At 37.1% G+C, this 136293-nt stretch overlaps 3 protein-coding genes across 3 annotated transcripts; 1 reads left to right on the forward strand and 2 right to left on the reverse strand.

The window, feature by feature from the left end:
• Positions 1-31898: 31898 nt before the first annotated feature.
• On the reverse strand, positions 31899-32675 carry LOC149005405 (uncharacterized). The gene has a single exon (XM_089135888.1). The coding sequence runs from the start codon at positions 32673-32675 to the stop codon at positions 31899-31901; it is 777 nt and encodes a 258-aa protein (XP_088992014.1).
• A 1677-nt stretch (positions 32676-34352) lies between these two features.
• On the forward strand, positions 34353-43217 carry LOC149005406 (benzoyl-CoA reductase subunit C, putative (DUF630 and DUF632)). Its single transcript, XM_089168386.1, has 6 exons — positions 34353-35238; positions 35477-36384; positions 37768-37952; positions 39739-39962; positions 40591-40921; positions 41604-43217. The coding sequence occupies exons 2-6, from the start codon at positions 35592-35594 to the stop codon at positions 42039-42041; spliced, it is 1971 nt and encodes a 656-aa protein (XP_089024512.1). The 5' UTR covers positions 34353-35238; positions 35477-35591; the 3' UTR covers positions 42042-43217.
• A 1207-nt stretch (positions 43218-44424) lies between these two features.
• ABCC2 (multidrug resistance-associated protein 2) lies at positions 44425-90987 on the reverse strand. Its single transcript, XM_089167646.1, has 28 exons — positions 90458-90987; positions 89616-90106; positions 88838-89016; positions 88364-88403; positions 87894-88050; positions 82424-82538; positions 82242-82322; positions 81270-81294; positions 72577-72633; positions 71212-71277; positions 71002-71076; positions 68763-68870; positions 66966-67100; positions 64125-64231; positions 63890-63983; positions 63191-63358; positions 61901-62041; positions 61531-61731; positions 61159-61257; positions 60899-61051; positions 59660-60057; positions 58052-58232; positions 57374-57697; positions 53247-54003; positions 50304-50425; positions 49219-49464; positions 46726-47149; positions 44425-45284 (listed from the first exon to the last, which is right to left on the reverse strand). Exons 2-28 carry the CDS (start codon positions 89946-89948, stop codon positions 45187-45189), a joined length of 4884 nt encoding a protein of 1627 aa, XP_089023772.1. The 5' UTR covers positions 89949-90106; positions 90458-90987; the 3' UTR covers positions 44425-45186.
• Positions 90988-136293: the final 45306 nt, after the last annotated feature.

Raw genomic sequence — 136293 nt, forward strand, 5'->3', positions numbered from 1 at the left:
TCTGGAGTCCTGTTCACATGTCAAATTTCTAGTCTTACATGCCTCAAATGAAGCATGGAAAATTATTGATAAGATTGTACGACCCTTGTGGTTGGAGTGTAATCCATTTCGCTGAATGAAAGTTTTTATAAGAGACAGGAATCAACTCAGGCAATTTGGGGGCAAACAGGAGTCAACTCTCTCAAGCTATATTTAGTTACTTTTTCTCCTAACGAGCAGTTTTATATATTGGGATTGGAGGCATTACATAATAGAAGGGGTTAAGCCCCTTGTCCCTAGGGGATTCGAACATTGATCTCCTACTTGTGTCATCCCTTGAGTTTAGGAATAATGATGCTTTACATGTTTAGTAAAATCGGAGTTTGAATCACCTCTATGATAGTACGTAATGCTTTTCCACCACATTTTTTTGTGTAGGTATATTTTTGAAATTGATAAAATAACTTAGAGATGGACCCCAGTTAATTTATATGGACTTCACACAAAATATATAGTGAAAAAACACTAGGAGTGCTCCCTTGATTAAGAAGTGATCCATAGTCGTAAAATAGTGATAATCATACGAGTTCAGCTGAGTCTAGATAGAATGCACCTTCGACGGTTGTTGACGACGAATTACAGGAGAGTCCACAGGGTTATGGTGATAGGATTTTTTTTAATATTTTATTATTTTTTACTTATGGGGCCCACATAATTTGTGGTTGTAAGACCGTCGGGAGCTCTCTAGGGAGATGATCCACACTTAGTCCGGCTCACCTCACCTTCAGTATTTCCCAGATGCTTCATTTCTCCACAAATTTGAGTGGGACCCACCAATGGTTTTACTTTTTTTTTTTTTTTATTACTTGTAGAGCCCACCTGAATTTGTGGTGAAAAAGTGTTCCAACTCTAACCCTAAAAATGTGGAAATTTATTAGGTCCATTTCCTTGTCAGAAATGGACCATCCATTTCCTTGTAGATGTGTGCCATGTGGCCCAGCATCACATCAAATGGTTAAAATCCATTGTAAATTACATTAAAGAGTCGATTGTCATGAATGGATCGGATATTGGTCCGTAAAAACGTATCGAGTGTTCAACAAAGAAATAATTGACTAAGGTGACTACAATCTCAGCCCTACGATTGGGATATTCTTCTAGCCCTCAATTCAATGGACCAAACTCGGCACGTGACAACCTCATTTCATCAAATTCAAAGCTGTCTTTCAAACTTCTTGGCCGACGTGTTTGAACCTAATTGGATCAACTGGCTAAACGTCTGGATCACGTGCTAGGTCTAGGTGCCGCTTTCCACATCAGAAGAGCTTGCGCTTTTTTTTGGTAAGAAGTAAAAGATTTTATTGAAAGGAGAAACCTCTATTACAACCTATTCCTAACAAGTCAAACAGTAAAAGCCAGTAAATAAAGGGTGGGGAAGAATTAATAGTTAAGAAAGCATCTTGTGTGAGTGCACAGTCTTTTGCAAGGGAGTCCACCACCTTATTAGCCTCATGTAGGATGTGTCTAAACGAGATAGACGCAAAAGATTCTTTGAGGTGCAAAATGTCTACAACTATTAGATATACCTTCCAAGGAGCCTTTGTGAGAGAATTTTGCAAAATATGGATGATTGTTTGATTGTCAGATTCTACCTTGATATGAGCTAATTTGAAATCCCGTGCCCAAATCATTGCTTGTCGAATGGCTAATGCTTCCACTTTAAAAATATCTTGAGCCTCCACACCTCTTCCAAAGCAAAATATCATGTGTCCTTGATGATCTCTCAGTATGCCTCCATATCCTGCTACTCGTCTATTATGGAATAGTGATCCATCCACATTTAGCTTGATCTGAGGATGAATAGGTGCCTCTTATTTAATGTTAATGGGACATTTTTGAGGGGAGATTTCCTCAATTTTAGGGCAATAAAATTGGAGACCTTTCCATATTTGAAAGTATGTTTGAGTAGCAGTTGTATTGTCAGATGAGTCTATCAAGCTGGTATATGCTTTCCAATATAGCCAAAGTGCAGTGAAGATCCTAAGAGTGGATGCTGAAGCTGTAGCTAATGGTATCTGAATGATCATTTGAGAAACTTTGTTCTCTAGGTTACCAGTTATGATCATATTAGAAAATTGAAGAGCCTGCCAAACTTCTTGTGCAAATGAACAGTGTATGAAAATATGATCTGGGGTTGGATTGTTCTCTCCACATCGAAGACAATTGGGGGGGCATGAACATCCTCATTGGAGTAAAAGTGAGGTAGTTGGAAGCTTTTTGTGCAATATTTTCCATATGAAATGAGTGACTCTTGGATTTAAAGGCATTTTCCAAAGTTTGTTCCAAGGAATCATCTGTAACTGAAGTGAAGTTAAGGAGTTATGGGCTTTCCTATCTGCAAAAGTCTATATGCTGATTTGACTAAAAATTTTCCATCTATAGTCCAATGCCAAATTAATCTATCCAGTTGTCCTGACAGTGGTAAAGGAATTGTGCAAATCCGATTTACCATATCTTGCGGCCACCATTGTTGTAGAGTATTTATATTCTAGGAATGAGTGCGAGGATCTATGAAGTGTGCTACCTTTGTAGGAGCTATATGGGCATATAGATAACAACCCCTATTCAAACTTGTGTTGGGTATCCTATTGTCTATCCAGGGATGTATTTCTTGTCCATCGCCGATTTGCCACATGAGTCATTTCTTGAGAAGATCCCGACCCATTAGTAAAGATTTCCATCCCCATGAATGTCTTGTATGGGGAACTACTTCCAAGAAAGCGAATTGTTTGCAATCTTTCTATAGCATCAACCTACCCCACAAAGATTGAGTTTTTTAGGCAAATCTCATGCCTTCCGAGACAGAAGGGCTATGTTAAAATCATAGAGTGATTTGAAGTTCAGCCCACCTGAGGATTTTGGTGAGCATATAGATTGCCAATCTATTGTATGAACTTGTTGATTTTTTTCCATTAGACCAGAAAAGGCTCTCACTCTTCTTCTCAAGATCCTCAATTGTTGCCGAGGGAAGATGGAAGCAAGACATAAAGTCGGAAGGCATAGTGGCGAGAGTAGATTGAATCAATACCGCTTTTCCAGGAGAGGCCAAATATCTGGATTTCCATCCTTGTAATTGATTGTTTACTCTGTCCATTAGTGTGTGACAATGCTTTTTTTTCAACTTTCCTAGAAAAAGTGGAATGCCCAAATATATATCTTTAGATGATGTTGGAGAAATGTGAAATTGTGAAGATAACTCTCTTTTGATAGCTGATGGAGTTTTTGGACTATAGTGAGCTCTTGTTTTGCTAATATTCAGTTCTTGTCCTGAGAAATCACAATACTTCTTTACGACTTGGACAAAAACTTTAGCTTCCTTTGTGATAGCCTGTCCAAACAATATTAAATCATCAGCAAATGCTAGATGAGAGATTTTCTCCCCTCCTCTGCTCAATTGTATGCCTTTTAATTTCTTTTTTGAATATGCATTTCTAAATGAGATGTCAACAGTTCCACACAAAGTAAAAATAAGTCAGAAGATAATCGATCTCCTTGTCTAAGACCTCTAGTAGGAGAAAAGGAAGTGGAAGGTGATCCATTAATTAGTGGAGTATATGTGACGGTGGAAACATTGAACATCACCCATTGTATCCATTTATCTGGAAGTCCATTTCCAAGAAGCTCCATTCAATTATATCATATGCCTTGCGCATATCCAATTTTACAGCCATCAATCCCTTTTTCCTTTTTTTGTGTCTGTGAATTTTATGCATTAGTTTATGAGCTACCAAAATATTGTCTTGAATGTGCATTCCTTTTACAAAACCATTTTGTTGAAAGGAAATTAAGCTTGGAAGGATCTTCTTCAATCGATTGACCATTATTTTGGAGATAATTTTGTAGCTCATGTTGCATAAACTGATAGGCCTGAAATCACTTACTAATTATGGGCTGTCTACCTTTGGAATAAGTGCTAAGAAAGTGGAGTTATGTGATTTAGAAAAAGTACCTGAGCTAAAGAATTGAAGTACCATGCTTTGAACATTAACCTTTATCTCTTCTCATCCTTGCTGATAGAATAATCCTGAAAAGCCATCAGGGCCCGGAGAGTTAAAGCCATTGACACTAAAGACTACTTCTTTTATTTTTTCTTCTTTAACAGGCCTTAAAAGCCATAATCGATATGAATCATTAAGTCTGTTCTTGATTGGATTGAAGTAATCAGTATTGCTTGTTGGAGAGACTGTGGAATACAACCTTTTGAAATGTGTTCCAAAAGCATTAGCAATATCTGAAGGCTTCGTTAAATGAATCCCATTTTGTTTAGTGGATCAGATTCTATTTATTGCTCGGCGAACCAGGGTGCTTTGGTGAAAGAAGCTTGTATTCTGATCTCCCTTTAGCTTGCAATTAAGACATGCCTTTTTCTGCCATTTGTCTGCTTGATGATGAAGGACCAATTTTAATTTTGCCAGCAATGGCTCTCTTCTATAAATCGTTGTTCTAATCGCAGGGTCAGTGATAGGAGTTCATGTTAGGAGATTTCCTGACGAAGTTTAGCTTATTTTTCCTCCAGATTCTTGACTGTGTTTCTATTCCATTGCTTTAGTTTCTTGGAAAGAATTTCCAGCTTCTTTGCTAAGCAATAAGAAGGTGACCCTCTGATTGATGACATCCAAAAATTGTGTAGTAACTGTCCATAAGAATTTTCTTGTATCCAGAAATTTTCAAATCTGAAAGGATAGTTATGATTATTGTGCCATCGATCCATGCTTAACAAGAGAGCTTTGTGGTCCGAATGTACCACTGTGAGATGTGATACACTAGCTTCAGGATATTTATGGAACTATTCCATATTGCAAAAGAATTTGTCTAACAATCCTTCAACTCGATTGGGCCCTTTTTGATTGTTGGTCCAAGTGAATTTGGGACCATTAAAAGGGGGACTAATCATATTATATTCTGCTGAAAATTGTTGCATAGGAGAGAGAAGTGCATTAGAAATAATTCTTCCACCTGATCTGTTTGAAGAAGATAAATATGAATTCCAATCTCCCCTCGATGATCTAAGGTTTATCAATAAATGATGCTAGATTCTCCAATGTATGCCATTGATATTTCTGAATAGAAAGATTAGAGCTTAGATACACACCCGTAAAGCACCATATATTAGAAGCATCCTCACACATGAGATGAACACACCACGAAGAAGACCAAATAACATAAACTTTTACGGAATCACACCAACAAAACACCAGACCTCCCGCTTCTCTCCGGCGGGACCGACACAAACTTACTGCAACCCCACAAACTACATAATATACTAATGTCAACAGAGACTGATTTCATTTCTGAAAGAAATACAAAGCCTGGTCTATATTTTCTGAATAAGAGTTTCAATTCTTTCTGTATAGAGGATCGACCCAATCTTCTACAGTTGAGAAAAAAGGCTTTTTTTCTCCTGTGATGGCCCTTCAAGGCTGCCCATCATTGCCTCAGAGCAGAACAAATTCATTCTATATTGTTCCATGCAAATTTGTTTCATTTTTTTGGTGGGATTTGTAGCTTTGGTGGTGAAGTTGAGTAGATCATACATTGTGACTACAATACCATCAGCAACCCAGCCCAAGAGTGTATACTTGATATTCTCTTTGATATCATGCAGCTTACCACTAGGTAATAAAACTTTCTCCAATGGACGAATAGGGGTTTTAAGTTTTGCAAAATCAGAAGCCAGTCAATTAGATGAGAGAAGAGTGGAAGGAGATGAAGGACAAAGAAAAGAATACATAGCCTTCAATGTGTCACAAAACATAATGAAAGTCTTATGTTTATGGTGAAAAATTGATTCCCAAAGTTCACGTACTTCAGATTCACTTTGAGTTTGTGAAGCAATGACTTGTATCTGATGAATACAATAGGAAGAGATAAATAGAAGAAGCTCATAGAAGGACCCGCTCTTGATAGTTGCAAGAACATGCAACCTACTATTCGTCACCGTGAAAGAAAAGCCACATAAGTATGATTGATAGGATGCTGCTGTATGTGGAGAATTCAACAATATTGAACAATCTCTGGGTAGTACAGGATATGAAGTTTTGAAATGGGAATGTTCGTCTCTTCTCATCAGCCAATCTTCGCTCAAATTAGGTTGACAAAGAGAACCTGTTGAGTGGTGCGTGAATTGAATAGAGGTGAAAAGACATACCTGCTTCTGTTGTGATATCCATGCAATTTTCATTTGACAGAAAATATGAATAGCAGCAAAAGATAGACTTGTATTGTGCCAACCATCATTAATACAAGGTATACGCTGTCAATATTTGGAAATTGCCATATGGATACGAAGATTTACAGAAAGGTTGACCAATTGCCATAAGGATATGTAGCATTTGAAGCCACCTTGCAGCCATGCATGGAGTCTGACTTGATGCAGGATTAGATCTGGCGAGGTGGCAACCAAAAAAAAAAATAGTTCAGCCTATAGCTTCAGAAATTATTTATTATTAGAAGAGGACGCTTGGCTATCATGCACCATGGATCTGGAAATAGCGAAGATCTGATTCTATAATTGGATCAAGAAGAAACAAAGTTATGCCTTCTTTTCACTGGATCTCCGTTCTTTCTCTTCTCAGCTCGTGTTCCGGATTTGCTTCAAACTGATGCTTAATACGCCTCAACTGAAACCCTTTTTGAGTAAAGAACGTGCAGCAATTAAGGAGGAGAGAGTGAAGTGTGACCTTAGTTCTTGAGCCGAAGAAATTTAGCGGCTTAAACAAACATCTAGATGAAGATTTCCATGATAGAGCAGCAAGATCTTGCACCATGCAGTAGAAAAGAAGAAGGCGGAAGAACCAAGGGAAGGAGTTGCAGAGCTTCTCTCTCCTCTTTATTTCTGTCCTGAAAATGAAACTGAAACTTGCTGAAGTTAACAACAGAGCTGAGTTTTCTTGTTTGAAGCTCTCTGTTGATGGCGATATTTGCTCATCTCTTTATTTAGACTTCTTTAATTGCTTTCACTTTTCTTCTTCCCCATTTTGCCGGATGCTCTGTTATTCTTAGACCTATAAGCGGATCGGATTTGGCTCGGATACACCAGTGTCCGAATCCGAATCCGATTAGCTAAGCCGATATCCGAATCCGAATCTGGTAGACATTTAGAAAAGGCATCCGAATTTGAATCCGAAACTTTATTGGATATCCGATAATTATCCGATCTGATAAACTATCCGATTATTAGCCTCTTTTTTTAAAAAAAATGTTTAATACTTCATTTTGACAGGATAATTTCCGATTTCCGATTATCTGATTACTGGTATCCGAATCCGATTATCATCCATTTTCAGATAAAAAAATGTTGAATACTTTGCTCAATCCGAATATATTTTTATTCGGATATTATCCGATCCGATAAACAATTATCCGGATCTGAATCCCGGTTACTTAGCGGACGGATACGGATATTTTTCAGTAAGAAAAATTTCTGATACGGATACCTTTAAACGAACACGAATGCGAATTCGGAAGCAGATTTTGGCTATCCATTTACAGGTCTAGTTATTCTTTCTAGAAAGGATATTTGTTTGATAGGACCTTTTCCCTAAAGTACAAAAAGAAAGGTTAGCAATTTCTTCTTTGGAGCTAGAATTAGTGATATTCATTTATTTTACAAGGAAGAAATCAGAAGGCATAGCATAGTCATTGGTTCAATTTCTATTTTGAAAATTTTTGTTCTTAGATTTCCATTAAAGTTTCAAATTTCTAGTTGGAAATGTGATCTTGTTCAGGATCCTTTGCCTTTTCATGCTTTGGATTCTTGATCAGCCATCTATAAATGAAAATAATGCTACCACCTATGGATCTAAACTTGTCTACTTAGACTATGCATCTAGTGTGGCACCGGCCAACTCAGACTATAACCCAAGGTTTTTCCGTTTTTGAAACTCTCATGTTCTACTTAAAATTTTCACAATCACAATGATGAAAGTTTTACAAACACATTAGCATATAAGATGCTAATTGATAGGAAATTTGGTAACATGTATAATGGTCAGCATATATGAGGTGATTCAATTTCCAACTTTGAATTACATTTGATATTTCTTAATATTTTAGTTTCTATTTTAGGTTTTATTTAATCACATATTTCTTTTATTCAGTGATTTCTCTTTATTATGGATGTCCATTACCCCAAAGAGATTGTACTTCCAATTGAAGATCTCAATTACCTCAGGATGCAATATTGGTGAAGATCACAACCATCTCATTACACAATATTGGCAGTCAATATTTCCATTTTATGCACCTTCTATCTTGGGCGGCAATCTATCTTTCCATATCAAGAATATCTTATTGTGTGCAAGAATCATATATTGTATTTCCATATCAGAGTAGATGTTCCTTCTACTATAATATGTAATGCACTCAATCGAATGAATTAGTTCGATTGAACTCATCTTGTCTTTCTTCTTTGTATCTATATATTTTCTCTTTATTTTATAACCGTTATCGCGATTCCGCTCGATACGAATCCGCTCAGTATTGCGTTTTGAGAAGAAAGCAGGACTATGTATCATTATGTTTTCTATTCCAAAGTGAAAAGAATGATTGACCTCTCGCGTTTTTGTAAACATGGAGTTTACTTTGTCCATCATGAAATGTAGTGCATCATGATAAAGGTATGTGTTTTATTGAATCTAAGAATCAATCAAATAATAAGATATTATTTTGCTTTAACGATTATGGTTTTATTTATTGTATATAGTGGCTGCTAGCTTTGCACCACAAAGATTGTTAAATGCACATGAAGTTGCAAGATTTGAAGCTGTAAATGAATACGTTTCAGATGCACATGAAGTTGCAAGATTTGAAACGTAATGAATACGTTAAATGCACATGAAGTTGCAAGATTTGAAGCTGTAATGAATACGGTTCTGAGATGCACATGAAGTTGAAGATTTGAAGCTTGATAAATCGTGTTCTACGATGCACATGAAATTGCAAGATTTGAAACGGTAAATAAATACGGGTTCTGTAGTTTTTGAAATTAATTCTCTTTTGAAATTATAAGGAGAAAATATTATTCATGAAAATATCCCAAATTTTCAAGTTTCGGATTTGTTGTTACAATAGTAATATTGTAAAAGGAGTTTTAAGAAATACTCAATGATATCATGCCTATTTGTGGTGAGTAAAATAATGGACTATTAATGAAAAGTCATGAAGCTCGTCTTATTGGTTTTGTTCCATTCCCTGAAGTGAATGCAACAATTCATGATATGCCTGAAAGAAGGCAAAATTAAAATTATGGTCATGACTGTGGAAGAGAATGAGACAAAAGACGGAATAATTACCGTCATTATTATGGAAATAAATAAGAGAATAATAAGGATTCTCAATATAACAATTCAAGGAGTGAAGATAATATTTGTTACCAATGTGGTATGAAAGCCATTAGACATGTATCTGTCATACTCCACAATATTTAATTAAGTTTTGTCAAGCCTTAATTAAAGAAATAAAAATAATGTGGAGATAAATTAGATTTTTCAAAATCATGATACTTGAGCAATTTTTGCCTATAAAAGGAATGATTTTGATGGCCTCACAGATACTACACATCTAGATGCTGCAAACTTCTTTGAAGATAATAGTTGAAGATTTGATTATGTAATTCTTTTATCTTCAAATCTCATCTCATATGTTAGTTTATCTTAAATTTAATCTTTTTCTTCTGTAAATTTTTTTTTTATTGACTTTTTATATATCTTTTAATATATTTTGTTTCATTTTGATGAAGAATGTGAATATTCTCTTATATGCTGTGACGCATATTATACTGAGAGAAAAATATACATATTTCTCTTATTTGATGATACGGAAGCCAATGTTCATATAAAATCGGTAGTACAACATTGATTGGAAGCTCCGGAAGAGCTAATCTATTATTATCTGGGAGATAAAATTGGTTATAAATAATTCATTATTTTGTAGTAAGTTTCAAAGCTACTTGTCAAAATTATTATCAGATTGAGACTACAAATAATGGTATAAGTAAATATCTATACAATGTTATTAGATATTTCTCCCAATTTGTACTACACGAATATCGCATGGTTGAAACACATGCTTGGGTAAATCAAATGAACATTGATTCCAATAATTTTATTATTTGGTATGACCGGTTGGACCATACCGGATCAAGTATGATGCGAAAAATTCTTGAAAATTCAATTGTCATCCATTGAAGAACCAGAAGATTCTTCAATTAAGTGAATTTTCTTGTATTGTTTGTTCTCAAGAAATATTTATTATTAAATATTCACCAGCTAAAGTTGAGATTGAACATTCTACGTTTTTTTTAAACGTATAGAGGGTGAAATGTATGGGCCCATTCACCCATCATGTGGATCATTCAAATAATATATGATTTTAATAGATGCATCTATAAAGTGGTCACATGTATGTTCATTATGAACTCGCAATTTGATGTTTGCGAGATTGTTTGCTCAAATAATGAGATTAAGAGCATAATTTATGAATTATAAGATAAATGCAGTTTATCTTGATAATGCTGGTGAATTTACATCTCAGGCTTTATGATTATTGTATAACAACTGAGATCACAGTTGAATAGCCTGTTACTCATGTTTATATCCAAAATGGTTTGGTAAAATTATTTATTAATTGTCTCCAATTAATTGCTAAACCATTGTTTATGAGAACAAAGCATCATTTGTACGCATCAGGCCAAGAGGTTGTCATAAATTCTCCCTATTACAATTGGCTTATGGTCAGAAGCCAAATATTTCTCATCTTAAAATTTTTGGATGTACGGCTTACGTTCCAATTGCTCCACCACAATAAGACAAAGATGAGTCCCAAAATAAAGTTGGGAATATATGTTGGATATAAATCTCCTTATATAATTCAATATATTGCTAAGGATAGGAGATTTATTTAATGCAATACTTGCTGAGTATTATTTTGATGAATTAGTTTTTCCAACATGAGGGGGAGAGAATAAACAGTTAGAAAAAGAGATTGATTGTATGCATTATCATTATCTCATTAGATCCTCGCACTGAGCACTGTGAACTTGAAGTTCAAAGGATAATGCAATAAATATTATAAATCAAGCTATGTTTGACTCGCTAAGAGTTACTAAATCTCATATTCCAGTTGTAAATGCTCCAATTAGAATTGATGTCCCAACAGACAATCTATCGAGGCAAATGAAATTAAACCACGTTTAAAGCGTGGAAGATCAATCGGTTCCAAGGATAAAATGCTAGAAAAGGAAAGGAGCAAATGATCAAGATGGTCATAATATGGAGACAATTGATTATAAAGATCCTGAAGACATAACTTTCTATAAAACCCCAGAAGAGGTTTAGGTACCTGAAAATAATGAAGAGATCTCGATTAGTTATGTCATTGCAGGAAAAGGATGGAACCGAAAATATAAAGTTGTCGACAACAATTTTTGCATATAATGTTTTTGTTGAAATAATGCAACAAGACGAGGATCTTGAATATAAATTTGTTGATGAATATAAATCAAGAAATGATTGGCCAAAATGTAGAGACGCAATTCAAGTACAATTGAATTCGCTTGAAAAATAAAGTTTTTGGACCTGTAGTCCAATATCTGAAGGTATAAAGCCAGTGGGGGTACAATTGAGTTTTCTGCGAAAAAATGAAATGAGAAAAAGAATGAAATCGTGATATATAAATCATGAATTATGGCACAAGAATTTTCGCAGATGCCTGGCATTGATTACATGGAAACATGTTCTCTTGTGGTGGATGCAATCACCTCAGATATCTTATTAATCTGGCGGTATATGAAAATTTTGACATGCGTCTAATGGATATTATTAAAGCCTATTTATATGGCTCACTCGAGTGTAAAATATATATATGAAAATCCTTAAAGGATTCAAAATGACTGAAGCATATAAAAATTCCTAGGAAGTTTGTTCAATAATGCTTCAAAGATTATCAAGGCATATATGGTAATCTCCTTAGTGGATATTTACTAAATGAAAAGCATAAAAATGATCCAATTTATTATTGTGCCTTTATTAAAGGATATGGATCTAATTTTAGTAAGTATATATGATGATGATTTAAATATCATCGAAACTCCTGAAGAGTTTCCAAAAGCAGTAGATTATTTGAAGAAAGTTGAAATGAAAATCTTGAAAAGACAATGTTTTGTCTTGATTTGTAAATTGAGCATTTGACGAATGAAATATTCGTTCATCAATCAACTTATATAAATAATATTTTGAAGAGATTTTATCTAGATAAAATACATCCATTGAGTACCCCAATGGTTGTGAGATCGCTCAATATAAAGAAAGATTCATTTCGACCCCAAGAAAATAGTGGAGAATTTCTTGGTCATGAAGTACCATATCTTAGTGCAATTGATGCATTAATGTATCTTGGTGATAATACACAATCGGATGTAGCATTTTCTATAAGTGTATTAACAATATTTATTTATTCTCCAATACGAAGACACTGAAATGTTATAAAACATATATTTCAGTATATTTGAGAAATTATTGACATGGTATTATTTTATGAATGTGGATATCAACTTACTAGTTTTGCAAATGCAGGATATTTATCTGATCTACATAAAAGTAGATCTCAAACATGCTATTTATTTTCAAGTGAATGTTAGCTATTTTATATTTGGTTAAGATCAATGATACAACACATTCATGAAGCATGCAATCTTCTACTAGAAGAAGGGAATTTCAACAATATTATATGAAGATTATGCTGCATGCAAAGCTCAATTGAAGAGATGATACATCAAAGAAGATAGAACGAAGCATATTTCACCAAAATTCTTCTTCACTCTTGATCTTCAATGAAATGGTGAAATATATGTTCATTGAATTCGTTCAAGTGATAACTTGACAGGTTTATTTATTGAGGCATTGCCTACTTCAAATGTTGAGAAGTTGGTATATGATAATGGAATGTACGTATTCAAAGATACTCAATGATGTTATCATCAGGGGGAGTAAAATACGTGCTGCACTCTTTTCCCTTAACCAAGGTTTTGTCCCACTGGGTTTTCCCGGTAAGGTTTTTAATGAGGCGCTACCAATACGTATTATTTAGATATGTATACTCTTTTTCCTTCACTAAGATTTTTTCCCACAGGGTTTTCTTAGTAAGGTTTTAACAAGGTACATTATCTATTGATGGACATCCAAGGGGGAGTGTTATAAATAATATTTATTATGGATGTCCATTACCCCAAAGAGATTGTACTTCCAATTGAAGATCTCAATTACCTCAGGATGCAATATTGGTGAAGATCACAACCATCTCATTACACAATATTGGCAGTCAATATTTCCATTTTATGCACCTTCTATCTTGGGCGGCAATCTATCTTTCCATATCAAGAATATCTTATTGTGTGCAAGAATCATATATTGTATTTCCATATCAGAGTAGATGTTCCTTCTACTATAAATATGTAATGCACTCAACTGAATGAATTAGTTCTGATTGAACTCATCTTGTCTTTCTTCTTTGTATCTAATATATTTTCTCTTTATTTTATAACAAAAGTTAATTTTTCCATAATTAATTAAGGGTAGTATTATAACTTGACAAAAGAGTAAATAAGTAAAGAGATAATTGCAAGGTTATTTTTGGGATTTAAAAAAAAAATTATATAAATACCACATTATTAGTAAACTAAGGGAGCTTAACGGTAGGGGGCAGTAGTAATTTTAGACAAAGTTAAAGGTTGGATTAGCAATTTTAAAAAGTACAAGGGATAAAATAATAATAAAATCGAGTACAAGGGGGCAACAAGGAACTATCCCTAAAAATAAATAGTCGAGCATCCTACAGCAAGAGCCAAAATTCTATGGAAAACAAAATTGTTATTGATCAATTTTTATTAAAAAATAAAAAATCATTTCATGTTGTAGATATCCCACCCACCTTATAGAAATCAAGAACTCAAATAATAAGTAGTAACATAGAAACTACAAGTTGATTCCTTAGGCTCCACCGAATAGTCCTGAAACAAATTTTCAAATAAAAAACCCTTTTAAATTATAATTTGTGCTATGATTGATTGTCTTGAAATTGGTCTTGTTTTGTGAGAAGGTTGATTTTTTTTTTTTTTCCTTCTATGAAAGCGGTCTATTTTTTGGGTTGGTATTAAGTTGATATGCAAAAGAAATACTTCTCGATAAATATAATCAATACTTAATCAATTTTCTCATACTTGATCAATATTTACTTAATTTAAACAAACTTTGTACATTCAATTGGACATTCATACTTAATCCTTCTAGTTGTCTCTTACAAGTAGTAGAATGACTATTTGATCTTTGAATTCATGCTCAATTTTTCTGATAGTCTATACAATTACCTAGTGTTAATACAATGATTCAAATAATATTTAATGTTAAACTATATAACGGGTTGGAAAACGAGTTATAACGGGTTGCGGTTTGGGTTCGGGTTGGTGCAGGCTCTTTCACCCTCAGCCCAAACATTGCCCATTAAGGTTCGGTTGGGCCGGGTTGGGCTATAATGGGCCGGTGCGGTTCGGTTTAAATGGTTTGGGCTGCAAATTGACAACCCTAGTAAATTCCAACTCCAAGATATACAGACATCCAACAACGGGTTAGATACTAATATACCTGCTGCAAGGATATGCTTCAAAATTTTGCAAGTCCAAAACACATGCCAAATTGTTTCAGCACAATGACTGCAAATTGGACAAGAAGTATCAAGTAGGCTCCATACCCCATTTACCCAATAAGGATCTAACGGGTATGTATTTGTTAACAGTTTCCAGAGTAAGAATTTATATTTAAGTGCAAGTAAAGTTTTTGTGAAATAAATGCCACCACTTCAGATACTTAACTCTAGGAAGAGGAGAACGAGGAATATGTACAGTAGCTTTTCGAATTGAGAATTTGTAGTTCTCAAAAATGAATCATTGCTATTTATCATCCTCATTTTTATTTTATTTTTTGGTAAGAAGACACTTTATTAAAAGGAAAAACCACGATTACAACCTACAGAAAGAAAGTCAAATAACATAAACAGCATAATAGAGGGAGGGGGAGTGTGTACATATAAGAAAGCATCCTGAGTTAGTGCTCCCTCCTTAGCCAACGCATCAGCTACGAAGTTGGCTTCTCTTGGAACATGATTGAAGGAAATAGATTCAAATGATGCTGCCAGGATGCTGATGTCTTTGATAATGGGATAAAGTTTCCAAGGCCCCTCTTGGGGGTACTTTTGAATGATACTGATCAATGCTTGATTATCACTCTCCATTATTCTTGTCACTTGAAAATCATGCGCCCATAACATAGCCCTTCTCATTGCCAGTGCTTCCAAAGTAAGAATATCTTGAGATATCGATCCTTGTCCAAATCCAAATAACATTTCTCCCAAATGGTTCCTAGCAATGCCACCATATCCCGCTTGCCTCTACTCCTGATATAATGAGCCATCTACATTGATTTTGATAAAGTGGGGAGGGGGGCTATCCATTTGATAACTCCATAAGTTGTAGAAGACGCAAGAACTCGCGGCTTAGGAGAGTGGTAAAACTGTAAGCCCTTCCAAATATGGAAACATAGTTGTGCTAGTTGAGTGGAGTTAGGTGTGGCAATATTGCTCATATAATTCTTCCAAAGAAGCCATAAGGCAAGAAAAGAATTGATGATCTTGTTTGCCTCTTCATTTCGCAGAGTTAGAGACAGAGACTGTTCCACCACATCTTTAATGGATGAAGCTCCAAGCAGGGCCGGGAAAGGTAGATTATGCCACACTGTGTTTGCATATCGGCAGTGGATAAATATATGATTGGGAGATGTCTCCATATTGCCACAAAAAAGACAAGACGTTGAAATATTACAACTACGCGCAGCAAGAAGGTCAACTGTGGGAAGTTTTTGATGTTGCAATTTCCATAGAAAAAGAATGGCCCTTGGCGGAAGTGGTAATTTCCATAGAAAATGCCATGAAGAACTTTGCTGATTGTTGTGGCTCTTCTTTAGAGCACAAGCCAAGTTGTAAGCTGATTTCACTGTAAAGAGCCCCAATGAAGTCCCGCTCCAGATGATGCGGTCCTCCATGTTAAAATGTGGTATTTGGATTGTTAGTATTTTTTCCACCATGTCACTTGGCCACCATTTCTGTAATAGATCTCGATTCCAGGAATGAGAGCTAGCATTAATCAACTGGGCCACTTTGACAAGACCCCTCCATGCAAAGGGGGAACAAACCTGGTCAGGGAGAGTGTTTGGTATCCAAGTTGCTTTCCAAGGATTAATGAGTTCTCCATTGCCAACTTGCATGAACAAACCCTGTTTCATTAGATCACACCCCATCAAGATAAATTTCCAACCACAAGAGTCTGTGGCATGTGGTTGGACTTCAAGAAATGAAGAATGTTTGCAATATTTTTGTAGCATAAGTCAACCCCACAAGGAAGATGGATTCTGGAGTAATTCCCATGCCTGCCGAGACAGAAGCACTAGGTTGAAATTATGAAGATTGCGGATATTTAGAACGCCTTTAGATTTAGAGGCACACATCATGTTCCAATCCACGGTATGTACATGTTGCTTATCACCACTAGACCAATAGAAAGATCTCATAGCTTGTTCCGTAGCCATCAATGTGGTAGCTGAAAATTTAAAACAAGAGATAAAGTGTGATGGCATAGCAGCCAAAGTAGATTGTATAAGGACCAGCTTACCTGGTGATGAGAGGAGCTTCGACTTCCATCGTTGTAATTGTCTAGATACCCACTCAATGAGGGTTTGACAGTGTTTCTTTTTCAACTTGCCTGCAAAAAGAGGAATGCCCACGTATATATCCATCTCTGATGTTGGAGTGATGTTGAAATGTGTGGCTAATGCTCGCTTCATGCTTGCTGATGTACTTTTACTACAATGTGCTCGAGTTTTTTGGACATTGAGTTCTTGTCCTGAGATAGAACAATAACACTTAATTATTCAGGCAAAAGTACGTGCTTCTGACTTGTTTGCTTGACCAAACAGAATTAGATCATCTGCAAAAGCAAGATGCGAAATTTTCTCCCCTCCCTGAGATAATAAAATGCCTTTCAATTTCCTCTGCATAATTGCTAGCTCCAAATGAGAAGTTAGTAACTCCGCACAGAGAATAAAAAGGTAAGGCGATAAAGGATCCCCCTGTCGTAGGCCCCGAGAAGGGGTAACACTCCCTGCAATGGACCCATTTACCAACATAGAATAATTCACCGTTTTTACACAGAACATAATCCAGTCGATCCATTGAGCCAGAAAACCATATGCCATAAGAGTTTGATGGATGAATCCCCATTCCAGTCTATCATATGCCTTGCTCATATCCAGTTTGACCGCCATAAGCCCTGATTTTCTGTTTCTGTGTCTATGAATTTTTGTGAGAAGTTCATGAGCAATCAAGATATTGTTCTGAAGGTGTCTTCCTTTGACAAATCCATTTTGTTGAAATGATATCACATGAGGAAGAATGTTTTTGAGGCGGTTAACTAGCAACTTGGCAATAATTTTATAGCTTGTGTTACACAAACTAATTGGCCTATAGTGTCCCACCTCCTGAGGGGAATCAATCTTGGGAATAAGAGAGATGAAGGTAGTATTGTGAGCTAAAGAAAAAGTACCTGAATGATGAAATTGATTTACCATAGCCTCCACATCAGCTTTGATAACCTCCCAAGACTGTTGATAAAATGTCCCTGGATAACCATCCGATCCTGGTGATTTCAACCCATTAATGCTAAACACTGCATTTTTTATTTCCTCATAAGTAAACGGTCTCACTAAGCTTGCTTTTGCATCTTCTGGGATCCAATTAGTAATGGGTAAGAAATAATCTGCACAAGTCATTGGCTGAGATGATGTATATACCTGCCTAAAGTGCTGTTGAAAGGCAGAAGCAATATCCCTAGGCTCAGATAAAGTGAGACCATTGTGCATGATTTGTCGAATCTTGTTTCTTGCCCAACGCATCATTGTACTTTGGTGAAAATAGCGAGTGTTCCAGTCTCCTTCAAGTAGCCACTCTGACCGTGATTTTTGCCTCCATTTATTCAATTGTTGTTGGAGATTCAATTTGAGCATTGCCACCCTTCTCTTTTCCTCAATATACCAACTGTCTGTTCTATCTACAAGAGAAACATTTTCATGTGCTACAATAGAAGAGCGAATAGTAGTCTCTTTTAGCTCAAGCCTTTTCACCTTCTTATGATTCTAGCTTCTTAGTACTGAGGATAGTCTGGATAATTTCTTAGCTAATATCTATGAGGAAGACCCTTTAACATGATTATTCCAAGACTGCTGAATAATATCATAAAAGGATTCTTCATGAGTCCAAAAAACCTCAAACCTGAATGGACGCGCTTGAAAAGGAGAAGGGGTTGACATTTGTACAAATAAGGCTTTATGATCCGAATTGGCTACAACAGTGTGAATGATACTGGCCTCTGGGAACATGGATAGCCAAGCTGAATTGCAAACTCCTCTGTCTAGAAGTCCTTCAATCCGATGAGGGTGCTTTTGTTTATTCGACCAAGTGAATTTATAGCCTAATGAAGGTACTGTGATTAAACCAAATTCATGCATGAAGTCTTGAAAGGGCAACAAAGCAGAGGGTGATAGAGGTCTACCCCCTATCCTATCATCCACAGAAACATAAGAATTCCAGTCTCCTCCCAGTAACCAAGGTTTATCAATGAAGGACCCCATATTTTGAAGTGTTTGCTAGTGATACTTTTTAATCTGAGGAGAGCACTTAAATACACACAGGTCAAGTACCAAAGAGAATCTGATTCACCAATGAGAAGATGTACACACCAAGAAGAGTACCACACAACATCCACTTTTATATTATAACTCCAACAAAACACAAGTCCTCCAGCACACCCTTCAGGAGGCATAGAGACACACTTAGAAAAACCTAACTGATAACAATACTTACTAACATCAACACTGACAGACTTAAGTTCAGATAAAAACACAAAAGATGGCATTTTCTTCTTAACTACTGCAAGAACTTCTTTCTGAATCAAGGATTGGCCAAGTCCTCGACAATTAAGCATTAACCCATTCATTTCCCCTCTAATGACCCTTCCCGGCTGGTCATCATCGTCTCAGTACATTGCAAACAATTCAGGTCATCCAGTTGGATCTCGAAGTGATTGGAGTTGAAGATCTTGGAAGTAAAGTTGATCAGATCATACATATTTACTACAATACCGTCAATCACCCAACTCAAAAGAATAAACAGAATGTGCTCTTTGATATCCTCCAACTTGTCACTAAACAGTGAGATTTCTCCATGGGAAGAAAAAGATTTACAACCTTGGCAAAGTCCGTTGCTAGTCGATCAAATGAAAGAGGGATGTAAGAGGACGATGAGCAGCGAGGAGAATACATAGCTTTATGAGTGTCACAAAGCTTAATAAAATCTTCAGTTTAAAGTGAAGAACTATAACCCAGTACTCACAAACTTCAGGTCCACTTTGGGTTTGTGATACAGTAGCGTGCATCTGATGAGTATAAATAGAAGAGTAACATAGAAGAAATTCATTGATTGACCAGCAAGCGATAGGTGCATGAACATGCAAATACCCGATTTGTGGAGAAAAGAGGGAGGAACCACGTATAACTCCTTGAAATAAAAATGATACTTCAGCCGGAGGAGAAATCAACCGCATATTGTAGCCACTTGATAAGCCATCAGGAGAGCAATTATCTTTGTTATCTCTGTCACCGAAATCCCACCAATCTATGAAGAATTGTATTTGATGAAGAAAAACTACTACATGCCTCATAGATTCAAGCATAGGGATGAAAAGACATGCCTGTATCTTGTTTGCCACCCATAAATGTTAGGGTTTTGGTTTAAGCACGAGGTTGCTTAAAGCATTACACCCTGAGTATCTAGTTTGGAATACCCAGACCACTGCTTCCAGCTAGTATTTATAGTATAAATACTGAATTCAATTGGTAATTGGACTCTCCTACAAAGGCCCATTACACCGTTAGATCGTAACTAATCTGATGACTCATATTAGAACATAAGTTGAGTATGACTCAAATACCTCAACAATAAGTTGGGTATAACTTGAGTACCTCAACACAAGTTGGGTATGACTCAAATACCTCAACAATCTCCAACTATGTTCTACATATGGCTCTAGCATTAGTCCCAAAAATGTAATGTTCAAACTCAATACAGAATCATTCATAACTTTCCAAAAGAGAATAATATTCAATAAAGTCCAAAAGAACACTTTGAATCAAAACATGAGTTTTAGAACAAATCTAAACCCAATCTAATTAGAAGTTCTGCTTGGATTGAATTACTTATTCTCACAAAGAACAATACAACTGTTCCTTGCATCCTTGAACGATTTACTCTTAAAGTGAATATTTCCTATCGAGATCCATCCTGACAGCTTTGAGTGATTTTACTTGTCAAGTAAATCGTTCCATCAAGCCAGAGGATTGGATTCGCTCCTCCATTTTCGCCATCCATTGCAAAGTTACCAAAATATGAATTTCATAATATATGAATTCAATCATTTGCATAAGTATCTAGCTCAATCAAAAGAACTTAGTACAACCCACATGATGACTGAAAAATCATTCGCATTCTCATAAAGTTTATATACAAGAAAAAGATCTAAACGGTTTCTTTTACAAGAACCATTCCATGTTTCTATTTGGAATCATGCTCAACATAATTTCCATTCTCATCAAGTTTCTTTACAAGAACAAGATCTAAATGGTTTCTTTTACAAAGAATCATTCTATGTTTCTATTTGGAATGTTAGAGTTATCATGTCCAACGTAGTTTATTGGTTATATCATCAAATTTGGAATGATAAACCTTTCTATGGAAGACATATCATCAGATGTGGAATGATATAAAGATAACAATAACATCATCAAAACATATCAACAATTTTCATATTCCTTGAATGGAATAATAAGGTAATGAAGCTTCATACAAAGGTTGTTATCTCATCAATGTGGAATGATTTCACAAACCTCTATACTCCACAATCCTACCAAATTATCTGAAATATGCAAATTGTCATGAATGCTAACTATGGTTAGATGAAATTCAAGCAATTCAAAATAACATATGATTGGATTAAGACCTATCTATCTATATGGTCTTTAACCCCATCTCCCCCACAATTTTGAATATTCGTTTGAATTTCAAAATCCTTTGTAAGGGCATCTGCCATGTTCTATATTGATTAGATAAAGTGATCACTTCTTGTTTTATTAGATAATTCAGCACAACCTGCATTAGCCTAATTTGTCTCCTCTTACCATTAAAGAGTGAGGTATTAGCTATCATTGTTGTTGCTTGATTATCACAAAACAAACTTCAAGTTAATCATAGGAATATCTAGGATCAGATATTTTATCCACTCTCTGCCTTATCTCTCCTGAGGCTAAAGAATATAATTCTGATTCCATAAAAGATAGAACTCAAAACAATACAAGTTCATCTATTGGATTTCCTTTTAACAACTACTTCACCTAGTGTATGAATAATAATTAGTAGATTGTTGTTTCTATTTCTGAACACTAAGATGCATCAGAATTATCGTTCCAAAATTTGAGGATGTCTAATTTAAAGAAGAGCATAGTTTGTAGTACCATTAAGATATCTCATTAACCTTTTGAGGGCATTCCAATGCTCTGTACTAGGATTACATGTGAAACAACTCAGCATGCCTACTGTATAGGCTATGTCTGGCCTAGTGCAACTCATTGCATACATAAGACTAACAATCAGTTTAGAATATTCTAACTGATTCACAGCTTTACCATCTTTCGGTACAGACTGTTATAATCATATGGTGTCTCTATTGGTTTGCATCCACTGTATCCCCATCTAGAAAGTAGTTTTTCAATACAACTAGATTGGTTAAGGGTAATTCTTTGCCCAGAAAAACTTATTTTCATACCAAGAATGATGTCTACAACACCAAGATCTATCATATCAAATTCTTTAGCTAAGGTTTCTTTGATGTCACTCACTACAGAATGATCAGAACCAAGAATCAGCATGTCGTCTACATATAAGCAAATAATTATGATCATATTCAATACAGACTTATAGTAAAGACATTTATCAGAGTTACTCATTTGAAACCCAAAGCTCTTTACTTATTTCGTCAAATTTTTGTGCCGTAATTTATGTGCTTATTTAAGATCAAATGATTAAATTAATCTATAGTCTTTATATTCGAAACCTTTCATGACATACTCTTCAAGTTTTTCATGTAGGCTTTATAATCCATATCATTCACTCTATCAGAATCCACAAGATTTAAAACCCATATAAATAATTTGATATGAAACAAAAAAAAAAAAAAAACTTAGAGACATGTCTTTTTATTTAAAAGACCAAGAATGCATATAACCACAAAAACACATTAGTGTTCTATAATTTTAGACTATTTCATCCAAATTTTGTTTTCTCCTTTTTCACAAAATGGATCGAATTTCTTTAACAAACCTATGCACATGGTTTGTTACAGTAATAAATTAACAACCCTTTGCATATGGTTTTGTCAAACAACCTTTCATGGGACTGCTGAATCCCGACCCACTCTCTCTTCCCCGATTTGAGAAGGTCGATGGATTATCAGCCATACATGTTACTTGGATATAAGACTCAACCTGAGATGCAAAGCTTCTTCCACCACCATGAGAACCAGAGTTGTCGCTTCCATGAGCTCCTCTCTTAGAATTTTGAGTAGAATAGAAGGCCAAATCATGACTTTCATCCAAATTTTAAAGAAGAGGAAATTAATCCATGTCGGCCCAGGCGGTAGTTCATGACTTTCATCCAATTTGTGGTAGTTCATGACTTTCATCCAATTTTTTTTTTAAAAGTACTCATAGTGATCATTACGACTTATCAGAATTATCAATTCAATCACCAAAAACTGGTTAAGTAGAATTATTGATCGCTGCGATTAATTTTCTCCGCTTACAATTTCAATCTTTCGAATCCCACAGATTTGGTCTAAGCAATATTATTTCTTAAACCGAAATAATAAAGAAGGAGAGAGAGCGACTTACTTGTGTGGAAGAGTTACTCATTGATTACTTGAATCGTAGAAAACTCCAAGCAGTGTTCGATCACCTTTTTCGAACCTAGAAAGCTAATGCTTTAAGATTGTTAGGGTTTTGGTTTAAGCACGAGGTTGCTTAAAGCATTACACCCTGAGTATCTAGTTTGGAATACCCAGACCACTGCTTCTAGCTAGTATTTATAGTATAAATACTGAATTCTATTGGTAATTGGACTCTCCTACAAAGGCCCATTACACCGTTAGATCGTAACTAATCTGATGGCTCATATTAGAACATAAGTTGAGTATGACTCAAATACCTCAACAATAAGTTGGGTATAACTTGAGTACCTCAACACAAGTTGGGTATGACTCAAATACCTCAACAACAAATTCATCGATTGGTAGATAAGATATGTAAGAGCAGAAAATTGACTGGGATCATGCCACCAGTCATCACTAAGAATTGCATGCAAAAGAGTTTCCGGAGGAACCATGCTTAGAAAGGAAGATGATAGGTCGATTGACTTACTGTTGCTTAAAGAAAGTGTAATTGTTGCCACTTTGCTGCCATGCGCATAACTTTGAGATGGGGTAGCTGAGTTGCAGAGATAGTCTGTTGATGAGTGGCTAGAGATGCAAAAACCATCAACTAAGCTCATTGAAAGTAGAAACACATAGCTGCGTGATGCTTCAAATTTCAATATTCAGATCCAGTAATATAATTGATTGCATGGCTTCTCTCCTCTCCAAGAGCAAACTTTCCTAAGACATGTTTGCCACTAATAGAGTACAAGTTAGGATTTGAAAACTGCCATGCAGAAGTGTTTATGTGAAGAGACAAGCTTAGAATTGCTGAGAGTAATTGTTGTAGGAGCGTTGCCCAGTTGTACCATGCATGCTCCAAAAAACCAAACAAGAGAGTGGATCTGCCCTTATCAAATGGTAATGATAGCCCTAGTCACTCCAATAAGAAGAGGAGGCCTGTAGATCTGCTGCAAAGGGAGGGAGAGAAACATGCAAGGTCACCGGTGTTAGATCTGGTTCATAAGAAAGTTGGGATCTTCCTTGTTTTTGCTGGAGCTCCGTTCTCTCTCCTCTCTCTTTGTATAGGCCTTGTTAATCTCTTGCAATCTCTTCTCCCCGCTATTTATCATCCTCATCACTGATCCTGTTTTGCAAAATCTCATAAACAAAGTGAGTACGAACAATAGAAGGTAAAATATTCGTATCCCATAAACTGTTTGAGATGGCTTGAGATACCCATTTAATTTGACTTCCACCTTGAGGAGGGTAGGGCAGTGTTTTATTACGCAAAGATGGTACCCAAAGGTCAATCCAAAAGTGGGTGTTTCTTCCCTTGCCTATACTTAGTGGACAACAGGCTTTAAGTATGGGAGCATAGAAGTCAAGCTGGTCCATATTCTAGATCCTTCTTTTTAAGGACAGTAGGATCAAAAGGTGAGGATTGGGGAAAATATTTGCCCTTAATGATACAAACACAAATTGAGTCTGGTTCTGATAATAAGCACCAACCTTGTTTAAGAAGAAGCACTTGTTATGGATCCTAGAGGGGTGGATACCCAATCCGCCGCTTTCCCAAGGTGTAATTAAGCGCAAGGTTTAAAGTATCCCACGATATCATATGATACTAGGCGATACGTATCTATATTTAACACAACCGATACGATACATCTTGATACATCTCTCTATTAAATTGCACTAAATTACATTTGTCAGAACGATACAATACTCGATACAGGACGATATGTGTCACATCCCCCCAGCCGGTACCCTAACTGGCATATCCGGGTGTGTGATCCACAGTCCCAAGGAACAAATATCGAGGAAATCATCCTCCCACATAAGCAATAACATAATCATGAACATAAATAATGAATGTGCCAATATAAAAGAAGATCTAAATAAGGAAGGAAAAGATCATATAACATCAAAGTGCGAAAAGATAATAGATAATGTCAAGTCAAGGAGTAAAGTGAGGCGGAAACTCACTCTACCAAAACAGCGGAAAAATAGCTCAAAAAGGAAAGAAAAGAGATTACAACTAATCCCAAAAAGAAGTAACTAAAGTAACTAAATTGTTTTCAAATTTGAAAAGAACGTCCTTGTAAGTGTAGACTTCTGAGACAAGGCAAGGATGCTTCCACTCCACAGATGGACTAATCATGGTACGAAGCATGATCACCCGAGGGATCTTCACAGTAATCGTCGTAACAGCTATCACTTTGCGGGAAATATGCCTCTTCACCCTGCGCTTCCTCATACGTACCATCATAGTATTCTGAACCTGTAGAGAAATCTAACAAAAGATATGGTACAAAAGGAGTGAGTTTCGAAAGAAACCCAGTAAGGCAGGTTAAATCCACAATAACATAAATGGCAGGATTATAAAGCAAAGCATAATGCAATATGATATGAGACAGACAATGTAAGCATGAATCTAACTCTAAGGATGCTGGTGCAGACATGCTTTAAGTCATGGCACCATACTTCTTTAGGAAGGTCTCATCTCACAACGTCGGTTGGTAGTGGGTCCTCCATCCCTCGAGACAATCCATGGCTGAGGGTATAGGTCACTGCTCTCTCACATCACCATTGGTCTAAATACTGGCGCATGTTAAGGTTAAGCCTAGACAAATGCAAGTCTTCTACTTAGTCATATCAACTCAGTTCCAGATACGTCCATTCCTCTCCTCTCGGGATCCTTTCCAGTATCCTTCACACTAGAGTCCTCATAGTCCCAGACTACGGACTCATCAACCCTATTGGTCATCCACAAATGGTAAACTGGAAGCTCTCACATCCTCTCATGGGTTGATTACCGGTCTTGAGCGCCCGTGAGCCCAAGTCTAGCCATTTGCAACCCTACCAATAAATGGCCCCTAAAGGGTAACCACAATGTGATTCATATCCTCTCATGGATTGGTTACCGGTCTTAAGCGCCCACAAATCCCCATTACTACCACGGGTTGTTCGGTCTCAATACCCTTCCGATTAGGGTCTGATACAACGGGGACATCCTAGCCAAATACTGCTAGACAGCCCTTGGTATGACAACCAACAATTTAGGTAGGTGTCAATGGGCACCCCCGGAAACATCCCATAATATTTCCGTTGATGTCCAAGGACAGAAGTGTCAAAAGGACCCCTCTCCATCCTGAACTTTACCTAATCAGTCAGAATCACCAGTCAATCATATCATACACCTCTAGTAATTCCTGATATAGAAAGTATACAATAACATGATCCATCTCATATACAATTGACAATAAAAGACATTCATAAACTAAAGAATGCAAGGAAGTAATGCGACTATAAAGAAGAAGATCAAAGAGAAGATCATGGTTCCTTCAAAAGCTTGCAATGATCATAATTAAGATCATTATATTAGCCATCAATCCTTAGGAAACCATAAGAGATGAGTGGAGAGATGTTTGCAACTGAAGATGAAGCATCTACTTTACTGTCTCAGTCCAAAAAGAAAAGAAAAACAGAGATGGGGAAGAAGAAGAGAGTGTAGACATACCTTTTAATCCAAGAAAAAGAGAAATGTAAGAGTTCTTGCAAGAATCCAACCTAGGGTGCAAAGAAATTGATTGGGATGGAACTCTGACTCATTCCAGAGGCTTAGGAGGTAGAGGAGATGAAATAACCTCGAGGATGCACTTAAATAGAGCAACCAAGACCTAAACAATCAAAACAAATCTCATTGGTCGATTGGTTGGTAGATTGGCCCAATCGACCAAGCAATCGACCATGCATGACAGCAAGGCCAAAGTTGGGATTTGGAGGATCAAATGAACACCAAACCTAAAGAGCTTCAACACACACCTCAAATGACTTACCTAGGGTGTAGAAATGCCTTCAAACCAAGTCAAACAATACTCCAAGTCTTTCAACTAATCTCATCTTCAATCAAGTGCAGTTTCCTTTTTAGTTCTGAGCAAGTTTCCATAATTAAAACACCAACATCAACATCCATGGATTTAGGGTCAAACTTCATATCTTCCACTGAGATAGCTCACAGTTGACTTCTTCCTTTACTCCGGGTCATCGGACCAAACAAAAGGGTTTCAGGGTCAAGGTTAGGGCTGGGTTTCACAATATGACATGGTGTTCGACTCTGAACCCATAGAGATTGACGATGATGCCCCATACTTGAAGACCTTGTTGTATTTGGAAAAGAGACTACACCTAGATGAAGAGAAGATTGGTTAATGACCTTAGAGCTTGGTTGGACATGATTTGAAGGCATTCCTCCATGCTAGGTGAGTTATAGTTCATATTGTGAGAAGCTCATTTGATACCGATAAGAGATAGGCCTTCAATTCCCTAATTCAGGCTTTGCTGTCAACCTAGGTCGACTGCCTGGGTCAACTGGGCCAATCGACCCAAGAAGACAGAATCTATGCAAGATCTTCTATATAGGTCTATGTTGCTATATTTATAAAGGACTTCGTATTTTTAGTTTCCCTTGCCTCCAAAACACCTAGAGAATGAAGGGAACTCCTCTCCAAGCCTCCATTAATGTGGAAGAAGATCAACTCTTGCAACTTTCAAGTTTCCTCTCTTATTCTTCAATCAAAGGTTAGTAATCACTCTTGTATAGTATTGATCTACTCTTACTATGATTCATTCTCTATACTGAGATTATGAAGAAGATGTTGCATCCTTGCAATCATCTCTTCTACAATCTCCATTCATTCTTTCATGCTATGATCTTCATAGTCAATCCTAACCATGATTCTTATGATGTTCTTCATGAAACTATGATCATACTTTTATTATGATTTCTCTAGCATTATAGATGCATCTTCATGATTATTCATACCCTTGATTTACTGTGATAATCTACTAGAATGAGATCTCATCATCTCTACTTCTCTTGAATTCATAGCTTGTTTTCATTGAAAACTATGTTTTCTACCAAATTAGTAAGTATGATTATAAATTAGTAAGTATTGGTTTTTATCATTGTTTGATGTCTAACCTATGCTAGTTAGTCTTAAATTACTGTGTTAGACATTCTCTCCAAGTTTCGTAGCGTTCCGAATCTTGTAGAATAGGTTTCGAATTAAAAATCAGATTTTGGATGCGTATTGGTTCACTGGCTCGACTGGACCAATCGACCTAGCCAGTCTTCCCAACAAGACAACAAGGGATTTCTTCGTCCGTTTTGATTCATATGATGCTTATTCTTTTAGGATTGCTTCCTAATGATTATATGATGGTTGTCTAGGGTTTGTTTGCTAACTTTGGATCCATTCTCTTGTCCGGAATATCTTCGAATATATTTAAGGTAAGGACAATTGTTACCATAAAATTAGACTCATACATGCATTGTCTATCTCATATCATATTGCATCATGTTGTGTTTCTGTTATTATGTTATTTATGTTGTTATGGAATAACTTACCTTGTTGAGCTCTCTTAAACTCACTCCTTTCGTGCAAATATATTTTGTTAGATTATCCTACAGGTATAGATGACTATGATGGCCAATACGAGGAAGCGCAAGCTGAAGAAGCGTACTACACGCAAGGTGTTGGCAGTTATGAAGATCTCAGTGATGATCCCTCGTGTGATCACACTACGTACATAATTAGTCCTACCGTGGAGTGGGAGCATCCGAGCTTAATTTCTGAAGTCTATGTTTATGAAGACATTCTTTATAAAGTAGAATAAACTCTAACTTAGTTTGATTATTTCTTTTTTTATTTTCTTTTGGAACCGGTTGTAATCTTCTTTTGACTTTCGAGCTACATTCCGCTGTATTTGTGTAGTGAGATTCCGCCTCACTCTAACCCAACTTAGGACTAAGGAGCTCTCTAGGCATTCCATGGAATTAAGCCCAGGTTTCTGAAGTTAAAATCAGGGTCACCATCTGTTGGTCGATGCTCAAGTAATAGGAGGTTACCAGCCACCAACCATAGGCTTTGGGCCAGTAAATTCTCAACATCAAGTGAATGGTCAATGAGAGGTAAGTCTTTGGAGTCGAGGAGTCTTTGAACTGGGGTTTTAGAAATTGACAAGTATAGATTTAAAAACTAGTCTGTTGATCTCAACTCTCTATTTAGCATATTACATGTGTCATGTTACAATCCCGCACTATTGTGCACAACAGAGAATTTTTATCTATTAAGTATAGAAGAGTGATAATAATAATTTTTGCTTTTAAAAGAGTCAACTACCTTTTAAACTATTTGTCGTTTGAACAAGTGGGTCTAGTTTTCTTTTTACCTTTCTTTTTAAAGTAAGTGGATCTATATGCAACAATGGGAGAACCCCCACATCATCTTATTATATACTTTTAAAAATTTTATATCTAAAGGACGTGGTTCATGCTTGTCTTACAATTTGGTAGAATTGAATGAACTTTAATCCTTATTTCTAGGGGATTGGTCTGTTATTTGTAACCTTCTTTTTACTATTTGCTAGTGTAGTATATTATTAGGATATTTCCTCTATTTAATCAATGAGATTTGTTTTCTTTTCGTCCAATGATACATTCATTTAAGTGAAAATAACAAATATGAACTTCAGTTCGGGAAAAAAAAAAATCTCATTATTTATTTACAATAGGACGATAGATACATAAAATATATAACATCCATTTAATATGATAATTATATGGCAATTAGTATCCAAATTATTATGATATTTTGATTATATGTTGCATTTTTTAGATTTTAACTACAATTCGTAGATACAGTAACAAATAAGGCAATTAATTTGACTTGCTTTAAAGAGCAAGTATGAGAACAAAATCACAAACTAGTTGATAAAGTAAGATAAAAACTTGTTTTAGTTTAACTAAAATGATCAAATATAATAAGACATAATACATATTTTTAAACACCAAATACTTTACCAAATGGAATTCAATAATTAAAAAATAAAAATACAAATCAGATCCATAAAAGTAGGGGTGTAAACGGACCGGATTCGGATCGGATAGTGGTATATCCATATCCGCATCCTATTATATTCGACGATTAGGATAATATCCTATCGGTTTTCGGACGGATTCTGTCAAATTCGGATGATAATCGGATAATTATTTTCTTAAGTAGATTCTTCTAAATAGAAATGAATATAGATTGAATACAAATTTTTGACTACCGATTTACATCTTTACCTTTTTATTTGTGAGAGCTAGGTTTGAAATTTAAGAATTTAACAACTTTGGTAGCTATTTTAGTAGAAAATCTAGAAAAATAGTCACATATCATAGGTAAAATTTATAAAAATAAGAATAATAAATCTAAATAAGTAACTTAATCGGATAATATTCGGTAAGAAAGTGGTATACCATATCCGTATCCTATTAATAATCGGACGGATTCGGATACTCCTAAACGGATGCGAATGCGAACTCGGAAATGGATTTCGGTTATCCATTTACACCCCTACATAAAAGATCACAAAACCATGTATCTCTTTTGTTATCTTGTTATGGGTTGGAATTTTGAGAAAAGAGTAAGCCAAATTGAAAATGAGGTTTTGAGTTTTTGGCATTTCTTTGGAAGATCTATGCCACTTTTACCCTTCTTTTGTTATATACATGAAGCAGAAAGTGCTGGTTGGGTTGCCCTACGTTTTAAGTTAAATATTAGTATATCATTGGCATAAGAATGAACATAAGATATACTTAGGAGGTTATTTTAGTCAGCAAATTAAGAATCTAAGGGGTATTTTAGTCTCTTTAGGTTTAAATTTTGAAAAAATTTGAACGGTGAAAGACTGTATTAGTTACTTTGGGACCTAAGTATAATTTATTGCTAAGAAGTTCAATATTAGTGTACGCTTTATAAAGGAGACCCACACGTACAAATTGCAAGCAAAAAAATTTTAAAAAATTAAATTTAAAATTAAATTTGTAATGAAACCAAGGTCCGACATGTCGGCAAAATGTCACGTGTCGCTGGCTGTCGACACCAGCGGCACGGCGACATTTTGCCGACATGCCGGTGACTCTTGGCAAAGTGTAGATGAAAATTTGACCCTAATTTCGGGGGGTATTTAGGGTCATTTTTGCTTGAATTTGTTGTGTAGCCTAATTTGAGGCCAATAAACACACTGGGAACATTATTTTGGCCAAAAAATCACTTAACTTTAATTCACTTAATTTAAAGTTTTTAATTGGCACATGTTCAGCTATATGCGGACAAAATTGGAAGTTTGGAAAACTTATATAAACATGCAAAGAGAATACAAATACACTAGTGAAGAGAAGGGCTAAAGTCTACAATTCATTATATAATTATGTTGAGTATGGCTTATGCTTCACATTCTGATTACACAGACACGGGTGAGCCAGTAGTCAGAATGAAAAGCAGTGAAAAACTGAATGAAATTCTGTTAAATATGGTGAGTTTAGCAATATATCGCTGAAAATTTGACTTTTCACAATATATCGCCGATTTTTGGAATAAGTCATTTTCTTGGGGAGTCGTGCTGCCCCCCAGCAACATGGCGATATATCACCAATACATTGAACCTTGAATGAAACAACAGTTGTATATGACATGTGAAATCAAAAAAAAAAAAAAAAAAAAAAAAAAAAAAAAACCATTAGTGAGCACGCATCATTGTATATGGTTTCAACCATACGTGGGCCCATTGGCAGAAACCTATTAGAAAAAACTGTTTATGGTTTTTTTTTTTTTTTTTTTTTTGGGGGGGGGGTTAGAAAACAACACTAAAAAGAAGGACGAGAACAACACACGGGCCAAGGAGACAACACCTCCTAGACCCATGGACTGGAAATGGGCCACTCCACTTTACTCGACACAGTGAGGGCCCTCCGAGCTAAGGAGCGGGCGAGCCCATTAAACTCCCTAGAAATGCAGACAAACTGACATGAAAAAAAGTTGTTCTTAAGCCACAAGATATCCTCCATCATGGCCGCAATCTTAGGACCTCCTCTTGGCTCCTGACTATTAAGCAACAAAATCAGGCCTTCACAATCCGACTCAATCCGAATCTCTGACCATCCTAGGTCCTTTGCCTCTAACAATGCTTCTCTTATAGCTTCGGTTTCCCCCTCTGGCACAGAAGATATGTAGGATGGGATAGAGAACAGATTAGTAACCTCATTATGTTCGTTCCTACAAGCAATTCCCAACCCTCCTGCAAGAGTCTCCTCCTTAAAAGCTACATCACACTGGATTATGCATGGACGCCAAGGCTCCTGCACCGGCAAAGGATCTAAGTTAGAGGGTCCCGTTGTACCTCCATCACCACCTTTAGCTCCTTGTATCAACCAAAACTCCTCAAAAGCAGCTTGGGCTCTTCTTATCACTTCTTTCGGGCTCCAGACAATTTTTTTGAAAGCTAACTCATTTTTGGCAATCCATAGACACCAACATATAAATGCACATCTACTCAAGACCTCTTTGCTTTGCAGCTTATTCATAAAGCCAATTGCATCCCACTTCTCCAACCACACATGAAAGGCAAGGGTTTCTCCAACTGGTGCAATGAAGTTAAGTTGACTACCAACCCACACCAACTTTGCAAACATGCATCCCAACAAAATATGAGTCAATGGACTCCGTCATACAACCACACCGTCCACAACTGTAGTCTGTTTTGATCTGCCTAGACTTCAAATTTTCTTCAGTGGCCAGAGCTTGTACACAACATCTGCACATAAATGTTTTGATTTTAGGCATTGTCTTATAGTTCCAAATAAGTTTCCACACTTTCAACTGAACTTTGTCCCATTTATAGATTCTAGAGGAAGAAGCAGCTAACTTGTACTCTCTATCCCTATGGTTGATGAGAAGATGATAAGTAGACTTAGTAGAAAACCCTCCATACTTTCAACTACATGCATTAATAGTGTCTCCTTATGTGCATTAATAATATTTATTCATAATTTAGTGTATGGTTATCATACAAAAAAACTTAATATATCTTTACAAAATTCTAGGACAATGAAATGCAGTTGTTCTATGTTTGCTCACAAGGAGAATTTAGGGTGGGAATTTTTTTGTACTTAAAATAGAATATTTTAGTTTGTGTTTATTTTATAATTTTTTTTGGTTTGCCAACCTTGGTTTATAAACCGGTGGTTCGACCCGCGTTGTTCACCGGGCTGTGGTGGGTGAGTCTCCCAGCGGGGATTTTCTGCATCCTTAGCATCCACAAAGATTCGATACTAGAACCTTGCTTAAGCGAACCAAGTTGCTTACCACTTGTACCAACCCCCGTTAGATTTGTGTTTATTATTTTATGTGATTACATGATTAATTCTTTTTATCCAATAAAAAATAATATAATTATTCGACATAATTCCATATTTAATCATCAATTTTCATTTTTCTTTGTATCCATTTTTCTTTGTTTTTAACAAGTGAAATATATTGGTACTGAATATAATATGAAATTTATGCACTCACAAGAAATTATGACCTAAGAGTACAAATGTTTCTTTTAATTTCACTTTCTATCCCTTTACTTTCCTTCAAACTAAAAAAACTGAGGAGTAGAATAAATTCCATCAATTAAATAGCGAGGAAGAGACTTCAAATGGTGGGCCATCCACATTATATTGAAGTCTAAATTTCTTCATATCTTTTTGGGTGGTCTAGTTATTTTTTGTTAAATGAAATGTATATGTATATATATATATCCTTAAATTAACTTTAGAACTTAAAATCCTTGCAAGTATTATTTGATAAATCATATAATATCTTAAAGGTCAATTTACCTAAAATCAGTTATGAGACGAATCAAAATCAAATTGAGAATATTATTATTCTGATGCCTCATCCATCATATAGTCAATGGGGACTCACTTCTAGACACTAATAAGGTGGACCCTCTCGACTAGATGATGGTAAGTCAGTACGGTATCGTCCGAAAATTTTGAGATGAATCAAATTTCTTATAGAACTATATTAGAATCATTTCATTCTCAAGGCATTGATTCCATATAAGCGATCCTAAAATGTAATAATTTTTTTTAGGTAAAGATTCCTAAGATGTCATATACTTAGAAGAACCCATTTTCTGACGTGTCATCTACACATATCTGGCGTGTAATTTATTCTTATTTTATTTTTAATGATACGTGTCACTACCCTTTTTCTGTTTTTCTTTCTATCTATTTGTTTTTTTATAATAAAAATAATCTGACTGATGTTTGAATAAAAAGGAGAGCAGGTGAACTTAAGCTGAAAGCCTGAAACCCAGATTAAGGAAGCTGGTATTAAGATTTTCTTTCTATGATTAACGTTAAAGATTTCTTTTTTTATTTTTTGTTGGTATTAAAATTTTCTTTCAATGATAAGATGAACGTTAAACATTTCTTCTTTTTCTTTTTTGTTGGCATTAAAATTTTCTTTCTGTGATATGATTAACATTAAAGATTTCTTCTTTTTCTTTTTTCTGGGTAAACGTAAAAAAATTCTGATATGGATGAGTAGAAATGATGCATAGACGATCGAGAGGCTCGAGGGAACCAATGAATTTCTTTGATGTTTTGCTTCCAATGGAGGATGGCACGGGTTCAGACAACTGCACAAAGTCCAAGCTGTGAAGCACTCAAGTATCCATTTTTCTCTTCTGTGTACCTTTCTTACCCTTCTAGGCTTCCCTTTTTTCTTCTTCTGCTTTTACCCATCGTTGTTTTGGCGTTTTCCGAAACTGGTGTTTTCTGTTCATCCCTTTCTACAAGAACTTGCAAATAAGGTCATTTGCAGGTTTGTAGCTTCTGCAGAAATCAGTTCTTACTGTTTTCACTGTGTCAGAGTCTTCGTTCGTTTCCCCTTTTAAGTTTTTATTCTCTTCTTTTCATATTCAAGTTGGCAAAAAAATAATTCTTAGCCCAAAAAAAAAAAAAAGAAAGGGTTGGTAAAAATTGAATAATTGGAGAGAAACTCATTTATTTTTTCCTTGTCTTTCTCTATCCCTTTTCACATCACTGTTGACTCTTCATTTTGAACTTCTCTAGTGGGTTTCTTTTTCTTCTTTCACTTTCCTGGAGACCCATCCGCTCATGAAATCTGATCTGCAATGTGAGCTCATTCTGAAACTGATCAACTGGAAAACTTCTCCTCCATGATTTTGTTGAAGTCTCGGTTAGTAGTCTTGGATTTTAAGTTCATTCTTTTGTTGTTTCCAGTTATTCGATCTACATTCGAGATTCTTTGTTTTCCTCTTTGATTTTGCTTTTCAACAACCTTAGCTACGTGGGTCTTGCCCAGAAACACTCATCAATGTCTTAAAATTCTCAGTAATGGTGATGTATGTTACGGATGACGAAAATGAGATTTTTTGGGGGGGGTTTTTTATGATTAAATTTGTGGGTGCCTGTAGAGAAAACTCAACCTTCCTGGGATTCCCATCTGATCAATGATTTGTTTATGAGACAAGCTCATAGAGCAGAAGCTTTTATCTATATCAATCAGTTTCTTTTCCTGCTTCTGAAGACATGGGTTGTGTTGCATCCAAGATTGACAATGAAGAGAGGGTGCAGAGATGCAAGGAGAGAAAGCGGTTGATGAAGCAATTAGTTGGATCTCGTGAAGAATTCGCTGTGGCTCTGTTGGCTTATCTGCGAGCTCTGAAGAACACAGGAATCACACTTAGTCAATTCACCGAAGCAGAGACGTTGGAAGCCGAAGATGCTCCATTTGGCCTTGCGCTGCCTCGATCTTCCCGTCCTTTGCCTTCTTCACCTCCACCTCCACCGCCGCCTCCACTTCCAGCGTCCTTAGGTGATGATTTAACAAGTTCTACGAATGGGGAGGAAGTAGAAGGAGCTGTTCAAGAGGAAACTAGTGATATTGATGACGAGAGCAGCTGCCCAACGCCGCGGCCACCTCCGCCTCCGGATTTCTGGGATCCTTATGAACCTTCTTCATCTTCTCCGCTTCTGCTGAAGAGTATAGTGCTTCGGCGGGAAGAGGAAGAAGATTGGGCAGAGACTAAAACAGAATTTGACGAAGAAGAGGAAGTAGTTACAACTGATATTGTTCTGAATTCGCTTTCGGACAAGCCTCCACTAGCAGAGATAATTGATGATTGTTCATCAATCGTGAGTTCGATTACGAAGGACACTGTAGATATGGCCACGGTAATTAGGAGCAAGAAGACATTGGCAGGTATTGTGAGGGATTTGGATGAATATTTCATGAAAGCTTATGATGGTGGGAAAGAAGTATCTGTTCTTCTGGACATCAACATAGGAGACTCTTCCTGCCAGAGTATAGGAGAAAGCAACAGTAAATATCATCTCTACCTTATAGAGACATTCTTGTTTCTATTTACAATTTTTACATTTGATTGATTATTTGTTTCTGTATTTTCTTCTTGACTGTTTCTTATTAATATCTTCAATTCAGATGCATAAAAGATTTTTTTTAATTATTATTATTATTATTTTTTTCTTTGGGGGGCTTTTGCAAATTTTTATTCTCTGTGCTTGAATGTAGGGTTAGGCTATTTCTTCCTAGGTCACCCACCATACTTGGCTGGTTGGATGTTTGATCCTTGGAAATGCTACCTATGGCAAGTATTGGACTAACTGGTAATTTTGGCCAAAAACTAGAAAATTCGAGCCTGAGTTCATCAATTCTTGTCATTTGCATTTTTTGGTGGATGGTTGAATGCATTACATGTCTTCTCATAGTTGCAATCTTGCATAATGGGCATGTTGAGACTGGATTTTCTTGTAGATACAGGACTGAACAGACATTCTTTGTCAGTTTTCCATTGATTTGATGTCATATAGATCTTTGGTTCTCAGAAGCTTTAGTTATGTGATTCTGATCTGATTTTGGAACTCATTGTGGTTTCACCATAATATTTTATTTCTTGTGTATCTTATTTTCTTTGATGCAGCCTTTCTGCCCCATGTTTTCATTTTCATATATTGTGTTTAATGCTTTCTGATGGGCTAATTATGATGTAACTGAATTTTATTTTAAAACTCTGAATGTTATTTACATTCCTGCTAGCAATTTAGTTCAGTTTCAACTTAACTTTGGTGATTTCTAGATAATTTAGGTCTTAATATAGCTGAGATTGGTTCATCCTTGGCTAATAACTTTTATTTTCTACTTCAAAATTCCATTGCTTCCTTTCAACTAAAAAGAGGATACCCTTCCACAGAGTACTGGAAGGTCTGAAGTTCTCATTAGTACTATCCTTAGGTTTTTCTCTCTTTGGAGAAGTTTATAAACTGCAAATTTCATTTTATCAATTCATAATTCTTTAATAAATATCTATCCTGGAAGTGTGTGTACCTGGTCAGTTGGGTCCCAATTAGACCCCTAATCCTTATGTGCACCTGATCAAATGACTGCAAATCTGCAAGTACTTGCTGTCTGTTCCATCTTCTTTTCCTTGTTTTTCCAAAAAAAAGTTATTCAAAAGATTATGATGACTGTCCATTTTAATTTTTTCTGTTCTTGGCATACAATATCTCTTAGATGATCAGTATTGGGTCCCTGCATTTATTTACATCATGTGTACTTTTATATTTGATGACAATCCCTCTGGCCTGTCATTTGGTACCTTGGATTTCTTCTACTTATTTTCTTTTATTACCTGTCGTTGTAGTCAATATCTTAAGGATTTTTATCTTTTGAATATTCCATTGATAGGGAAGAGATGCAAGTCTGCGAAGGTCTTTAGCTCATTGTCTAAGAGTTGGTCTTCGAGATCACTTCAGTCTAACAGGGACTCTGTAGAATTTCAAGGCCCAATTGAACCTTCCAAGCTTGGTGCCCTTTGCATAACGCTAGATAAGCTTTATGCCGAGGAACAAAAACTGTATAAGGAAGTTAAGGTAAGTACCGTATTTAGCTTGAAAGCAGAAACTAGTACTTAATTCAGTTATCAACTTGTCAATAACTTTGGTACTTAAATAATTTTTTCCCGGAAGGGTACCATCATGTGACAAAGATTCAACATTAATTATTATTTTTTACTGTTGATATTTATTTTTATCTTTTCCCCAAAGGGTATCATAATGTGACAATGATTCAACATTATTATTAATTTTGAGGAGAAACATCTTTTTTTTTCATCATTGCACTACTGACTTTTTATGAATGATATTGGTATTGGATCTTGCTATTGGTTGGATGTCATGTTTTCCCGAAGGAGAAGGCAAAAGCCATCGTAGCTCTTTATAAGATTGCTATTTACTCATGGTCATCCTGTCAATCAATTGGTATTTTTCTATTTATTTTATTTGATGGACCACCTCATCGATGCCCAACAGCTCATAGCTCAAAACTTCGATCGATGCTAAGATCCATAACAATTCAATACTAGCATGAAACTATTGGGCTGGTTCATTTATTTATGCTAGTGTTTTGCTTGTTTTTCTTGTTGACTAGATGCTTGGTAGAGATCAGTGTGACCCTTCCATTATACCTTGGTACTAAAACATGCTTAGATCAAGGTAGTTTGAGCAGAAAAGTGGGATTTACTCAAAGTGGATTTTCTGTTAATCTCTTTCAAATAATGCTCTACCTTCTGACTTGTGGTTATTCATGGTTTGCTGACCAACTACTATAGATTTCAGCGGCTAGAAAATTGAAAAGGATACAAAGCATGCCAGATTACACCCCCTCCCAGGCTCTAGAATACCTCAAACTGACTCATACTGTAAACATTTTATATTGCATATTCTGCATTCATTTGAAACTTCGAATGCATGAGACATAATTGACAGGTAAAACAAAAAATAAAGACAGGGAAATTTCTTAAAGAAACTGCAAGTTCATCTCGAACAATAACTTAGTCAATATCATATGTACCGAACTCTCAACTGTCAAGCACCAATACCAAGTACCAATCAACTATCAAGTACTGGGTACAACTACCTAGTTCAGTGGATAATAGTACATAAACATAAGTCACAAAAGTTAGAAACCCTAGTCTTCCATGTTGCAGACTCTGACTGATTGAATCCACATAAATCTTGAGAAATAGGTAGAATTTAACACCATTTTTTTAGTGTAATCTTCTAAGAATGAGTGATACTAAGACCAAAAAGCGAAGGAAAAGAGTTCCCACTTCTCCAGATCCACACTGCTAGTCTGGAGTCCTTTCTTCCAAAATTTCAAATGACATGGTTCAAGTTATAGTTTTTCTATACAGGCATTTGTATGCTATCCTGTCCCAACCAGGTTGAGATTCTTGAGATGAGATCTCGACAAGATTTTAAACTATGACCTGTAGAAGATTAGTTGTCATTATCTTCGAGAACTATTAGCTCCTAAAGAACTAATAGAAGTGCAAACAAATACGCATACTTATCAAGGCAGCAAGGAGACCAGTATTGAGCATCCAAAATGCAAGGCACCTGTCTAGCAATGCCTTGATAAACTATACAGACAGGCGATCCAGATTTATGATATTATCTTACCAGGTTTATCCTTGGCCTTAAGGGGACTGATGTTTGTGTGCTCCAGTTTTTACCTGCTCCGATGTTTTTCTGGCTAAAGATGTCATTCCAGCATTTTCTTGGTGTCATTTTACAGGTCGCTGTTAGAATTGTATTCATATTTATCCCACTCCACCACACAACTTCCCCTATTTATTTAATTATTTCTATGGTGCAGGAGGAGGAACAAACAAAATTGGAGTATGAGAAGAAAATCGTGTTGCTGCGGAGACAAGAGGCTGAGAATGAAGAGTTGCCAAGGATTGAGAAAACCCAGATCAGCATTGAATGCTTGCAGTCTGACATCTTGTGTTTGCAGCAATCAATAAGTAGTACGTGTACATTAATACTGAAGCTCAGAGATGAGGAGTTGCTTCTGCAGCTTGTTGAGTTATCATTAGGGTGAGTTTTAGAAATTTGTCTAAAACAACTTTTAGATAGAATTCTAAAATTTCTACCTCGGAAAGTGTTTAGATTATCGATTTTTCTGTAATTATTCCTGTGATAAGCTCACTTCAAATCAAAATGTGAAAAATAAAAATAAATAAATAAAAAAGGATAGCCTTTTCATTTGAATCTAGGAATGTACATATCAAATTCATTTACTTTGTTTTCTCCACCTCTCTTAATGTCACGTGCTTGACATTACCTGACCTCCCCGTGGGAAGCATTCCTTTCATGTGATGCTTTTCAATTTCACATTAGGTTCGGCGGGGAAAACTAATCCAATAAATGTCCATTGCTTGCCAGCCTGGTGAAGCTATGCCCCAGTACGTGAATAGATTACTCTGTTCAGTTGTGGTTCCTGAAGTATTATCGCCTGAGAGTTCAGTGCACTTTTGGGGTGACCTGATGAATGAAAGTCACTAGGCATAGGATCATATTGAGAAAAAAAAAGTACAGGTCATATATGGAAAAAAAGGGATACGTATATCGGTTACGACCAGTACCATTTCAATTGTAGAATGTGAACAATTATAGCTTTGATTATGCCTCAATCACGTATTTTCCTTGATGCTTCCTTTTCCAGGTTGATGCACATGTGGAGAACAATGTATGAATGTCATCAAGTGCAGAACCATATGGCCCAACAAATGTGCCATCTCCCTGATTATCTAAATGCAGAACCCACAACAGACTCTCACCGTCAGGCCACATCCCAACTGGAAACAGAGGTCACTGCCTGGTACAATAGCTTTTGCAAGCTCATCACATCTCAACGAGGGTATGTACAAGCTCTCACCAACTGGGTCCAACTGACAGACTCGCTAGACGGTGACCAACGACAAAGAAACCAGCCATGCAGGGTTCAAGCTCTCTGTGAAGAATGGCAACGTGCTCTAGACAGGTTGCCTGACAAGGTACGTCCAGTTATCTGATAATCAGTCCCCATTTACTGACAAATCTATGTAGGTTAAATCGCCTGAATTCATGGAGTTTGGTTGCTATTTCATGGTGATCCAATTTGAGGTCTCCAATGCTAAAGCTAGCTTGATCAGATCATAGCAACTCTGTGATCTATTGGATGGTTAATGAAGCTATAGGTTCGACGAGAATCTAGAAAAAAAGGTATTTAGTTAGAATGTATACCCCTAAAGTAATATAATAGGAATTCTCCTCACACTAAAACCAGCCTTTGATCCTCGTGACCTTTTTAGAGCTTCCATTATAGTCTTGGATAAATTTTTGCCCATCTCAAAGGAATCAAGTTTAGTGTTGGGATAATGGGTTGACTTGGAGTTCTTATCTTGTTAGCATTCTTTACTAAGCCTAATCTATAACTAATTACTTCCTCCAAGGTTTAGGGAAACTGTTACAAGAACTACCATCATAACCTTTTTCCTAATTAAATGGGTTGGCTACATGGATCAGGAGGTGGCTGAAAAAGGAAAAGAAGTATTATGGAAGTAGAAGGGCAGTTAAAGAAAGTAGAAAGGACAATAAACAAGGTTAATAAGCCAAACCAATAGTCAAAGAAGCACCCAAAGCGTGTGACCTAGGGGAACTGTTATGCTTACTAAATGATTGCTTGGATGCCTACAGGTGGCCTCTGACTCCATTAAGAGCTTTGTGTCAGTCATACAATCCATAGTCTTGCAGCAGGCTGAAGAACATTACATGCAAAAGAAGTCTGATCGGATTGAGAAGAGATTGAAGAAGGAATTGAACTCCCTCTGCGAAATGGAAAAGAAGCTTGATGTGAACTTCACTCCAAATGGGGATTCCATATTGAGCCCTAAACATCCCATATCAATCAAGCGTGCCAAGACTGAAGCCCTTAAGAAGCAGGTAGAGGAGGAGAAGGCAAAATATTTCAATTCAGTTCGGGTCACCCAGGATATAACCCTGAATAACCTACAAACAAGCCTACCAAATGTCTTTCAGGCATTAACTGGATTCTCAGGTGTGTGCATTCAGGCTTTCGAGGCTATTCATGGCCGTGCAACATCGATAGCTTCGCATGCTGGGTACTCTAGTTAAAACCTTACTGATTGAATTTGCCCTTGAGAGGCAGTATGTGGAGCTTCATGCCAGATTCAGGCTATTGGTTCGCATTCTTTATCACCAGTTATCTGAAATCTACCAAACAAGGGAAGTCTATGCCGACCAGGAATGTTACACAAATTCAATATCTCTGCAGATTGAATATAATGATGAATGGAGATTTTAGTCTGTATGCTTAGTTTCAAATCATCCTGGAAAAGAGGTTGAAGTTTTGGTGCAGGTGATTTCAGCTGCAGTCTCAGAGTGGTGTTAGAGGCAGATATTGAAGAGACCACTGGCAACAATCAATGTCAAAATACACTTAGACTGTAAGTATTGGCACTAAATATACGTTTTTAAAATGTTCGTCGTCTTAATTATACAAATAAAAGATTGTCAACAGAGACATTGGTTTATCATTCTATTCCTCTTCATCAGAAGATGCTCATGATGTAAATTGGCTTTCATTAATGTATTTCCATATAACAGCTTTTTAGTGAGTAAATTGGCTTTCAGAGAGAATGTAAACACTTGTTTCCAAGGAGGGCGTGGAGGGGAGAACATGTCTGCTATTGTTCAAGCCTCAAAGAATCAAATTTGAATGATAATATTTTCTCTGGATAGCATCAGCTCTTGGAAATCAGTTGATAGCCAAAGTTAATAATATGAACTCACTAAATTCGATCTTTGAAGTCAGTTTTTGGCATGCAAATGCCTCAAAGCTAGCTTAGGCCCAGGCCATGCATAAGTTGTCTTCTTACCCACTTAACCAAAAAGATACTCATCTTTATCAGGAATCCAGCTTCGGGTTGGAATGCTTTTAAGTTCACTTTTTTAAGTGTTCAAAGCTAAGCACTTGAAAAAAAGCAAGAGAAAGAAAAAACCCAAGAGATTGTTCAATGGGGAGTAACTCACGAACTGATATAAAAAGAACAAACAAAGGTGACCAACTTAATAATGAACCCCAGTTGCTTAAAGCAACACTTTCTGACTGAAGGAAAGGAAGACTCAATTGTTTCTTTGTTCTTTTGTCAAATGATTTGCTTTTCTGCACGCAAAAATCCATGACATAGATCACTAAGATGGGAAAGAAGAGAACACAGATCACTAAACAGTCCCTGGTATTTCTCTATAGCCTAATGGAAAGTTTCAGAAATTACCGCCTCAAAAACCGTCAAGGTTCCACCAAGATCTGGCCAGCGCGGGTCTTGTCATCAGATTTTGGGATCTAAACCAGGTAAAAATTGGGGAAAAAACCTCTGCTGTGCACCACAATTTGACACGTGGCATATTTTTAATAAACGGCTCAAATTAGAGGGTTGGGTTTTATGTTAAAAGTAACTCATCTTATGACCTATTTTAACAAAAAAATAACATATTTTTAGACTCGGTTCTAAATATGGTTGGAGAGGATTTTTCTCCCATCGTGTTCCCACCCTTTTCAACTCCATCTTCTTCCCTCTCACTGCTATTCTTCCATCCATCTTCTTTCCCTCTCACTGTTGTTCTTAGATGGTGTCTCTTCCACATCTCTTGCTTTCTTCTTCATTGATGTTTTTTCTTATTTGGGAACCCCTTTCTTCATCTCTTTCTAATCAATGGAAACCATTGATTCTGGAATACATTCTCAAGTAGCAAAAGCACCAACTTTGAACTAGCATGATTGCCTCCAGAAAGGATAAAATCGTTCTGAGTAATGGCCTACACAGAACTGAAAACAAAAAACCAAGAAAGGAGGGAGGCCAAAAATACACTCACAGCAAAATACTGAGAAGTCGTTCTGATGATGGTTTTGTTTTTTTCAGAACATGCTTGATCCTAAGTTCTTCACAGAGTATGGTGAGGCAAAAATATGGGTCACTTTCATTTCGTCGAGAAGATTACTTAAAGGATCGCTGCTCACGGAATCTGCTGTATATGGGACATAAGAAGAGCCTGGCTAATATAATAGAGGGCCGATTCACAAAAAGATCATAAATACAGAAGTAGGAGGATTAGATATCCTGATGATTGCAAGTTAAAGAAGATAAAGAAAAAGAAAAAAAGAACAATAAATAAATAAAATAATAAGAGATGTGGAAGAGACACCGTGGAAGAACAACACTGAGAGGGAAGAAGATGGAATTGAAAAGGCAAGAACACGATGGGAAAAAACTCCTCTCCAACCATATTTAGAGCCAGGTCCGACAACAGGTGTGGTCATAAGATGGGTCACTTTCATTTAAAACCCAACCTTCTAACCTGAGCCATTTATTAAGAATATGCCACGTATCAAATTATGGTGTTACATTGCTGTGCACAACAAAGGATTTTTTTTCCGTAAAAATTAGGTATTCAAATTGTTAACATATAAACTGAATTTTATTTAAGTTCATCCAAGTCCAGGACAGCTGTGGAAGAAGGCTAGAAAGGATTTGTAAGCATAGAAGTGACGTGGCATTATCCTACATGGAAACAATTCCGAGAGAACTGGTACAATCCAACCAAACAGCTCATGAAAAGTTCAATTTCTCAGCTGCATATTGTTTACCTGATTTTCAAATTAACAAAGCACAAGATGTTGATTTTGGATTTAAATAAGAGTGAAGACCGACCACAAAAGAATTACTCCTACATTATAGACTTCTGGTTCCCTCACATTTTGAATGTTTGCAGATGTGTTCAAAGAAATAAGCCTCCAAGCTTTAAGATGGAAACATTAGAAAGTACCCCCAAATTTTCAGGAGGTACCTGACTAGAAAATTTCTTTGAATTGAGCAATGATATCAAAGATCAGATAAACATAAGGATGACTTGACTCTTAAAAACATTTTCCTATCAATGACTGAGAATTTCAACAATCTAAATTACTGATAACAGCCTTCGACAATCTATAAACTGGTAAACTGAAGCAGGGCAGATGACCCCATCTAAATCTAGAAATAGATCATAATGAAAAAAAATTTAGCTTCCACACAACTACTTGTTGGCAGGACTGGCCACTTCCCTTCCTATGGTCAACATCCTGCAATGCAGTAACCATCAACATAGTCGACAGCAGCCCGTGCTCTTCGTCTTCAGTAGCGTTGACCATAGCATGGTTAATTTGGTTTTCCTTTGTATTCCCAACCATTTGCGTTTCTTTATAGGGTTGAACATACATTTACATCTCAATACTGTCCCAATTGATTGATTTCTCTTCTAAACCATATACAGATTGATGCACCCTGTTGCGCCCCAACCTACTCATCATGGCAAGACCTGAAACAGAAAGTAACAATGGATCAGAACTAGCAAACCACATTTCATTTTCTACTCCATTGAACACAATTTAATTCTCTTTTATGTGTAACTAATGTTGAACATCCCTGCAAGTTTTTGCCAATCATCTCTATTATGCTCCGCAGAGCATGTGCTTGTGGTTTTTCTTGATAATGGAATAGATATGCCCCTCCTATTGGTCATATCTTAGAATGCCAATTTAATCAAATGATTTAAAAAAAAAAAAAAAAAAAAATTGCAATCAAGTTTCTGGTTAAAAGGGTCTGTTTGGTATTGATAGGACCAAATGATTTCATCACTGTTGATGGTAATTTGTGTGATCTATCTCACATAATGCAGATGAAACATAGTCATGGAGGGTTAGGAGCATGAAATTTCACACAGAAACCCTTATGCCTCATGTGGTAACTTGCCTTTCCATATAAACCATCATAGTCAGATGGTCATGAAGTTTTAAACACCTGCTGCCTAAAAGTAGAGTAACTCTTGGACTAGTTTCAAGTTATGGTGAAATGACTATGGTGAAACAAGTGAAACAATGTCTCCTGTCAGCCTAATGCCCAAACATAAAAGATAAGAAGAAAGTATTATGCAACCAGGGCACACCATTAGGGAGAGAGTAAATTGTAGATAAGGTGGGTCAGCACTTCAAAAATGAAGCAACCAATTGTAGTTTTATGAAATGTATAAGCATAGCTGTTTTCCTGTTGTTCCCTTTGATTGCAAACAAAGGAATCAAAAGAGAGAAGATAATTCATAAATGAAGAAGCACAAATCAATACATACAAATTTTACAACAAAAAGTTAACGCAGAGGACTTTGAGAATAGAAGTTACCGCTTTAAGAATTTCTTTCATTCTGGATGTGTTCTAGTCAAGTACTAAGTACCAGCCACAGAACGAAAGGAAGTTTTCTTGAAATCAAACTCAAGATTGTAATCTTAATTGCATGTATAAATGTACACTAATAAGAGGATACTGGTACTTGGTGGGGGCCAAAAAAACGAAATGGGGAACATGTATATCTAAATCCCACAGGATGCTTATGCATTGTACAGTTTAACACACCACATGAACGATACAAGGTCGTCCAGTAGAGAGGGGGGAAGAAAATTAAATAATCCACCAAGGAATGGTGGTAAAATTCAATACAAAAACTGATAAGAAAAAAGCTTCGGCAAAATCTTACATAAAGACAAACACTTCTCATCATATTCTGAAAATGTTTAACTGCTTTCATAACTTTGAAACTTAGAAATCTCAGTCAACTCAACAGAAAAACAGATAAGAAAGACAATTTTAAAAAAAAATGTATATAAACAGAATAATTATTTCAATTTGCCAACAACCTTTCCTTGTAACTTATGCTTGTGTGGTATATATTTGGATTGGTAAAAAGATCTAGCGGTATTACTACGTACCTTCAACCATTTTGTAGAGTGTTGACCACCATCTGTCTCTAGGAACTTGGTATTGATCCAGCGATTCTTCAATATCTTTGTCATGCTTCCCTTCTAAAACACCCTGCAGAGTTATGACTGCATCTTTGGTTTTCCTTATGATGTTATCCTCATCTTCAATCACCAGCTGCTGGAGATCATTTTGTGAAGAACTCAGGCTCATGGCAAGTGCAAACTGAGCAGCAGCAGCCCATCGCGAAGAAGCTAGCCATCTCCTTTGTCCTTCTTGCTGCATCATCTCTGCATTGCTTGGCCTGTTCTCACCTTCTCCAAGGACTAAACTCCGTAAATACTGGGCGTTTGCAGCTCCTGTACTTTGGACCATCTTAGAGAAAGCACTCCCTTCGTTCAGCAGTAGACGCTCTGGAGAATCAAATTCTAGAACCTGTTGGGAGACACCCAATGGTTTTAGCATCCATGGTATCAAAACTCATGTAAGAAATAACTAGATGAAATACAATTAAATATAAGAGCAGCTTATTGTTCTGCAGTTAATTTCCCAGGGGAGACATCCTCATTGAGGAAATATTGAGTATCCAGAGGTATTTACCACATACTCAAACAGTTAATGTTGCAAGTACAAGTCCTACCAATAACAAGAAATCTACTTTACCATGCAGTCTAATATGCAAAATATAAAGGATCCAGATACAAACAAGTCCAAAGATGCACTTTTATATCCAATGGCATTTAACAGAACTCAATAATTAAACATAGATTCAGGTAAGTACAGAAAAAAGAAACCAATAGAGAGATTCATTTATGGCTTGATTACTACAACATAAATAATTTTTCAGATCCGAGAAACAGAAATAAATGAAATTAGAATGGCCTAATGAGATTATCAGACTCACAAATATTAGACAATTCCAGAGAGAAAAGCTGAAGATCAGGTTTTCAAATCTGAAATCCAAGAGAGAGATTTCCAGAATAGAATGACGGAAACAGATCAGAAGTTGAATTCTCATATATAGAATGCAAGCAACAATACTAACCAATAGTAGAATAGCCTTCTTCAGTCTTGCAGCAGTCAACAGACAAAGGAAGAGAAGTATGGCAAGGGATGAAAGAAGAGAGAAAAAGAGAAGAGAGAAGATCAATAGGAGACTGTTTTTGGGACTAAACAGTATCAACTTAGAAGAAAGACAATAGAAGGTAGATAAGGGTATGGTGAAGGACTCAGGCCGCACACTTTTCAAAAAAAAATTAAACTATTCCATGAAGTGACTCCCTTTTTTTTTTCTGGGGGGGAGGGAAGGAGGGGGGGTTCGTTTACAATTTATATAAGACTCACAAGCAGTGTTTATGTGAGTGTATAGCACTTCAAAATTTAACAGGATTTAATAAATAATAACCATTAAGCAACCAAGTGGACCTAAAACACAGCCAATGACAAGACTTGCTTTAAGAGTCAGTCAAGTAAATCCCTTGATCTTTCACGAGCCCCACAAATAAAAAATTGTGATTAAAGCAACCATCAAACCTAAGTGTTAAACACAAATACTGACTAGACTTGTATTAAAAGTCACTCCAGTAAAACCCTTGATCCAATTTCAATCATAAGACCGGTTATCAAATATAATATTGGCTAAACTGCTGCTTCCCCCTTTTTGGAAGGACACAGGTAGAGCGAGAGAGAGCAGGGGGCGTGCTAGTGTTTAACATACGATATATAAAGCCCCAACGGGAAAGAAAAGGGGAGGGATACACAGTTGAAAAGAATGCAGGATGGCTGGAGAGGGGGGAGGGGAGGGAGAGAGAGGAACCCTCCACAGCTAAGGAGGAGCCCTAGGAGGTAAAACAAAGGAAACATCAAAACCCAGGTAACAACAATAAGCATGCTCCTTGGGTCCAACTAAGAAATGAATGCTATGTTTTCACAAAATGTCAGACATTTAGCCGACCTTTTTTACAAGGATAATCCATTCCATTGATCTGATCAGAGGTTGTAAACTGCCAAAAATTGTTGACTTTATGAACAATCAGGTCAATACAATCAGATAAAAAGGTCATCCAGATCCTTCAAACTCAATGGAAGAAGAAAAAAAAAATGGAATGATCATGATGTACTCCCTAAAAAAGTGGTGGATGGCAAAATTCTTTTTAGGAAGACCCAAGCTAGGGGCTTTGAACCAATAACTCAGCCATATTTCAACTAAATGGGGTAGGCAACATGGATAACAACTGGGCTTAATGCATGTTAATAATCCTTACTTGCTGTGGTAAAGCATGCTGTTGGCTTTTGTTCTATCGACTCTACCATTCATTAAAAAGAATTAAAACTTAAATAGAGTAGCTTCAGACTGTTCGAACAATTGGATCTCAGATGGTTGGACAACTAACCTTTGCCTGAACAATTCAAAACCCATCTGCTTTTCAATAATATTGACAGCATTTTCCTTCTTAAATTGGCAAATAAGTTTAGAGTGAGAAAGGTAAAAACTACAGGCGTACCTGACCGGCATCAAGGAGGAGGACACGATCACAATCAATAATGGTATTTAGTCTGTGAGCAATTACAAGCATGGTGCATGATTTAAATTCATCTCTAATGGTTTTTTGAATAAGAGCATCCGTTCTAACATCAACAGCAGCTGTTGCTTCATCAAGAACAAGGATCTTTGATCTCCGCAGCAAAGCACGAGCAAGACTTAACAACTGCCTCTGTCCAACACTGAAATTTTCCCCAGCCTCAGAAACCTTAACAACCAAAAGATTAATTTCAAGTCAGTATCTCTCATTTGAGTTCAGCAGGAGAAAAAAAATATAAGAGATTGTATGTGCAGTAAATAAAGACTTTTAGCCAATTGCGTAGTTTGTTTTGCACAAAACTAAGTCTGGAGAACTTCCTCAACCAACAATGATGGGGAAAAACAGAAAAGAAGACACAAAAGAGTCTAACAGAAATTAATTTACATGATTTGGCTACTGAGCTATCTGTAGTAATCAAAATTGTCAGTCCGCCTGCTCCACCCCAACCCTTTTCTCTCCCCCCCCCCCCCCCCCCCCCCCAAAAAAAAAAAAAAAAAAAGCAAGGGCTTGATCATTTGGATTAATTTAACATGATATGGTCTGTGCTTTCATTTAAAGGGACTATATCAATTGCGCTTTTCTTGGATGGTCCACTTTCCAAGAACGACATCCATTCAGCAAGTGAATTTTCTGAGATATTACTCATAATGTTCTTTTTCTTTTTCCATGCTTTCTTTCAAAGGGACTATGACCATGTCAATTGACCATTTCTTGGATGATCCATTATCCGAGAATAAAAACCATTCAGCAAGTGAATTTTCTGGGATATTATCCATACTGCTCTTTTTCTTTTTTCTTTCAAAAGACAGACAGAAACTTTTACTAAACAGCGAAAGGAAGGAAAAAAATTTCAAGTATTGAACAGTTGGACCTGAATAAAATTCCCTGCACATGCAAAAAATTAATTGAAAGAAAATCAGACATAGGACCTCAAGTCCATTGTTTGGGCATTTGTTAAACCTGTTTCTAGTCTGCACAATAATATTTAGTAAGCAATGAGCATATACCTCTGCATCCAGACCCAAAGAATTTCTTCGAATAACATCCTTTAGATGTGCTCTCTCCAAAGCCTCCCAAAGGTTAGGGTCATTGTGCTCATTGAAAGGATCAAGATTAAACCGGACAGTTCCTAGACCACAGATAAGGACCATCAGGAAACAGATTTTCTACAACTTTTTTTAATGTGTAACCAAAGATTTTTATTATAAAAAAAAACAAAATATATGTCTACGTATAACAACATAACATAGTTTGAACAACAAATAGAAGGGGGGGGGGGGGGGGAAGAAACAAAACAAAGCCAAAAGACCATAAAGAGTAGTTGAATCAAATGGTGAATACTTCTTCTAGATTTTTTATCAAACCGAGAATAATTTGAGGAAGAGTCAGATACATCTTTGCAAGAAAGACACAAGCACCCATCAATATGACACATAAAAATGTTGCATCATCCATTGGAAACAAATGGAGGCTAAGAGAGCCAGGCTCATAAATATGTTTTGCACTTTTATGCTATTGCACCAGTGAAGAAAGGGTACTTTAGTGGTCCATATTGACCAGGGCTTGTCAATGAATCTTATGGAACAGCTTGTTAAGTTCCACCAAGAAAACCAGAGGCTTCCTCTACCACTTAAATGGCAAGTCAATTCATCAATACCATACTAAACTAATTACTCAATCTTCTTTCCTTCCCATTTCTCCAATAAAACATTAATTACTTGATATCTGCTTTCACTTAAAAAATATATATATATATATATATATATATATATATATATATATATATATATATATATATATATATATATATATATATATATATATATATATCTGTTTTTCTTCACATTTCTGGGGAAAAAATGACTTACTTGATATCTTAAATCGTATGCCTCTCTTCTTACCCCAAAAAACAAAAAACAAAGGCCTCTCTCTAATTAATTTTTAATTAATAAAACTCTTTGTATTCTGTTTTTTGTTTCATACAAAAATAAGTAGACTAAAATTGCTTTACAAGAGAAGTATCACATAAAATATTCCCTTGCATAGCAAGTTGAGGATTGAAGAATGTGACTCCATCCCAAATCCTTCTTCAACTATAAAAAGCAAAAACAAGGAAAGCCTACACAAAACCAGAAGAAAAAACATAACAAAAAAAATTGACGGATAATATAAAGAACAAGCATTAATAATCAAGGTACACCTAATGGCTAACGTAAATTGTTTGAATTAAAAAGATAGAGCCTGTCCAAGTTTAGTTTAAAAAATATGCAGTGTAAAAGTGTACTGCATAGTTCATCTTACGTAATTCATATTTAAATAGATACCACCACATGCATTTGCACATGACAATTTATCTATATTAAGTTAAAAAAAAATTATGTGACCCTCATGGGATATGATTAAAGTAGAATAATGAGCTTCTTCAAGATACACTTTTCTTGAATAAATTTTGGTTAAAAAACTATAAGACAAGCTGGTGATTGAGAATCATATCCTTCATAGAAACAGCAATATTGGAAATATGCCATTAGTATCAAAATATTAATAAGATTTTAAGTGATATTAGATGGTGGGTTCCATAAATTGAGGAGACGAAGCTAAGAGATGCAGGTAAAAACACCCCACAATATCATTTATTTTAGTATATCTGAGTTTTAGGATGGGTTATGTTTGAATTAGGCTTGTTATCCATTGGATATTCCTTGTACTGGTCATCTTTAGACCTTTATATTTGTAGTACACAGGAATATGAGTTTATTTAATTTTATGAGAACTAGCATTAGTTGGTTTGATTAATTTCTAACTCCCATTACCCTTCAGAATTAGGTCAAATGAAGTCTATGACTGGTTTTTTCTTGTACTAGGCATCCAAGACTGTTATGATTTTTGGGTAAGACAACAAAAATATTGGCACTTTATCATAGTTAACATTCTAAAGGTACATGAAGGTTGTCCACTTTAGAAACCATTGAATTCATAAACCATCTCATTGAAGCAAACATTCAAAACATAAAAATAATGAATCCGTTAATTATTAACTAGTTAATATTCATCATTCATGAAATCGATCAGTGGATACATGGAAAGAATGGTATGAATGATAAAATTAAAATAAGACATAATTCAAAAGGGCGTTCATGATCAATTGAATAGTTTTGGATTCTTGTCTGGATTTTGAAACACTTACAATTAAGAACCATTCGTAACTTTTGAAGGTATTCAAAACCCTTAGGTAGAGGATCCAATACAACTAGATACATTCCAGTTCATGCTAAAGCTTCTTTCATTTTTTTTAGTGTTGGGCTGTCCTATGTGGAATTATATCTGTTATGGACGATTCGTAATAGAGCTACCTAGGTCAACCAAAGAAGAACTGGACCAATCAAACCTTGGTCATACCACGAATAAACAAATGAAACGAAGGCACTAAGCAACATGTACAATATGAATTGTATCCAACCTCCTTAAAGATAGATAAGGATTCCAATTAAGTCAGATAGTTCGAATAGCTCTTAGAGTCTAGATCGGACTCCACAACTACAACCCAAGTAATACTCTCTTGGTGGATAAGATTTCTCTCCCCAAGAAGTTAGCAACAATTATAGAGTTCCATTTGAACTCCATTACTGCACAATTAAGGTAACCTCTCCTAAGATCTATAAATACCCACACCTTCCTCATTAACAGGTACGCATTCTTGAGTTACTCTCTCTAACTTTGTGAGCCCTCTGAGTCATTTTATTCTTCTAAAGTTGTGCGCTTCCACTGACTTGTTCGTCGAAGACATTCCTCGACCAACCCGATCGAGCACGTTTTTTGTAGGTTGTTCACTTGCGCTACCGAATGGATTTTTACAGCAACAATATCATATCAACTATTTTAAATAAGCCAAACAATGTGCAAGTTAAATATTGTTTCATACTTATGGAGGCCATGAGAATAATGCATACCTGAGAAAAGAACCGGTGATTGTGGTATTATCCCAAGAACTTTACGCAAATCATTCAGACCAAACTTTGCAATATCACAATCATCAATCGAAATGCTTCCCTTTTCCAGTTCCACTATCCGAAATAATGCATTGAGCATGCTAGATTTTCCAGCTCCAGTCCGTCCAACAATCCCCACTTTCTCACTGGGAGAAATCATGAAAGACAAACCATGGAGGACTGGAGGAAGTTCAGGCCTGTAGCGTAGGACAACATCCTCAAACTTGATTTCTCCTGATGATGGCCAGCCAGGTGGAGGGCGGTTACCCTCAATAACAGCAGGGCCTTCAGAAGGCAAATCAATATATGTGCTCACCCGTTCAACAGAATTGAGACTGTTCTCAGCCAAACTTGCTAGTCTTAAAACGGCAGTTAACAAATTTGTGATATTTAAGGCATAACTAAGAAGCAGACCCATTGTTGATGCAAATGCCACCTGGTTTTCTGCGCGTTGGTTCTGCATTACAGCAAATGTTGCTGTTAACCAAATCATAAGACCTCCCAATGTTTCCAATCTGATTCCAAGCCAGCGGTTCGAACTCATATTCACAAGGGTGTATCTAACATTATTGTCCATGGATTTCCCATTAATGTTCGCCATCCGATCATAGGCTTTGTATGCACGAATTGTTGGCAGACCATTCAATGCCTCCCCAAATTGTGCATATACGGGAGATCTAGTTATGGAATCCAAACGTTTTACTTCACGGGCTGTGCTCTGTCAAACACAGAAAAGTATGCATAATCCCATTAGTTTCTACAACTGATGTGGCTAATAAACGTGACATTTAGATAATCATATTTCCAGGGAGTCCATCGGGTTGGAAGAGAACTGAACTAAAGAAAAATGAAATTAGAAGAAAAATATAATCAAAATTTCTAACTATTATCACTGAAGATTAACTAGCTAAAAAATTATAAGTCTAGCTGTAGCAGTTACATTTATGAAGAAGTTTTCCTACTTTAGCAAATAGACCAACAAAATGACTTCCCAGGATAAAGCTGAATTTTCTTTTGAATAGATAGACCCCAAGATCTGCTATTCGCGTATCAAGTTTCAGCAGAAATGAAGTGGGCCAACTGGCAAAATAAAACTTTGAAATTCAAGTAAACAAATGAAACTTTTCTAACCAATCAATGTTTGATAGTATACACGAAGAAGCAAATACACTGGAGGGTAAATGATTGAAATTTGAGTAATATTTAAAAAATGATCAATCTATACTACTTCAACCAATACGGCCACATCACTCTTCCGTATGGAAAAACTTGGTGCTACTCTACAGAAAATCTCTAGAATAGTGTTACTTCACTTATGAACCAAGTTCCTTGGATTTGAATGGGCAAAGAGTTCACAAGCATATTCAGATATATTCAAAGTCAGATAACCAGTCATGAATCTAAAATTCCTGTTTTCATCATTAAATTCACTTCCCTTTACTGGTTACAGGAAGGTGAATGAGTCGCTTACTTCCTGAATCAGAACAAAACAAACCAATATAAATCAGTTTGCAACCATAGAGGCACCAAAGATGAGATTGTCACTCAAAATACTGGACACACTGTACTCTTGTGTTGGACTTAGACAAGTATACATAATGCCTTTACTTAACCTAAGGAGAAGATTACTATAGCTTGTCTTAAGCTCAACCAGGAACTTATGGTTCTGAACTCACCCACAGGTATGCATGATAGAATTTGTACATAATATCCTATGTTGGGACAACAATTTAGAAGCAATGCGCAACAGGAAAATATTGCAAAAATGCTTATCTGGAAAGGAAAGGTAGACTTGTAATAAGGAGCTTTAGAACTAGCAACTTTATCCCCTCAGTGTGCAGTATAATTATAGGTACTAATCATACAACTAAACTGACGCAATGCTCAGTGGACCACAGTAGTAGCCTGAGGTCAAGGCATCAAAACAAACTCTAAGAAATAATTGCTGGGGTAAGGCTGCATAGGAAAGTTGCACCCCCCCGCCCCCCCGCCTCCCGCCTCCACAAAAAAAAAAGGACTCTGGTTGTACAGAAGCCTTTGGCAACAGGTTTGCCCTTTTAGTCAGACAACCAACCTTCTTCATAAAATCCAGATCTGCCCCTTTTCTTTACTTGTTAGTTCTTGTTCATAGGTGATTTGTTTATCCCCAGGACAAGTTTTAAAAAGGGTAGTCAAAGGATCAGGTCATGAACAGATCTCATAAAATTCTTGATAGTTGAGACTGACTATATTTGTTGGGTCAAATAAACTAGAGGAAATACAACTGGGCCAACTGTACAAATACATGACCAGAGGTAGATGTCATAAAAACATTATGATGGAGGGTCCTCAAACTCTAAGCCTAACAAAAGAATTTGTGCCAAGAACCAGAAAAGAGAAAACAGATCTAGCACAGAACAGATTTTGATATAATCGATATGTCTCAATACGCTGAACTGTTGGTATCCAAATTAGGGTCAAGCAACCTTCTAAATCCAACCTGAAATTTTCTCAGATATCCTCTGAGACTAAAAGGATTCATTTAGTGGTTTTGATAATCCTAGAAGCACACTGCAGAAGAATTAGTCTATGTACAGGAAAAAACCAGGATTTTTTGAGATTTATCAGTAAGGCTGATAGGTTTTTATGCTGGAACGGATACACCAAGTTTGAGAGCAATCTGGGTAAAAAAAACATAGAGCCATGGAGAAGTTAAGTGAGCTGATTGAATTGGAAAGCAGCTAATCAAAGGATATACAGAAGTATGAAGAAAAAAGGCAATGGGAACAAGAAATCTGATTAAGCAATAAAAGACTCAAACAGAAGAAGATGAAGGCATTGATTAAGGAATCAAACAGTAGGTCAATCAAAACAAGTTGTTACCCTGGACCATTCAACTGATTGCTATCCTGTAATCCTTCTAACATTTATTAATTCAAAAAGCCCACATTACATATTCCCTTCAACAATTACCCTTATTAGTATTAATAAATCCCTGAATTTCTATTTCAAACAATGACAATATTCTATAACTTTCCTAGATTTCCTGACTTAATGATCCATAAAAGATTAAAAAATATATATATGTAGTAATAATAAAGCTAAAAATAAGAACTACTAGAAACTACTACTTGAACTGAAAATGGGAACAAAATTTAACCCGTCTTTGAAAAAGCCACAACAAACCTAGAAATACGAAGTAATACCTAAACCCACATAGCCCCATCACATGGGTAGATCAGTAGCACTCCTACAGCCTTATACCTCATTCCACCCATTTTCCAAGCTAATCTACAAGAAAGTAACCTAACCCCTATGTTACCAAATCAATTTTTTTCCAAGAACTTTTGTTCAAATCTAAAAGAAGGTAACCATAAGTACTTAGCACATAGGGTATCTAGTCTCAACTCTCAAGTTGTAACTTATGATTGAGTTATTATCTGAACTTTATAATGTATTAGACATGTTTAAACTTTGAATTTCAAGCATTAAAGTATGATTATATGATGTATTGAATTTATTGATGTAACAATATGTTTTATTTTATAGGCCATTTTAAGGTTACACTTCCACATCGTGGTTTCCAACTTGGGGTTTGAGGCGGAATGTGGAACTCACATTTACCCTTTTTTTCATAAACCTAAGCTCACAATGTATTCAAAAGGCCTTAAAAGGCAGGACAACAAATTTCAGCCCCAAATGATCCCTGAAATCCCTCAAGTTTTTTTTTTGGCGGGGGGTGGGGGGGTGTTTCACGATTCAATTTGCTTTTTTGGTTGATGAGATTGGCCAGAGAGTCGAGTCCTTGAACCATGAAATAAGCAACTAAAGAATTTCTGAATAACTAAAGTCAGTTTTCATATCATATTGCATACAGAATCCAAGTCCATGGATTTCAGATGCCATCATCTAGCATGTTCTTACAATTGCAGTTTAGCTAAACATGGCCAGGCGGGACCCAAAAAGGACTAGGTTGGACCTGTTATCTTTCTTCACACTTAAGTAAGCTTTGGCACAGGTTTTGATATAGAACAGATGAAAGCAAAACTTACTAGTACATGCAACCAATTAAGAAAAAAAACTATTGACTTTTTGGAAGTAATGTGTACCTGATAATATAGATACGCAGCATAAAACAACACCAGAAGTGGCAGAATGCCCCACAGGGATATGGTGCTCACAATGCCTATCAGGACAAAAGTTGAAAGAAGCTGTGACACTTGACCGAGAAACATATTAGCAAAAACAGCAACATTGCGATCTATATCGCCTAGATCCTTCGCAAACCTATTGATAATTCGTCCAATAGGGTTGGTCTGGAAGAACACCATTGGTGCTCTTAATACAGAATGAAGCATGGCATCATGCAACCTTTTTGCTGCATAGAGACTTGAAGTGATCAGCCAAAAAGAGTTTGCCAGTGTAACTAGTACCTGAATAGAGGCAGAAGAAATAAGACATTCAAAGTATGTAAAATGGATTAAAGGAGAATTCAAGCTTATCTTTCTGACTCATTCCTAGTGAAAATTAAGATATGAAAATTTCCTTCAGTTTTCTACATTCTTGGGAAATGTGTAAAATTCTCAACTTAAATTCTAATTTCTGGTGAAAAAAAACTAATTTTTTGGTTTTTCAGAAAAAGTATAATGAAGCATTTAAAATGAATGGTTGCTCAAAAGCCCACAAATAAGAGAAAAACAAACAACCACAACTGGAAAAGACAAGCATATTAGAATAGCAGGTGCAGGTTTAACCTTAATGCAAACAATATAAACTACTTCACATACCTGGCCAAAAGATAGAAGTGCATAAACCATATTGTAGAATCCAGAACTGAATCTCTGTGAGGAGCTTTGATCTGTCCAGATACTTAGCCAAGTGGTACTTGAAACTCGAAGAGATTCCGTTAATACATAACAGAGAAAGAGAATCATAACCACCCATGCGCCGCCTAAGGCATTTTTATACCTGCAAAGTTTTAATAGCATGCCGAATAAAATTTTAACTCAATTCAGCAATCCAAAAACATTTTAATCATTTCTTTAGGTTATGCTGTAAAAGTTTAATCTAGAGGATTCTGAACATCCACAGGTTTCATATCCTTAGGGTGGCATCTGTCTAGCACCCATTTTTTACTGGACCATTTTCTGCCGATGCATCAACTGGATCAGTCTTTCTTGAGGAGACATTGGAGCTAGCTGGTTCTGATTTTTTGAATTTCTTAGGAGTGCATTTCTTTGGCAAGGTTATTCCTATACTTTGGTCTCTGGGGAAAACCTATTGCAAGAACATTTGATCAGCTGAGAAAATGGTCGTTTCATAGAAATGTAGAATTCAATTGTCTTTGGTTCAATGGACATCAGGCAGCAGCTGACCCACTGATCGAGGACATCCACTTCAGTTACTTGCTACAGGAATGGTTCCTGATTATTCCAAACTCCACAGTAACAGGATATGGTAATTGTAGGCTCCACCTCTCCACCTCCACATGGTTTTGTTGAGGGCGGGAAGACTTTCAAGGGCAGGAAGTCTGATCATGAATGTCTCAGGAAGGATTGTATAGTCTATTCAGGCCCCATTGGTAAGGTTGAAGTTGTGAAGGCCGAAATATTATCATTAGTAATAGCTTAAACTGCACTAAACTAGTTCTAGTAAGACTATAGTGGGTGATGATGCATCGCCCAATACAAAGAAGGCCCTTATAAACCATGTTTCATCTAGTTTTGACAATATAATGGAAATCTCAATTGCCCCGATCGATAAATACCAAGCTTTGACAAAATTTAACCAATCCTGTTTCAGTTTGACTATCTTGGTAGGTTTCCAAGTTCTGATCAGCCCAATTTACCCAAAGATACCTGTTTCAACCAGCTTCAACCAGTATTGGTTTCTAGTCGGCAAAAACTTGGTCAGCACTGAAATCTTTATCCTCCCTTTGAAGCCCACCTACACAGTGGGTATCCATAGACAGAAGTGATAACTGCTTAGGGCTAGCATGATTAGCCAAACTGATTTAGGACCTTCCATAACATTAAAATATAAACCACTCATCCAAATTCCCAGAATTGCAGAGAAAATGCAACACCATTCCCTTGAGTGCAACTACCTTTGCCCTTGACTATTCCAACAAACCCCCCCCCCCAGCAAATATGCTGCTAGGACTCGAACTCATGACCATCTTAGGGATCAAGTGCAACCAATCATCCAAAACCCCAGAGCTGTGGAGAAGGTGCAACTCTATCTCCTTATAACCCAGTAGACATTGGCCCATGTTTAAGTGGGGCAAGTCGTGGCCTAGAATACTCCAATGTAAATCACTTTCATAGTTTTAGTAAACGAAGATATAGTTCAACAGATAATTTAGGTATACAAGCTTAATTTGCACGATCTGTTACCTCATTAGAACTTTCCAACTCACAACACCAGTTTCACGTTCCTCCTTCTTGATAAGAACAGATTTTCCTTGTTTGCCTTTTTTGGCACTGCTTTCATCATTCAACAGCCCATTCATTTTCCCATTGGCAGCAGGTTCTGTGCTCTTTTTGTCATTGTCATTGTCCTTTTCCTTGGCTTCTTCATTTTCTTCCACATTTTCTTCCATTTTCCCTGCATTTTCCATTAGCCTTTGGAACAACACTCCATTGTTGCAAAGTTCCTCAAAGGTTCCCTCCTCTTTCACCATGCCATCATGAACCAGAAGAATCTTATCAACATGTGGGAGAAAGTGTAGCTGGTTTGTTACAAGCACTCTAGTCTTTCCTTGCAGTTCATCCTTGATACATTTATCAAAGACCTGCAAAAGATCAGTTGCAAAGGGATCACATTTAACATTCAAGCAATTGATGAGTTTAATAGAACAATTTCATTTAGTTGAAAGTCAAAACATAACTGCACAAGATCAAGATCTTGCCTAATATAACTTTCTAACTATCATAGTTGTCAATTGTCATGGCATCAACCAGGAGGCCCTCTTGCCTAATTAACTTTCTAGCTATCATAGTTGTCATGGCATCCCCACCAGGTGGCCCCAGCATTGGAAAGGGGCTGAACAAGGCGCTTGGACACTTAGTGTGACACCTTGCCAACTATGGTAACTATGAACTAAATATACTACAGTGAAAAAGAAAAGCTCTACTATCTACTAAGTGCTGGCTTGTTTCCGTATACAGAAAATGTCATACACCAATATTATCTGACAGATTCTATTATAGAGACAGAAACTAGAATATACAGCAACCCTCATCAACTCTACCAAAGTAAATAAAATGGAGCCTCAAGAATACTGCAATAGTGCCACCCCTTTAAATTCTCCACTTCAGCTTGTAACTATTCCAAAATAATAGTCCACTTGAGGCATTCATCATTGCATAAAGTGGGTTGATTTAACATCTAACCCATAACACACTACTATAAGAGTATCTTTACCCACATGCAAAAAAGCCGACTTAGAATCCATGTTGGGAATGAAGGGTAAACCATGATATGAATGAGAGGTAAACTATACTACAAGTCAAGAAAAAATGCGAGCTGATTCCCATCCCACAGAATATGAAACAATTTTTACTGAACTATATTTTAGGAATGAAGTAATTGAAGTCAATCTCAACGATTTCCATTTATCAGGGAGAAGTTACCTGTCTAGCTACATGAGCATCAAGTGCACTCAAAGGGTCATCAAATACGTAAACATCTGAATTGGAGTAGACGGCTCGAGCTAGAGAAACTCTTTGCTTCTGCCCACCACTAATATTTACCCCTCTTTCACCAATCTCAGTGAGATCACCTCCCTGATAAAAATAAGTGTATGAAACAAATTGTGTTCATATGAAGTAACAGACATGCATGGTACTGGGTAAACACTAAAAATACAAAGATGATCTAAGATCCCACTTACAGGCAGTAAGTCAAGGTCATGCTGAAGTGCACTCACTTCCAATGCCTTTTCATATCGGGCTGCTTCAAAGGCAGATCCAAATAATATATTGTCACGTACCTGAATTGAGTAGATTTGTTCATCACAGTTAATTGGATGAAGAAAAAAAAATTAATAACAATTTTCCAGGCTCACCAAGAATTCACCCCACTGCCCTTCTTATAATTTTATCAATGTAGCCAACCCAAATATATTTTTTAGTTCATCATGGTTTCAACTCCTCGGTATAAAATCCAGTGTAACAACCAACAAGTCTATTTGATTTTCACCTCTCATAATATCACATCCTCAAACAATAAGCAAGAACACATTTAGAAGGAGAATAACACTTACAGTAGCATTAAAAATCCATGAAATTTGTGGGACATATGCAACAGTTCCCCGAATCACAGCTGTTGCATCTGACACTGGAGGTAGCTCTCCAAGCATTGCTGACACCAATGAAGTTTTTCCTTCACCGGTACTACCAACGACTGCCACAAGGCTACCAACTGGTATATCCAAATTTATGTCTGATAATGTAGGTTTCTCAGCCTGAAATTAGAAACTAATTCAGAACACTGCTAGAAGATAAAAGCAAAATAAAATGCCACATAAAAGGAATCAGATGAACAAATTTTACAAAACTGAAAAGTTTGCACTAAGTATTACAAATATAAAATGGTAATGTATAGACCAAAGGCAATAAATTTAATGGTTAAACCTTAGAATCCCATGCAAAGTATCCATTCCTAATTGTTATGGCTGGAAGCCCCGGCTCAAGAGGAGGGTTTGGCATAAGAGTTCTTTCTTCACCTAAGAATAGTTCCTCCAGCCGTTTCAATGAGACATTTGCATTTACAACCTGCAAAACAAGAACCAGTTCAGCACTCTGAACAATAAATCCAGCATGAATACTTTCTTATTGGCATATGTAGAGCATACTTTACAATATGTGTATTATATCTACTGATTTAACTAAAAATATCATGAGAATAGTAACTGTAAAGGGTAAGTCTCTAAATTCAAATCCACTGTAACTAGCTCTATATGAATTCAGAGACTTATCCTTTACAGTAACAAAAGAAACTAAGGCATAATTCATACTACGTATAGGAATGCACAAATTAAGAAATCAACTTCTGAACCATTTCACAACAAACTTCCACATTAGGCCATTCTTCCTGGAAGCATGATGATTGAATTATCAAAGCACTACTTATTTTCTGCCATTTTGGAGCTCCATAAGAACCATATTGAGCAACTCTATCCTACTTATTTATCAGCAATCAACAGTAGAAGAAAAGAGAAGGTAAAATTATACGAGAAAAGCAATGACATCTATTTACAAAGGACTGCAAAAATATAAAGAACAGAGCCAACAGGGAATGATGATTCCCTCAATACGAGGCAATAAACAATAGAATAAAACAAAGACAGAAATACAGAATAACCCAACAACCAACCCTGAATTTCCACATATGTGCAATACAGTATCATAAGAAATAACTCATTCTTCACTAAGTTCTAGTTCTGCAAATTTGCAATGTGAGACATCATATTTAGACAAGTTTGGATGCATCATAAGCCATTTGGTTAATCCAAAGTATCTCTATTGCACTCACCAGGGAAATCATAAAAAAACATCCAGGGAGTTGCCTGTTCTGGCTAAATTTGGCGAAATGCTTTGCAGCACAATAGAAAGAAGATTCCAATATTTGAAGACTATTACCAATTCTAATAGCTGAAGAGCTTGAAACAGAAATAAATAAATAAAAGTCATTACACCCACGTATCAACTATCAAGAGAAACTACTGAAGTAATTTTTCAGCCTGAACATTGGATCAAGGAAATCAGAAGAATTACAATGGCAAAATGAATTACCAAAATAGGGGATTTCTCATCTTCCGTTCTCATTTTACAAGAAAAAAAATCAATTATGTAATCTCAATTATATATTTCTCTCAAAAATATAAGCTTACTACAAAAACATCAAGGGGAAGATGATGACACCTGAGTTATCAAATTAGGAAGCATGAACAGGGGGAATCGCAGTACTGCAAAAAGTGAGATTGATGTAAATGCCCTTGCAGGAGTCAAATCCCCACCGAGCAAAGTGAACATCCCAAATGAGACCACCGTGACCACAACAGGAATGCTGTTTAGTATAAAACTATTCAACTGCAGAACACATCATTAAATCAGGAGCAGAATAATAGCAAACCATGAAATGCTACTTATTTTGTTGTAAACATGGGGTATAAAAGTTCATCTATATAGAAAATGAGACATAAGGCCACAAGTTGGGTAATGGTAGTCCAACAAGATTATGTATCCCAAATATCCAATCAAAATAAGAACCCTCTCTTGCTTGGTATTATTGTTACATACCTTCAGCAAGAACTAGCGACTGGGTGCAGGGTGGCAAATATCATGGCTGACTCTTACAAAATATTTCAATCCCTAACCCACACACCCTGAGAAACAAAACATGCTAATAACTAAGGGAGCAACTGAGAGGTGAAGCAGGGCAAGATTGGTAACAACATGTTATTGTCATGCATATCCATTGTCAGGATTAAATTAGCAGCTAAGGTCCACTAAATGATTAAGGCATAAACCAACAGGCAACACACTCTTTCTAGAAAAAATACATAATTCTTTGAGCTCTGGACATTTCCATGAAATGGGACTAGGGAATTTTATTCATACCGCAGCAAGTAACTGTGCCTTCCGAAACCATGAAAGTTCATCATCCCGAATGCCTTGGACTTTAGATTGGAAGCTTTCCTCCCATGCATAACATCTAAATGATCATTTCAAAAAAATAAAAACAGCCATTTCAACTTCCTGAATTAGTCACAACAGGAAGGAATAAAAACAGCCATTTCAACTTCCAGAATTAGTCACAACAGGAAGGAAAACCAGTCTCGAAAAAGAGACATACTTCACAGTGTCCATAGCAGGCAATATCTCATTCATGAGGCCAATCCTCTTGTCTGTGCGTTGCAAGCCCTCCTTAGATAGTTTCTGCATTTTGCTGATCACATATGTCTGTCCACATGCACAAACACCACATCAACAGAGTAGAAAAAAGAAAGAGATAAAGAATCATAGGAAAGATGTAACGGCAGCTTCCCATCTAGATATTGAACTGAAAAACATTAAGCTAGGTTCAATTTCATAATTTCAAAGCCAATTTGGCAGCAGATGGGAAAGCAAGTAAAGTCAGAACTCCTACAGGCACCAAAATCAGCTATATTTTTTTTTCAATGAAATGGGGGCTGGAAGGCAGAGCGATCAATATCCATCAAGAGCAATACCAGTTTGTCTTTGGAATCAACTTGGTCTCTTCTCCTTGCTAGGGATTGTTAGAATATGCAAAGGGACAAAAAGGGAAAGAGACCAAGTCTTGAAGGATTACCGCCTGGCGCTAAACCCTGACCGGTTGATTTGAACCAGAACCAGGGCTGAAATAGGGCCTACAGTGATAGCCCCACACCCTATGGCCCTCTAGTAACACCATGGTTATTTTGGTAATTTTATACTATTCCAGTAGAGTCAACTTAGGGTTTCATTGGATCCAGTATGTTAGTAGGATCCCAGATCCTTCTATTTTTGAATTTGAGTCCCTGTTTGTCAAGATATTGAAGAGTCCTAGTTAGGTTAGGAATCCTAAGTATTAAGGGAGTCCAGTAGTTACAGTCCACTTCCTACAAGGATTCCATATCTACTTTTATTTTTCAATTTGAATTATCCTAGGGTGAGTTATCACAGAGTCCTCATATGAATGGTGAGTCTTTAGTCCAAGTAAGAGTACTAGTTTGATTTGCTTTCAAAAGTTGAGTCCTAGTGTGAGCTCCTTCTAAAGGCTATATAAATAAGCCTCTCTAGTATGTAAAAGGCAGATTATGTTTATGAATAAAATTTGAGACCGGAAGGAGCAAAGCTTAGGAGTAGTGGGTTCCCTTAGAGGGAACTTGCGGTTGTTTTTGTGTGAGAATTCTGCAGAATTTGTGATGCCCCCTTCCCTTCTTCAAGTATAAGAAAACCCCCACCCCACCCCAGCCCTGCCCCTTCCTCTCTTCTCTACAATTCCCCATCCCCCAACCCCAAAACCTGCAATTACAGCCCCTCACCCTCACCCTCCCCCCCTTTCCCTACTCTGCAGCAGCACCCGTATCCCTCCGCCATCCCTCCCCCCAGCCCGTCTTCTCTTTTTCTTCATCTTGTTCTTCCTTCTTACTTGCATCAGCATAGAAAACCCAGAATTTTTTCCACCACCCTAAACCATAGTACTCCTATATCTCATAACCCCCACCCGCAAATCCCTCACCCTTTTATGATCACCTTCCCATTTCCCTTACTTGCACTCAATCCCTACCCCTAGCCCTTTCCCTCATCTAAACCTAGAATTGCTGCACTTCTTCTTCATTAGAAAACCCACCCTGAAACCCTAAACTCCAAGAACCTAATTCTCCTCAATTTCTCGTCCAAAACCTAAATCCTTTTAGGTCATCCTCCCTAAACCATACTTGACACTCGACCCTAGCCCTAACCCTAGCTTATCCCCAAGAAACCCTAGCATTTAGAAACCCTAGTTCTCTGAACCCTAGACTTGGAATTCAGTTCTGAATTTTAAATTACAGCACGAGTTCAGACTTCAGAGTTAAATTCATAACCCTAGTTCCTAAACCTTAGCCAACTCTTTCCTAAACCCTAAATCCCGTGGCACAGCCCATTCCCTCAACTGTAAGATGTTACAAACCCTAGTTTATTGCTAGGTTACTTGATTAAGATCCTGAGGGTGAACCTTAGATTTAGGGCTTGCATCAATCAATTAAACCCGACCCCTGGTTCACATCACTGGTTTTGAGACTTTTGAGGGTTACTTCAAGTCCTTTTTGGACTTTACTTGTTCTGATTTGTTTCCTTTTTGATCCTTCACTCTTCTAGTTGGTCTATAGATAATAGTAGCTTGCTTGGAGTTCCTCACGATTAAGAGTGAGTTCCCAACTTTAATCTCTTCTCTACTATCTTTTTCTCCATCCTCTCTTTTCTTTTTTTTTCTTAATTATTTATTGACTTGGTATCAGAGGTGAAGCACCAGGAAAACTCTAGTCCTTGTGCAAGGCTCTCTTTTCCCCTCTAGCTCTCAAGGAATTGTTGGTTTCTCTTCATTGCATCAATTTTGAAAGTCTTCTACCGTTTCATTCAAAAGGGTACAGTGCCCTATGCTGTTTTCCGGCTATTTTGGAGACTCATTCATGATTAATGGGAAGGGACTAGTCCTTTTCTTGCTGGCAGGGGATTAAGAACTATTTCCTGCTTCTGTCCATCACATATGTTCACTCAATTCTGAGAATTTTCCAGCTTTTCTGCTGTGATCTTTTTTTTTTTTTTTTTTTCCCTTAAGATGCTTCCACTACCCTTCATAAGTATGGAAACAACACTTCTAAGTTTTAGCAGCCATGCCTGCACTAACGATAATATCGCCATCAAATATGACTGGACTGGAACACTACCACAGCCAAAAATGAAAATAAATTTGAATAATCATTAATCCACTCTGGATAGTTCCAGTGGCATATGACGATACATTTGATCAGAAAATCAGAATATTATATGTTGTCTATGAAAAAAGAAAAACAAAATGGACACAAAATTAAAATAAGCACTATTATCACACCAAAAATTAAAAGAGTGGGTTCATATAAATAGCAGCAAAATGTTAGTAAAACTAAGACATTAAAAAAAAGTAATGACAGGGAAAATTAATTCACTCTACCTGTATGGGAAACAGAAGGATAATCATCAGGGCACCTAGAAGTGAAGCAACACCTAGTTGCTTGTACAGAAGAACCAGTGAAATAACTATACGAAATGGTGCTGACCACAAACTATGAAGCTGTTGGCAAACTTGCTGAAGAGAGAGAGAAAAGATTAGAGATGGATCCATGCATAGCAAAGATATCAACTGTAAAATAGCTAGGCAGGATCAAGTTGATTGTCTCAGAAAAATGGAGATTAAGCACTATCAGGCATTAATTTCTAGTTTTCATACGTTTATTGCCCAAAAATATGTTAGGTCTGATTCACTTTTGTAGTAAAGAATTTTCACTTCAATATCAACTAACAGGATGAAAATTAACTCAACCATGAAGTGTTTAGTTATGTAATGTTAAACTATGGGGTCATGTGAGAGCTATTTTTAGTTTTGTTGAAGTATGCATTTATGCTTTCCTTCCTTATTCCTATAAGTTCAAACTTTTTTATCTAAAATCTTCATTTTTCGAAAAACAATCATAAATAGGGGGTTTGGGGGGGAGGGGAGGGTGTCCTAGTGCACATTGCTCCTACATTTAACAGGGTCTAGGGATGGTCAAATAAATAACCAAAAAGGACAGAAAAATAACAAAAAAATAATAATTAATTCCTGTGGCATATGCTCCTAACAACAGCAACACCCAAGCATGAACACTCACCTTACCATTTAAAACAGTGTGGTAGAAACTTTTAGCACTGTTTGGAAATTGATTAGCATTTGGTACTGAGATACAAGTATACAATCAAGGAAGGAAAATTTGGTGATTCACCGTTTTCAGAAGCAGGTGACACAAAAAGGGCAGCGATACAACTTTTACCAAATGTCAGCGAAAAATTGCCAAGAAATCAGCGATTTATCGTTTTTATCAAAATCTCGCCATATTTTGGCGATTTTTTGCCGACTATAGACGAAAATTCAGGCAAATGTAACTAGGACCCTCGCAAGAAGTTCTGGTGAGCAACTTACAGAACTCCAGCACAGTAGAAGCACAGTGAGCCTGCACGGGTTTAGGTAGTATATTGTGATCCTGTGTGAGAAAAAGCCAAATAGCATCCTCTTTGCACTGCTTGTTCCCTTTAACCGGAGAAAGGAAGAGCATAACGAGGCAGTGGGGGCTCCAGCAGACTTGAAGATCTAAATAGGCCCAGAAGCGATTTCGTATATCATCCCCGGGAGTCATCTTCAAGAACTCCTTGATTAGGGCTCTAACGTATCTGTAGGAACAGGGTGGCTGGATTGACTCCCCTCTACAGTCGACAAATAGAGGGGACCAAATCATTGACAAACTGCCAGAAATGAGGATACTCTGCGCTTCTCATTCGTCCAACGAGCTGAACACTAGCATCATTCTGAATACCTCACTGGGAAAGCAACTGTTCCCACTGCAACTGCTTCCCTCGGTATATCAAATGTTGCCCTATCATGTGAATTCAGGTAATATTACGAATCCCTTCATGAAGAGATTCGGGCAGAAAATGGGCAAGTACGTCGAAATACCCTAGCTTATTCGATGGAATCCCACAGATCTTTCTTTTTTTCGTTTATCTCCTTGGAATCTTTATTGATTGCATTAGTACCAACAAAATATGACTGAAATCATAATGTTCAACTAGATTTCTCAACTGCATTTTCCATATTCTATATAATGCGTTTACAAGTATGAAATTGTAGAAATACATTTTTGGTTTAATAAACCAAAGGAAAGGGGGGAAATGGCAGTGATGAGTGATGTATAACTAAGGGTAGTGCAGAGCTTGCCTGAAGTGTCTCAGCATCTGTTGTCATCAAGTTGGTTATTTTTCCAGAAGCAAACTTCTTGCGACTCTCATGTGTTAGTCGTAAGGTTTTACGGAAGACAGCAGCAACCTGAAAAATGAAATAAAATCGATACGCTGAGTGCTTTAGGGACTAACTTATAATGTAACATAAAGCAGAATCTGATCTCAGGACCCTTATAAACCAATCCTGATTAAAGAAATTATTGAATCAAGTGGAAAAACAAAAGAGAGCAGCAAACAAATTGAAATTTATTAACAAATAACAACCCTATGTCAAAAAAAAAATTCAGGAGACACCATGAGAAACCGTTGCAAATGTAGTATCATTATATAAAAAGGTAAGTTTACAAAAGCACATGTCAATAATGATCTTGGACTATCGAAAATATATTGGAACAACAGCTTGAAAAGTAAGGGCATGAGAATACTGAGGTATGAAATAGACAAATACACTTAAAAGAAATCAGCCAGTGAATTGTGGACCAAGCCTTGAGTTAATGGAGTTTCCTCTCTTAATTAAGGATAGTGGAAAAAGGCTAAAATCACCCATCAACACACAATGATGTGAAAAACTTTGCAAATCAATGTCTTGATAGAAGCACCACAGGTTCTACGCAAATGCTGATCAAAATATGAATCCCTTCCATTCATTGGTCCAACATCCTAAGTTCATCATAGTCCTTGCTTTAGAGCACAGAATGCACCTCTGATGGCAATGTATTCTAATAGGTCGTAACCCCAAACAGACCAGAAAAACCCAGAGAGAGAAAGGAGGGGGGAGTGGATGGGTTTTGGGTAAAACTAAAACTAAAAAAAATAAAAAATAAAATTCTTTCTTCAATGTTCCAACATTTATGTACAAAGCTGAATGTCAGGCCACACTTAACAATTAATAAAACATAAACGTAATTCATATGGGGCTTTGAGATGCATGAGAAGGAAAAATTTGCTGACATAAGGCTGCATAGAAAAACAGCCCACCCAGACTCTGCTTGTGCAGAAGCCTTTGGCACCAGGTTTGCCCTTTTATGAGTGGGAAAAACTAGAAAAAGAAAAAATGAGAATTCAACATGATATACAGGTAGGGGCCCAATGGAAATGTCATAAGAGCACCAACGATGCCATACAAGCATTTTTGCAGCAGAGCCTAGAGTGCTTCATAAAGTTGAGTGATATGATAGTAATCAAAGAAGTAGAGGAAGACCAATTATAACACTAAATGAAGTGAGAAAAGAATTGGCTCCCAGTGAACAGTGAGATGGATATTAAAAAGTATTATACCAGAAAACAAGATCCAAGTAGCAAATCCCTAAGGAAAGATTAATTGACTTTTTGTCAAATAGGCTGCAACTAAGCTGAGACAGGACTCTCAAATGCCACAGCCAACCAAACGTAAGCTCCAGAAAACAAAAAAATTAGAGTTGCAGTAAGCATTTTACCACAGTTGCCAAGGCATTGGCTAGGCACTGCCTTGACGTGCTCTTTCTTGTTCCAAGGGGACAAAATGGCCTGCTCAAACTTTGCTTGCTTCCCCCCCCCCCCCCCCAAAACCTGAAAATATACTTATATCCTATGCTTTGTGTATTATATGTTGGTTTCTCTAAAAAGAATTATACCAGAAAACAAGATCCAAGTAGCAAATCCCTAAGGAAAGGTTAATTGATTTTTTGTCAGATAGGCTGCAACTAAGCTGAGACAGGACTCTCAACCAAACACAAGCTCCAGAAAACCAAAAAAATAAGAGTTGCAGTGAGCATTTTACCACAGTTGCCAAGGCACTGCGTAGGCACAGCCTAGATGTACCCTTTCTTGTTCCAAGGGGACAAAATGGCCTGTTGAAACTTTGCTTGCTTTTTTTTCCCCCTTGAAAATATACTTATCTCCTATGCTTTCTGTATGATATGTTGGTTTTCTCATATGGGCCAATAGTAGCATAACTATATCATGGTGCAGGGACAAGTCTTTTAAATGTTAAACTTAAACATAATTATACAAAATTCTCGTTTATGTGTTACATGTAGACATTGATGCATGCCTAGGGCACCTAGGCAAGCACTTGTCGACTCAGCACCCCTTCAACAGCTTGGATCACATAATCTTCTAGACAACTATGTGTGTTACTTTAGACAAGGATGCCGTAAGTTCATAACACCACTTGGAAATTAAGATAAGGGTAAGAACTACACAATGAAGTAGGGTTTCAAGCTAGATGATAGTACCAGTGTTGCTCTCAGCCGGAAACCGACACGCATGACATTCTGGAAATACTGTGCTTCAAATAGCACCCCCAATGCCTGGATCAAATAAGATACTCAAGTTCACAAAAGCAATAAATAATTTGGCTTCTGACAATAAACAGTATAATTTGAAAGTTCAACCTATGGAAAAAATAAGTAAATAAAGTGAAGATTTACATAACAAAGTCTTACCACTCCAGCAAAAATTGAGAAGGCATAGATGTATCCAATCCAAGCTGGATCTCCATTTTGCATAGACTGTTGATAGTTGCATCATACAAAGACACAGATACAGGCAATTGAAGCCAGATTTTGTCAAACCAAAGAAAAAAATCATTTCAAACCAATAAATGTAGACCGTAATACATGAATTCAACTGGAACTCAGAGAGTCTGAGGCATCATAAATTACCCAGATCAAACAAATACATAATTACATTGCGATTCCCAGTTATATATATATAAGATTTGAGGTGTTTCAAACCTCCCACTTGAATGAGATAGTGATCAGACGACCTATCCCAAATCCTACCCTGGATTCTTGAAGGTTGTTCCAAGCTGAGCATATATAGGTGATGTTTATGCTCCAGGTTGAGGAGTGCATGTAATTAGCCATAGAAGGGGTATATTAATCATACCCCAGCTACTTCGTTTATGTGTCTTGATCTCTTATATTTACAAACTTTACATGAGAGTAAACTTATTGCATTTTTATTTTTCGTCTAGCTTATTGTCTATGATGGGCCACCGATGGTACCTTCCTGTCTTCTCCTATAAAGTTATGACTGAATAACGATATCTATCATCTCCTTGTATTGGTAGTCTTCTCTTCTCAACTTCTTGTCACATCTTATATTGATACAGGTTATAAGTTTATGATCCTGCTACAAAGCTCATTCTTGAAAGAAAAACAATACGATTTTAACTTCAAGATTCCAGAACCTCACCACACAGTTGTCCAAACCAGATAATTCCTCTTTAATACAATATAGTTAATGCAGAATAGTTGGAGCATATCCTTCTCACTTTATATGGACAAGTGAGGTAAACCTGGTTTGTGGACATTTCAAGCATCCCATACTTCACCATGACATTTACATTTCATAACCTTCAATCTTAACAGGGAAGTTTAAGAAAATAAGTTTTCTGAATAATTTCACAATTATTGGATTCCAACTCTACCAAACCATGGCAACCAATGAGATCCGTTGATGATAATAAAAATAATTAGAAGAAACATCCACTATTCAGCTAAAGCAAAACCTTCACTGCCCATTACATGGTTTACAAACCCCAGGTGACCTTGTCATACACTGGATGAAGGTGCACTCACAAACAATCTGTTTCCTTCTTACATCCCCAATTACTCAGAAGTTAGGATACTTAAATCAAGGACTGAATCAACATTCACAAACTCAACTAGGGGGGTAACCATTTGAGCACCTGTGAAATCTTTGACAAATGTTTACTCAAATGATTATGTAAACACCCCTACTTCAAAGCTACTAGCTTAAAATAAACAATAAATTAAACAAGAAAATTGCACGAGATAACTGACCTGTAAGAGGAGGTTCAAAACTAATGGCCCTACGAACTGTGAAAGATCATTGCCAACCTACAAATTGAAAAGAAAAGCAGGGTGAATACACTGAGAGAAATACCATCAGCATTTGGAATATGCCATATCTAACAGAACACTTTTCACATCACAAGGGTAAGAATACAATATAACCTGTAAACATTAAGAATCAGATATATACAGGTAGAACTCAGAAAACCATTATCACTTTTTATGCTTACTTCAACCTCTGGTTATTTTGGCACTTCATCGGCTTGGGACCTTCTTCGCTCCACTAGTAACACTATCCCTTGGCATCAGTTAATCTGGTTTAAAGGACATCTCCCAACCATGCCTTAATTTTGTGGCATTCCCTCAACCTTTGCATCCCAACCTATGTCTTTCTCTGTCATCATAAACAACTCCCTTCTCACTGCATCCCTTGTTGGAGCGATGCTGAAGACATTGACCACCTCACTTTGATTTGCCTTCTTACCCACTCAGTTTGGCTTCACTCACATCTAGCCCCACATTGGATGTCTTAGGAGTTCCACTCAAGAATAGTTGTGGATAATAAGATCCTTTGCAGGAAATATCTCTGACATCATACACAAGCTGGTTGTTGGTGCGTCGGTATCACACATTCAGATGGAGCGAAATCTTAGGAGATGAAACTCCAATTCTAGGACCGTGGTCTTCATTGCGAAAGCCATCTTTTTTATGTTCGCAAACATTCAGATGTTACCAACCCCATACTAAAGACATCTCAAGGAATAGACATATTGTATGGGAGTGGGGTTAGAATTTATCTATTTCATCTTCCTCTTAGGTCTTCGTTTCCCTTCTTGATAATGGATTTTTTCATTTAATTAAAAAATAAATAATAAAATAAAATGCAGGTTGTGACCAAAGTATGAAATTTCGCTTTCGCCAAACAGCGAAATGAAATGGCCTGCAAAATAAAGGCTTTCAATATCTTGGCAAAATAAATTTCGACCAAAACTCAATATAAGAGGCTCATTTGGTTGAAATTTCGCCCCATTTCGAGCGAAATTTTGACAGCCCGTTTTAGGTGACTTTGTGCTCCCAAGTGCGATTTCGTGATTTTGGAGTCAATATTTTTCACTTTCCGCGTGTTCTTGCATGGATCATGCCGACAAACACATGCACTAGGTGGATCCATCTTCATTTCAGTCAAGTCTTGGAGGTTTTCATCTTTGAGGTATACCATTCATCCCTTAGCCAGAATTTTTCAAGATTCATGTTAGTAAATTGTTGGATGGGCATGGAAATAACATATGTTGAACACCGTGAGCCAATCTATGAAACTCATGATGTTGAAATTTTTTTGCAAAGTGAATTGCTTTTTAATTTTGCAGTGTAAAAAAAAAATGTATTTTCCTACACATTAAATATAAAAAATCATATATGTATTGTATGGTGATGTACTAAATATATGTTGAACTCCATGGGCTGATCTACGGTCTCACGGAGTTGAAAAAATTTTCCACCTAATAAATAACTTTTTTAAGATTAGTAAAGTATTTATAGAATTATAAATAAGGGGGAAAAAAAGAAAAAAAAAGGTTATGAGCATTAAAGAAAAAAGGTTTTGAGCACTATAGAAAAATATGAAATGGCTCTCTATGTGTTTTTTAAGTGTTGTCGAAATGGTTCCATTGGGTAGAGGAAGAATTATTAGCTAGGTACGTAATTGTTTCTTTGTCTAGAAAAAATAATTTTGATGTTGTTCAATGACTTATGCAATCATTTTGTGGATGCAACAATGATCAAGTCTAGGAACACGAGGCCTTCAGAGTCACAAATGAAGAGGGAGGGTGGTTCACAGACTAATCAGGGCAGAGAGCAAGGATAGGTTGCTGCTCCGAGAGTGAGGAGTGACCTTGCATAGCAGTACATGTTAAGGCAAACACTTAGTGTGACTTCTGCAGGTGGAAGTTACTAGGAGGTGGCACCAATAATAAGGCACACCATCACCGGCAATTCAAAGGATGCTGCTGCGTGCAACAATGTTTCAATACGTAAAAGCAATCAATGAGCTAGAAAAGGGGGCAGGGAAGAAGAAGGCAGAGAAGCAGAGAGTGGCTAGAGCATTAGATGAGGCAGTGAGCAGGTCTTTTGTATACCTCGTTGGCTTTGATTTCGACAAGGAAGATGTTAATCCTGTCGATGTCCAGAGCGCTGGAGGTCAGGGAGTTGAGGCAAGCAATGGCATGAGGCAGGGCGTTGCTGCATCAAGAGCAGGAGAGGGCCAAATGGCAGTGCAGGAGCTAGTCCTTGTAGAGTTCAGGAATTGACCCATCTGGGTCAGGTGATGTATTTACATGTTTAGGAGGTCACAGCATCAAAAGGGTTCTCCTTCTTCCACATCAGATTTTCTATTGCGACAGAATCCGATATTAGACCAAGATCTAAATGTTTTCAAGAAGAAAGGGGCGAAGCAGCCCAAAATCTCAAGAGCATGGAAGAACATGAAGAGCAAAGTGAAGGAAGCAGTGGTTAAATGGATGCTCTTACATAACATTCTAGCCAACACAGCACAGGGGCCCTATTATCAGTCCATAATTGACACGATCACACAGGTAGGTCCTGATTACCATAGCCCCACCCCTCATGAGGTGATGAACAAGTATCTCACCCAACAAAAAGAGGAGCTAAAGGCTTACATTGCAAGGATGAGGCCCCTCTGGAAGAGATATAGGGTCACTATAATGTGCGATGAAGGATGGACCAGTCAGACTAAAAAGTCCATCATCAATTTTATGGTGCATTCTGATAGGAGGACCATCTTTTTGAGATATGTGGATGCATCCAGATAGGTGAGAGACCATAGGTACATCTATGGGCTCCTGCAAGAGGTGATGGAGGAGGTGGGGCAAAAGAATGTGGTGTAGATCGTGATAGCCAATGGCTCTAACTTTAAAAGGTCAGTGATGATGATGCAGTCTATCGATTACAATGTCTTTTGGACACCATGTGCAGCCTATCGTATCCACCTCATGTTAAAGGATAACATGATGATGCAGTCTATCGATTACAATGTCTTTTGGACACCATGTGCGGCCATCGTATCCACCTCATGTTAAAGGATATTGGGAAGATCAAGATTGTGGAGAGCATAGTGACAAGGGCTAGACAAGTCACAAATTTTACATACAATCACATGATGATGCAGTCTATTGATTACAATGTCTTTTGGACACCATGTGCGGCCTATCGTATCCACCTCATGTTAAAGGATATTGGGAAGATCAAGATTGTGGAGAGCATAGTGGAAAGGGCTAGACAAGTCACAAATTATATATACAATCACAGCTACGCTCCTCACATGACAAGGGAGGTTTGTGGGGGTGACATAGTGCGACCCAACGTCACAAGGTTTGTCACAAACCACATCGCCTTAAATAGTATTGAAGGCAAGAGAACGGGTTTGACATCCATGTTTGCATCTCAGGCTTGGCTTAATTGCAGAGGTTCCAGCACCCCAGGCAAGAGCACAACACAAACTATAGTATCATCAAATGACTTCTGGAAACAGGTGGGGATAGTATTGAAAATGATGGACCCTATTACAATGGTCCAACATTTGGTGGACGCCTCAAAGTAGGGGCCCACTATCCCCATCTATACGTAGCCATTGAGGCCATTGGGAGGCCGTACATGAGGAAAATCCAAAAGGCTAGAGGGACTTCCTGAACATCATGGAGGATCGATGAATTGCATATATTATACATCCAGTGCATAAGGCTTGTAAGTAAATATGCAACTTGTCGGTAATTCGTTCATTTGATGTTAATGAAAACCTTATACCTAATTGTGAGTGCAGCCAACTATCTTAACCCCAAATACCAATACAACAACCGTTCAGGGTTAAAGACATAGCTTATTAAGGTGGTGATAGCCGTGGTTGCGAAGTTGGAGCCAAACTCGACACTTCAATCCCTATTTAACAATGAGGTGAGATAGTACGGACTTAAGACTTGTATTGGAATTTCAAAACAATTTAGCTAACCATTACTACAAATGATTGTAGATAACAGTTTTTAGGGATGGATTTGGGACCTGTGGAGTAAAGCCTATATTGAGGGGATGGGATAAGTGATCCAGGTTAAATCAATAACTCATATATAATTATTACATTTTACAAATTAGTAGATTATCCATCAAGTAATATGTTAGGACCCCTTCTCACTAGCCTAACTTATCTCCCTACCAAACTCCTCAACAGCAGCAAAGATTACTCAGATTGATAAATAAAGAACATGAACAGATGAGGAAGTTGAATATCATTGCATATATATTAAGACGACAATCCAACTTGAATCACTACAACAGACTCTATTCATCTGCTAACTAATTCTTGGAATGATAAAACAGAAATAAGTAAAGCTGCAACTAACACCAGAAGGTTATACCCTTCTCCTGAGAGGCTCCCTCTCCCGCAAGATCACTTGCCTTTCTCTTCCTCCTCCCCTTTACTATTCGGCTCTTTCCCTTATATTATTCTCCCATCCCCTGGTACTCTAACAAACTTGATTCTCTTATCCACTGTCCTGCTGCCATCTGGCCTACAGTTCTGTCTTTTAGTGCATAATAAAAATGGTGGTATTTGCCCACTCTTGGGTTGCCACTTGGCCTTCCTCTACACCTGCTGCTGGTGTAGCTACCACATCTCCCCTGTTTCACCTATGTTCTGCCCTGTTCCAGTCAATGTTTCTGCTGTTCTTCTCTGTTTCTTCTTTCGTTGATACACTTGTGTAATCAGGGGCGTATCATAATAACTAATAACTTAATGCTTTTGTCATAATGTAGTTGAGTGGTGCATTCTCAATGGCGAGAGTGCATAGCACCTCAGGAGCACAACAAATCAAGGTCCTCTCGCAAACTTGCTTCGCCTTTGGATTCGAAAGGAACTGAAGCACCTTTTCCTTGGTAACTCAAAGAGGCAGAACAAGATTGGGATCCCATCACCTAAATGACCTTGTATTTGTCCACTATAACATGAGATTGAAGATGCAGCATGTACAAACCAGCTGGAGGGTGACAAGAATCAAGAGACCATCGATCTTGCAAACATTTTCCAGTTGGACTCAGATGATGAAGACCGCCTCGTATTGGGTGAGGGATAGGGATCAGGGGGTCTTGGACCAGCCCGGAATAAGGCCTGATCCCCATATTGTTCAACAAGCGGGCAATGATGTCAATGAGTTCATGGCTACAAGGATCAGGTACATGCACAAGAGGCAGCATTGTGGACGAGGTTTGGAAGATGGCCCCGCAAGACAATGAGGTTGTGCCTTCCACATACATACAGGATCTAGATGAGACCAAAGCTCCTAGGCAAATTGAAGACAGGGATGACAATGGTGGTGGCAATGATCCTTAAGGTGGTGATGATGATGATGCAAATGGGGGTCATGGTGGAGGACTTCCAAAGCGTATGGCGGTTCCATTATCGAAGACACGGTGAAACCCCATCAGATTTACCGAGGAGACACAATTCACCCATGCCACCTAGGATGAGCACCATGGTGGCATATCTCATCATAGGACTAGGGACTCAACCTAAGAACAAATATTGATCGAAACTAAAGTTTCAACCTAGGGAAAATGCAAGATTTTCAGGTTTCGACCGAAGGAAAATGCGAGATTTTCAGGTTTCAACCGAAATTTCGGTCAAAACCAATTACTTCTTTTTTAAATTTCAACCCTACATTTCGGACCTTACATGACCTCCATTTCATTTAACTTGCCTTCTACCTATTTAAAGCATAATAAACACAATTACTTCTTTTTTAAATTTCAACCCTACATTTCGGACCTTACATGACCTCCATTTCATTTAACTTGCCTTCTACCTATTTAAAGCATAATAAACACAATGGAACTAGTATTTTGCCAAAAAAAAAACCACTGAAAATTTATCACTCAAGTATACTAACAAATGACTGGTTCAGACAAGTACAAACTGTATTGCATATATGCATGGAATCATCAACATAACATAAATTGTTTGATAAAATGGTTACATATACCACAAGTTAACAAAATAAAATGACCAACTAGATCAAGTGATGATGTCTCACATATATTAAGTTGAAGCCCATATATCATATATACAAATGTATTTTTTCAAAATACATAATCTAAAAAATAGTTATTAAAATTAGAAAATAAAAAAAAAGGTAGCAAATAATAAAAAAATAAGTTTAACAACACACAATCATAGATCATAGTCTTAGACAAAACATATATTAATTTCAAGGCAATACAAGATAATTTAAGGCATTAACAAAATAAAAATAAAAAAATGGGAAGCTTGGAACTATTGGGTATGGCTCATGCTTCACATTCTATTGCTATCAAAGTTACCTTTGTAGCTGTGTGGCTTAAAAGGTTTTTAGAGGCAAAAGATGAGCAAAATAGATGTTTGAAGGCAAAGGAGTCGTGGAAATTAGGTGAAAATGGGATAGAAATCAACAAAAATCTAAGAAAAACAAGTTGGATATCGAAACTTGCGAAATTTCGGTCGCAACTGCGAAAATGGTCAAAATATGCGAAATTTTGGTAGAAACATATGATTTTGACGAAATATCAGAAGTTTCATTTCGATTGCATTTTGGTCAAAATTTCGACCATTTCAATCAAAATTTAGTCCATGGACTCAACAAATGAGGGTTACTCCAGAGGGCCCCATGGCCAATTCCACACTTCCACCCACCAAGCCAAACAGAAGCTAACGTGGCTAGCTTGGCAAACTCAATGAAATTGATGAGCTTGGATGGCAGGGTGAGTGTGGGGTCTGCACCATATGGGGCTTATGGGCCCAACTACAGATATGGGTATGGGAGAGTGTATGGTGGAGCATATGGTGGATCATCTACTGGTTCAAGTGCATATGGTGGCTCATCTATTGATTCAAGTGGTATGTCTATATGTAGAGTCCATATTTGGGGATGGATCAAGCAGATCATTTGTGGAGTCCATCTTTGGGTATCCATCAGGGCCACCACTAGTATCAGTACCAGTACTAATTATGATACAAGTTGTTATACCAGAGAAAGATTCAGATGATGAATATCTAGTTCTAAGCACTGGCTATATGAATCATTTCCCTTATGACACTTTGCCTAAGATGGGATGGCTATTTTATGTGGATGATGCTACTTACATAAGGGCAGAAGCTGACTTCTTCGATAACTATAGGCATATCAGTCATGGGCGGAGTATGTCCACCATTCACAGAGCTCCCTAGGTCAGGGGATGGATCCAGCCCACCACAACAGCCATTATAAGATTAGAGTAGGTCTGATGTGTATTGTCATTTGTAATTCATTCATCTACCGTTATGTCATACACTTTTACTATTTTAACTGTGTACTATTGACTATTAAGTTCTAGGCCACACTTATACTTGTATATTGAATTTTAGCTCTTTCTTTCTTTCTTTCTTTCTTTTTTTTTTTTTTTGCAATTTAATGAAAATCTTAGTGTTCTCTTCAATCTCTTACATAATATCCATATTTACATTTGCTAAAATTCATGTTCCAGAATTCCAGTTTTGCCCGCATACAACCGAACATATGCTGATCAAGAACACCACTTAGGGTTAGGTTTTTTTTTTTGTTTTTTTCTTTGGGAGGTGGGGGAAGTCCCATTGCATTTATTGGCCTCTAATTAGGCTAAACAATGAAACCAAACCGGGGGGCAGGGGGAAGTCCCATTGTATCTATTGGCCTCTAATTAGGCTGAACATTGAAAACCAATCCAAAATAACCCAAAAAAACACCCAACAAGTAGATTATCACAAATTCTTCAAAAACATGATTTGGTCTAGAAAGGAGAATTTCTGGGTTTAACATGACCAAAATGGTACCATCTAATATTCAATATATAGACCAATGAAATCACTGAGCAGATCTATTCACTATTCAGAAGCAAGTCAGACCATCCTGCTCTTATGCCACACGTACAGCAATTTTACTGCCATCCTTATCACCAACCTAACAAAGAATATAACATCTTGAGCATCGAGAAATCTTTTGGTTTAGATAAATATTGAAACAAAACAAGGGTGGAACTAGGTGAGTAGGTGTTACCAAGATTCACATTTACAGAGAAACTACAAAGATGCTTTAGTTTCGGTATCACTTCGGTCAACCTCACATAAAATGCATTGTTTCAATCAATATTTAACAGTTCCATAGAAATTTTAATCATGTTGAAATTTTGAATAAGTTTTGCTAGTTTTGATCATTTCAATTCTGAAGAGGGAAACTTCCTAGAAAACCAATGATTGTGATTTTTTTCCAAATCACTCGCATATCTTTGTATTGAACCATGTATAGCATATGAGTAATTCTTTAAGAAGGTCAAAAATAGAGTTTCCTGGGGTTTAGGACCTAATTTTGTCATTTGGGCCTCAAAACAAGCAGCTGAAACTCATGAGGTTTTGGTTAGTTTTGTAATATGACTAACATTTTGATATCGAGCTAGGTCCAAACCAAAACTCCTACTTTGCACTTAAGAAAGTATAGGAAGCTAAAAAGTCCAAATGACAACAGAGGACACCAACAAGAGAAGACATCTGTGGGACGTATTTTTCCAACTCAATGGGATATAACAGATCAGACTAATATGTAAAGGTAGCATCAGGTTTACATGTCCATTACCTTGAAGAATCCTCCCAACCAGAACCTACAGAAAAGCAGTAAGAGAAAGTGAATTTATGTGCAAGATGCAAGTATTATCATGTACCGCAAAAAAATGATTACAGAAGAAGCTTATGGAAGTTCAACATGAAATCGCATGGATGAAGAAAGAAGGGATAATTACTATTGGCCCCCTTTACTTTGATTTTATTACTACTATATCCCCTGTACTTTTCAAAATTACTAATCCAGCCTTCAACTTTGTCTATAATTACTATTGCCCCCCTACCGTTAAGTTCTGTTAGTTTACTAATGATGTGCATCTTTATATTTTCTCAAAAACCCCCAAAATACTCTTATAATTATCTCTTTACTTATTTACCCTTTTGTCAAGTTACAGTAGTACCCTTAATTAACTGTGGACAAAAAAATAATTATAATCCGTTTTATTCTAAAAAAAAAAAAAGACCACCAAATAAATAAAGAATGATTGAAAAAAACTCAAATAGAAATCGAAGAGCAAGGAAAATCGAATTCAATTCAAATTGGAAACTGAATATCACCTAATATTTTCAAAATAAATGAAGTTTAGTGAAGGTGGGAAACCAAATTGGATTTTGATTTTGCTCATTTCTTTAATTCAAAATAAATGAAGTTTAGTGAAGGTGGGAAACCAAATCGGATTTGGATTTTGCCCATTTCATTAATTCAAAATAAATGAAGTTGAGGGTAAAATTGACATTTAATCTGGTTTTTATAAATGGGGTAGCATTGTCTTTTGATTTCTTAGCTTTAATGAAGGGCAAATTAGACATTACATATTCAAACTTAACGGCTACTTAACACCGTTATAAGGAAGTGGGGCAACAGTAATTTCGTAAAGAACAGGGTTTTATTAGTAATAAAATCAAACTACAGGGGGGCAACAATAATTATCCCAAGAAAGAAAAAAAAATGCTGGACATTGTAAGCAAAATAACTACTGATACTCACCTTCCCCCAAGACTACGATGTAATGCTCTCAATAGCCATGGTTTGGGCTTTTGTGATTCCTCAAGCCAGCATCTCTGGAAGCTACACAACAAATGCTTAAAAAGCATTATAAATGTGACAGGGCCTTGGTGAAATTGGACTCAATTATGGACTGATTTTAAGTAAAGCAACAGACTGCATACCTGCTATACAATGTCTCTGTCCTATCCCATGTATCAAGTTTCCACACATCCTTCTCAGTGATAGGTCTTTTATAGCCTTGTTGCATTAGGGGTGTCATCCAGCCAAAATACACCCCTTCCGGAGAGACAAAGCAACAAATCACAATTAGGTAGAGCAATAAAATCATACTCATTCTATGAAATGGTAAGGGGCAAAAAAAATGGATCAGGCCAAATTCATAATTGCATCAATGTCTATCAAACTGAACTAACAGCTCAAATTTTATCTGTTAATATTTAAATCAACCGTTATAAGTATGTAAATGACCACAAAGGAATTACAGGATTGATTACCAATGATCCACCAGTCACAGACAATGTTCGAGTCTGTAAATTGCTTGGTAGATTCATGAAGTTGTAGCTCAAAACATCCAGGAAGTACATGATATTAGCTGTGTGGTAGATTTTCAATTTGTAGTTTGTAACAATAATCAATTTACATAGAACTGATACTAGAGAAAATTAGAGCTGCTGCTGCACCAGTTCACAGACTCTGATTTTTTAGTAGCGGAGTGAATAATGATGTACTAATATTTTGTAAAAAACTATTTACACCCTAGACAAATTCTTCTTTCTCTTTTTTCTTTTTTTAATTTAAATAAACCTCATATTAGAACTTCATTCCATAAACAAAATTTCTTGGCTGTAAGTACTGAACAGTGTCCAAAGGTAGGACAGCACCAGGAACCTCCTTTTGAGGACATACATAAACGTTATTACAACCAAGCCCTAATATCCACTTAGTCCTTTATTTCCCTCCCTCTTGTTTGAATTCTATAGAATTACCCCTCTAATTATCACCTCTTCATTTAAGTTCGTACTTGCTTTTGTTAATCTTTGAATTATGCTATTTACAATATTGCTACTCTCTTTATTGTCTGAGCGCCCATTATGAAAGTGACTGCAATTGTTTTTTCAATACTTGGAATTAAGGTGTTGAGTGGGTCCATACGTGATCCAAGCTGGGTTTTGGAACTATGGATTGCATTATTTGGTATAGTTATTTGTATGCTCCCATGGGTATAGCTGTGATTTACCTAAATTCCCTTGGGCTTATATAGTTGCCATATTATTACTTTGGTTGGCCCTTGATCGCATCAATTTGGGATTTTTAACCCTTTTATGATTGGTACGTCATGGAAATTGTTTGCTACTATGAAGGGAGGTTGGAGATTTTCTTTTCTTTTTTCCTTTTTAATAAATTAGAGATAGCCACCATAAAGGTCATGCTTGGTGCATAGGTAAAAAGCTCACGTGCTAAATGCTGTCATGTGTTCAAGTCCTGGAATCAGGGGTCAAACCATTCAAGTCCCCAGACCCTGCTAAATGCGGAAGCCTTGCGTGCTGGCTACAGCCCTTTCTTTATTATTTGCAACTGCTATGGATTATGAGATTTATGGTGATATGCAACCTTTGGGACGCTAACTATTGTTGCCATATATAATGGTGGAATATTGTTCTCTCCATCCAATGAATTATTTGTCCATGTACAATGCTGCACGTAAAGAGGAGATTGGAGTCATTATATATACAATTGGAAATTTTTATTTGCCAAGTCATCAGCTGGAGATTACTATTTAGTATCTTTGTGTCCTCAGTGACAAGTTTATTTGTGAATTTGGTATTCAGCAACAATGCATATTTATTTGGTCTAGAACAACCTGATGTTGTCTAGTTCCGGAAACCTAAGGCTGAGTTATTTAGCCCCCCTAAAATTGAGCCCAAAAGCCAGACCCAAAAAAGGGCACTTTCCAAACCCCCTTTTGGGCCTCAATATGGGTCTTTACAGAATCCCTTAGATCCAAGGCTCAAGGATTTACTTCCAATTTTCTGTTTGAGTCAGTAGTTCAAGAGTTAAGAGTCATTTTAAAATTATGTTGAGGTACTTAATTGTGAATAAGATTCCTTATCTAAAAGGGGATCTTATTATGTTGACGTACTTAATTGTGGATAAGATTCCTTATCTAGAAGGGGATCTAATCTTTTAGAATTTGTTTATTTCTGAAATAAGTTGTTTGAGTCCTATTTTAGTAAGTGCTTAAGTAGTAAGGTTGTTGGAATTCCTACAAGATAGGAATCCCAAGTTGAGTCAAAGTGTCTTGTATTAGGCTATAAATAGCCTCCTTAATTCTGAATAAAGCAGTTTTGGATTATTGAGTTAAACAGAGGCTTGGGCTGTGGGAAGGAAACCCTTACGGCCTGGGCTGGAAAGTAATTCTCCAGCAATTCAACAATTCTAGCAGCAGTTCATCTTCTTTAAGGCAGTTTGAGCGAGGTCTTCAATTCCCAAGTAAGCACAGAGCTTCCCACCCTACCTCTTCTCTTGCACAAACCCTAGAGTCCCCTTCCCCCACAACGTAGCATCCCCAACCCCCCTCTCTTCATGTTTGACCTAGAAACCCATCCCCACCCCATCGCAAATCATCTCAGCCCCCGCCCCTTTAGTTCTCTGCAACTCCAGCCCCTCCACTAGCCACCGTGACCTTCCCCCCACTCCCCTTCTTCCCTAGGGCTTCCAAATCCTAACCACATTAGGATTGCCCTCTCCCCTTGCTCCGTTTCAACCCATTCTCCCCTCATTAGAATCGCAAAAGCCCCTAGGGTGTCATCCTTACTGTTATTTTCTTCCAAACAGCCCTGCACTTCCATGAATTCAGCAGAATTTTTAAGTTTCCAGAAATCAGATTTTGTTAAAGTCTAATCAACTGGACCCAATCTAGTTGAAAGGACAGCAACATAAGTCAGTTCTATACAGCAGAATCAACAGGGAGAGCCCTCTTTCACCCTCGCCGAATCCATCCAAACCCTAGTTTTGTGCTGGTTCCTATCTAGAACATCCTGAAGATCTAACCCAGACACGGGGTTACATTAAAACCCGAAGCCGAGATTCAAAACCCTGTCTCAACTCTCAATTATGTGCTCATCCAGGTCGAGACAACCAAGATAGTACAGTTTTTTTTTTTTTCCTACCTTTTTTTTCATTTTGATGCTACAATGGGCGGATGGTCATAGTTGGCCCATAACTTTTAAGGGAAGGTTGTTTTAGTCATTAGAAACATATTAAATTTTCAAATGCTAAAGAATACACTCAAATTCCCATTTCTTTTTTTTCTTTTTTTTGGGTTTTGGATATGCATCCTTGGCTGGCAATAAAGATTGAACCTGCATCCAATATTACCTATTCTACACAATGTTTGCTATGACATAATTGGCTAGCAAAACAAGTAAAACACACAAGAATTGAGGGAACGAATAATATTGAATCATTATTTAAGAAATAGTTGGAGGCTTAAAGTAGAAACCACAAAGTACAGTGAACCATGCTTAGTACCATAGCTGTCAAGGTGTCGCCTACGCATCTCCTCGGTGTCTGGGCTCCTTCGGAGCGCCTCAAATTGGCATCGCCTTATTTTTAGGCAATAAGGCATCCGCTTTTTCTTTTTCTTTTTTAAATCACGAGAAAGATGCCTAATCGAAGGCATATATTGAAATACTTATTAGATTCCGATTGTAAAGTATCTATTGTTTGAACCTATATGCATATGTATAATGACGCTACATGTGATCAAATGTTAAAATAAAAATAAAAACAAACAAAATTAAAAGAGAATAAGTTCTTGACTCAAGTCTCACACTCTCACTCTAATTCCTAATCTCTTTCTCTCTTCCTCTCTTCTTCTCTTCCATTCCCGCGACGACATTCCGGCAAGCAGTGGCCAGCGACAAGCAACTTTTTCTCTTCCTTTCTTCTCGCGACTTTTTATTTAGGACCTATTATGTGTGGTTTGTAGTATGTTGGATGACTTGAGGTAGTATGATATTAGTTTTTTTATTATATAAGATATGATAGATTTAGAGTGAATGAAGATGTACACTAAAAATTTCACTTAAAACGCCTCAACCGCCTCAAAAGCGCCTCGGAGTGCGCCTCGTCGACTCATCGCCTCAATTAGCCTAAACCGCCTTGCATCGCCTCTTCGCCGTGACAACTATGGTTAGTACATAGACACCCAAGTATAGTGAGGAACACATATGCCATAGACATGATATTCTTTCATGTCCCAACAACAATATTATGAGTCTGTGTCAATCTAGTTATATGAATTATGACGTGCCAGATCAAATTCACTTAAGGCATGATGGAGTAGACATGCACCATCTTCTATACAGCAACAACAATAACAAGCCTTGTCTCAACTAAATGGGGTCGGCTACATGGCTTTTTGCCTTCCAATCAGCTCTGTTTAAGGACATACTAGATATAAGGCCTAAGGTATGCATATTCTTTCTCAGCACTTCTCTTAAGGTCATCTTAGGTCCACCCCTAGCTCTTCTAATATTCCTTCAATCTGGATTAAAACACTTCTCCTTACAAGGGCATTCTTGCGCCACTTATCACTACACCTGGCCATAGTGTAGCGTGTAGCTTCATTTGCCAAGGAACGCCCTAGTATAGCATTCATATAAGGTCCAATCCATGTAAAAGGTTTGGCTGGATTTTCTCCAGTGCCGGCTTCTATCTGCATGACATATTAATGCCACAACATAGTGTTCAAGCAGGTAGAGATGTTGAGATCTTTGAGACACCACTGAAATTTCATAAACTCAACCAAAACCATGTAAGTTTGACATCTTGTATGCAGTTTTGTCTTGGTCAACAGAAGATCTCCAAGATCTTGACAAGTTTCTGAACCATGCCTCATGTTGTATGGTTTAGCAAACTAATTTTGTCTGCTCCCCTGCAACCTGATGCTACTACTACATGTTAATTAGTAGAATTTTTGTTGTAGAACTCTCGAGCTTAGGAGAGTGTTACACTTTTATCTGTTTCTGATTGAAAAGATAAGGTCTAATGAAGTACCCACTGGTTGCTGCACTTTCATCTTTCTTACTACCTATCACTTGTCACACCATGTAGCAGTTGAATGCTGCACTTTCATCATTGTTTGAGCAGATTACTATTTACAACGTGCCTTCATTTGAAAAAGCATATGGTGTAGCAGTTTGGTTATGCAGGTTTATCTTTTTTTAGATATGGCTACCTTTTAGAGGTCTTCTTTGGGAAGGGCTTTTGATATAACTGTTGCTGCTACGATTTGTACGTTGCAGCCTGCTTATTTTGCTATTTAACACTTGGATTTGCTCAACGTGAAGCTTAATATGTACTCAATCTACTGAAAATGACGGTGTGCTTGAGCTGATATTGCTACCTGAGAAACTCCCTCCATTCTTATTGGCATCTACAACTGCTATTCAGAAATGGTGTTGTGTTTAATTTCCATTCTTGAAGCCATAAATTCTCTTAATATATGTATACTCCAGTTTGATGGGGAGTGTAAAAGAATGTATCTACGTTCGAGGTCAGTGAACAGACAACTAAATCTTAATGACTTTGACATTCGAAATGCAGAATTAAGCAACAAATACTTACTGGAAAAGAAATTGGCATGCCTCTCAGGACAAATCTTCTCTTCTCCAGCAAGCTCTTCATACTCAGTGTCATCAACAGTCTCAGTCTGGATAGGGGTATAACCCGGGTAGGGCTCCAAACCAGGAATATAAAACAGCAAAAGGATCCCAAACATAACCTGCATACAAAGAATGAGCACGATATAATTGGATACCTATTGTTTTTCATTATAAAATTACAGATAAAACTCGATGCTGAAAAAAACCAAAGAAACAGGTGCATTTTGGTTGACTGGTGAACTTTGTGTCAGCCAACTCTTCTTAAACGTTTCATAAGAATTACCTCTATGTGAGTCTAAGCACTTGACATTTAAGATACAAGCTCTAAAGACCAATAACAAATATGAATATGAAAATGTAACAGATCATGACATATAGACAGCAGACGGAGGATCCAAAAAATTCAAACGATCAAAAGAATAAAAAGCAAACCTGGCATAAAACCTCACTGCAGTATAGGTACAGCACAGATCTGCATCAAAAGAAAAAATATATATAAGCACATATGGATCCCTATATCTTCATATTGTTAAGCACTGACACTAATCAGGTCTTTCTCAAAATGTCCTAGGTGTAAATTCAGCATGGATATTTCAAATGTTTGCTCAATGAAATATCCAACATGCTAAAGAAGACAACCCATGATTTCAACTTGAATATAATACTTAAGCAAGAAAAGAAAGAAAATCAGTAAACTATGGAAAAAGATAACAAAGGAAAATCATACAATGAAAATGTAAAGAAAGAAAATCAGTAAACTATGGAAAAAGATAACAAAGGAAAATAAAAGCTAATGTATTCAAATGAATTACAGAAGACTACTGGAACAAAGCAATGGCTTTAAAGTGGAGATAGTTATCTTCAGTAAGTAAGTGAAAGAATCAAACAGGGAAACTGATGACTCACCTCGAAAAGTATTCCTGGATTGACAGGAAAAGTCTAAGCATAACAACCTCCCCTACCAAAACATAAATGACTCCAAATCGAATATACCACCGAAACTCACAGATGTAAGTTTTAGTTTCTACAACAATCATGACCAACATGGAGCACCAAGCAAGAGCCTCGATGACAAGAGACACTATCTGTAGCAGAAAAGAAAGGGATCATGTTAGTAAAAATAAAATTTGTTACACCCACAAAATGAATTTAAAATTTGCAGGCCCAATTCAGCTCTCATATGCTGAACAAGATCCATAAGGTCGTCTTATGTGGGTATCTATAACTGACACAACAATGCACCTACTAAACAAAGAAACCTAAGCATTACAGTGGTTTAAATTTTACATAAAAGAATAGAGGATTTCTTTTTTTCTGGATGCAAGTAGAAGAAATAAGAAGACTAGAGGACTTCTTTCTTTTATAGATGCAAGTGGTAGAAGTTCTTGAAATAATAGAATCTATTTACTCAAAAAACATTATGTGATGTCTGACATACACCTTTAACATACTAAGAAACCATTCAAAATTGTAAATAACTTTTTGGACTGCTAAACAGATCAAAAACATGATTATCCTACCTGAGAAAAGAAGCTTGGTCATCAAATATAAAAAGAGTAAAATTTACCAGGTTGAATAAAAACTTCTTGAGTTATGTTTTCAAAGTTGCACGTAAAGCGTGAAGCAAAGTGGAACTCAGAACACTAACAACATAACAGATACAAAGAAATAGAATTATACCCACCTCAAAGGGAGCAAGGCTGGTCTGTCCATCAATATTCAGAACTGAAATACCCATGACCAACCTGTACAAAGGCTGTGCAGTACAATAAGCAATCAACAAGCCCAAGAAACAATTGTAGTACTTTGACTTCAAGCGGAACCTCTTAACCGTATAATCCTTCTTGATCCGCCATATCCGATAAATGCATAAACCCAAAAGTATCAAATGAGAGATACAGATCACCATACTATCAATTCCACAAGGCGTGTACGCCCCAAATGCATTCTCCACCATAGTTGCCCAGACCCCATTTTCAACAGGCCGGCAATACCAAAGCAGAGGCTTAAAACCCATGGTAAAACCTTTTATTCTACAGCTGTTCTTCTGCTAAACACACATTCTATGGACCCTTCTCCTTTCCTTTTCTCCTCTCCCTACAACTATTGAGTTTGGCTGTTCGACAACTAAAGCTTTCAGTGAGCAACTGTTTTGATTCCAAAAAGAACCAATTCCTACAAAAAGCAAAAGAACAAATATTTCAAAACCCAATGAATAAATCCTTCGTTAAATCTTCCTCAAGCCAAATTTAATCAAACAATGTATAAAATCACAATCCAGTTCCAAGATCATCTGCAAATTTGGCTCAGAAATGGGCTTAAATCAGTTCTAAAGCATCTCAAGGAAGAAGGAAAAAAATTAAGCACGGTTTTCTTAAGAATCAACAACAAGAATACATCAAAAGCAATACAAGAGTACCCAGATGACCGAATTTTCTCCTCCCTGTCTGTCAAATTGTGTGAGCGCAAACAGATAAGACTAATATAGAGGAACAGGAAAAAAACTACGAAGGCAGAAGGGCTTACAAATTGAAAAAGAAGCTCCGGTTGCAAGCCTTCAACTTGGCAGTACGACTCAATGACGAATGCACATCGCTGGTCTTAGGAAGAAAAATAGTAAAAACCCAAACCAGAAGAGAGTTTCTGAGAAAGACAATTTTATTTAGAGCTTTGATTAAATAATTACCAACTAGAGATCAAATCCTACTATTCCAGGTCTTCGTGGAAACGTGAAAAAACCGACAAAACACAACCAAGAGGCGTCATCTCTTACGACATATCCATTAAAGGAGTTACTCCTAATTTGAAGGCTGTTAATGGAACGAATTCTTGTTTAACTGTGGTTGGCAGTGACTGGCAAGTAGGTTGGATAAATTATTCAGGAAGATTCGTCGAATCTATATGATCATTTTTTAAAGGAATTAAAGATGATCATTTCTTTATATAAAAATTAAAATTACTATATTTCCTTCTGGGTTGAAAAATGAAAAATGTTTTGAGAAGAAACAAAACAAGAACACAAAAACAAGACTCAGCTCTTGTAAATAGCCACCTTTCGCCTTTTAGGCCGGCGGGAATCAGTCAGCAGTGTGGTTGCAAACCCCTGCAGCTCTTTTGTACGTTAAAAAGTCTCTCTCTCTGTAGGTCACACAGATGGGCCGACATCAATTATTTGGATCGAGTGGACCCGGTTCGATTTTGGGTCAATGCTAATTCATACGTCAATCGCTCTCCGGTTTCCATTTTCTACTTTGTTTTCAATCTTTTTTTTTTTTTTTTTGTAAATACTTTGCTTTCAATCACGTTTTGAAACCTTTTAGGTTTCGTTTTTCAATTGTCCAACCATGTTACATGTTATTCAATAAATGCAACAAACATTTCTTTTTTAGGGTAAAAAGGCACTTTTTATTCATAGCGAATGCAAATGTTATATATGTCATCAGTGAGTTTAACCTATAATTTTTTTTTTTTTTTTTTTGGTTGCCAACTCCGGTTTCCAAGTCTTTGCCCCGACTAATCCGGTGTTCGACCCGGGTCGCACACCTAGCTGTGGTGGGTGAGTCTCCCAGCGAGAATTTTTGCATCCACAAGGTTTCTATACCGGAACCTTGCTTAACCTATAATTTATTTACTAAAAGGTGTTGGTCTTATCAATTAAACAAATCTATGTGACTAATAAGACAATATCTCAATAAACTTGTGTTTCCAATGGATTATTTTCATTTACTAATTTAAGTGAATGTTCTATTGAATTTCAATTACACGCATAAATCTCTGCATGTTTTTAGTGTAAAAAGGTGTTTTTTTGGAAAAAAACGATAGCTTGTATTCAAGACAAAACCGCCCTGTGAATGTTCTAATGAATTTCAATTACACGCATTGCATTTTTATTTTTTTTGGAAAAATGACTTGTATTAAGACAAAAAAGTAAAATTAATTACACACGCATTGCATACTAGTTAGGTTTGTTCCGCACCTATTACGTTAAACCATCTCACACTATTAGATTAGACCAATATCTGCTGAGGTTTCTTGATTTGCCCAAAATATCATTATATTAAACGTCATCGTGCTAGGGGAAATTTTTACTTTTCGAAACAAATAAAGATGGAACATTCCACCAACACCTATTAAAACTAAACATCTTTGCTCCACGAGCAATATAATCTGCACAAGTGTTTTGCAATCCATAAATATATTTGAAAACTATAGAAACAAAATGAAGTCTCAGTCTATTCATTTCTTAAAATATACTAGAAGATACCCAATCTAGCGACTGCCCCTAATCGTTAAATGCAACAACAATTGGTTGGCAATCATTGTGAATAACTAGCTTGAAAACATATAAAGTGAGTGTCAACAGTAATCCATCTTTGATTGATTTGACTTATGTTAGCAGCATATTCCACGAACCTTGGATTGGGGAACAGATAGTTGAACCAACCCCCAACCCCTGTGGACTACATTTGGACCAGGGATGTCCGACAGATACTTCTCGGCCCAGATACTCACTAGAGAGCCTCTTTCCGAGAAGTCACATAGAGAACGATACGAATTTGGCCTTCTCCCAGTCACTTGGGACTTTTCAGAGAAGAGGACGAGGGGAAGGTTTTCCACGTAATGGACATTTCAGCATCTTAGGCACCAAAGATTCTCACTATCCTGCTACGTATAGGAAAGCTTCTGATACACTCAAGGTTTTCCTCGAGCCCAGAGCTGGCGACTCTATTGTCCCCTCCTTTGTGGGCCGCGGTCACGTCAGCAATAGACTAACACTGACCTCCAATTCATTGACAAGATATTCTGACGGCGGAACCACTTGGCACCTTGACTTGCCTCCTCACGAAGTCAAGTCCATCTAAGGGTGTCAATCGGTACGGTTTCGATAATTCGGAACGGTTTTGGTACGGTACCAACTTTGAATACTGAAAACCATAACCGTACCGTACCGAATTTAAACGGTACGGTACGGTTTTGGTATTTACAAAAACGGTTCGGTACGGTTTCGGTATTAAATCGGTACGGAAAAACGGTTTAAACACGGTATCTAGTGCGGTACAATTTTTGTACAAATAAACTTATACCACTTTTGTTATTAGTTCATTAAGATCCTAATGAAACTGTGATCAACCAATCAATAGAATTTGAAATTAACATAGATAAAACAAGTAAATCTAATTAATAGAGACAAAAACAAGTAAATCTAGAAGAGGAGTGGATGATGAAACAAAATTTTGAAATAAGGAATTAGGGATAGGGTAAAGGTAAAGTGTTTTAATTGTAAAACTACAATTTATATCCTTTAATTTGGTAAGGTACCAATTCGGTACGGTTTCGGTATGTACCAACGGTATGAGTACCTAAAAGGCTAAAACCGAACCGTACCAAAGAAATTCGGTTTTGGTACGTACCGTACCGAATTGTGAACGGTACAGTACGGTACGGTGCGGTTTTAGAAGGCGCAGTTCGGTATGGTTAAACGGTTTCGGTACGCAATTGACACCCTTACGTCCATCATCCACCCTACATTAGATTAGATACATATCTGTTTGTGAAATTAAAAGTAACCGCAAATGCACGGTATCGTGTAGCTAATAGGTCGATCTCAATTAGATATGCCACTTTAGAATTAACTTCTTAATGATAATGCGAGAGTGCAATGATTCAAATTTGTTAATTACTTAATTAAACTAAACGAACGGTCTTAATCCATACATCTAATGCAATCGAATTGAGACGAAAAATAAAGCAAACATAATCAACGCATAATTAATAAAGGCAAAGAAAAATGCGAAATTAGCACAATCACCCTACAACAACTCTAAAGTCCGCTTTAAGCTCAATTTAGAGGCCTTGTAGCTCATTCCTGATGTTGAACTATGACTAAGTGAGTCCGGATCTAGGGAAGGAAAACCTTAATCACTTTATAGGGATGACGACTTTGGAAACTATCAAATCGTTGACCATTTGTATGGGAGATGGCCCTAGCAGCTTCCTTACGGTCCAGCGGTGGAAAATAGGCCACCGAAGATGGGACACCGAGATGGATGAAGTGGATGATCTCGGCCCAGAGAAAGACCCCCGACAGGAGGAACCGAAGATGGCTCTATGCAATCAATGGGATGGAATAGTGGACTTGCCCTTAGCCCATCATCCTCAGTAAGAGAAAGGGCTTTAGGTTGTGAAAGAAGATGGAGGAAATGCCTTCTTAGCAATTGAATCAACGACGATGGGAAATGGGTAAATTAGACAAATTTGCAAATCCACTACGCCGCCCAAGAGGAGGGACCTTAACCAAAGAGATGGCTCTCCATCGCCCAGACATAAGAGTGGGAGTGATTCATACTTGTTCGGATCCCGCCCGCTCTTTTCCCCTTATTATCCCCCTCCCCTTATTAAACCTATTCCCCTCTTTACTTCTAGTATGAGTTAATAAATAAAAGTAAAAGGGGAGAGTATCAATATAATGACATGACCGTGGACCATTTCCAAGCTTACAACCGAGGGAGGAATAGAGAAAGAGAAATTACAAAAAAGAAATAATCAAAACAGTAAAAGGGACCCCCCAGAGAGGTACGACTGTAGGCATCTCTGATCAAGGACCCAGGGGAAGGGAGAGTAATAAATAAATGCAAAAAGTAAATTGCATAAAGTAAATAACATAGTAATAAAAGGAAAGGGAAACCTTAACCAAAGAGAGGCACGATTATAGGCATCTCTGATCAAAAACCTAGGGGAAGGGAGAAAAATAAATAAATGCTGAAAGTGAATCCTAAATTTAGAATATGGAGTGGTAGATAGAAGCGGGAATGGAGGGAGGAGAGAAGATTATTGAAGAAGGTTACTTACTTACGAATTGAACAAACGATTCAAATCTCAACCAACCCTAACAACCAGATCTAGATCTAGAATGACCTAGATTTGCAATTGCTAGACCCAGAGAAAAATGAATCTTAAAACTTGAAACTTGAACTTGAATTGCATTACATAGAAAAATTAAACCTAAACATTCAATCTAGAAATTTAAATCTCACAAATGCAAGCAAAGAAAACTAGAGAAAGCCTAAATAAACTGAAGAGAGAAAAAGAGTGCTTCTACTAAGCTCTAAAATACATTCTCCCTTGATGGAGTATGCTCTCCTTTTATAGAGTTTACATAAGATATGAATCTTGACAGAATTTGAATCAAACTTAGGGTTCTTATCTGACTCAACCAATTAGGGTTTTGACATACTAATCGGACCGACTTAGAGAGATCATATGCACAATTCCACCGTTGGATTTGAGGTTTAAGAAGTCGCAAAGCTCTCATCAAAAAATCAACACGATCGGAGACCGGATGACTGTTCAATGAAGGGCTTGATCAAAATTAGATAGAGACATTCAAAAACGGGATTTTTCCCTCTTCCTTCTTTGAATATAATTATTTTTCCTCTTTTTCTTTCTTTGACCAAATTACAAATAGGAAATAAGATATTGAAGTATGCAAGGACTCTTTTCTCCATTTGGACTCTCTCAATAATATCTCTATAGATTTGACTGATAATTTATAATCTCAGCCGTAAATCAAATTTGTCTTCTTTATCTCTTAAATATTTCAGAATTGGCCCATAATCACATCTCTAGCCCATCATGCTCTAGATCAAGCTCATTTTCGCATTTGAGAATTTGAATGGACCTCTTGACGTGTAAAATTGCATGATTCATACCCAAAACTCCAAATATTTGCTTAAATATTGAAAAGTCCTTAAATCTATAAAAACAACATAAAACCCAAGATAGCTCTACTCTAAGTATGTAAAATGCATGTTTTATGCCCTAAGATTTCACATAATGTGCTCATCAATATCCAAAGGCCATAGAATGATAATGAGGAGGGAAGGTATGGACGAATTATATATTCCCCCCATCATGCCTAAGAAAGGGGGCTCTCTCTGGTTTTTCTTTTTCCTGATCTTCTTTTTGAGGATAACTTTCTCAAGAGGAATCTTTGTCTTTTTGACCTGGACTGACTTGATCATCGGAGGTGGCTTTCCATCCCTAGGAGTTGTCCACTCTCACCTTCATTTTGGTCGCAAAAACCAGGCCCAGATCCATGACGAACCAAGGAGCTAAGACCACATTTTTCACAACAACTTTCATGCCTCTCGGAGGAGAAACCTCGACTATGCTTGGCCTAGGCAGCTATGAAACTCCAAGTCAGTCCCAAAGTAGACATTCCTTGCCATCTGTTGAGGTTTCACTCCATGCAAGCAATAACTTGATGTCCTACTTAAGGCTTTACCAGAGCTATGGGTCTAACTCTCTCCCTCGTGGTATCAAATCATCCGGGATGTGAACAACTTATATCCAACCCTACCAGGACTCCCTCCTTTTATGCTTTATCACTGTAGATGTCCATTTTGCCTAAACTTACTTTGATAATGGTGGTGTTAATATTTCGATTGTAAGCTATCTATTTTTTGGTTGTCATGATCTATAACCAACACACATTGGTTAATATCAAAGTTAGGTTTCTGTTTCTATGTAGACTTTGATGTTTTTATTTATGACGTTGAGAAGTTTACAAGGACATACCATTTTTTATACATTTTCCCCTTTGGTGGAAGACCTTCTCTCTTTGTAGAATCTTGGATGCATTATTTCATTTGAGAGTTAAGTTTTTTGATAACCTTATTATAAACTCTTGCCACCATATATTCAATCCACTTCATTAGTGTTCATAAGTGGATCTTCCTCTTAAATGTGTGATACACAGAGGGGACATTAAGGTTGGGTTATCAAAATCCCAATTCTTCATTTGAGAGGGTGAGGTGAGAGTTATGAGACCATCACTTTATCACATCAATGTCAATACAAGTACAAAGTAACTTGGTAAGATTATTTTTCTTTCTCTTCTTACAGGCACCCTTCTTTATTTGGTTCAGGACCAAGCTACTAAATGTTTGTTCAACTAATTGCACCTTAATTTTAATACTTTTATTTTGACCTATTCTTGTGACCAATTGTGTTGAGAATTTTTGTACTACAAAAAAAAAAAAAAAAATCGTTTATAGTTCCTTACATGATTTTACTTAAAAATAACAAACCAATATTGAATGCTTTGAAAAAAAACTAACGGTTTAAATAAACTAACAAATATAAAGTTAGAAACATCTGCAAAAACACAATTGGTGCAAAAGTGTCGAACGTAAAAAATCATTCTACTAATGGTTCTTGAGTTCAAGTGTCTGATTTTATTTTCCCCTCCTTTTCAATAAATTAGGTACCTCTCTAAGAAATATATATATATACACACACACACGCATGTAAGTCTAACTATATCCCTATATCCTTGAGACCCTCTAGACCTTAAGCACAACAAGGCTTTGATTGAGATCTTCAGGGCCAAGAATTTTTGGCATAGTAGGGTCAATGTCGAACTTGGCCTTATAGTGAGTTTCGACCAACCCAATCTTCTTCCTTGTTTAGCTCTTTTGTCGATAAAATATTTTATATAAATTTTTAGTGCTAAAGTTAGATATGAACTTTCTAGCATATGTTTGGATGCCAGTATATTCTCTTTATTATTATTATTATTATTTATTTATTTATATTTTTGTTACGTAAATATTTAAGCCTTTGGTGGTTATTTGTCTACCTATGCATGATGAAATAACAATAAAATAAAGAGAGAATTTTGAAATATTCATATATGACTGCTATATCGGTCAAATAATTCCATTGACTAAAGTCAGATCCAATGTATCTATGGCCATCTGAATAAATTAAGATCTACCCATAATGTTAAAATAAATATAATTCTGAGTTAGTTTACATAATTTAAGAAAAGACAATCTAATGCCACAGGATTCCTACACTAGTATGTGAGGTAATTTTTCATATAATATAATAAACTTTTATTTTTATATTAAATAATATTTAATTAATATTAATTTATCTGGATTCAAAATTTTGATGAGGAAGTAAACATAAGAACATAAAATAAAATAAAATAAAATAAAAATTGAATTGAGTTACCATCAAAGGCTGCTCAGTCATTAATGACTAGCACCTTTTAGTAAAGAAGTCACATATTTAATGCTCCTTGCCCAATAGTTTTTTTATATTTAATTTAAATATACGACATAACTTGTAGGCTCTAAAGAAAATTCATACTCTTGACTTAATGGGATTTTTTAATCAATCATTCATCATTTTTTATCTTATTCATTTGATATTAATTCCTCAAATCATTATCTTTGGACTCAATCTATCATTCAAAATATTAATATTACTTATGGAGTCCGGATCAGCTACCCGTCGGAGGAGCACAGAGGAGGAGCACTCTGTGCTCCCCAACAGCTTTACCACCATAAATACAGGGGGACCTAGGGGTTGGGTGATGGGAGCTTTTTTTATTTTTTTATTTTTACCTGTGGGTCCCACACTCTGTGCTTCCCTGACGGGATGATAATCCAGATTCATTATGTTGGAATTTATTAATATGATTAATAAATTAAATGCCCAAGGGCAATATTGGAAACTCACTATTATGGCGGTTACAAAATAGGGTTATATATTTTGGTAACCACCGCATTTGTGAGTAAGTGTGCGATTCATTCGTACGAGATTTATCTCAGAGAAACGGCGGCTCCATCTCTCTCTCCCTCTCTTCTAGAATCGCAGGCCAAGGAAGCTTTTTTTTCTCTCCTCGCTTTTGATCTTCATTCCATTAATCCACGGCATTTGGGTTGTGGAATCATCCCGGTAGAGCTTTGGAGGTGGAACAAGAACGTGGATCAAGACTTACTTCCACTGCGAATACTTCATAAAAGGGAAAGCGAATCCAGGATAAGGAATCTTTCCCCATCAATTAATTGAATTGAACTATTTTGGAGTATTACCAACACATTACTTATGAAGCATGACATGTTCCATTTTTGTTTTCTTACTTCCCATTTCCCATTAAAAACGACTTCAAAATTACACAACTCTACCATTATACATCAACTTGCCTTTTTATATAATACATTTGGTATATATTTCTGAATTAGTGATCTAATCAAAATTAAGAATATTATCATTTCCACGACAAATGTTTCTCAATTTATTAACTAAAAATAAAAATTTTAAATTTTGTTGAGCACAAAATACAAGTCAATAATCAAAGATGACGAGCGTAGTCTACAGTTACCAACTCTATCATACTTTTCAATGTAGAGATAAAAAACACAATGAGAAATAAGTAGAAATTAGCAAAATATTCATTACCCAAAAAAAGAAAAAGAGAAATTAGCAAAATATTCATTACATTTGAGCAAAGTAGGTACGGGGTTTAAATAGTGAAACGTGATCATTGTGAGCCGTTGGATCATACAGTTACCATAGATTTCCTATGGGAATCCGTTCCACAGTCTTATCTTGAGTAAGTAGAGGCGTGCTCCACAAATTTTGGATCTTCTCCTCCCCCCCCCGCCTCCTCTTAGCCATTTAGTTATCTTTGCTGCTCCCCGGGTTTAAAAATGTTATATAGCGTTTAGACCGTTGTTTAAAAATTTGTGACATCCCTTGTGTCCTTTGATTTTTTATTTTTATTTTAATCTATTAAAATAGATACTAAAATAAATAATAAATCCTTCCAAACTATTTCCTTCCAAACCGAAGGGTTGAAACAACGGATGTTGCTTCGCAGTTTCCCGGGGCACTTTCAAATCCATCCTGCTCTTTTCTTGTTGGGTGTTCGCGCTCGTGCTCCCCTCTTTTTTTTTCGGTACATCCCCTCTTTTGGTGTGTCCAAAATTTCTTGCTAGTCGCGATACCCTGTGAATGCTTCTTCTTGAATCTGCTGAGCACATCTGCGGTTTGAGATGACCTGTTCGTTTTGCATCCGTATATTTTCTTTCTTGTTTACAAAAGATGGAGAATCAAGTCTAGATATCGAGTGAGTTGAGCTCGTTGTAGGAGTTTCATATTTCGAGTGTCGTCTGTTCTTGGGCCTTTGGCTCGCTTGTCTTCCAGCATCCTTGGGCTTTTTATGTTTGCTTTTGCTCGGGTAGAGTGCGGGCTGTTGGCCGGGTTGCGATCCACCTCTTCTCGTCTCGAGGTTCGGCCGGGTGAGATGCCTCGCCTCTTCTCTTCTCGTCTCGGGTTCGGCTGTCGCCGTGGTGGTGCGTGTCGCGTCTTCTCTTCTCGTCTCTTCTCATCTTTCTCTCGTGTTTTTCTTCCCCCAAGAGGCTTCTCATCTTTCTCTCGTGTTTCTCTTCCCGCCGGGCGTCGTGGTTGGGTCAAGTCTCGTGTGGCTTGGTGGCGTTTGTGCTTGGTGTGTATTCCATTTGTTTTAACTCTTCTGTTTTTGCAGGGATTTTGTGGTTTTGTTTATTTATTTTAATATCTATTTTAGTAGTTAATTATATTCAAGGACACGGGTTTTTTGTCCTTTATTAACTCCGTTTCGTTCTTGTCCTTATTTAATCATTTCTTAAACCCGGGGCCTTGCGCTTATTGCTGTGACATGGACCAAACCTTAGGGGGTCCAGATGAAAATTACCCTTTTCGATCTAGCTAGATCTCTTGCTCGAAGCAGATATGCTACTTTGTCAGTAGATCTTATCCATAATAGTTGCTGGTATTCCCGGACTGTATAATAGCCTAGCTTCTCATCTACTTGATTTTTATTCGAACGTGATGATGCATAAAAAAAAATTGATTAACTTTTCAATTTCTGCAAAACAGTGTTAGATGTGGGCTGATTTAGCAATCGAAAAGCCACCTCCGAAGTCTAAGTCAATAAGTGAATCACCCCTCGAATTCTGGCAAAACGGTGTTAAATGTAGGCGGACTCAAAGTCGAAAAATCACCTCCGACGGCTAAGTCAATAAGTGAATAACCACAAAGCTTTAGCTAGATATAGAGCTAGCTTTATTTGAAAAACGATAATGGAGGGAAACGATTTAGATACCTTTGCCTTGCGTGATCCTTTAGGCTGCGTTTGTTTGCTGGAATAAATGTGGGGTGGGAAAGAAAGAGTGGGAAAATTCTTGAAAAAAGTGTAGATTTTTCACTTTTCACTGAAATCCCAAAATGATAGATTGTTTGGTTGCATGGGGTGGGAAAGTGAGAAGCTTGTCTGGTAATATGACAGCCCAACTTTCCCACCCTAACCCATTTTAAAACTCCACATATTTGGTGGGACTTTGTGGAAAAGTTAGAAAAGTAAAAAGTGGGACCCACCACTATCACTTTTTCACAAAACCCTTCCCTTTCATTTTCTTCTCCCTCACTCACTACACATGGGACCCACATTTTTTTTTTTTTCCCACCCATTTTTTCCCACCCCACCTTTGCAAACAAACGCAACCTAATTTATATAGAGTTTACCTCTTACTCTTGACCATCGGATTCTCTCATGAGTCTACTTAGTTGTCGTTTGATCATAGGGTTTTTCCCTCTTAATCAAAAATTAATTAGTTACATTTTCCATGTAAGGCATGATCATTTATCCCGAATTTGTCAGTGTTCCTTCATAATTATGATACTTCTAGGTTTAGTTCTCGACCGGTCCACCCGAGTCATTGAACCGACTGCAGTTAAACCCGGTTGACTATCATTTTACACTTATCACTTTGTCATTTGCATGCGTAAAGGTTCGTCAACTCTTTGTCTTCCCAACAACTACTATCCAGTCTTCTTAGGTTCTCGAGTTCATGAGCCTCTTGATTTGATTAGATTTGAATTGGTTGGAAAAGACGAATCTGGTCCATCCAACTGTTCAGGATCAAATTGGATCACTTGGTGAAAAATCATTACTTGTGTAGAAAATAGCCGAACTCTTGTTTGTCTGGTTTGATTTGATGAGCTACTTGATATCAAGCATTGAGGTCAAATAAAAACTGAGAGCGAATTGAGAAAAAACATTTCCATTGGTTTCCTCTCATGTACATAAAACTGAACCTAACGTTAATGAGGTTGAAAACTGATAGCCAAATCCTATGAGAAAGCAGACCAAAAATTCCTTATCAATTTAATTGGTTTCATATTTGAAAATCAGGTGAGTGTTTATAAAATTTTCTAACCCATTAAGATGTGGTTACTTGCATCACAAGTTTTACCTAAAATCCTAATTAAATGTACTTCAATTTTTAAATAGAATGACTTTAGAAATTAAATTATAAACATTGACCAACATATTATATGTAATTTAAGTATTATATTTTAGAGTTTAAAAATTAAGTTTTCATAAGTAATTCTGAAAGTGATTTTATTTTTTTTAAGTTCATCCGGACTAGCTTGCGTGCACCTTGATTACATTCTCAGAATGAACTTTGTCGTTCGCAAGATTCGAACCAATGAGCTCTGCACTGAGAGAATATGAATCTTACCACTCTACCGACCTTACATTAACTGAAAATAAAATTTTACTTGATGCATGCATCACTCTTGTATTGTTCAAAAGGTCTAAAAGAAATAACAATACGAATACGATGATGTGATATGAACCTAGCATTCTTCACATTTCCTGATGTGATACCGACCTGTTAGTCTTCTTCTTGACTCTTTCCAAAGCATATATTCACCACTCACCTACCAGCCATTGAGATAAATTCCTTTGCCATCAAGACCCACCATGTGAATAAGAAACAAAGCTGTTCTTGTACAGCTCTTCTGAAACATCAAAAGTATATATGTATAAGGATCTATTGTTTGTATTGGAATAGATCTTTGTGAAAAAAATGACATTCTAGAATGATTTTTGTAAATGAATGAAGCTTTAGAACTAGGATCCTTCTTTAATGATTATGTAAAAGTTTTGTTTCTTTCTACAGAAAAGCTTTCCACTTGATGAATCAATAAAGTGAGGTCCTTTGAAACTTCTTCTTCATTATAAGAGTTTGTCCTTCCCTCTATGGTGGTCCTTCCTTGTTCACCACACCTTTTGGAGATGCTCAATCTAAATACTATATGGGTTTCTTTTGTGTGGCACACCTTTGCTTGTCTTCTTTTCATTTTAAAATAGAATCAGAGTTTTTGGATCTTGAGATATTAATGAAGATAATCAGTCCAATATTATGGGTGGAGAGAAATGGATCTGGTCATGTTAACATAGTGGAGCATCTTTGTATTCTCCACTTATTAATTAAATAATCTGGCATTGTTGTGTTTGAATTTCCCAAGTCAAGGGCTTCAACCCCAAACTACTTTTAATAAAAGTCCCAATCTCAAGGTGTTGTTGTTGTGATTTAATCTGACTTGAGCTTCAAAACAGCTTCCCAATCCCAATAATCAATCCGCTTTGATTATTTGCTCTTGTAAATAAGTTTGGCCCGATCAACCCAATACTTGACCTTGGTTCTGTTAAGGAGTCAGATTTAGTCACACCTGATAGGAAGATTAATTTGATGGTTTCATTGGATATTTAATAACTATATGTAATAAGGTTGTTCCGTTGTAATATTAATTGACATGTACTTGAAGTCGGCTCTTTGGGTGTGTGGTCTGTGCACCCTTTGCGTAGCCTTTAGAGTTTTTAGTACATGCTGCTTGTTGGACAACTTTATTTATTAAAATAACTTGACATATTAGTTGAAGACTTATAAATTTATTTATTCATAAATTTCACTCGCATAAATCAAAGATATCTTCTAAATAAAACCTTTTTTCTATTCACAAATTTTTTTTTTTGCTAAGAGAATTTCATTGAAACAGACAAGAAGGACTAATGACGTCCTAATTACAAAGATCAAGAAGCCTTGGTGGAATTAGGCTAGATCATCATGCTTGCCATAGATGATGTCTTCCTAGTTAGAGCATCAACAATACAGTTTGTTGCCCTAGAAATAAGGGTGTAAATGGATAACCGAAATCTACTTCTGAATTCGCATTCGTATCCGTTTAGGGTTTCCAAATCCGTCCAATTACTAATAGAATGCAGATATGGTATACCCCTTTCTTACCGATTATTATCTGTCTGATAAAATTATCCGATTAAGTTACTTATTTAGAGTTATTATTTTTATAAATTGTTTACCTATGATAGGTGACTATTTTTCTAGAGTTTCTACTAAAATAGCTACAAATGTTGCTAAATTCTTAAATTTCAAACCTGGTTCACAAATAAAAATGGGAAGATGTGAACAGGTAATCGAAAACTTGTATTCAATCTGTATTCATCCCCATTTAGAAGAATCTACTTAAGAAAATAACTATTCGATTATCATCTGAATCCGATAGAATCCATCAAAAAATCGATAGGATATTATCCAAATCCGTCCGAATATAATAGGATGGGGATATGGTATTACCACTATCCGATCCGAATCCTGTACGTTTACACTCCTACCTAGAAATGGACTCTAAAACAAAAGAGTCAGGCCTGCTGAGAAAAACTTTAATATCTTCGACAATATTGGATATATTGGCCGACAAATAATTGGTTATGTGGCTAGTGTGGAAAAGGCATATTATTCAGGCGGCAAAGTCGAGGAGACAGAATTACACGTAGATTGTTACCAAAGGTATAATAATTAGTGATTTGACTAAGTCACATATTTAATGATTATCTTTTTTTCAACTTTTAACCTACTATTTTAAATGATAAGTACTACAACAGAGAACTACAGGGACTTTCACAATAATTCCGTTTTGTGGTGGAACTTGAAATATTTGCTATATAGATCGATGACAAGATGAACTAGAGGAGTCCACAGAGAGCCCAAGCCCACCCAAAGCAGACTTGAAAAATTTAAGCATTTAGGTTAGGCTGCTCAGTCCACTAGCCGAGGCTGTGGATTGGGCTTGGGCAGAGCCCTAGAAACCATAGTTGGGCCTTGGTTTTCTTCTTCTTGGTATTGTGGGCCTTAGTCTTCAAAAGCCTGATAGCCCACCCCATAAATATCATTGGATGTTATGAAAGGTTCCATTAACTGCTTTGCTTGCATTCAAGAAGCTATAAAATTCAACCCTTAAAGACTCTCTATAAGCTTCTCTTGTGCATAATTCTCAGCATGGGTATGTGAATATGGAGACCCTAACCCTCTCATTTTTTTTGGTTCTTCCCATCCTTCAATTGTTCTCTTTGTGAAGCTGATCACCACTTTTGGTCTTCATTACTCCATGAGACTATATATATTGCAATGAGGAACACACAAACAAACACTAGGGTTGACTAATTGGCACCAAACAAACACTAGACTTTCACAACATTTCTGCTTTATTCTCCAAGTAGAATGCAAGAAAAGGGCCGGGGGGCGCCGGGGCGGGGTACTAAGGGAAGATAACTTTGCCAAGGTCTACTATGATAAACATTTTGCTATTCACCAATATGCCCATTTGAAAGTTTGGAGGGTAAAAACAATTAATAAAGTTAGGGTTTTCATTGTAAAACTCTATTGCTACTAAGAGTCACAATGCAATTTTTATTGTCCGATGTGTAGTCATTGTTTTCAATAGTTTCAACTAGTAGAGGACTATAAGTTCTACAGATAATACCTTGAGGAGCGAGAATCTATGTTTGTAAGAAAAACAAGAGTTAGCAACAGAGATGCCCCTCTAAGAAGATGCGTGTATTGTCACATCTACCCAGCTAGTGTCCATTTACCTGAAATTCCAAAGGAGTAATCCACAATCAGAAGATCCAGTTTCAACTCACGTCATACACCATTCCACATAACAATACAATCATTAGCAAGAATAAATCAAATGTTTAATATTAAATAATAAATATCATAAGTATTGGAGGATCTTAAAAAGATCTCAAAACAAATAAGCAGAAGCGGAGTCAAATCTAATAAAACTAAATCCTTAAAAGAGAGGTGAACTTGAAAGGAATAAACTTGAACAAAAATCTGTTCATTATAATGTTTTGCCTTCTTCTCCGAGCGTTTATACACTTACATTTTCAAGTCAATGTCTAGCTCGTAATCCCAATGGCATGTTAGGTGTGTCCTATCATTGTTGATCGGGCCATAATAGTACTCCACACTAGTACTTGGATCGTACCACGAGCCATAGTCAGTTCCCATTTCTTCCTCAGTTGTATAATCAAGGGGAAATATTTCTGAACTTGAGCTCGAGATTTCTTCTTCACCTGTATTGACATCTAAAAACAATAAGCCACCAGGGATGAGTTCCGAAGAACTCAACAAGTAATTCATATAAATATACATGTCCTTGATTCATACAAAAAGTAATAATAATAATATGCTAACATGGTATAAGTGTCATGATTATGCAATGCGATGTAATAATGCTCCTATACGCTAACCAATACAGGTCTCTAATTAGGTAGACACGTATTAAGATATAACACCAGCCTACTCTGGGTAGGTCTTGTCACTCTAACCCCTCACGGATCGGTTACCTCTTGATCCTGGGTAAGGGGGTACAACCACTTCATACCTTGGCTGGGTTTAGGTCACCACACCATTGACATGAGTACTAGTGCGTGTCAGGAAAAATCTTAGCTCAATGCAAGTCACTTACTCTACCATATCATTATAGGTTCAAATATGTAACAACCCCTGTATTTCTAATCCGGAATCCGTATTGCAGGCGAAAACCCGAAGGCCAAGCCATGAATAAGTTGTGGAATATCCGGATTGAAGTCCATGATCCATATCCTGAGTCTATGAATCTGGATTGTCTTGATGAAGAACATGCCTTACTGGGAAAGTGGATTTCCAGTCAAAGTCAAGAGGTGTTTGAAGATGTCCAAATTGAAGATAAGACCTCCCCACATGTTGTTTAGGGTTAGGTTGGAGTTGGGGATCAATCCTTTCAGCAAAGCACCCAAGTACTGAAAGGTATTAGGGGGCGGTTGCTTAAGGCGGTTGATTGGCCAATCAACCACCCCAAGCGACCGCTAGGTCTGCTTGCGTGGTTTTGCCCTAATTTGACCCCGACCTTTTTACTTATTATTTTACTCGGGATTGCTGTTGTGGACGGTTAGGAGGCAGAGAACACGTGCTGGAAGGTAAGAGAAGCGTGGATTGCGAAGTAGAGCCAATCCCTTGTCAGTTTTGCGTATCTTGAAGAGGTAAATGATCTTCACTCACTCCATTCTCTTCCCTCATCTTTTGGAATGATGTAGATCTATTCCCCTTTTGTTGGTAGTGGTTAAATTGTATTGGTTCTATTCATTATCAATGAATTTGAGAAGATCCTATCCGAAAACGGATTCTTGCATTCGAATAAAGGATGGATCTAATCAAAGGAGATGAGTTGAATTATGAATTTTTAGAATTTTAGGGTTGCTGCTTCATGCTTGTGTTGTAGACTTCTTAAGGATGAAATTCAGATTTAAATTTTCCCAAAATCGGATTAAAATTGGATGATCAAAAGTCATAATTTCTGTCACACCCCACCCGACCCACTCGCCGGTCTCGGTTACCCGCCCCACAACCCGTGGGTGCGATCCGTCACAGGATCCATGGTCTTACCCATCATTATAATAAAGACAAAAAATAGATAATCAAGAGCAAGAGCAAGTTTCAATACTTAATAAAAAGGATTACAAGAGTCCAAATGCTCCAATAAAAGAATCAAAGAAAGAATCAATGTTCAAAAGAAATATTGAGTTTAGCGGAAGCAATCAAAATAGACTAAATTAACTTCATTCCAGATTCTTTTTCTAAGGCTAAGAACCATTTTTCTAAATTAGCAAGCAAAGGGGTTCTCCAGTTCTTCTCCAAATGATCCTCAAAATATCTGACAATTTGCCCCCTCGGCCATCAATGGGTGCTATAAGTGCACACCAAGCATCTGCAGGAGGCTTTGTGCAAGCTATCTCCATATCCCACTGACGGTGCCACATCTACTTCATAGGTGATGGTTCGATCATACTAATTCTCTTCAATTTTCCAATGACGTGCAACCATCTGAGCAGTTTAATATAACATACAAATAAAAAGGAATGAGTTCTGACGAACTTAGTAAGGATAACACATTTCTCATCCATATGTCAACACAATCAGTAATACATATATGATATGAATGATATGTAATAATATGAATGCTACTAAAATCTAACTATGCAAATCTCTAGACAGTTGACATGTTTTAAGATATAACACCAGCCCTCCTTTGGGTAGGTCTAGTCACCTGATCCCTCACAAACTAGTTACCTCTGTTGGGATCCTGGGGAAAGGGGTAAAGTCCTCATCAGGCATCCATGACTGGGGATTAGGTAAACACTCTCATACCACGACCAATGGCAATGAATACTGGCGCATGTCGGGGTTTCTAATCCAATGCAAGTCATACTGGTAACGTACTATATGGAGTTCAGATACTTCCCCTATGGCACCAACCAACTCGGTTCCGTATCCTTCGCATCCTAGGAATGAGAACCCTCACAGATTGGCTACCGCTGTTGGACTCCACTCCCTAATTCTATGGCGATCCACATATTATTGAGGCGGATGCTCTCATTGTAACAACCCCCGTAATTCTAACCCGAGACCGTATTGCAGGTCCGAGAACCCGAAGGTCTAGTAGGGTAAATTTGTGGAGTGTCCAGATAGAAGTCCATGATCCATACCCTGAACCCATGGATCTGGATCCTCTGTCTGAAGAGCCTGCCTTGCTTGGTAGTTGGATTTCTGAAAGTCAAGTGTTGTCTGAAGATGTCCGGAATGAAGGTAAGATCTCCCCCATCTCTTCTTTAGGGCTAGGTTGAACTTGGATATCAACCCCCTAGCAAAAACACCCTTGTATGGAAAAATACATGGGGGCGGTTGCTAGTGGCGGTCAATCAAACCAAGCGACCGCACGGTCTATTTTCGGGGTTTTGCCCTATTTTGCCCCCGACTTCTATAAAAGGTAACCCTCATCCCACTTACGAATATTTTATTCGTGGTTACCGTTTTTAGAGGTTAGACGGCTGCTGAGAAGTGCCGAAAGCGGATCTGAAGTGCTGGCAGTGATCTGGAGATCAATCCTTCCTTGTTTCTGGTATTCCGAAGTGAGGTAATGGATTCACCCTTCATCCTTTATCTCCTTTGTCTTTCAATTTCGTGTTAACCCATCCCCTCATCATGGTGGTTACCCTTTTGATCAATCGTAACTCTCTTTCCAATCTTCTTGATGTGATTCATCCGAAAACGAAACTCTGCTTTCGTAAAAAGGATAGATCCAGTCAAGGGGAGAGTTCTGGGTAATCCAATGATGGTAATTGTTAGGTTTCCTTTCACCCATTGGCTATAGGAGTGTTAGATTCGAGATTTAGGCCATGATCACTTGAAATCCGGATTGAAAACGGGTGATCAGAAGCTTGAGTTTCGAATTGAAACTCTCTGTTTTGGGTCGGTCACTAGTGCCGGTCGCTCAACCTAAGCGATAGGCCCAAGCGACCGGATAGTAAACAGTGACCAAATGACTTTTGGTTTTGATCCACTTTGATTCAATTAACTTATACATTATTGTAACCTTGTGTTTAGGTGTTCTCTGTTTGAAGATAAAGTCTTGTAATAGTTTACGGATTCCGTTTTACAGACAATTTACTTATATGCAGGTAAGGACATTCAATCCTATCTTTATAATTAGACTTAAACATGCTAGTCCAATGTCTGTTAGCATTAGACTTTCATTATATATGTTGCTGGAATCATGTTTTACATATTGATCTTGTCATCTTACTGCTGTTTATCTTGTTTACATATATACTTTGTTGATTATGAACATTATGTACTGATGATGGTTAGTATGTGGTTTTGATGGACGAGGTATTCCTCTGGGATATCTTAGCTTGGGATATCAGAAGGCTGTTGAATGGGACACATGCCTGCTGATGTCTCCAGCACTGTCATGACTATTGGATGACATTATTAGGTAGAGTCTAGAATTGCATGGCTAGGTACCCCCACATGCTACTACCCTTTCGGTAGGGGGATTGAAACCGGATGACCCGTGATGACAGTGATGTGGTGTTGGTCCACTGTTAGTCATATAAATGGTAGGGTTGCATATGTTAGGGTTGGGCTCATGGATGTCCAAGGAATGGACCGGGTGTCGTGAGGAGTCATGAGAGCATCCGCCCCAATAATATGTGGATGACCATAGGGTTAAGGAGTGGAGTCCAACAGCGGTAGCCAGTCCATGAGGATTCTCATTCCTAGGTTGCAAAGGATACTAAACCGAGTTGGTTGGTGCCATAGGGGATGTATTTGGACTTCATGTAGACATGTTACCAGTATGACCTTGCATTGGATTAGAAACCCCGACATGCACCAGTACTCATTGCCAATGGTCGTGGTGAGAGAGTGTTGACTTAACCCCAACCATGGTTTGAGAGCCAGGTGTGGACCTTCCATTTTTGCCCAGGATCCCTACAGAGGTAACCAATCCTTGCCGGATCAGAGTGACTACACTTACCCAGAGGAGGGCTGGTGTATATCTTAAAGCATGTCAACTGTTAGAGACTTGCATAGTTAGAATCATAGTATCATTCATACATTGCACTCATTCATATCATTTATGCATTTCTGCTTTGTTGGATAATTGATGGGAATTGTAATTGTTCTTACTGAGTTCTCTAGAACTCACTCCTTTATTGTATATGTTTTATTAGCTTGCACAGATGGAGGAATTATGCCGGAAGATGGACTGGTTTCCTATGAAGGAACCTTCCCGTATGAAGAGGATGTGGCATCGGCAATGGGAAATGGAGATAGCCTGTGCAGGAGCTCCTGTGAGTGCATGGAGTGCGCTTATCGCACCTATTGATGGACAGAGACGGAAAGTGGTTAGACAGTTTGCTCAGCTATTGGAGAAGAACTGGAGGACGCCCTTTCTTGAGATTCATGAAAAACATTATTTAGCCTCAGAAAAGGAAATTGGAAAGAAAATAATATAACTCTTTTGATTGCTTCCGCTGAACTCGTATTCGTTTTAATTCATTATTCTTTCATTTATTATTTTTATTGGAGTATTTGGACTCCTGTAATTCATTTATTGAATTGTTATTGCTCTTGATTGTCTTTATTTGTATTTATTATTGTTGATAGACTAAAACTGTGGATCCTATGACGGATCACTCCCACGGGTTGTCGGGCGGGTAACCGAGGCCGGCAGGTGGGGTGTGACACTCATGACTCCTCACGACACCCCGGCTGCTCCTTGGACGTCCATGAGCCCAACCCTAACATATGCAACCCTACCATTGCATGAACAATAGTGGACCACTGAGTCTTCGCATGGACTGGTTACCACTATAGGATGAAGCAGAGTCACGTCACCATCGTTACGGGTTATTCGGCTTCAACTCCCCTACCGAAAGGGTAATAGTATGTAGGGTACCTAGCCATGCAATTCTAGACTCCCTAGGTATGTCATCCAGTAGTCATGATAGTGTTGGAGGCATCAGTGAGCATGTGTCCCATACCACCGCTCTTTGATATCTTAAGCAAAGATACCCAAATAGATAACCTTTCTATCACAACTACACCATATCATCAAGATCATATCACAATCCATTCATTCAATATCATGAAGTAATTTAGTATATAAATATAACACAAACATCAAGTATATAATAGTATTAAAGTGAATTAAACAACTACAGCAAGGTACATGATCATTACATGATGAAAGAATAAACTGATTCATCATATACATGTCATTGCATATAAACAAGATAGTGTGTCCTTACCTGTAATTAAGTAAAAAGCTTACTAAAGTGCAATCCAATCACAATTACAAGACCTTTAGTAGACTCAGAGAACACCTAAATATAGGGTTACAAAAATACACAAGAGTCATGAGTCAAATAAGAGCAACAAACAACTTCACATAGCTACTGTGACCCAGTTGGTTGCTTGTGCATGTTGCTTGGGTCAAGCGACCTCCACAAGCAACCGCCCCTATTACAAACAGTTTTCCAACTCCAAAATCCAGACTTTTGATCATTCGATTGCAATCCGTTTTGGGATGATCTTAATCCAAATTTCAATCTTAACAAGTCTATAACAAAGGAGCAAATCGACAACCTAAAATTGACACAGATCCATAACCCAAATTCTTCTCCCTTGATTAAATCCATCCTTTATTCGAATGCAAGGGATTCATTTCGTACAGGACCTTCTCAAAATCATTGAAAAGGGAATAGAACTAATCACAAAAGGTTATCACCAACAGGAGGAGATGGATCTACACCAATCCAAAGTTGAAAGAAGAAAAAGGAGTGAAAGGGTTTCACCTACCTCAACCAGATCAGCAAACAGACGAGGGGAATAGATCCAGATCGCAAACCAAGAATGCATAGACATGATAATAAAAGTAAATAAACATGGTGCTACTGTCATAAGGTAACTATAGTAGTCATATGATGTCTGAGTACAACTAATAAGCTGAGCCTACTAAGTTGCCAACATCAGTGTAACAATCACATAGTCTATGTCATATGGGTATAACCGTCCTTACCTTAAGCCGCGATGATGATAATCCAAAGGCCACAAAAGAATGATCCAAATATGGTATTAAGACCCTAGACAAACATAAAGGAAAGATTAGAAAAGAAATCGGAAAAATCGGAGGTCGAATGGATCAAATCGGTGAAGTATACAATTCAACAATCAATTGGTTGACTGTTTGGTCGACTGACCCAGTCGACCAAGTGAATAGTGCTGGGGTTGAATAGTGATTTTTGGCCCAAAATCGATCTTCCGGGGCTCAGATCGATCTGAAACTTGGAGGGATTCATTGTAACAGTATAAGAACACTATAAATCAAGTAATTAACACAATCTAATGGTCTAATTAGAAACTCCCAAATTAAAACCCTATGTTCTAGATGCAAGAATCATAGCATGAATTGAAATCAAATGAAATTGCATTGGAAATGAATGATTTAGCTAGGGGAATTGATGGGCAATGGATTAGAATCATATGCTAGCATATAACATAGACATAGCACACTATATACCTCAGTTTAGGACAAGAATACATGAAGTTAAGAAGAAAATCAAAGCAATGCATATGCAAGAATTGAAATGAGGGCATAACATCAATAGAATTGGAGTAAGATCATAGGTTATCTAAGAGTGAACACTTGGAGTGATGGTTGCAAGGTTGCAGCATCAACTCCAAGGTTGCAACAACAAGAAAAGAAAAGAAAAGAGTAGGATAGAGAGTGAGAGTGATGAATCATACCTTGTAGGTGTTAATGGAGACAAGAATCAATGATTGGCAATGATTAGAAGAGAATAATCTTCACCACTACCAAGGAGGTGCTTTGGGAAGCTCTCCCCACGTTCTCAACAAGTTAGAAATGTGAAATAGGGTTCAAAACACGAGAAGAACTAAGTAGAGAAGGGAATATCCAAAAAACATCTTTGTCTTGGATTTGCACAACCTTTGGTCGATTGGCTTGGTCGACTGGCGCTCGACCAATCAGTCGACCAAGCATGGACAACATGCTTTAATCAAGGAAAAGAAAGGCTATATTGATCCGAATTGAGTTGGGTTTTCTCCTACAAGTCAATAAACAAGTCTAGAGTAGAGAAATACCTTCGAAACAAGAATGGACACACATCAAGCACTTCAACTAAGCTTCCCCTCTTCTAGGTGCAGTTTCTCACTGAACATTGACTATGTATCCAAGTAAGGGGCAGCACTGTCAATGTCCATGGGCTCTGAATCATACACCAAGTCTTCCACTACGAGGGCCCACAAGTCTCTTCTTCCACCACTCCGGCTCTTCGGACCTACAACATCAAAAGATCCGGGTCAGGTTCAGGGTTAGGACAGGGCTGGGTTTCACATTGTTGACTTAAACCCCAGCCATGGTTGATTGATGAGGACTAAACCCCTTTATCCGGAATCCCAACAGAGGTAACCAGTCTGTGAGGGATCATAGTGACTAGACCTACCCAGAGGAGGGCTGGTGATATATCTTAAAGCATGTCAACTTTCTAGAGACTTGCATAGTTAAATCTTAGTAGCATTCATATACTTGCATATCATTCATTACATATATGCTTACCTTGATATGTTGTCGTATATATGAGAGATGTGTTATTCTTACTGAGTTCGTCATAGTACATTCCTTCTTTTGTATGTTATAACATATTGTACAGATGGTAGTGCGACGGAATCAAGAGAAGTTCCGCATGAGTGCAACATCATCTATGAAGAAGATATGGTACTGTCAGTGGGAGACGGAGATTTATTCCATGAAGCCTCCTGTGGATGCTTAGAGTGCGCTTACAGCTCGGAGTGTGCTTATAGCACTCATTGACGGCAGAAGGAGGCAAATTGTCAGGCATTTTGAGAAGTCCTTGGAGAAGAACTGGAGAACCCCCTTTCTTGTTGTTTTAGAAGAGAATACTTTGGCTTTAGAGAAAGCTACTAGAAAGAAACTGATTTAGTTTATTTTATTGCTTCCGCTGAACTCGATAACTTTTGAAACTTGATTACTTTGATTTGATTCTTTTCTTTGATCATTCTTTAGAGTATTTCGACTCTTGTAATCCTTTTGATTAATTATTTGAACTTGCTCTTGCTCTTGATTTATCTATTTCTTGCATTTATTATTATTGATGGTAAGATCGTGGATCCTGTGACGGATGGCATTCACGGGTTGTCGGGTGTAATTGAGACCGGCGGGTGGGGTGGGGTGTGACAAAATACCTCCCCTATGGCACCAACCAATTCCGTTCGGTATCCTTCCCTATCTAGAGTCAACGTATCATATGGCTCCAATCAACTTGGACTATGGCTACTCTTAACCATATTGGTTATCCACATATAATAGGGTGGGAAGCTCTCATGTCCTATCACGAGTTGGTTACCAATCTTGAGCGGTATGAGCCCAAGCCTATTATAAGCAACCCTACCAATGAATGACCCCACAATGTGGTTGTATCCTCCATAGGTTGGTTACTGGTCTTGAGCGTCCACCACCCCACATTGTTGCCACGGGTCACTTGACCTTAATACCCCTGTCGATAGGGTTACTATTGCCACAATGTGGTTGTATCCTAACCATATTTCATCTAGACCACCTAGAGATATTTCTTAATCTATATGTTCTTTCTAAGGTTTCTAAGGTAATGGTTAAACCACAACCCCAGATCAAGTCCAATTTTATTCTAACTCAACAAAGCACCAATAATTTATGTAAACAGTTATGATTTATAATTTCATAGCATTATAAAACTATAAACGTATATAAACAACAACATGAAAATGAATACACAAGTACAATACCGCATTAGGAATTAAGATAAGCATAGGTAATGAATTCCCCCACCTTGCGATTTAGTTGTACTACTTTAAAAGAAACAAAAGGTGCTTTTTCACATCCCAAATAATGTTATATAAATGCTGGTTAAATATTAGAAACAACCCTAGAAGTCTTGCGTAAAAAGTAGAAATGCAAACCAAAACTATCAAGTATGGGTCTCATGAATAGTAACAGGTATGGGTGGCCTAGGGAGACCCTGACCAATCAACCTAAGGGGTATGGGTAGCATGAATAGTAATCGAATGGGTTGATTGGGGAGACCCTTGGTCAATCAACCTGGGGGGGTATGTGTGAAATCCAGCCCAAACCTAGCTTGGACACCCTATTTGTTTTGGGACAAAGAAAGACTTGTTTGATGTTAGACCTTGAAGTGGGACCCAAAGCTCAGTGTAGATATGTTTAGAAGACCCTGTAAAGTCAAGCCAAGCCTCTCCCTTAGTGTTGATCCGGGTGTTGACCCAAAACCCTTGGACATTGACGATGATGCCCCTCACTTGAGAACATTGTCAGGGTTAGTTTTTAATCTGCAGCCTGAATAAGGTGAGATTATTTGGTGGAACTAAAGAACTCCCATGTACAATACAACAATATTTCTGAAAACTAGACTTCTTGATTGACTTGTAGGAGAAAACCTCACTCGATTTGACCCCGTATAGCTCTCTGAATCCCTGTCTGAAGTTGCTGAACTATGTCTGGCCAATTCTGTCTGCGCATTGATGAAGACTGAATTAGTTGAAGTACCTAACGAACTCCCATGCACAATCCGAAGTATTTTTGGAAACTAGACTTCTTGATTGACTTTTAGGAGAAAACCCCACTCACTTTGACCCTATATAGCCCTCCGAATCCTTGTCCGAAGTTGCTGAACAGTCGACCAGCAGTAATGAAATTCGAGAATTTACAAAATTACTTACCATTTTGCCCTTACCTTTTTGGAACTCGTGAATGAAGGTCTACCCCAATCTTTGGCACTCCAGAGAACAAAAGGTGATACTCTCTTGGGCCTTCCTTGGTGTTTGTGAAGATCCTTGACTCCAATCATTGGTTTTCCACCTCAATCACCAACTCAAGGTATGATTCCTCTTATTCTTCTTCTAATCTACTCATTAATCTATCAATTTATGATCTTTAGACCATGGTTGAAGTGCTGCAACCTTGCAAACACTTAGCCATGAGTTTCCCTTTTCAATTCCATGATTATCACCCCACTCTTGCTATGATATACTCCCATTAAGATTGCTTACATTGCATTGCTTTGATTTCTTTCATTTCAACCTATTATTGATTAAAAAAAGGGATAATTACTGTTGCCCCCCTATATTGATTTTATTACTAATAAAACCTTGTTCTTTACAAAATTACTGTTGCCCCCTTCCTTATAAGGTGTTAAGTAGCCGTTAAGTTTGAATATGTAATGTCCCTTTGTCCTTCATTAAAATTAAGAAATCAAAGGATACTACCCCCATTTATAAAAACAAATTAAATGTCAATTTTACTAACTTATTTATTTTGAATTAAAAATATTGGTTTCACCTTCACTAAACTTATTTATTTTGAATTAAAGAAATTGACAAAATTAATTCGATTTGGTTTCCCACATTCTCCTCTAGATCGTAGGAAGGAAACCACAATTTTTTTTTTTTTTTTTGGGGACTGGTGCTTTTTAAATATTGGAAGCGAACGTAACACCTCCCATGGGAGTTTAGACTTTTAACCGTTTACTAACCCACCATTGGCGAAACCAAAAATCTTGCGAGAAGGAATTACGGTAGGTGATATTCGGTTTCCAAATTTGAGTTGAACTATATCTTCCTCCTCTTCGGTTTCTATTTTAATTTTATTCAATTATTATTTCTTTATTTTGGTGATTTTTTTTAGAGTAAACGTTATGATTATTTTTTCTCTACAATTAATTAAGGGTATTACTATAACTTGACAAAAGGGTAAATAAGTAAAGAGATAAGTAAAGGGTATTTTGGGATTTTAAAAATATGGAGATGCCACATCATCATTAACGGAACTTAACGGAGGGGGCATTAGTAATTATAGACAAAGTTAAGGTTGGATTAGTAATTTTGAAAATACGGGGATACATTAGTAATAAAATCAAAGTCGGGGGGCAATAGTAATTATCCCTTAAAAAAATGATATGTAGTTGTATGCTAGGTCTAAATTACTATGAATTCATGATTCCAATCTAATTCTTACCATTCCCTTGACTGATTCACCATCATTTCTTGCAATTTCAATCAATTCCAATTCAATTCTTGATATCTATCATATAGAACATAGGGCTTTGATTTGGGTATTTATAATTGGACCGTTGGATCGTCATGAAATTTAGTGTGTAGCGTCCTCATATTGTTATAATCATGCCCTCCAAATTTCGTGTCGATCGGAGCACCGGAAGTTTAGTTTCGGGCCAAATCTTCAATTCTACCCATTGTTAACAAGTCTTGGTCGACTGACAGTCGACCAAGCCAGTCAACCAAGAGATGTTAACATCCCTGTACTTGGCCAAAATGCTTCGTTTGACCTCCGATTCGATTGTTTTCTTCTCTAATGTTGCTTATGTGTTGTCTAGGGTACAAACACTGACTTTTGGGCTATTCTTGGTGATTATTGGTATTATTTCCGACTCGATTAAGATAAGGATGGTTATCGCCATAAATACATAGGCTATGTGCTTATGCCTTGAATTTCATAACTTGGTGAACATGGTCTCTTTATTACTTTTGAACATTATAGGATTGTTATACATGCTTTAGAACAGTAGTATTGTGATTTCATATATTCTTGTTATAATGATTAATTATTATTGTCACTTATACTTGTGATGAATCATTTCAATATTATGATTGAACTTCTGTTATGATGATGTATCAAATGTATGTGAGATGTTGGACTTGAGTATGTGGTTGGTTAGGTATAACTTGGGATTGGGGAGTGTTCTATTGACGCTTCTGTCCTTGGGCATCGGAGGGAATAGTATGGGATGTTCTCCGAAGGTGCACATCGACACTTTCCTGGGTTATTGGATGACATACATAGGATTGTCTAGCTATATGGGTAGGATTATCCTTGTCGTATCAGACCCGAATCGGAAGGGCATTGAGACCGAACAACCTGTGGTAGGGTATGGTTTGATGGGCGCTCAAGACCGGTAACCACCCCGTGAGAGGACATAAACCATACTGCGGATACCTGAAAGGGGCCATTTATTGGTAGGGTTGCAAATAGCTAGACTTGGGCTCACGGGCGCTCAAGACCAGTAACCAACCCATGAGAGGACGTGAGAGCTTCCCGTTTACTATTTGTGGATGGCCAATAGGGTTGATGAGTCCGTAATCCGGGATTACGCTGACTCTAGTGTGAAGGATACCGAAAAGGATCGCCGGGGGCGAGGAATGGATCTGACATGATATGATTGAGTAGAAGACTTGCATTGGGCTAGGCTTTACTTTGACATGCGCCAATACTTAGACCAAATGGTGATGTGAGAGAGCGGTGATCGAAACCCCATCCAAGGTTGTCTGGAAGGTTTCAGGACCCAATTCTCACCGGCTTGAGTGATTGAGACCTACCCAAAGAAGTATGGTGCTATGACTTAAAGCATGTCTACCTTAGAGATCAACATTCATAGAGTTAGAACCATATTGCATCATGTGATTTATATCATATTGCATCATGTTATGGCTTGTATCATATGGCTTATGTTTTATGGAATGACTACCTTGCTGAGTTCTTTTGAACTCACTCATTTTTGCAACATATTTTGTTAGACTTTTCTGCAGATACTACTACTGTTGACTGTGACGGTCAACACTCTAAAGACCAAGCTAGTGACTCGTACCACATTGGTGGCGGTGAACACGTTGATAAAGATTAGCAGTTCGAGACTGATATTTGTCAAGAGCAGATGCGGCTTGGCTTAGTTTCTTATAATTTTGTTATTTAGGAGACATTGTATAAGTTAGAAGAAACTTTAATTTTGTTGTTTACCTTTCCTTTCCCTTCTTTTAAGAATTGGTTGTAACCTGCACCTTATCTCGATCTACCTTCCATTGTTATTGTAGAATGAGTTTCCGCCTCATTTCACATTTTGATTAATTATTTTATTAGTATCTTTCTGCACTCTGATGCTCTTTGTGATTCTTCTGAGATTCTTCCTTGACTTTTATTATTAAGTTATTTGAAAATTTTGATTTGTTCTTGCTTTTGATTAAATTATTGTGCTAAATGGATATGATCGTTCCTAAACTTGATCTTTTGGGTTGTGGATCACTCCACCGGGTATTCCAGATAGGGTACCCTTAGGGTGGATGTGACGGTATGGGTTGCTCAGGGACCCATGGTCAATTAACCCAGGGGGTATGGATTGCAAGATTAGTACCCTACATGAGTCGCCCAAGGAGACCCATGTCTGAGTATGGACAGAATCTTCTCTAGCACGCTATAGGCTACGAAATTTGGTTCTAGAGTTTTCCAAGACGAAAAGGAAGTTCTAAAAACACCTGAGAACAAGATTTACAATAGAAATCATTCACAAACTTAATTCAAATTGAAAACCTAATGAAGCACAAATAAATCTTCTCCAAAATCTATCCGGAAAGAAAAAGTAGAATAGAGTGATTGTGGGATCACTCTAAAGCAAAAAACAAAGGTAGGGTCTTGGTCTCTTTTAACTGAGGATGTGAAATCCCCCGGATTTCTAACTCATTAACCCATGATTTCAGGACCACGAACCCGGGCCTTGAGTCAGCGACAACTATGGGCCATTCAAGTCGAGCCCGAAAGTTCAAAAGTGGATCCTATGATGGTGGATGAACTTTGTGAGGACTCGACCTCTCTCCTAGAGTTTAAGAGGAGAGAGAAGATCAACCACGATAGTGTTAAAAGACAATTTTGGCACGTCCGTAGACCGACGATGGAGAGTCCGATCGATGAGGTAAATATACCCAAATGTAGATAATTGAAATACCTTTCATTCAAGCCAAGAATTTTAGGAATCGGACCCCTTGTAAAATCCGGCCCTATCCTAACCTTGACCCAGCCCGGATTTTATACTGTTGCAGGTCTGAAGACCCGAAGTGGTGGTAGAAGAGACTTGTGGGCCCTCTTAGTTGAAGGTTCGATGCTTGATCCAGAGCCTATGGACATTGACAATGATGCCCCTTACCTGAGTACATTGTCAGTGTTGAGTGAAAATCTGCGCATTGATGAAGATTGAATTAGTTGAAGCACTTATTGGACCCCCCGTGATCAATCCGAAGGTATTTCTTAAAACTAGACTTGTTGATTGACTTGTAGGAGAAAACCCAACTCAATTCGGATCTGTCTGGCCTTCCAAATCCACTCCTGAAGTTGTTGTCATGCCTTGGTCGACTGCTTGGTCGACTAACAGTCGACCAGCCAGTCGACCAGCAGTAATGGAATTCGAATTTTTACAAAATCACTTCCCATTTTGCCCCTACCTTTTTGGAACTTGTGAATGAGGACATAGACTAATCATTTGCACTCCAGAGCACGAAGTTGGACACTCTCTTGTGCTTTTCTTGGTGTTTGGGAAGATCTTTGACTCCAATCATTAGTATTGCACATCAATCATCAACTCAAGGTATGATTCCTTCTATTCTTATTCTAATCTATTCATTTTCTATCAATTTATGATCCTAAAACCATGGTTGAAGTGCTGCAACCTTGCAACACTTAACCATGAGTTTCCCCCTTCCAATTCCATGATCATCCCCCATTCTCACTATGTTATAGCTCCATTAAGATTACTTGCACATCATTACTTTGATTCCCTCCATCTCAACCTTGTCTTGATTTAAAACTGATATGTAAATGCATGATAGGCCTAGATTACTATGAATTTAGGATTCTAATTTGATTCTTAACATTCAATTGATTGATTCCCATCATTCTTTACAATTCCAATGTGATTCTTAATATTTATCATATAGAACATAAGACTTCGAATTGGGCATTTCTAATTGGACCGTTGGATCATCATGAAATTTAGTGTGTAGTATCCTCATACTGTTATAAACATGCCCTTTCCCCCGAAATTGGCTCGTGTCGCATCGGAGCGGACTCCACAAGTACACGCTCAATCGAAGAAGGAGCAATCAATTGTTTCAGACCAAGTCTTCATTTCTGCCCACTAGTTAACAAGTCTTGGTCGACCAAGCCAGTCAACCAAGATATGAGAACATTCCTGTACTTGGCCGAATTGATTCGTTTGACCTCCGATTTGACTGTTTTCTTCTCTGATGTTACTTGTATGTTGTCTAGGGTACCAGCATTGATTTCTAGGCCTATTCTTGGTGATCATTGATTTTATTTACCACTCGATTAAGGTAAGGACGGTCGTTAACTCAAGTATGATAATTATGTAAACATGCTTATAATTTGAGAACTCAATGGTTATATTCCTATGTGTATTCCTTTATCATACATGACTATTCTATGCATTCTTATCAGTAGTAGTATGTTACATATCATTCGGAATATCATGTTTAATTATACTTTATGATTTTATATATGATCAATCATGTTATGATATGCCTTTGTTTATATGATGAATCATTGATTAAGTATGATATGATGAGATTGAACTTGTGATTGACTACGTATGACTTGGGATTGGGAAGTGTCCTTCCGACACTTCTGTCCTTGGACATCGGAGGGAGTAGTATGGGATATTCTCCGAAGGTGTCCATCGACGCTTTCCCGGGTTGTTGGATGACATACATAGGATTGTCTAGGTGTATGGTTAGGATATTTCCTTATCGTATCAGACCCGAATCGGAAGGGTATTGAGACCGAATGACCCGTGGTAGAGTATGGTTGAAGGGCGCTCAAGACCGGTATCCACTCCGTGAGAGGACTTAAACCATACTGCGGATACCTGAAAGGGGCCATTTATTGGTAGGGTTGCAAATGGATAGACCTGGGCTCATGAGGCGCTCAAGACCGATAACCAACCCGTGAGAGGACGTGAGAGCTTCTCGTTTACCATTTGTGGATGACCAATAGGGTTGATGAGTCCGTAGTCCGAGTTGGTCGGTGCCATAGGATACGCTGAGTCTAGTGTGAAGGATATGGAATCGAGTTGGTCGGTGCCATAGGGAAAGTATCCGGATCTGACATGATACGACTGAGTAGATGACTTGCATTGGGCTAGGCTTCGCCGTGACATGCGCCAATACTTATACCAATGGTGATGTGAAAGAGTGGTGATTGAATCCCCAACCATGGTTTGATGAGGACTTTACCCAATTACCCCGGTAGACCCAAGATATCTATATGATTGAGGGGGAGTGACAGACTACCCAAAGAAATATGGTGCTATGGCTTAAAGCATGTCTACCTTAGAGACTAGCATACTTAAGGTTAGAATCATATATCATCATTGTCTCATATCATATTGCATCATATTGTGACTTGTATCGAATGAACTGTGTATTATGAAACGACTTGCCTTGCTGAGTTCTTTTGAACTCATTCCTTTCGTGCAATTTGTTAGATTATCTTGCAGTACAAAAAGACTCTGATGGCACGCACTACGACCCGAGCTATGATCCCGCATACTACCCGTCGGGTGATGGCTACGATGAGAGTTAGGATTATTGTGCCAAGGAGGATTATGGTTCGTACCAAGGTTAGCCCCACCTTAGTGAGGGAGCGGCCGAGCTGGGTCCACTTCATCCACACTTACAAAGAAACAATCATTATGATTGAAGAAACCTTTGCGTAGTGCCCCATTTCCTTGGATGACTGTAAAACTTATGAATATATTGTCTTTAACTATTATGGATTTACTCTTGATAAGGATTTGTAATTTAGTTTAATTAACCACCTTTCCGCTATTTTTGAAGGGGTGACTTCTGATTACTCCTTCCCCTTGAGATCACTTTTATGAGAAGTTGATACCTGATATTTCCGCACTCTGATTGATTATCTTTTATTATTATTCATTTGATTTGTTTATTGCTTACTTTAAACATTGATTATATTGTTCATGATTATGTTATCGTGTATGTGGGAGGCATGGCCACTCGATCTGGATCTTCGGGCTATGGATCACATCCCGGGTATGCCAGATAGGATACCAGCTCGGTGGATGTGACACCCCTAATGGGCTGCCAAACACGGACTGGTCGATTGGCTGGTTGAATGGCCATTTGAACCGTGGTTCAACCACCCCTTGCCCAGTTCGGGGCAGTTTTGGGAATTTGGGTTTGAAAACCCTATTTTATGTTTCAAATCACCTCTAGAGTGGGGCTGAGGCTTGGGGAAGAGGAGAAACCAAGGAGAAGAGTGGATTTCATCCACGCAAAGGCATGTTGAGATCCGGATAGTCGTGAGAACGTTGAAAAAGGTAAGAGTTCTTCAAACCATCCTCTTTAAACATAAGTTTGTGAAGTTTTCTTCACAACAAACGTTGGATTTCGGTAGTTGAAGCTTGTTAGGTACATTGAATGCTCATAAATAGTTGTATTTATGCTTCCCTCTAGTTTGAGAGTAGTTTGTGCGAATCGTTGCAAACGATTTAGCGTCTTGGCTCTCAGAGACACTCGCAGGCACTCGCGACAGCCAAATTTGAGGCTTTTTTATTTAGAACAAATTGGGTTAAATTTATGGTACCTTTAGGACCCTATTATTGCCAATTAGACATTCCCAAAGTTTCGTTTTGATTTGATTTCGAATCGTTGGTAAAATAATGACTTTTCGCCGAAACTAGGTTGAGAATGACAGGTTTGAAACCATATGACAGATTAAGGTTTTTGCAAGATGATTTTGGATATCTTTTGAAGCCCAATTAAGTTCTAATTGATGTTTATTACTTCTCTTATATGATTAGGATTGTTTTGAATATAACCATTGACACTTGTGAGCGAATTTGTGACTTTGAAGAACAAAAATCAAATTGAAAGGTGAAGAATAAACTAACCATGTCTTGTATTTTTTATTATTGTTATTTAATTTCATTGATGGTATCTTGCTTTTATTTTGATATCTATTATTATATGATTGTGTGTGACTTTGCAGCGAACGAAAGGTAAGAATATGTGAATGATTATTGGTCTTTCTTTTCGAGTCTTATATTGGGGACATGGGAATAATATGAGAATGATTGAGAATGTATAAGAATGAATGATATTGCTTGAGATTGATTCTTTTATTCTATTTTACCAACTAGGGTTGTCGGTCCACCCATTACCCAAGTGACTTAATATGGATGCATATAGACCTAGGTACATGAATGCTAGGTGTCTAGAAGTGTTGGGCTAGATGACCCTATGAGTACTACTACCCTTCCGGTAGAGGTATTGAAGCCGGTTAACCTATGATGTCAGTGGCTGGGTCTTGAGTGTCAAGCAGGCCCACTGTCATCATAGAATGGTATAGTTGCATATAATAGACAAGGGCTCATAGGCGCTCAAGACTGGTAACCAACCCGTGACAGGACATGGAGAGCAACTTGTCCATTATATGTGGATGACCATTGGGTTAAGGAATGGGATCCAATAGATGTCTTCCGTTGAGGATACCATTCATAGGTGGGAAGGTATCGAACCAAAAGGGCACTAGGCATGAGGGGAGATTCCAGACCATATGTAGTACGAGACCGTATGACTTAGCATTGGGCCTAGAATCATCCCTGACACGCACCAAATCTCATGCCAAACGGTGATGTGAGAGAGTGGTGACCTATACCCCAACCATGGCTTGACAGGACTTTACCCAACAACTGCAGAGAACCCAATAGATGTCTTTTGTTAAGGGAGAGTGATTGAGACCGCTCAAAGGAGATTTTTGTTTAAACTTAATGCGTGTCTACCATAGGAACTTCATGATAGAGTTAGGAATATCATATCATAATCATGCATCATTTTATTTATATTATCAATTACATTGTTATCTTATGAATATGATGTGAAATTGCTATTTGATGCATGACATGAATGTTTAGTTGACCTTATTGAGTTCCGTGGAACTCATTCCTTTATATGTATGTGTTCTTTAGATTTTTCTACAGGTTATAAGGACTCCTCTCAGATGGAGGATTCGTCGCACGGAGGCTATCTAAGAGGAGCAATTGAGGAAGAAGTGGAAGCACGTGAAGCTACGTGCTTGTGCCTTGACTATTCCTACGGAGCCGATTATTAGTAGTAGAGATCTCGCCATCCTTAGGAAATATCTCGTATCTTTTATGTCACTTTTCTATATCTATACTTTGATTTCTTTTGGGAGAGGCGAGGGTATCTTTTACCAAGATTCTTGAACATTTCCGCTGCAGACACTCTTTCTTTTTTTTGAAACTCTGAAGTTATAACTTTTGATTTGAAGTCAAAGATGATTGTAATTAATATTTTAGATTTGATAAATTGATATTTTAACTTGATTTATTCTTGTCCTTTTTGATTATGTTATATCATAATATTTGTTATGGAATTGTCATTGAACTTAGGTCCTGCAGTGTATCACCCCCATGGGTATTCAGGTATGACCGAATCCAGCTGGGTTGGGTGTGACAAAGGATCTCTTCACAAGGATCTACTGATGGTGAAGAATCAAAAGAAGACAACTAGAAGAGAGATAATATACTAACCTTAGAAAAAACTTAGTTGGTGAATGGAAGGCTCTTCAAATGATCTCGCAATATTCTCCCTTTTTCTCGTGAGCTCTTTGATGTTCTCTGATGGCTTAGGAGTGAAATAATACGTTTTAGGTCAAAGAAATCATTAAATAGGGGTTTATAATATCAAAAACCCCAAATTGCCCTTTTTTACTCACGGACAATAGTATGGGTCACTGGGGTAGGTCTCTTTGGGAGACTCCCCCTAGAATTGTTGTAGGAGCAGTTTCGAGGGTGGTTCTTCCCTTGGCCTTACTCCAATAGTTAATCCACACATATGGGAGGTCTTACTTGATCTCTGGGACCTTCCAAATGTGCCACCAATGAATTTTTGATCCACCTTCCATATTCGTCAGTGTTCGAGTAAGACCTTCCGTACTTCAAAAATTTTCTAGCTTTATCAACATCACCACCCACTTCCATTGGTTCAAGTTCTAATCTAATGTCTCTATTTCGATGGCCCACAATTGCCTTCTAGTCGTGCTCTAGGTTCTCAGATCTATAATACGAATTTCTAGGTTAGGATCATAAGGGATTTCACATGCATGGATAAAGGGAGTATTCTTTTCACCTACATCATTTAACTAGAAACAAGTTAATTGGGACTAAAATGGTCTTTTAGAGAATACTAAATAGAAAGATAATATTTAATATGAAGTTAATAAGGATAAAATTATCATTTCATATTACTTAGAATGTGTTTGGTAATGGTTTTTCTAGAGAAAGTCTTTCCATAAATCATTTTCTAGCATTCTCATCAAAGAGCATTCTCATCAAAGAATGGTGGTTTAAGCATAGTTTTGACTGTTTTGGTAAAATTTGTGCTGAGAACATTTGAGAACGATTGTCAAACAAACATGCTTTTAGTAATTTTTGTTCTTAAGAACAATTTTTATAACAAAAAATGTCATTGATACATATATGAAATAAACCAAACAATCAAAAGCTTTTTGAAATCTAATATACCATACTCTAATATTTAAAATGCAAAACCCAAAACTTTTTGGTCAAACATTACACTATTGGGTAGGAAAAACATCCCCTGCTATGCACAACTCTTTGATGTGCACAACAATGCACTTTTTATATCAAATAACAAGTTCAGATTTAAAGCTTGATTTCAAATTTGAAAAGTCCAAAATAGCCTTGTAGTTTCTTTGGTTTCTCAGCCAATTATTTGGCATATATGTGCACTGCTGTGCAGGCAGTGAATGTTTTTCCCTATTGGGTATGCAAATTACCAACCTTATTTCTTTCTTTCTTCTCCCCCCCCCCCTTTTGTTAAAACCAATAGGTCTTGCTCTTAAATGGTGTCTTCTCTAATTTCTTCTCTTTGAGTTTGAAAAATACGACCTTGATTGGTAAAAGGTGATTGTCATTTAATTTGAACTTACAATTTGTAAAGGAACCCTCCATAAATATATTTCACTTATGCTCTTTCTAGTTTTTCTTCGTTGTTCTTCCATCCCGCTTATCTCTTTGCTTTTGCATTTTCTTTGCAAGAGCTTCCAAATTCGAATCTTTAGTTCTATTTCTAATTTTGTTTTTATAGAAATGTTTTCCATGTTATCTAGGTCTTGTTAAAAGTCTCTAGGTGATTGAAGTAGGGAGGTTTCTTTTTGCAAGCTTTTAATATTTTTAGAGAATCTTCTTTAGTGATTGAAGAGAGCATAAGGATAACAAAAAGGATGAAGACAGAGGAGAATACAGAGAGGGAGAGGGAGATTTTACCAAGCAATCGTGGGAAGACGTTTATTTTTATTTTTTTGAATGAAGGCAAAAAGGAGTTAGTAGTTGTGTGTGAATAAAATTTGGGTCAAATGTCCTCGTTATCCCTAACTTTGAGATGTGCTTTTTGTTTTTGTGAACGACGAAACAACTCATAGTTGTTTTGCAAAGAGTCTTCTTAGACACGAAATTGGACCAGTTCACTTCTAAAATCAATAGAACGACCCATTTTGCCAAACACTTTTTGGTTGGTTTTTTGCATTCTGAAAACGATAGAATGCCAAAAATAGTTCCTTGGCCCATTTCCAAAGGCGCCGTTGATGCCCAAAAGTAGCTAAAAGGATTCGCCGGATAGTTTTCTCAAACATACTTGTCAAATGCAAAGAAATTATTATTTTTTATGTCTGCCCAAAAAAAAAAGGGAATTTTTCAGTGCCACCTCATAAGTTATTCCCTTATATTAATGTCACTCGCTTAGTTATTGAATTTATTAGCTAAACCCCATATTGCTAACATCGGTAGTCTAAAATTAGTTTTGAAGTAAAGAGATAATACTTTATTTGAAGTTAATAAGTATAAAATTATCATTTCATATCACTTAACATCCAAAACTAGGCATAAGAATTTGTTGTACATCATATTCGAATTAATTATCATTTCCATGTCTACCTGAAAAAGGAGAATTATCATTTTGATTTGTTAGGCTTTTTTTGGGAAATTTTCATCATCGTTATCCAATTTATCAATTTGACAACCTATATGGCGAAAATATATCAATGGTACCCGTTGTAATTAAGGAATCATATTTAAATGTTGATGTAAGCAACTTAATCTTTTCAAAAAGACAAGAATAACCTTGAATGAAAAGTACTATGTTTGACTCCTCTCTTTCTTTTCCTTTTACGTATGTGATTTCTTCTTCTCTCAATTGTAAATCTTCTCAAACTTTGGAAGATATGGTTCATAGATAGTGTTTATTACTTAGCATATGGAGGTAATATAAAAACTGAATAAATAAAAACTAAGATTAAAGTTGTTAATATGGGGTTTGGTTGATAAATTAGATAACTTAAATAGTGACATTAATATTAAGGGATAACTCAGGGGGTAGGGACTAAAAAATTTCCCTTTTTTTGGTAGAACTTGCTAGGTTTCTCAAACAATCAATCAGATACTTGGCATATATGCAAACACATTATCATTTTCTATCATTTTCCAACACTAACCCAAAAGATTCACTTGTTAGGTTTCTCAATCAATCATACAAGCCAAGAGGAGAGGTGTATATCATTTATCCACTCAAAAAAGGAAAATTTTCAATGCCACCCTTAATTACCCTCTAAGATTAATGTTACCCCCTAAGTTATCCAATTGATCAATCAAACCCCACTATAAGGGAGAGCACATATCAATGACACCTCGTGCTGTCAGAAAATCATAGTTAAGTATTGACATAACCAAGTTAAACTTTCCAAAAAAACAAGAATACCCTTAAATGAAAAACCTTATGCTTGACTTGTCTTTGACTTTCTCTACCATTTGTAATTATTCCTCTTTTTCCATTTTTCTATTTATATATACTAGAAACAAAATAAAAGCGAAAAAAACCTGCAAAACTGAGTGATAGAGAGAGGATAAAGAACCAACGAGGTGAATTCTCTATTAATGAAGAGTTCGGTGAGAGGAAGATTAAGACGATTTTTTTTTTTTAAAATAGAATTTTGGTTTTGTAATGGTTCATTTTGAACCGTGCAAACCGGTCTATTCCCACTTAACATTGTTTTATTGCACATGGGTAAAAATTATAACTTACCTGATTTTATGTTCCATAATACTTGGAGTAAACTGTTCTTTTTTGTCCTGATCAACCACTACAGAAAGAGTTTGGGAAATTTTAAAACAAAATCCTATAATACTTAGAGATTAAAGGATTTTTAAATTTTCTTTTTTACCTTTGTCATTAGATGAATTAAATTGTGGATAAACATTGAACTAAGAACCAAACCCAAGCAAATAACGATAGCAATGGCCCACGTTGGAGTGTCCTCCAAAGAAGCAGTACTTCCACCTGCCATCTTCCTCAAAATCAACTGTTCTCAGTCTCTCGTTAACGCATCAACTGTTCTCCAAAACTTTGAAGCTTGAGCACAAAAAAATCAACTTATTGATTTCTCTCTCATTAACGCATCAACTGTTCTCCAAAATTTGAAAGTGTGAGCACTTCTCATTGATTTGTCTCTCGTTAACGCATCAATTGTTCTCCAAAACTTGAAAGCTTGAGCTCTTCTCACTGATTTGTCTCTCGTTAACGCATCAACTATTCTCCAAAACTTGAAAGCTCTCTCACTGATTTCTCTCTCGTTGACACAGTTCTCACTGATTTCTCTCTGGTTGACACAAATACCTAACTGACCACATAATATTTCTTCTAAGAATTCAAGCGTTAGTGTCAACATCGAGAACCATAGACTTTAGAAGTCTACCTATGCTTTAATGGTATTATTCATCGTTCAAGGTTATCTTTTTGAAAAGTTTAAATTACTTAAATTAGTGCTTACCTATGATTTTCCAATGACAATGAATGTCATTGATATATCTTCACCGCCTTATATGAAATCTAATTGATTAATTGGTTAACTTAGGGTAGCATAATTTTATAGTGTAACAAATGGTGGTAGCATTGAAAATTTCAAGTACTTAATTTAAAACTGTTTGTATTCGTCCTAACCTTTTTTATTTTTTTATTTATCTAAATTAAGTTTTAGAACTAGAAAGATTCTTCTTCTTTTTTCACTATATATTTTATTTTAGTAGCAGAGAATCACACCAATATTAGGTGAGAAGAGGGTAATACAATTATAATTAGTAGTTAAACTTCCTTGATGCAAGAAGAAATTAAGTATTGGTAAGAAATAAAAGATAATATCCGTTATTGCTCTGATACCACTTGTTGGGGATAGAGGATAACGTTACAAAAGAGTATCCGTTTGGATACAGGGATTGTGTTTGGTGTAAATCCAAGTGTATTTCTTATATTGTTATCATTCTCATCTGAAAAAACTCTCAGTTGTTCCGTAAATGTAGGTAAGGTTTTGCCGAATCACGTATATTGTTGAGTCGGTGATTCTGTATTTTATTAAACTTCCTTGATGCTCTGATACCACTTGTTGAGGATAGAGGATAACGTTACAAATGAGTATCCATGTTATCGGTCTTTAGCTTTGCTATATTTTCTGCCTTGATGTATGCGTGTTTTTGTTCTTTAATAAATATATATCACATAAATAATGGATATTAATTCATATATGAAATTCCATGATGTATTGGAATGTGCATTAAATATTCAATAAAATGGTTGGCGGGAGGGGGCGTCGGCCCTCCGAAAACTCCGATGGTGAAGCACGTTTGGGAAAAGTATTTTGTCATGTGACTCACGTATTTACTCAACATACAAGAACCAGTGGTTGATCAAAGCAGGATAATCGTTACAAAGATAGATATTAGATTTTAGTTGCAAACAAACAAGTGTCCGTCTCTTTATTCTTTAATTAACCGCATTTTTAAATAACGGCCCTCAATCACAACTGAAATTCATGAGCTAGCGGAAGCTTTAAATATGCAATCAAAGTTATCCACCTCGATGGTGGACTTGGGGGTATTTTTCAAGAAAATAACTCAACATACAAGTTATTGGCAACAAGCTCCACAACTAGTTATTAGATAGTGCAAGACAAACAAGCGTTCTTATATATATATATATATACTCATCATAACTAATAGCTAGCGTTATATATGATCCATATATATCCACATGATGTGATGTGGATGTGGATGTGGGCGCCAGATATATATATGGATGGCAACAGTCCACAACTAGTTATTGTCGTAAGACACTAGCTTACGTTGCATGTTCAGTTGATATATATATATACCAGTACGTAACACGTGGCATGCATGCCTACCAGAGAATCTTTAATTTCATCAAGATCTATAATCTCAAGGACTTCATCTAGCTACAAATTCCTGTCAATTAGCATTTACCAGTTCTAGCTAATATTAGCTAGGTTTCCACAAAGAAGCTAGGGATCAAGAAAGAAACGTTTAAATTCATTCTAAAGCTAGCTAGCTAGGTTACATACTATTCAGATCTTCTTTTAGAATCAATTTCTGGTGAGAGTCGTATGTGCTCACATTAACCAACCAGATATATACCCTTGCAAATGTTGCTTGAAACTTTGGATACTACCCCCAATTATAATGTCTCCTTTAATATATAGTACCTCCAGTTTTTCTTCCAATGAGAACATCCATGCATGAGAGTCGTCTTTCCAGATCCAACAACACCCATCAATATTGTAAGAATACCTGCAGGCCTAAATGAACCTGTGATGTCATGCATGAAGAAGAAATTGCAGCTTTTTCTTCATGCATGATACCTAGCATTTCTCGCATTGCCTCCTAAGACCATACAACAAACTAATTATTAGTGTCATTTAATCAGATTTACCTACAAAAATGTTAATTCACTATATATAAAAAGAATGCAACAACTTGATTACCACTGGAGTGTCAATGTAGTAGTACTAAAGATCTTCAAATGTTACTACTAGGGGTTTGCCTTAAATGGTAATGACATCTTTCCTGTGAAACAATAATGTATGAGAAGTAGGGAATACATTAAAGCTCATCAATGAAATTACAAGGAAAGAAAGAAAAAAAAAATTACATGGACATTTAATGCTTTAAAGCACAGTACTGATTTTCACTCTCAACATAAAAGTTACAGTTCAATCTGTTACCTTTTTGAGGTTGTCTGTTGTCTTTATGGTTGGTAGCATCAGTGACAATATATATCATCTGCATCACAATCAGTGCAATCTTCCCTTTCTTTTATTTGGATGAGCTTTTCATACAAAATAATATCAATGAGAGGATCCAATAGCTAAAGATAAGTTAATATCATGAGGGCATTTTCCTTCTTTTCATTGGGGATATGAAAGTAAAAAAACAAGGATTAGGAAACAAAAAAAGCAAGACATCGTAATGAATTTTATTTTGTAAATTTGTAAAATATTAAATCTTTCATGTAAAAATAATTTTAAAAAATTATTTACAATTATACCCCATACAGATTTGGGTGGGAAAGATATTTATCAGTCACTAGTAAATTCACACGTGCAATGCACGTGGGTTTTTTTTTTGTTTATGCTATGTTTAGATGGAAGATTACGAAGTATAGGTTTTTATGGTAATGCATGATTTGGCTTTAATAATTTGAAATTCAGTTATATTTTCATTGTTCTAATAATTATTATTATTTTTAGGAAAATATGGGAGGTTTTATATAAAGATAGTTTTGATTTAATCATCGATAGAAATAGACTGAATTTCAATCAATTTAATCAATTGTTTCAGTTTTTTGGGAGGAACACAAGATCGTTGGCTCTATTAGAAAAGCAACAAAATCTACCGGGATGATCATAGACTGAATTCCTTAGAACCATGGGGCCGGCCACTCAGGCCCATCCAAGGCATTTTTGTGATTTACTTTCCATGAAACTTCTTAATTGACTACTCACAAATTATGCACAACAACGCGAAAACTATAAATTGGTGGTGGCTATTACAGGTTAAACAAATGGTTCCGAGGTTTAAATAAAGAGATGAAAGTTGATCCTCATGCCTCGTTTTTTGTTGTTTCTTTTCCTGCTGTACTCAATTTCAATCAACTGACGTTGGTGTGATCACCCAGTTATTGTATTCAACAACAATCAATAAATACATTTATAAGATAGAATTTTCATCTACCAATGGGCTACAATATGAAAGAAAGTACAACAATTGGTGCAGAGATTTGAAGAAAACATGAACAAAAATAAAGAAATAATACACTATTATGGTGAGATGTGCAAATTTTTTCATCAATTGTCGCTAATTATAACAATACCAAAACAGAGAGGCTATTATTACATGAGTTTCTCTAACAAGGAAGCACTAGGTAATTGTTACTACTTTAATCCTCCCAAAAGTATCAACAATAGAACCAGGGTCCTCACCTTCATTCCAGGTCATGGCTGGGACAGTCACCTCTCGGGTTCCACTTCATGGGTGTGGGCACTTAAGACAATCTTACAGGAAATCAGGGGAGAATAACCAGTGAGCATTGAAGACTATCCTGCAGAAAACCAGGGGAGAACAACCAATTCATAGAATGTAAGACATGAAGAAGATAAATTCGGCCGATTACATTTACTTCAACAGATACAACCCTGTGGGAAAATCTTGGATCTGAAGAAGGGGGAAATAAAATTGAAGGTTCTTGTTCTTTCATAAAGTCGTTTCACAATTTACCTGAATTTTCGTTTTTAAAGCATATATCCTCTGCAAAATTTGAAGATTCCAATCCTTTCTTTTGAACGTAGTTTTCTTGAGCTTGGTCTGAGACACCACCACCCAAATTAGTCGCAGAATCAAGGAATGGATAAAATCACAGGGAAACAAGAGAAGCCAAAAAACTTGAGGAAGTCCGTACCTTCAACTGGAAGTTCACATTTCTCCAAGATGATTTTCAGGGGTTTATCTGAGAAAATATCGATCAGACTCGAAAAAGACTACGTGCCTTGCCTTTTTTTTCGCGACATGGGATGATAAGAATCCTAAAAAAAGACTACGTGCAAATGCACCACCACCAGCATCATATGGATTTATTACATTGCTTTTCTAATGAAATTACAAACCATGCCATGCCTTTCGTTTCGCGACATGGGATCGGAGTCCTTGTTAACTCACTGCCGAGTCGATGAGTCGATGACATGACAAAGCAAAGCCAAACAGCTTCTCCTTTTGTGACTTAACCTTTTTTTGGTGAAGAAACTAAATTTATTTAAAAGAAAAGTCCTTGGAATACAAAGTACCAATTACATCAAAATGCAACAGCCAAAAGAACAAAAGGGGGGGGGAGAGAAAGAAAATGGTAAGAAGCCCGAGAAGTCGTAAGATAAGAAGCTAATCTATCAGCTACAAAGTTTCCTTCTCTATGTGTATGATTCACAATTAGTACATCAAACTGATTGGAAAGATTGAAGATATCATGTATGTAATGGCTGATCATCCAAGGTGGAGTCTCCTGGATTATTGTTGTTAATCGATGGGTAACAACGAAGCTTCATTGTCACTTTCAATAATGATTTTCTTTAAATTAAGGAAGATAGCTAGCTTCATTCCTTCTCGGATTGCAGGGCTTGCCACCTTTGAATGGCTTTTGAGTTTCCTCCTTTCATCTAAGGTCCATTGTGAAGAGAGTGCTGACCTCAAGTGATCACGAGCAAGTACCACCAAATCCACCCCTAAGTTGTTGGAACCCTTTTGTCGATTCTACTCCATCAACATTGATTTTGATGAAATTCAATGAAGGAGCTCTCCATCCTTGATACTTTTGAACTCCTTTTTTTGATCTGCTAATGCGATGAAGGGCGGTGGTGGGTTTCGTTATTGATCGTGCGGATCTCGCATATATGATATGGATTTACTCGTTGGGTTTTGAGTTTACTTCTATTATTGAAAGCTAACCGGATGTGCCACAACATAAGTAAGTGTTGATATGAGTTCCTCTAATGCCCACTTTTGGGTGTTTTGTGACTTAACCCCAAAACAAATAAATAAAACAAAACAAAAGAACTTCTCTTACCCAAAATCAACGACTCTCCTTCTTTCATTTCCTCTCTCGTATGAGTCCGCATCATCTCATCATCACAATATTAATTCCCACCCCGTGCGGTTTCGGACCGGGCCTAATGGTTTTCGCTTCCTCCTCTTCACTCCTTCCCTCTTCTCTTTCTCTCGTCTCGGTCTGGTCCGGGAGTCATAGAAACGGAACTAAGTGGAAGAGAAATCGATTGCCATGAAAGATCGCCGAATCACTAAACTCGATCTATCAATTGCTCCTTTTGGAATATTATTTTCACCGATGGGTAACGGAGTTGGAGGATAAAGCTCCAAATGGATCTAACGCTAAGAGGATGGCACGCTTGATCCGAACGACGTCCAGGCTCAAAAATAAAGATATCAAAGCCTTTCTGATGAAGGGCTTGGCCACTCTTTCAGCTTTAGACCTAAGAGTATCCATGCCGCTTCTCATTCTTCGTCTAAGGTCCATTCCGATGAAACTACTACCTTAAAACATTTTTGGGTGCCTAAGCTAAGTGCCAACACTTCTACCCCTTAAGTCTTTCCCATTTTCCGATCTCTAAAACTACTATGAAATCTTGATCGAAAAGTTGCGCTTTTGAGAGCTCAGATTCTTCCTTGCTTTTCCATTTCTCTCCAACCAATTCTTCAATGATTTGAAAATTGCTAAAGCGTGGATTTAGCCCGGTTGGAGGGTTTACGTTCATCTGTTGTTGCAGACTTGAGTGAGTGCATGTGATGGTTTGCTTTTAATTGTTGGGTTTTTATTTTTCTTTCTATGGACGGGTGGGGTTCAATTTTCAACCGTTTTTAAGGGTGCGGCCGGTTGATTATGGATTTTTTTAGAAGGTTCATGCCTATTTAGGAGGGGTATTTTGGTCTAAGAAAATACGTGCCACAAGTGTTGGAGGTTTTCCTTTTATATAGTAGTAGTAGGATATATGTATGTATTTGGGTTTTCCTATCCTTCTCCACCTTCTTCCCTTACAATGTGAAAGTAATATTGAAAACGGATAAATGATAATCAAATGAGATTAACGGCATTAATAATAGGCCGACAACTGATATATTAAGTAACTAAGGG

This window comes from Hakea prostrata, chromosome 9, assembly GCF_041222555.1.
Source record: "Hakea prostrata isolate BN-2017 chromosome 9, UWA_Hpros_2, whole genome shotgun sequence".
Taxonomy (NCBI): domain Eukaryota; kingdom Viridiplantae; phylum Streptophyta; class Magnoliopsida; order Proteales; family Proteaceae; genus Hakea; species Hakea prostrata.

Bases quoted from the DNA above. Each gene is read 5' to 3' on its own strand.
- LOC149005405 (XM_089135888.1), bottom strand. From the start codon at position 32,675: ATGTTTGCAAAGTTGGTGTGGGTTGGTAGTCAACTTAACTTCATTGCA.
- LOC149005406 (XM_089168386.1), top strand. From the start codon at position 35,592: ATGGGTTGTGTTGCATCCAAGATTGACAATGAAGAGAGGGTGCAGAGA. The intron at 36,385-37,767 runs GTAAATATCATC...TTCCATTGATAG, and splicing joins GAGTATAGGAGAAAGCAACA to GGAAGAGATGCAAGTCTGCG. The intron at 37,953-39,738 runs GTAAGTACCGTA...TCTATGGTGCAG, and splicing joins AACTGTATAAGGAAGTTAAG to GAGGAGGAACAAACAAAATT.
- ABCC2 (XM_089167646.1), bottom strand. From the start codon at position 89,948: ATGGGTTTTAAGCCTCTGCTTTGGTATTGCCGGCCTGTTGAAAATGGG. The intron at 89,017-89,615 runs GTGGGTATAATT...TTTCTGCTACAG, and splicing joins CCAGCCTTGCTCCCTTTGAG to ATAGTGTCTCTTGTCATCGA. The intron at 54,004-57,373 runs GTACACATTACT...TGTGTTTGACAG, and splicing joins CTGCGTATCTATATTATCAG to AGCACAGCCCGTGAAGTAAA.